This window comes from Taudactylus pleione, unplaced genomic scaffold (assembly GCF_031769625.1).
Source record: "Taudactylus pleione unplaced genomic scaffold, aTauple2 ptg000092l, whole genome shotgun sequence".
Classification (NCBI taxonomy): Eukaryota; Metazoa; Chordata; class Amphibia; order Anura; family Myobatrachidae; genus Taudactylus; species Taudactylus pleione.
The window spans coordinates 5,078,453-5,222,631 of NW_028284494.1; the positions used below are offsets into that span (position 1 = coordinate 5,078,453).

A 144,179-nucleotide genomic window follows, 5' to 3' on the forward strand; every position below is an offset into this window, starting at 1 on the left:
CATGACTCCTCTTCCCCCCAACTTCCACTAACGGTAGGTGTTCCCCAAGGCTCTGTTCTTGGACCTCTCCTCTTCTCCCTCTATTAATCTTCTTTAGGTGAACTCATCAGCTCTTTTGGCCTCCAATATAATCTCTATGCTGATTATACTCAGATCTACCTCTCCATCCCCTGACCTCTCCCCCTCTCACCTCACTCGTATCTCCAACTATCTATCTGCTATCTCTTCCTTGATGTCCCAGCGCTTTCTTAAACTTAATACTTCTAAATCTAAGCTGATCATCTTCCCAACCACGCGAATACCCTCACTTCCCACAATTTCATTATCTATTGAGGGCACAACCATCTCCCCTAGCCGCGTGAGCTGTCTTGGGAGTTTATCCTTGACTCCTCCTTCTCCTTATCACATAGATACAAACCCTTCCATATTCTGTGAGTAGCGGATATTCGGGATGTACTGTCTTAGCTCTACTGGGAAAGTGTCCGGTACATCGTATTCCTGATAGCACACATTAGCTGCATACTCTGTAGAAAGGAGAGGTCAATTAGCTTCTGCTCTTATAATTAATGGCCAATAAATATAACATACATCTAGCGTTATTCTAAAGAACTTTTATGAATATTCAAAAGGATATATCAGGCCTAAAATATTCCATATAAAGCCGTCAGTAGCCGTGATGAAACCTTGCAGAGCCAATAAGAGAGAAGGATGGAAAAAGGGCATCACAGATTGCAGTAAGTTAGATAATAAAGGGGCAGATGTATCAAACCTTTTAAAGTGCACGAGTGTAATGCTGGGTATACAATGGCAGATATATTAGCCGTCCAATGGATGGGCCAATATATTGTGTGTGCGTCGGCCGGTGTGTACCAGCAATATTTCTGAACGATGTCGGTCACAGACATATCGCGTCGGGTGTGCTTCACATTGCCCACAATATATTCACCGAACTTAGGGCTGTAAATATGTTCCCGAAGTGTACCGACACGGCCGCCCAATACATGGCACCTCTTCCCGGCACCTGAGTAGCTACCATAACCATATACTAGTGAAGGGCTCTGTGTCAGATCACTAGCAGACACTATCTACAGCCTGTCTCTGCTCATTGGTGTCGCTGCCCACAGCAGCTTCTTATGCCAGTGTGACACCCACGGCGCACCCCTGCCCCCCTCACCCACAACTCCCCGAATACGGGTGTTTTGGGGGGATATCCTGCAAATTTACCTTAATAGAGACAAATTCACATATTCTATATTAGTGTTTTTTGTGTGTGTAGATAGTTAGATAGATGGTTACATACAGTGCAAAACAGCTTAGCACCTATGAGCATAGCTATGGAAGTGCTCCTAAACATGCCAAAGGCACCATGTAATCTCCCACCACACACGTGGGTCTCGAGCGTGGTTAAATTAGAAAAAATATACAGGAGAGGGAAATGGGGAATATAGGGGTATAAACAGTGGTACTTTAACCTCTTGTCTGGCACGGTTGCATCGTTTGCGACCACACCAGGCTGTGCGTTACCTGACATGGTCGCAAACAATGCGACCAGTCAGAAACGTGCACTTGGGCGGCTGCCGGAAGATAATCTTCGAGCAGCGCCCAATGGCAGAGGGACCTCTCAACCCGTCTGCATCCCTACCAGTGACTGCCGTGCTGACAATCACTGCTGATTGGGCAGCCCAGCAGTACTCCCCTCCCGGCGGCTGCAGAGAGGAGCAGCCGCCGGGGAAATGTAAATGAACCAGCACTCAGCCTCCTGATGATCGATATTCCGATATATATTGCCAGTCGATATTTAAATATTTATGTTGTGTTTCAAAAAATATATATATATTTTTTTTTAATACAATTGAGTTGGATAAGTTTTAAATAGATCTTGACATAATTCAATCATAACAAAACAGACAATTTCTGAGCGTTTTCTTGGAACAGTGATTAGTCAGTGAAGTGCCGACATGTTGTAGTCTGAGAATGCAGATCATCATCGCCTTAGAACCTAGTGTTTGCTGAATATGGATTATAAAGTACCTCAGTGATGTAACAAGTTCCTAGTGATGGTAAATGATCAGGAATGTTGGTTCAGCTTACAAATATGGCTGTGCCCAGTTTACATAGGCAACTTATTCTCTTTTAGGGAAAGGTGTTTGTACCATTAGCAAACACAAAGGAATTTGTGTGATGGCAATCCTGCCTATTTATGGGGATTGACTTATTACATATTATACTGGATAAAGAGGGCCTGATTCAGCTTGGATCGCAGTTGCTAATGTGTACGCGATCGGTTGATTGTTGCCTACTGCGCATTCATCGCAGTGTGAGTGCGCGAACTCGCCATTGCAAACGCACGGACACCATGCAGGACATTAGCGGATTGATTGACGGGCAAAGAGCGTTTGGGGGTGGTGGTCTGGAAACCGCAGGCGTGCCTGTGCGTTTGAACGCGGATGCATGGGCATGCATAAATTAGCCTGAGCTATCCAAGTGACCTGGAAAGTTAGCAATTTGCAAGTAATCTGACCTGCTGCAATGCTGGGATGTCCAGATATGTCCGATGTTTGGGCGGTGTTATGAATAAGAGCGTAAGCAGAGGGCGTGTGTATGTTAACCGTGCGACGGCATTGCGAATGCATTTGCGTATATTCACCTAAGACCTGTCAAGTTAGTAACTGCGATCCAACCTGAATCAGCCCCAGAATTTGCTGATTTTTAAATCCTATTACAAAGAGTTTACTCTTTGTATCATTATACTGAATGTATTTCTGAGCGCTTAGTGCTTCTTGGAACATTTTGACTTAAGCTGGGTACACACTACACGATCCTGGCCGACGGCGCGACCAACGGAACGATATGTTGGTCGGCCGTACACACTAAACGATATACTGTACGATCGCACGATATAGCGTTCAGTGGCCACATCCAAGAGCATGGTGTCATTAAAGATATCTTCTGATCGGCCTGCACTGGAGATGCGATGAATGACCAGCAGGAGCACGCAATAGTCCATACACACGAAACCAGTGTTTCCCAACCTTGGTCCTCAAGGCACACTAACAGTCCAGGTTTTAGTGATATCCATGGTTGAGCACAGGTGATTAATTCAAAATAACTGAGGAACTAATTAAGACACTTGTGCTCAAGTATGGCTATCCCTAAAACCTGGACTGTTAGTTTGCCTTGAGGACCGTGGTTGGGAATCCCTGCACTAGATGATATGCCTGATATGTCTACTCAGATCCCTTAAGTCAGATGACATATCGTCTAGTGTATACCCAGCTTAACTATATGAAAAGCCCCCCTGGAGAATGTTACAGCTATGCTCATGCAAAAATATCACTGTGTACCGTTAAATTAAAAGGCTTTAGACCTATAAAGAGGCAATTAAGTCCTCCACACACATTCTGTGATGTGCAGTGACAGTAAGAGGCTAAAGTAGACATACCATTAGAACAGTTATTCACATACTGTCCTACAGCCAATGGGTTACGTGGGGAGCTGGTAAGCCAGGTAGAATCACACATTTTCAATGGACCTAGCTGATCTCTCCTGCTACAAGACCTGAAAAACAATTAATTACACTGGCAATTAAATTTCTATATAAGAATACTTCTCAGACGTCTCTCTCTATACGTTGCCCTCTATACAAATGCAATTCTCAGTGGTCTATTCCAAAGAATGGAGGCAATTAACTTATTTCAACACATACATGGAGCCTTTATTAGGCTGCAAGATTTTATACATATAACTTAAGACAGGTTTTGTATTTGCAAGAACAAAATGATTTGGGATTATTGTCACGGTTAGTGTGGTCTGTTTTTATATTGTAGAAGAGGGTTTATAGAATAAATCTACAAAGGCCAGATTATGTATTAGGGGGTCTATTTACTAAGCAGTGTTAGGAGACAGAGTGAAAAGTGAGATGACAGTTGGGAGCTGATTGGCTGGCACCTTATCACTTTCTTATCACTTTTCACTCTGTCTCCTAACACTGCGGTACGCTCCCATTAAGGCCAATCTTCCAGGATTTATAGACAGATACAGAAGGGAAGATTATAGGCAACTAAACCTGTGTCCTGTTATCCCAAACAGAACTCCTCCCATGGTACAGTATACCAGTTCAACAATCATAATGTTGACATTCAGCCTGTGGACAGAAGAATGTCGACCAGGTCTAAAAGTTGTCATTTGAAATGTCTATATTGACAGTGGCATAACAATGTCGACATGTTGAACATGTCAGCAATATGCGTGTCGAAGGGCCTAACCCTTATAAATTCATAATGTAGACATTATGGACAACATTCAGAATGATTCAAAGTGGTACATGTGCCGTTCCATATATATTTCAAGTTTTGCCTTTAGTGTACATTAAAAATGCCTAATATTGTTTGCTGAAGTGTGATATTACCAGAATAATCTGTTATTACAAATTTACCCTGAGCAGGTTTTCCCATTTAAAAATAAAATAAGGCATCTATGGAGGAGATGTACTAAGCCTTGGAGGGTGATAAAGTGAAGAGAAAAAGTACCAACCAATCAGCCCCTAACTGTCATTTTTCAAACACAGCCTGTAACATGACAGTTAGGAGCTGATTGGTTGATACTTTATCACTCTCCCCATATAGTCTAACGAAAAAAAAAAAAAAGAAGGAAATGTAGACCTACTGATACACAACTACTATGACTGTTACAGTGATAGCAGTGGCACGGGACACTTGCAGGGGTGCCTCAGGTTGATAGTCCAACACCAAATCAGATTATTTAAGGTCAACGTGATGTAAATATGTGGACAAACAGAAGCCAAAACCTGTCCACCACCCAATAACTGAGCCTAAGGATGACAGGTCAGCACAATTTACTACGTTTTATTCCGAATTTCTCAATAACAAACTTTTAGGGGTGCCGTGAAAACAATGCTGATACTCTAGGGCGCCATGGTTCAAAAAAGTTAGGGAACCACTGAGTTATTGTATAGTCCACACACAAACGGGCAAACCTGTACACAGACTGTGAGATCCCCTTGTCATTCCCATCAATGAGAATGCCATCCAGGCAGCGGAAGATAAAGGGGTTTCCAATTGACTGAAATAAAATGGGTTCATACTTCTGGTAAATTGCGCCTGTTAGGACAAAGAAAATAATCACTTAAAAATTAATTATACATCACTCATAACTTTCCCTATTATTTCCAATACACATTTACCAAATAGAATTAAATCATTTTTGCCTAAATAACATTTAAGATTATTTTATGTCCGCTGCAAGTTGGAATTGCCCAACCTAAATTACTATTAAAACTGATACATAGCAAGCAATAGTCTGACAGGAAGGGATAGCAGCAGCTATACTGGAGTGCTATATATATTAAGGCAGCGGTTTCCAAACTCCACCATTACAGTCCATGTTTTAAGGATATCCTTGAGCACAGGTGACTTACTTAGTACCTCAGTCAAGTTGATTTTACCATTTGGACTCAAGAATGGATATCCTTAAAACCTGAACTGTAGTGGCGGAGTCTGTATTAAGGGAAAGCTGTAGCGCACCCCATATGCAGTTATCTACAAATAGCTACATTGAGAGTACTGTACATCAAAGTGAGATACAAGGTGAATGGTCAGCGTGATGCTTGTCTGCTGTAATAGTCTATACACTGCATATGTTGTCACATAAAACAGATACACTGCATATGTTGTCACATAAAACAGATACACTCATTGGCTAATAGTAAAGTGACATCTGAATAAAATCAGTAAAATGGGTATAGTTATGTATGTCAGTAATCACACAGGTACCAACTGTTAATGCTACCCAAACCTTGGATTTCTCCATCCTCTGCAACTCATACATCACTATAAAGGCAGACTAGGAAAATGCATTTTGTTTAAATAGGGTAAATTTAAATCTTTGCTTTAGATACGAAAAACAAAAACGTACCAGGGTACATAGATACTACAGCTCCTTTTGGAACAAACCCTTTAGAAACAAATACTCCAGTCCCAGCAGCATCCAGGGAACTGAGACGTCTGTCAATGGAGAAACCCAGAGAGTTGAGGAGTATGTCATCTGCCTGGGGTGTGACATTACTGTGTAGGCACCTCTCCTGATTACCAGTACCTGTCAGCCGATACAGGGATGTAGTGGTGTCAGGAAGAAGATCCAGGAGGTCTTTTTGTCTGTTTAAATCTGCCCTGAATATAGCCTGGAAAAGGCCTACTAGTGTGGAATACACTTTAGCATCAGGAATCACTTTGTCATTGTGACTGTCACTTACATAGCGCATGTTCCTGTTGCAATAGAACAAAAAAAAAAGGAAACAAAGTTAATGAAGTAATTTAGAAGAAAATGTTGATGCACTGTCAAATAAGACATACTGTGATTTTTCAAATTTTTTTATTAACATTGGTTTTAAAAAAAAAAATTACATATCAGGTGCTAAATGCCCTCTGCCATAGTGAAAGATGTAGGCATGAGCTGCGTAACGCAGACTGTTCTTGTGGAGGAAGATCTCAATTTCCCTTCCAGAATGTGGCCACGTGCCATTACCTTGATGGTATGGTCACAAAGGAAGTTTTCAGCAGCCATGTCAATAAGAACCACAACGAAAACAGCTATAAACATTGTCCCATAGATATCCATTAGATTTTATCGGATGTCACTCCGGCAAGTCGACTCTAGGGGGGGAATTCAATTGTTTGGACGGCTACACTAATTTAATTATCGCGCTTATTGCGCCCAAAAGTACCAGGACTACACCTCTCTAAAGTCCTTCCCACGATGCGAAAGGTGCCGTCTTACATTTCTGCTCGCCGCCTTGCGAGGCTGTGAGCAGAAATGTCGGCAGTACTCGTGGAATCTGTATGTAATGCCGGCTGTCGGGATGCCTCCTGTCAAAACACAGACAGCGGCATCCCGATGGTTGGTATCCCGATAGGGGTCAGGTAGGTATACTTACCCTCCCCCTTCTCCCCATGCCACACCCTAACCCTCCCCGTTAGTGCCTAAACCTAAGTCTCCCCCCTTCATGCCTAAACCTAACCCTCCCTCCTTAGTGCCTAACCCTCCCCCCTAGGGGTGCCTAACCCTAACACCCCCCCAATACCTAACCCAGCTACGCTGCCTAAACCTAACACTCCCCACCCCCCCACCCGCTGCTAACAGCTAAGGCCACCCCGGACACCTCGTTCGGACTGGCATCCTTCTGGATTCCGGCGTTGGGATTAAGATAGGCGTCGGTATTTTGAAACCTATCTTAAGTCCCGTGTCGAACACTCAGCCTCGGGATTCAGACCGGCGCCATGCCGTCCACCCGACTGATAACTACATCCCATACTCGCGCATGAATGGCAGAACAATTGAATTGCTGCCGGTGGGCGCCCAAACAAAAATTTTATTCCCTCCTGGGATTCACTGTCAAACCCTGCTGACAGTCAATGGACAATGCGGCACTACTGAAATCAAAGAGGGGGATTCGGTTCTCTTTGCAGGGAGAATTGCCCGAAGCTCTTCAATTGACAGCATCGTGTCCGGCACTTAAGCCGGAAAATTCATCTGGGTTTTATGGTCCCCATACAAATACTGACGGATCGCGGGATCCTGCCAGGAGATTGGAAATGCCAATCGGCGGCCATCTATGTTCCAAGATCCGTCAGCGGATCACTGAAGTTTTCCATGTTAAATTTCACAGATGTGCCAATCGCCATCATATTTTGATCGTGATCGACAAATCAGTGAAATCCAACATGTTGGATGTCAATGATCCTGCAATGCCGGGTTGCAGGATCGCAACATTATGGCGATCCGTCGGAATGTATGGGCCCCTTTAGTCTAGGTAAACTATCTCCTGGCGGGCCGCAATGCTGTCACATAGTAACGCAGCCACTAGCCACAAGGTTTACCGCGATCGTAATTGATTAGCTCCAGGTACTTAAACCGGGAGCTACATCCCCGAAAAGAGAACTGAATTCCCCCCACATGATTCTGACAACTGATTGGCACCTATTGTTTCATAAAGGCACCGTGTGCTGACACAGGGAAGCGCTGTTTCCTTTTTCCTATGCTACACTGTACTGCCATCTTCTAGTCATTCTTATAACTAGTTCTGTAAACATCTAGTGATAATGGGGGAGATGTAAGAAGCCCTGAAGCAGTATCAGCGCACATTATGTGCGCTGATACCACTTCTTCCCGGTGCATGATTGGGGGTCTGGGCGGTAAATGACAGAGGCGCTATGCGCCCCTGTCATTATCGACGCTGCTATCTATAAGCAGCGCCGTTAGCATGGGCCATGTATGAACGGTCAGATCGCCTGACCGTTCGGCCCAATGTAGCTATCGACGGCGCGCAGGGATCTTGTGATACTTGCGAGATCCCGCGCATGTTCAGTGGAGGCGGCCGTGACTGGCACACATCGCATCAGTACTAGGCTGATGCGATGTGGTCTCTAGTGGGTAGTGTCGAAGGGGGGAGTTAACGGTCCGAGTGCTTCGCCTCGGTAAAGAGGCGAAGCGGTAAGCGTTATAGATGCCTGTTAAGTGCCGCTATCCTACATCTACCCCAATGGGCGGTACTGTCATGCCCAGATCACATTGCAAGTGTGATCATTATTAAATGGGGGGACAAGGCCATGTATGGGGATACTGGGCGGTAGATTTACTATCTCTCGGGTTCACAAAACCACAAATGATTGGTGACTATGTAAAGCCAGCGGATAGTAAATCTACACCTTACTTTCTGATCATATTTCATTGATTATATGACTACACTCTGTTGCATCATATGCCAATGCATTTCCCCAATACATGTTACTATCGGTACATTGCAGGTTGTATTTGTATAAGAGAGAGAGGAGAGAGAAGAGAGACAGATTGATTTAATGAAAGGAGTTGGTGCACAGAACAAGCCCCAGACAGTGACACTCCGTACATGTGTTATATGACAGCACTGATCACCACGCTCGGTAAACAGACCTGCGGCTTCGAGACAGGTTTAGAGCAACCCAAGGAACGAAGCGATACTTGTACGATCTCCACCGAGCGAGAAGTGCCCGCAGCACAGAGCCAGTGGAGGGCATGATGACTGCTGCCGGCCGAGAGAGCACAGGGGACGGCCATGAGTAGAGGAAGGAGGAGGAGTCGACACACACGGAGGCGGGGTAGAGGGAGGAGACTGCACACATGGAGGCGGGGCAGAGAGTGGAGACGGCACACATGAAGGCGGGGTAGACAGTGGAGCCGACACGTACGGAGGCGTGGCAGAGGGAGGAGACTGCACGCAGGGAGGAGGGGCAGAGGGAGGAGACGGCACACAGGGAGGAGGGGCAGAGAGAGGGGACGGAACATACAGGGAGGTGTCACACACAAGGACGCACGGCATAGGGAGGACCCACAGGGAGGCGGGAAGCAGAAGAGAAGACGTCACAACAATAGGTCACACAGAGGAGACTTCAGGACAGGACACAGGGAGACGGGATGCACATGGTTATATTCCCCCTCTATGTGCACTTGGATGTAGGGAATGACGTCATTATTGAGTCAGTATTGATTTGTGATGTAGATGCTTTGGGTCTGCAAGTTTAGGGGTCTATTTATGAAAAGTCCTGTTTAACTGAAAACAGGGCTGGTCAGAAAGGGGGTTACTGTGGAGAGTTCATGACCTCCAGCGGTACCTGTGGCTGGATCGCTATGGGGAGAGCGATTCATAGAAGAAATGAAAGCTCAGCTTTCCGTTGCGCTGCTGCCTATAGATTCGCCATCCCAGGATGGCGTAATCTGTGCCGTGAAATGAAAAGCGCAGGGAAGTTGAATACTACCTCCTCTGCCCATCATCCCTCTCTTGCTTGGCCCTCTCTCTTTACCAGGGTCTTTTACAGCAGATCTGACGTGACCTGCTAGTCTCAGACGCCGGCGCATGCGCGCACACAGGGCCGGATATCGGACGCCAGCGATGGGGAGAAAGGACCTGCTAACAGGTGCCGGTGCCTGGGAAGACTGCCTCCATTCCTACACCACGGAATATCAGAGGACCGCAGAAGGTAGGATCACCGATCATCTCTTTTATCGTTTTGCCTTGCCCAAAAGGAATGTATGCATGAATTGCAACATAAAACTTTTATATATCGCAGTGAACTGATGCAATATATGGAGAAATATATCACACCTGAACTAATACATGTACAAGAATAGACCCCGTAGTGTCTAAAGCTGGGTACACGCTATAACAAGGGTGGCCAAAACGTCGATCAACCGCGGACACTTGACCAATTGATCACGGTGGACGTCCAGGAGCAGCCAGCAGCAACCAATAAGAGTCAGACAGATTCTTATTGGCTGCTGCACCCAGGGCCGACGCAATGCGCATAGCTGGGCTGGAGAGGCGCAGCTGCTGCCTACTTAATTTGCCGGGCGCCTGCTGAGATTTTGTTACCAGCGGGCGCCTGGCAGCTCCTTCCCTGCAGCGGCTGCTGTAGGCTAGAGCTCACCCCCTCTGGCTCACGCAGTGGGCACTGGACGTCTTTCCCATAGTGCCGAGCGGGATGGGGGGAGTAGGACAGCGGCAGGAGTAAGTATAGTGTTTGTGTGTGTCTGTCTTTTATGTGTAAGGAGCTCTACTAGGGCACTGCATAAGGGGCACTACTATTGGGGGTAGTGCATAAGGGGCACTACTACTGGGGGCTATGTATAAGAGGCACCATTGGGGGAACTGCATAAGGGGCACTACTACTAGGGGCATTGCATAAGGGGCACTACTACTGTGGGCATTGTGGGGGCACTATGTGTCGTAATGTGAAAGGACACTATTATGTGGTGTAATGTGAATAAGATTGTGCTACTGTGTGGCGTAATTTGAATTGTAAAAATGTAATCATGTTAAATAGCTATTATATAATAAGATAATTTATAAAAATTACCATTTTGGGGACGTTTTTGAAAAAAATTACTTTATAGCTAAAAAAAAAAACTGTTCTCTAGGAGGACGGAGCGAGGGGCAGGTGTGTGTGTGTGTGTGTGTATGTATGTATATATATGTATATGGTGAAGTGCTAAATGGAGTTTACATTTGTCCAAGGTTTCTGACCTATGCCTTTTAAGCCCCCAGAAAAAGTCTGTATCTGCTTGGTTGGAGTTTTGGGCTTTAAGTATAGGCCAGATAATGGGTCCTGGGGATGTGGATGTGAGAGAGAAGGGAGGGCTCAGTCCACAGGGCCATTTCAGGTGTTAGCAGGCTGATCAGTGATTGCACCTGGAAGAGGCTCATATAATGGGCCCCATACATTAGCGACGGATTTCCGCGATGCTGCAACCAGTTATCGTAGGATCGCAGAAATCCAACATGTTTGATTTCGGCGATTTGACGATCGCGATCAAAAAATGATCGCAATTGTCAAATCGCCGACATTTAACATGACAAATGTCTGCGATCCGGCGACGGATGGCAGAACATCGATGGTGGGAGGTCGGTGTTTCCACCCGGAAACGCCAGCATTTCCCATTAGATCGCGACAAACAGTCGCTGATGTATGGGCACCTTATGATGTGTCAGGGTTTGGCTCAGGGTCTCATTACCTGGGGAGATCAAGCAGTCAGGCTTGTTCAATAGACACTGTGATGTACCATTTGTAACTCCTGTGCATATGCCTATGTTGTGGTGAGGGCAGTAGGCCATACCCTGTTGAGGGAACTTGTTTATTATTTATTACCAGTTATTTATCTAGCGAACACATATAACGCAGCGCTTTACAGAGAGAATATTTGACCATTCACATCAGTCCCTGCCCCAGTGGAGCTTACAATCTATGGCCCTCATTCAGAGCCGCTCGCTAGCGGCCGTACGCTCGTTCCGAGCGATGTTCGCACATCTGCGCATGCGTACGGTTTTTAGTACGCATGCGCGAACCAGTCAGTGCGGCCGAAAATCGTTTGTACGCTATATAGCGAGTGCCTGCTATTTTGAGTGACAGAATGAGGCGTATGTGGGTGGTAACAGGGGAAGGTGCTTGAAAACGGGGGAGTGGAATTCGAACGCAGGAGTGCTTAAAGGTCAAAACGGACGTTTTAAGGGAGTGCATAATTAATACAGCAGCGTCATTGAAGACGTCACTTGGTTTTTTTTAACTCAGAACTGCTCGCAAAATAGCGGTTCAAAAAACCAACCACAAGAATAGCGAGCAGTTCATACGCTGTACGATGTACTCGATTAATCTAATAAATAGCGGACATGACGTATGGTGCGAGCGGCCAGGGGGCGTTTTTAACAAATAAACGAGCGTATGTTTTGCTCGCTCGTTCAGACTTAGAGGTGTGAACAGACTGCAATTTGCGAACGGATCATTTGAATAGCCACCCCTTGTTTTTGAACGAACAACCGCAAATAGCGAACGGCTCTGAATCAGGCCCTATATTCCCTACCACATGCTCACACATAGGTTAATTGGTTCCGAAAAAAAATAAAAAATTAACTCATCAGTATATTTTTGGAGTGTGGGAGGAAACCGGAGTACCCGGAGGAAACCCACGCAAGCATCTGTTGTTTAGTTAGTGCCCAGACGGGCATCATGATTTGGTATGTATAGTTTTTGGAACAACGAGTATGTTAAAATGATACACAGATGTATAGTTTATTACTATCAAACTTTATATGTCTATAAGCTATTTATGTTCATAGCAATGTTTGTTTCTCTTAGATTTATTGCTTTAAGTTCAAATGCTGTAAACCATAATTTTGGATTTCTTTATCTCATGTGTTTGAGAATTAGTTTGTAAGTTTTTCTGACAACTTCCAATAAAAAAAAAATAGGTCAAAAGTAATTTGTAGAAGAAAAAAAAAAAACACTGTAAACAGAAAACAAAATATATTTTTTTTTCAGCTGTGGAAAAAGGCAGTGGGACAGGAAAGGCCCAACATCCTTGTTCCCTTGTCCATTACTATAACAGGGATGTGACAGCTGCAATGGATTTTATCGCCCCTGTGCGTATACGACCCCTCATACCTCACCATCAAGCCCCTTGGTTTGACAATAGTGTTAGTGAACTCAAGAAAAGGGGGCATAGACTTGAAAGATGATGGAGGAAGACGAACCTGGTAGAGGATAAGTTAACACTAATCAAACATATTAGAGAACATCAATCAACAATCACCCATAAGAAAACAGAGGGCCTGATTCAGAGCCGGGCGCTATTTGCGCTCGCTCGTTCAGAAAAATGGGCCGGCTATTTAAATTGAGCGCTCGCTCTTTGAGGTCTGTTGACGCCTCTATGTCTGAGCGAGAGAACGAAACATGCGCTCGCTATTTTGTAAAGGCGCCCCCTGGCCGCTCGCATCCTATATCATCTCCGCTATTTATTTGATTAATCGAGTACATCGAAAGGCATCTGAACTGCTCGCAGTGCTTGTGGTAGGATTTTCCTACCGCAATCATGCGAACAGTTCAGGCTAAGAAACAACCAAGTGACGTGGTCGATGATGCTGCTTTGTTAATTATGCACACCCTTAAAACGCCCGTTTTGGCACGGCTGCGTTCGGATCACCACTCCCCGTTTTCAAGCACCTTCCCCTGTTACCACCCACAAACGCCTCATCCTGCCCCTCAAATTAGCAGGCACTCGCTATTTTGCGAGCGCTTGATTTCCATGACTGGTTGGCACATGCGCATTACGACCCATACTCATGCGCAGATGTGCGAACATCGCTCGGAGCGAACGAGCGGCCGCTTACAAGCGGCTCTGAATCAGGCCCAGAGTTCCTTTCAAATGAAATCATGGCAGCAAACAATAGGCCAGCTCAGCTTTTCCGTACAGTGGAGATGCATTGCAAACCAGCATGCCTGCAGCATTATGAATCCCTCTCCCAGGCAAGATGCAATGAGTTTGCAAAATTCTTTGCAGATAAAGTATTCTCCATCCGGGCTGGAATCTCCACAGTGCCATCAAAGGAGTGCCAAACTACCAAGCCTGCCAAGGTAAGCCACCTGTCTCCCTGGAACAGCTTTGAAATAATGGATGTAAAAGACATTGCTAAAATTATCAGAATGTTGCGACCCCCCACCGGTGATCTGGACCCTGCCTCAACCAAGTTTCTCATAGGGTGTATGGACATGATTGGCCCTGTAATTGCAAAAATAGTTCAATGCTCTTTGCAAACAGCCATTTTTCCAGAACCACTAAAGGAAGCAATTGTTAGACCACTTCTTAAAAAACCTAATTTAGACCCCGACTGCATGACCACCTATAGACCAGTATCAAACCTTTCTTTTCTAGGAAAGGTCATTGAGAAAGTGGTGGCAATGCAACTGGAAACCCACCTGTCTACCCATGATATTTATGATCCATTCCAGTCAGGATTCAGGAGAAGACATAGCACTGAAACAGCTCTGGTATGTGTGCTTAATGATCTTCTGATGGCAAGAGACCGAGGTGATTGTTCAATCTTAATCCTTCTGGATCTCTCAGCAGCATTTGATACTGTGGACCATGGGATTCTAAATCAAATAATTTCTCACTGGCAGGTCACAGAGAGTTTATTCTGGAGTAAACTCTTCATCACCAGTGCCACTTCCATGTGGTGTCCCACAGGGTTCTATACCATCTCCCATGCTTTTTGCAGTATACATGCTACCATTGGGTGAAATAATCAGTCGTCATGGCCTGGTCTACCACTGCTATGCAGATGATACACAACTGTACCTGTCCTTTGCTCCAGGTAAAAAGGACCCAATAACAACCCTAAATGGCTGCCTAGCTGAGCTTCAGGAGTGGATGAGTGCCAGTTGGCTGCGACTGAACCCTGATAAAACAGAGGTCCTTATGATAGGTCACAAGTCAGGGCTACAGCATAGCCAACCAACAGGACTTACGCTTGGGGGTTCAGAATTACAAAACACTAAACATGTGCAGAATCTTGGTGTTGTCCTGGATAGTGGCTTGACACTTAAGCATCAGGTATCCGCCACAATCAAATCCTCATTCTTTCATCTGAGGAACATAGCCAGAATCAAGCACAATTCCCTCAGAAGATCTGCCTAAAGTCAAACATGCATTTATATCATCACGGCTAGACTACTGCAACGCCCTCTACCTCGGTCTCCCAGCAAAAGAATTGCACCGCTTGCAGATGGTACAAAACGCAGCTGCCAGGCTATTAACCAACCAGCCATGTTCCAACCACATAACACCCACTCTCTACTCCCTTCACTGGCTGCCTGTCAGATGGTGAATTGCTTTCAAGATTGGTTTACTAACTTACAAAGTCCTACATGACCATGGCCCAGGGTACCTGAAGTAGCTTCTGATTCTTTACCGTCCCTCTCGATTACTGCGATCCGTTGACGAAGGACTATTAACAGGACCTAGAATCTCACGGAATTCGTCTGGGGGTCGAGCTTTCAGTTGTGTGACTCCAACCTTTTGGAACTCACTTCCCCGCACAGTTCGAGAGGCCTCCACTCTAGAATCCTTCAAAAATAGACTCAAGACTCACCTATTCACCCAAGCATTTCACTAATGTCCCTTGTTTAAGCTTATTTTGTATTTTGTACTGTAAAGGTAAAGCACTTTGAGTCCTTTAGGAGAAAAGTGCTATACCTGTATAAATAAAATTATTATTATCATTATTATAATCTGTCTCAAAACATCACCCAGTTTAATTTCTTGCTTGTTCCTGGCTATAAGGCTTGTTTTTGGGATGCACCAAATGAATTTTACTGTCTCATACAAAGAGACTTTCTCCTTTCAAACATTTAAAACACACACATCCATGTAGGAACATATCACATTCCTGAACCGCTTAGGCCAGGGGTTCCCAACCACGGTCCTCAAGGCACACTAACAGTCCAGGTTTTAAGGATATCCATAGTTGAGCACAGGTGACTTAATTAGTACCTTAGTTATTTTGATTTAACCATCTGTGCTTAAGCATGGATATCACTAAAACCAGGACTATTAGTGTGCCTTGAGGACCGAGGTTGGGAATCACTGGCTTAGGCTATTCTACCAGATTTCACAGCCTCTCCATAACATACGTTTACTCTCATGTTACATTCAAAACATCTACAGAGCACCAAGCTAACTGGATCTAACCCCACAGTCCAATAATGGCCCATAGCAAGAAAGTTACAGAAAACTGAGGGTATCACATAATCATCCCACCTCTCTGTCATTGGGTGTTCAGGAATATAGCTACTGTGCAGATTGCTTGTACTATTTAGTGCTTATCCCCCTGCTTCTGATATTATACACAGGCGCCATCTAGTGGCATCATTACCAAAATACATGTCTTACATGAATGGAAGAACATGGTGAAAAGAATTAGTCAAGTTTGGAATGGATCATTTCAGTATTCAAAACAAATAGTGTTATTAACAAAGTAATATGACAAAACAATAAAAACATATCATCTGCCTCTGACGCTTCAAACCCTCGTCTCCTGTGGGCTCTGTGACGCTGCCCTCTCATGCCAGTCCTTCTAGCTTTCTAACCGCTTCTCTGTTTCTACCTCGCCATTTTCCCAAGATGCTATTGTCCTTGGTCCCCTTCTCTTCTCTATCTACACCTCCTTCCTTAGTGATCTCATCAGATCCCGCAATACCCAAGTCTAGTTCTTCCCTGTCCTCTCCCCTCTATGCAGGGCTGGATTAAGGGCCACATGGGCCTGTGACTGAAAATGTTCAAGGGCCTATACTGGGAGGGGGGAGATCTGTGACCAGTGCTGTGTGGGTGTGGCAAAGCCACGTGGGTGTGTGCACAGCCTACACTATTAGCCCCAATGTCTCCCTAAATATCTAAATGTAGAAATAATGCAGAATTTTGTGAGAAAACTCGAATACACAATTTGAATTCTTATAATTTATGGATGACCATATGTGGCCAGCTAGGCATCTGGTCCTTATGCTGCCTTAATGACGGGCCTATATTTATATGTAGGCCTTGAGCTCCATCCGTCCAATTGTTAATCTGGCCCTGCCTTCATCCTTTCATCTCCATCAGTCTTTCTTCTAGCTCTTCCTGGATGTCCCAGCGCTTTCTTATTCTCAGCATGTCAGTGAGTTTATTGTATCCCCCTCTATCAAATCTCTTATTTATGCCCATGTCATCTCAGGTCTATGAATACTGCAACCTCCTACTCTCTGGTCTTCCTCTCAAGCAGGGCCCTCCACCTCTTGGTTTACACACTGCACTATCATGGTCTTCAGTGTGCTCCAGTTCACAGGCAACAACTCAGATCCTTTCTGTTCTCCCTTCCTTTTTATTTTGTATAGTGTTTATACAGTATGTAGTCAGATGCTGACTGTCACAATACCGACAACGGCATCCTGACTGTCAGAGTCCCGTCATGTTAGGGTTAGGCTGTGGGACGAGAGGGTTAGGGGGAGGGATATAATAGTTACAAAAATCTGTCAGGATTCTGACTGTCGGCATCCCGTACTCAGGGCCTGATTCTGCAAGGATCGTAATTGCAAAGCTGCACGCAGGCTATAGATATATGATGTATGCACGTAGGCTATAGATATGATGTATGCACGCAGGCAGCTTTGCAATTGCAACCCTTGCAGATATGGTAATGCAGCAGGGGGCATCACGTCTCTTGCGCATTACTTACCCGAGCTGCGTTGTCCAACGCAGCATCAGTTAATCTGCGTAACATCGGCCGGCTGTGGTGTTTCATGGGGTCCCGCAGCCGGCTGCCGCAATTTAGAGGAAGATACCAGGAAATCTCCGTCAGCCGATGGTGGTCCTGGCTTCTTCCCTCCCCGGCAAAGGCGGCAACACGCCTCCGTTTCAGGAAACTGAGGGCATCGCCGCTCCCTCCCTCCCCGCCCACAAACTGCAGCAAACTGTCAATCACTGACAGTCTGCGAGCGAGTTAGCAGGACCCATTCTGCACACATGTAGTGCCCTTGATAAAGGAAAAGTATGCAAATAAGGTTTTTGTTTTTTTTTGTTCTTTCGCTTTCAAGTAATCCAAGATTCTGTCATCACAATTGCAATATTCCCAAAAGCATAAGCAGAAAAAGGAGCCTTGTACAATAGTACCTTTATAACAAAACTGATTACACACAAATACAGATGTACTTACAAATAAAAGTAGGAATACAGCATAAATAGAATCTGAACATACAGCTCACCTACCAAGATTCAGCCAGGCTGGAGTGTACATAAAGCATTTTAAAAGTGGGTTCTGGATTCCCACTTTAGGGAGTCTCTAGCAGCGACTCCATGGTCCGTGTATGTCACGCTACAACCTGGACAGTCTTTTTCCAAAGCGTATACTTCATGTCTCACAGTCTCTTCTTTTCATCTATCTCAGAGGTTTCCAAACACGGTCCTCAAGGCTCCCCAACAGCTCAGGTTTTAGAGATCTCCATGGTTGAGCACAGGTGACTTAATTAGGACCTTTGTCAATTTGATTTAAAAGCCTGTGCTCAACCATGGATATCTCTAACACCTGAGCTGTTGGGGAGCCTTGAGTACCGCGTTTGGGAACCTCTGATCTACCTCACCAATGAGGGATCGTCTCTATCAACACTCCAGATTGATTACATTTCCTGGTTACTAATTCCAGTACTCCTTGTGTTCCAAACGCCAGAAATGGCTGCATTCAACAAGTTTATGGACATAGGGCCTAATTCATTATGGATCGCTATTGTGATCGCAGCTCCCAGTGGCGGAACTAGAGAGTGGTGGGCCCAGATGCAAGAATATGCTGTGGTCCCCCCTATGCAGTGCCCCCAGTAGTGGTCTCCCCCCCTACACAAAAACACCCCTGAATCCCTGCTCCTGCGCTCGCCGCCGTCCGCTTCTGTTCTCCCGCTCTGCACGATGAGAGAGACGTCATGACGTCTCTTCAATCACCCACTGCGGAAGGCGGAGCTCACGCGTGAGCTCCAGCCCGGCTCCCTCCATGGAAGCAGCAGCCAATGAGAGTCTGTCTGACTCTCATTGGCTGCTATAACAAACACACTGCCGCCGCTGGTGGCTGTGTGATTGTTACGGTGTACTGCTGTCCGCACTACACTTACATACTGTGGGGCCCGGAGGACACTGGCAGCAAGGCACCGGCTGCACCACCACTGGCAGCTCCGTAATCACACGCAGGTCTGCTGTGAAAACATGCTAATGAATGCTACCGCAATGCCGTAACACTGCCAGCATAGGGATGCCCACTGCCTCCCATTACCGTTATCTCCTTGTAGTCCTGTGTACACATCTGAAATATCGAGTGCCATCGGCCTCTCACGCAGTATTACAGCATCCCTGACCTTATTTAGAAATGACTAACCTCGTTGCACGCAGTAAGTACTCAAGCTGTGTATGCCATCGCAGTGGCTAATTTAGGCAAAACCATTCAACGGCGTTCAAACGCACAGGCACGCCTGCATTACGCCAACCACTCCCCCGTCACCACCCCCGAACACTGACTACCTGTCACCCACTCTGCGATGGCTTATCGTGCTCTGCGATCACAGAGTAGCCTTCATGCACTGTGATGCATACGCAGTGCGCAACAATCGGTAAACTGCGTACGCTGTTGCGATCCGTTATGAATCAGTCCCATAATTTGTCCAGAAGATCCTGTTTTTGCTGATTGTAATATAATTCATCTCATGTGATAAACATCTATTCACAGCATGGATACACGCAATGGTCTTTGGGATTCTCCAGTTGTCACAGGTAGTATTAAAATAATAAAACCGTATTAAAAGCCATTATGACAAAATGGAATAAAAGGTTTAAACACACACAGACCTTAAAAAACACTTCAGTTAAGAGTTTGCATTTAATCCACAGGGTACCAAAGTTTATAAATTAATTAAATTTTAGCCATAACTAATGATTTTCCCATACTTTTGTTCTTCCAACTAGATCGAATCCACTGTAGACCCCCAAACACCTTTTATGGATATTTCAGCGCTATTATGACCGTTTTATTATGTGCAGCTGACGTGTCATAAGACCTGTTTTTGAATTATGCGCGCGAGATGACATTCTAGTCTTCATGCATCTTATAATTCTTCCAATATAGTATAAACCATATTAGCAACCAATGAAATATACGTTTCAGGTGATGATTCACTTGTGTCAATGAGGGGGTGCGGACCGCACCAGGTGTCACACCAAAATGTCGGCTCCTCCTCAGTGACAGAGTTTGGCGCAGCATACTAGCATCACAGTGTAGTGCCCGGCCAGGTCGTTAACTAGCTATTGGCTACCGAAGCCGTTGCAGAGGTTCTGTGGACGCCCCACGATCCTTGCTCCTGGCTAGCAGGCAGCCAGGATTACTGCTGCAGCACCTGTGGAAGCTCCAGACAGGCACCCTGCACAGTATAGGCAGCCAATTGGGCGTCCTGTGGATGGAGCTGCCAGTCACACCCCCTTTTGCGTTACGTAATGACATTGTGTGCTCAGTGGTCCCCCACTCTCTCATTCCATGTTTAATGCTTTGCACAACACTGAACAGCAGAAGTGGGGTGACCTATACAGCACTGGACCTGTCCCCTTTCCTATTGTGTCACACGTCTCTTCTCAAAATTATGGAGAGTGGAGCTGCGTGTTCAATGCATTTCTGTTCCGTCAAGGAGTTCTTCTGACACCATGCGGTTATTAACTGCATTAGATGAATAGGAACTTTGATGACAGTTATAACTTGGTTAGCGTTTAAGTAGGCAATTATTTTATATTGATCTAGAAGACCACCTGTTAAGATGTCTAAGCAGGTAGATTATGTTTCAATGAAACCAATCTTGACTCGATGCACAATATCGTATGTCAGATTTCACTGGTATGAGAAGTTATACGTTGCAGTCTGTACATAATATATTCAGTTGCTCACTGTGGACCTAAACGATGATTGATGGCTATTGATGAGTAATATGTGCTATGACACAGGATCTCTAAAGACATCATTATTACATAGGTACTAACAATAGTCGGGATCATCTTATTGTATATGTAATATACACACTGTTTCTACATCAGGGTCCATAGGGTATCCACAGGATACCTTGGGGTATAGGTGATGACGTCAGGCATCGGGCACCATAGAGTTAAGTTTTCAGCCTCCCAGGATGCACCTGTTAGAGGGGGGCTAAGAATAGCCCCTGAAGTTTATTCAATGCAGCTGTGGCTGCACATCTGGAAGTACAGCATGGATAGTCAGTGCTGACGTCCATGCTGTCTTCCCTACACCCCCGCCGGTACCAGAATGCCGGTACCGATCCGGGGATGCTGGTAAGCATCTGGGGTCACAGCTAGCGGTGACCCCAGATGTTTGGGACCATGGCCGGATCCAAGGGGGCAGCAGGTAAGCAGCGGGGTCCCGCGGTGGGACCCTGCTGAAACATGGTCCAGAGTTCCCAGGCAGGGGGCTCCCTGGGGACTGGCTGCAGCATGGAGCCAGGTACCTAACCTGCGCTTCCACTACCCCCCTGAGACAGCGGACCGCGGCTGAGCGGTAGCGCTGCGGCGTCCCAGGGGTTAATTGCATGCCAGGGGAGCGCCCCTTCCCTGTAGCACAGCCGGCGCCTCCCCCGATGCACACAGCCCTCTCTGCACTGTGCTGACTGGCCCTGTGGCAGCGCTCCTCCCCCAGGCCGGGCCTCCTCTATGCTCCTCGGTGGCCATCTTTACAAGCGCATGGTGAACGCTGCTGGAAGCGGTGGCATCGCGGTCTGGGTCCCCCGGCATACCTCTCCTCCGTTTGGTTCAGGTCTGTGTATGCAGCGCTGTGTCGTACCAGGCTCTGTGTCTGCGTAGTTGATTATCAGTGCTGTTAGTGCAGGAATTGATTTTCTTTGCATTGTATGTGACTTCTGCTAGCGCTGCTGCCTGTACTTTCATTTTCTACTGTCAGCCTTTTCACTGTCCCTGATCTTTTTCTGCTAAAGCCCTTGCGGTGCAGTGATTGCAGGGAGGTCTCACACTATACTACGAGTATCAGTGAGAGGGGTCACATACTTACCATCATGTCTGAGAGTGACTTTCCTCTCCAGCGGAGGGGCTATGTCGGCAGTGTTATTTATTGGCGCGGCCAGTTACTGTCACGGCCCCGGTACAGGAGCCGCCCTGGGCTTGTTTCGCCAAAGCGCTTACAACCCTCGTGGGCCAGTTAGCTCCACAGCCTGCGTTCTCACAGATGGGTGTGTCCCAGCAGTCGGTGGTGTCGTCACCCATGCAGGGTTTCCAGAGACAATTGATGGTACCACACAGTCTCCCTATTTCCCCTCCCCAAGTCTCTCAGGAGCCTGCGTGGGTTAAATCTCGGACAAGTTCTGTACAGCACTTGTCGGACATGTTACAAGGGGAGTCTGTGTTGAGGCCACTTAAGCGGTCGGTGGCGTCTCTGTCTGCTCCTTATGAGGATGACGACGTGACGTCTGATGATGGGGAGATTCTGGATCTTTCGGACCAGGAACCTCTCCGTACTAAAGAGTCGGACTCTAGGTCCAAGGTTTATATTCCTGGACTTATTCGGGCAGTCCGCACAGCTTTAGTGATTGAGGATGAAAATCCTCCGGTGTCAAAATCTAAATATGCCTTTTTTAAGGATATTAAGGGTGACGCCACAGTGTTTCCACTTTCGGGTCAGTTAGTGGACCATTTAGAGAAGGCGTGGAAACATCCGGGCAAACGGTATCCGCCTCAGAGGTGCTTGGCGGTGGCTTATCCGTTTGCGGATAATTATTTTTCTAAGTGGGAATCCCCTCCACAGGTGGATTCCCATGTGACACGCCTAGTCCGCTGCGCCACATTGCCCATGCCCTCCATGTCTTCCTTGAAGGCTGCTACGGACCGTAAGGTAGAGATTTGCCTAAAGTCCGTTTATTCCCTTGCGGGGGGGGGGGGGGCAGCTAGGCCGGCTATGGCCATTTGTTGGGTAGCCAGAGCTATGGAGCGCTGGGCTGATAATTTGGAGGCGTCTTTCGATTCTGACTGTTCGGCTGAACAGACTGAGTTGATAGGCAATCTCCGGGACTCGGCCACTTATATCAATGAGGCGGCCTTGGATATCAGTACCCTGGCGTCTCGGATTTCTTCGGTGGCTGTCGCTGCTCGTCGCACCTTATGGTTGCGATCTTGGAAGGCGGACGCTGATTCCAAGAAGGGCTTGGAAGCTTTGCCTTTCAATGGAGAAGTCCTCTTTGGTCCGGATCTGGACAAAATCGTACCCACGCTGGCGGCAGCCAAATCGGCATGTCTTCCGTCTGCTGCGGTTCCTTCCGGTTCAGGTACGTCGTCCTTTCAGGGCCCAGGGTAGGCCTAAGATGCAGTCTTTTCCCAGACAGGCTGGCCCCAAAAAATCGGCCAAGCCCCGGAAACAGGCCTGGAGTACCAGACGTCCGGCCCCTAAGCCCGATGCCAAGCCTGCGGCCTGACGGTCCGGGCCTCCCTTTGGGGGATCCCAAAGTGGGAGGCCGCCTGCTGCAGTTCGCCCAGTGTTGGTCGGTTACCTCGACAGACACTTGGGTTCTCGAGGTGGTTTCTCACGGGTACGCCCTCTCCTTTCGGCACAGGCCCCCGTCTCGATTCTTCACCACGGGTCTTCCATCAGACCGGAACAAAGCCGTGGAACTGCAGAAGGTTTTGCACACTATGCTCCAGGCTGGGGTTATAGTGCCTGTTCCATTCTCCCAGAGGGGCCAGGGTTTCTATTCCAATCTGTTTTTGGTGCAGAAACCCAGTGGGTCGTATCGTCCGATCCTCAACCTCAAAGCACTCAACAAGTCTTTGCGGGTGGCGAGGTTTCGGATGGAGACCCTACGGTCCATCATTCTGGCGCTGGAACCTGGGGATTACATGGTGTTGTTGGACATACAGGACGCTTACCTGCATGTCCCTATTCTTTTACACCATCAACAGGTTTGCAATCCGCAACGACCACTTTCAGTTCCGGGCGTTACCTTTTGGGCTGGCGACAGCACCACGTGTATTCACCAAGGTGATGGCGGTCATGGCGGCTTCCCTACGGCTGCAGGGTGTCCGCATGTTACCGTACTTGGATGACCTTCTGTTGGTGGCAGGATCTCCAGAGCTGCTCCTACGCCACTTGGACCTGATCATTGCGGTACTGCAACGGCACGGCTGGTTGATAAACTGGCAAAAGTCCACCCTGATCCCGTCTCAGAGGATTCTGCACCTCGGAGCCTTATTGGACTCAGGACAGCAAAGGATTTTTGTGACGGGGGAAAAGATCTCTGCCTTGCAGTTGAGGGTGCGCAGTAGTCTGCAGAATCGCCGTGTCTCTGCACTCGGCGATGAGGTTACTGGGCTCCATGGTGTCGGTATTCGACATGGTGGAATATGCCCAGTTTCACTCCAGACCTCTGCAGCAGTTGATCCTGTCCAAATGGAATGGACTGCCTCAGAGTCTAAAATCCCAGACGATGGTGCTCACTCCAGAGGTTTGCCTGTCCCTAGCCTGGTGGTTGCAGACGACCCATCTCAACAGGGGTCGTCCGTTCTGGGTGGCGAATTGGGTCCTGTTGACAACGGACGCCAGTCTGCGAGCTGGGGAGCAGTCACGGGTCCACACTTGTTCCAGGGCAGGTGGACTCGGGCGGAAACAGAGCTTCCAATAAACATCTTGGAGCTCCGCGCGGTATTCAATGCTCTCCAGCAGGCACATCGGGTTCTCCAAGGTCACCCAGTGCAGGTCCAGTCGGACAACGCTACCACCGTGGCCTACATAAATCGGCAAGGTGGAACCCGAAGTCGGGCGGCTTTCGTAGAGGTGTCCTGAATCCTGGTTTGGGCGGAGCGCAATCTCCCGGCCATATCAGCAGTCTTCATCCCGGGAGTCCTAAACTGGGAGGCGGACTATCTCAGTCGCCAGGACGTTCATCCGGGGGAATGGTCTCTGCACCAGGACGTCTTTCAACTTCTGGTGGACAGGTGCGGTCTTCCAGAGATCGACCTCATGGCGTCACGGCACGACAACAAGTTGCCGGTGTACGGGTCTCACACAAGAGACGAAAAGGCGTCTCTGGTGGATGCTCTGTCCGTCCGGTGGACGTTCTGGTTTGCTTATCTGTTTCCTCCGTTTTCCCTTCTTCCACGGGTACTCCGGAAATTCAAACAGGAAGGAGGGACGCTCCTGTTGATAGCTCCCACGTGGCCCCGGAGGCACTGGTTCTCAGACCTCCAGGGACTGTCCGTGGACATTCCTCTGCGGTTGCCGTTACGTCCGGACCTCCTGTCACAGGGTCCTTGTCTTCACCCGGACCTGACTCAGCTGTCTTTGACGGCGTGGCTGTTGAGACGGCCATGTTAAGGTCCAGGGGGTTTTCCAGCTCTGTAGTGCAAACCATGCTAAGGGCTCGGAAACCATTCTCTGCAAGGATATACCATCGTGTGTGGCATACGTTCTTCCAGTGGTGTCGGCCGAGAGGTTATGCTCCTCGGGAGTTCCGTCTGTCTAGAGTATTAGCTTTCCTACAGGCGGGACTGGACCATGGGCTTCGCCTTGCGTCTCTGAAGGTGCAGGTGTCTGCCCTGTCCGTCTGGTTCCATCGTAGGATTGCTGCAATCTCTGATGTGCGCACCTTTATGCAAGGTGTTCTCAGAATTCAGCCACCTTTTGTTCCACTGGTGGCGCCTTGGGATTTAGCTGTGGTCCTGAGGGCTCTCCAGGGACAGCCGTTTCAACCACTGGGCTCAGTGGACCTCAAATGGCTGACAGCTAAAACTATTTTCCTTCTGGCCATTGCTTCGGCCAGACATGTTTCTGACTTAGGGGCTCTCTCCTGTAGACCCCCTTTTCTGATTTTTCATAGGAACAGGGCGGTGCTGCGCACTCGTCCTGGTTTCCTTCCTAAAGTTGTTTCCAGTTTTCACATCAACGAGGAAATCGTTGTGCCGGCTTTTAACTCACCTGATCTTTCAGTGGGTGAGGCCACTTTAGATGTTGTGCGGGCCTTAAGGATTTATGTTGACCGCACTTCTTCGTTTAGGAAGTCGGACGCCTTGTTTGTCCTCTATGGCTTCCGTAAAAAGGGTTGGCCTGCTTCAAAGCAGACTTTGGCAGGCTGGATTCGTATGGCCATTTCAGAAGCTTATCTTCATGAAGGCCTTCCGGTTCCTTCCTCTGTGAGGGCTCATTCCACTAGGTCTGTGGGTCCTTCGTGGGCTGCTCGACGTGGTGCCTCTGCAGTCCAGATCTGCAAGGCTGCCACATGGTCCTCGATCCATACCTTTGTGAGGTATTACGCGTTTGACACCTTTGCCTCTCAGGATGCTTCCTTCGGGCGGCGGATTCTCCTTTCAGCACAGGAGCGTCCCCACCCTTGAAGGATACTGCTTTGGGACATCCCCAAGGTATCCTGTGGATACCCTATGGACCCTGATGTAGAAAATATGAGATATGGTAAGAACTTACCTTTGTTATCTCTATTTCTACGAAGTCCATAGGGTTCCACAGGACTCCCGCCCTGTCGCACTTGTGCTGCAGATGGGCTTTACTCTGGTCACCGGTTTTTCCGTCTCCCTCTGGTGAGAATGTGATTCTTGTGTGTGTCCAGATCTTTTTTCTCTCTCTTCCTTCTCCTCCTCCGGCCTATGGCTTGGTACGTAACTGAGATGCCTTGGCTCAGGGCCGGGGTATAGGAGGGGGACCCTAGTGCATCCTGGGAGGCTGAAAACTTAACTGTATGGTGCCCGATGCCTGACATCATCACCTATACCCCAAGGTATCCTGTGGAACCCTATGGACTTCGTAGAAATAGAGATAACAAAGGTAAGTTCTTACCATATCTCATTTTTTCACCAATAGTCAGATCTCGTCTTAAACATCAGACTGGGAGTTTATGTGAAGGAACGTATATCGCTTACTTATATTTCATTATACTGACCTGAACAGGGTATTCTCAAATCATTTTCTGATACTAATTTCCTAACCTTAGTGCTCATCCTCCTGGACCTCTCTGCAGCCTTCCACACCGTGGATCATACTCTCCTCCTCCGCACCCTTCAGACCTTTGGCATCTCTAACACCATCCATGCCTGGTTCACCTCTTACCTCACCAACCGCTCCTTCTGTCTCTGCCTCTGGCTCCACCTCCCACCCTTCCCATTGGTGTCCCGCAGGGTTCTGTCCTGGGCCCGCTGCTCTTCTTCCTGTACACCTCTACACTAGGAGAACTCATCATCTTCTTAGTCCTCTAATACCACCTTTATGCCGATGACACGCAACTATACCTCTCCCCTTCTGTCCTCTCTCAGGTATCCAGCTGCCTCTCTGCCATCTCTTCCTGGATGTCCGAGCGCTCTCTGAAGCTCAACATGTACAAAACCGATGGCACAAAGAAAAGGGAGCGCACCATCGTGAAATAAATCACAAAGAGTTTATTGCAATCTAAATAGGAACACTTACATTTTGTCTAAAATGAGCAAGCATATCACAAAGAGTCCAGGTGAATACCGCACGGCGGATATCCTCTAATCCGTCTGACCACTAATGGTAGATGCGGGTAACCAGCTCTTTCTCATTCGCGCTGGCGGGACCAATACCAAGCGTCACTCCAGTGCCCAAACTAGTTTCGTCACAATGGTACTTCATCAGTAGGCGTGTCCTGAACCAGTGGCCCAGATCGTTTTTATCATTGGCTTAATTAACCATTTAACCATTCTATTTCCTGATTAACCTCTGCTTGTTGCATATCTGAATCATAAACATATCACAGACTAACATCACGTATAACACAGATAAATAATATATAATTCTGACCAATATTTTTCACATTTCATACAATCAGTTAACTCAAGAAAAAAATAAATCAATAAATACAGAATTACAAATATAAAACACATCCAAAATATCATTTTATAAAAGTCACTATTTAAATTTAAAAACAATGTTGCCATTTCTTTTAGAAGAGAACTTGATACATCAAAGCTAGAATAAACTAAAAAACAAGAAAGAATAAGGTTACAGCTGCCTATTTCATTTCAATGTAAATCTTTTTAACAACATTACACATGGCAGCCTCTACTCCACCAAATCTTATTCTCTATTATGGTCATATTCTAGTATGATATCCTGCTTCCCAGCATTTTGATAGGAATAAGAAACAGGGAACTATAATTCAAGGAAGCATAGAAAAAATTTTCTAATTATAAATTTATTTATTTTTTAAACATTTAATATATAAAATGCATAACACATCTAATACAGTACCTGACCATCTAGCACTGCCGTCAATTAAGGTTCAAGACGGAATCCACGGATTCAACAACGTCCTAACCAAATCTGACAGTACTTATCAGGCCACTTAGTCTGTCAAAAAAGGAACCAGGTCATAACTCTCGTTTAAACCGAAAGGAATCATAGTATTCAACTTGTGAATCCAGAATGTCTCCCGTCTCGCTAATTTCTTAAGAATATCCCCCCCTCTTTCATCAGGAATGACATGTTCAATTGCTTTATAAGACAGGTTGTTTACTGAAGAATTTTGACATTCAGCAAAATGTCTGGGAACACTATGATTTTTAACTCGATTTAAAACATTTCTCATGTGCTCTAACACACGTAATTTTATTAGACGTTTCGTTTTACCCACATATTTTTTCTTACAACCTTTACATTGTAGTAAATAGACAACATGTGTTGTCTGACAATTCATTAGACTCTGAATAGCAAATTTATTAGTCTCATTAGAGTCACTAAAAAATTGACAGACCTTACAGTGATTACAGGGGAAAAAACCTTTAAAGCGTTCTCTCACTTGTTGCAGTATCTTTAGGGAGAGCACTAGGGGCTAACATATTTTTTTAAAGATCTTGCTTTTTTAAAAATAACTTGTGGGTAAGCAGGCAAAGCCTTCCCTATAATTGGATCTAATGTCAACACACTCCAATGTTTCTTTAATATGGTCCTAATTTCCTGCTCTTTGTTATTGAAAGTAGTTACAAATGGGACAAATAATTCATCTTTCTTAACATAGTCTGTCTTTATCTTATATTCTAATAGCTGTTTTCTAGGAAGCATCTTCGCTCTCTATATACTTTCCGTAGTTAGATCCATTGGGTAATTCTTCTCCCTAAATCTAGTCCTGTATACAGCAGATTGTTCATCAAACATAACCTCTCGTGCACAATTTCTGTGCAACCGCAGAAATTGAGAGTAAGGTACATTTGATTTCCATTTTTGTAAATGACAGCTATTAAAATGGACATAACTGTTACTGTCCACAGTTTTAACATGGGTATAAGTATCCACATTTTCTCCTACTTTCCAAACGGAAGTATCCAACACTAGTTCCAAAAATTCAATTCTTTTATCTTGTATATTAGATGTAAACCGTAAATTGAAATCATTAATGGCAAGGTACGACAAACTCCTGAAACACAGACGGACCACCCTCCCAAATGATCAGGACATCATCTATATAGCGTTTAAACAATTTGATGTTATTCAAAAAAGGATTCGCAGAACTACTGACATATTCCTTCTCCCATACTCCTAAGTATAAATTCACTACACTCGGAGCACAGGGGGTCCCCATCGCAGTCCCACAGTGCTGCAGCAAGTAACAATCCTGAAATTTAAACATATTATTTTTCAGGACTAAATGTAAACATTCCAAAATGAACTTCCTTTTTATTTCTGTAATCTCAGGATCATCTTCCAGGAATGAACCTACTGCAGCAATACCTTTATCATGGGGAATGCTCGTATATAGGGCCTCAATGTCAATAGTACACCACATAAAGCTTTCTGACCATTTTAACTCATCCAATATTTTTAATACTTGGGTGGAATCCTTAATATATGAATCTAAATTTGCCACTTATTTTTTGATATACACATCCACAAATTCTGACAACCCCGATGTAGCCGATTTAATCCTCGATACTATTGGCCGCCCCAGGGGGTCAATTAATCGTTTATGGATTTTTGGCAGGAAGTAGAACACGGGCATCCTAGGATGTTTAACCATCAGATACCCGTGTTCTGCCTTTGAAATACAACCCTTATCCAGTCCACGTTTCAAAAGTATATTAATATCAGTGATGATGCTATCAATTAAAGTCTTCTCAACCTTTAAATAGGTCGACTCATCATTTAATAATCTCCATGCTTCCTTTAAATAAGCCTCTTTATCCAAAATAACTACCCCTCCCCCTTTATCTGCATTCTTAATTACTATAGCTGTATTTTCCGCCAATGATTTAACAGCGTCTTGTTCATTTTTAGTAAGATTCCTTCTCCCTGTTGTATCTTTACATAAAAGTTCCAAATCCTTTTTAATTAATTCTGAGGTTTCCAAAAAATTCCCTCTTGATTCGATAGGATAAAAGCTTGATTTCTGCTTCAAACCTGTAACATTAATCTCTCAACCTGTTCATTCTTCATAAAATGTCTTTTTAATGACATACATCTAATAAATGTATTTGCATCTAAAAATAGTTCAAAGCTATTGGGGCTACGAGTTGGAGCAAAATTTAACCCTTTTTTTTAAAAATCGCCAATTCATTTAATTTCAATTCATATTTAGATAAATTAAAAACCCCATTTAATGTCGGTACTGAACTTTACTTATTTTTTTCCCTCTTTCCTGCTCTCTTACCCCTCTTTGTTCGTCCTGTTTCCTTTTGAAGCCCCTTGGAGAATCCTGAATCGAATCCATCAAAAGATCCTTCCTTTCCTGTTCCCCCTGGCTCCGAATTACATGGACTTTTCCACCACCCCCGTTTTTGTGAAACTTAGGTGATTCAAATATTTGAAATCTATTAGAGGTGATAGATAACCTGTCGATTTGACCCTATTCTCTTCCTATAACCAACCTCCTGATTTCTTCTATTTTTAAACGGAATTCTCTGCCAGTTTTCATTTAAATCATTTCTTGTAGTAATAAAATCTTGTTTATCTGACCAACTTCTAACTGTATTCAGTTTATAATCCATCAAGTCTCTCTTAAACTTCCTTACTTTGGTCTCAATAATCTCCTTTTCCAATTTTTTAACTCGCAGATCAATATTATTTTTTAATTCTTTATATTCTTCTAGCTCTTTCAACAAATTGTTTTTTTCCATTATTTTAACCATTTCGCTATCTAATTCATTCAACTCCCTCTTTCTTTCCAAAACTATCAATCTCATTAATTCCTTAGAACAACTATCCAAAATATTGAACCATTTATCTTTAAAATCACTGTTTTCATTTCCAAAGGTTGGATTTTTATGAATCCTTAAACCTCTTGGAATCCTATTTGCTTCCAAGTAATTCTCAATTGATGTTATTTCCCAGGTTAATTTGGTCAACATTTTTTCTAAATGAAAACAAACTGATTCTAAGTCCATATCATTATCACCTGCCCCTGATTGGTGCAAGTCTTTCAAGTAGTCGTTAAATAGTTTATGGCACTCTTCTGCCCTTTTTTGTCTCCAGTCCACTCCAGACATGGTTAAATGAAATTACCACAAGTCAGAACATAAAGTGACAATCTTAGAGAATAAACAATTAGACTAGACAGTGGCAAACAAATAAATGAACCACATATATGAAAAAAAAAGAAAATTCACATATAGAAACCCCAAATTAGCATCAATAAAACAATCACTTGTTAAAACACAGAACTTTGCAGCTCCTGGAAATTGAGGTAGGTAGTTTATAACCGCAAAGAGTCCAAGGCGCAAATCAGTTCCTTTGTGTACTGAAAAAAGTATCTCTCCCGACCAGCTCTAAATCTGTATATTAAATTGGGATATATTGCAGCTCTCCTCCAGAGCCGTATTAGATCTATGGCACAAAGAAAAGGGAGCGCACCATCGTGAAATAAATCACAAAGAGTTTATTGCATTCTAAATAGGAACACTCACATTTTGTCTAAAATGAGCAAGCATATCACAAAGAGTCCAGGTGAATACCGCATGGCGGATATCCTCTAATCCGTCTGGACAAAACCGAACTCATCATCTTTCCTCCTAATAGAGTCTCAACTCCATCCAGTCTCGCTATCACTGTTCACAACACCATCATCTCCCCTGTCCCCCAACTTCGCTGTTTGGGTGTCACCCTTGACTCCACACTCTCCTTCACCCCCCACATTTAGTCTCTGGCACAATCCTGTCGGTTCCAGCTACGAAACATCACTCGCATTAGGCCTTTCCTCTCCCTGAATGCTACCAAACTGATTATTCATTCATTAATAATTTCTCGGCTTGACTACTGCAACCACCTCCTTACTGGCCTCCCACATTGCCATCTTGCCCCCCTCCAGTCTGTTCTCAATGCTGCAGCTAGACTTATCTTCCTCTCCCGTTGCTCCACTTCTGCTGCTCCCCTTTGCCAAAACCTTCACTGGCTCCCATTCCCCTACAGAATCCTCTTCAAACTCCTCACCTTCACATACAAGGCCCTCTCTAACTCTACTGCTCCCTACATCTCCAACCTCATCTCCTTACACACTCCCTCCCGCTCACTCCGGTCTGCCAATGACTGTTACCTCTCCTCCACCCTGGTTACTTCATCTCATGCTCATGTCCAAGATTTTGCCCGTGCAGCCCCTCCCCCCCCCAATGGAATGAGCTTCCTCGCTCGATCAGGCTCTCCCCGACTCTGCAGAGCTTCAAACGTGCACTGAAAACCCACCTGTTCACCAAAGCGTACTCTTCCACCACATAACCATGTTACCAGGGTTAGGACTAGACTATACAGCGCAGATGGACCTGTGACGTCACACCCACGTGACCCGGCCTGAAAGGGGGAGGGGCGGGGATGCTAACGGGGGACCGAAAGTGTCCCCTCGCGGGCTCGCCACTCTTCGGGCACGGTGGCTCGCCACAATTATTTATTCCCCCTCTATGCCCTAGTGGATGGTAATGCAGGAGCGGTCACGTGGTGGATATGTCACAGAGGTCCTTTCTCCAACTTCGAAATAGCAGCAACCATGTTACCAGGTCTCTGTCCCTCCCACCTCACCTTGCTTACTTCCTGCACTCATGTCATCTGTCTGTCTCCCCTAGATTGTAAGATCCTAGGAGCAGGGTCCTCCTCCCCACTGTCTCACAGCCTTCTTCTCTAGCACTTCTATGACAGCCTTCACCTTCAGAGCTGTACTGTGTATGTAGAGTTGTGTTGCTAATTGTTACTTGTGTTCTGTTTTTATTTTGGTTACTGTATTGTAATGTTCTGTGTACCCTTTTCTGCATGTATGGCGCTGCAGACCTCTTGTGGAGCCCTATAAATAAAATGTAATAATAATAATATCACCTCATATGATTGCAAGTTGTATTGATTTTTTGGGCTAGATCAGGTATGTCAAACATGCAGCCCAAATAAACATTTTACGCGGCCCGACAGTGTGGGCCCAAATACATATATTATGCAGCCCAGCCTGAAGCCCTTCATTCACACCTGCTGCTCTGCATAGCCGGCCTGGCTGCCGCGATCGGAGCTCAGCTCCGATTGGGCAGTTACTAGTTTGAAAAAAAAAAAAAAAAACCATGACCAATGGAGGAGCTGCTGCACATGCCCAGCCGCAGCAGCTCCTCCCATAAGCCTTTGCAGAGCCATCAGTCACCACTGACTGTTCTGCCGCTAGCCCGTCCACGGCCTGTCTCCAGCCTTCCCTGCACACACAGCAGCAGCATGCAGTCCTGCACAGTACACAGACAGAAGTCAAAAACAGGAGCCAGCGCTGTCCATGTCACAGTAGTAAATTTATACTTTTATAAATCTGTCTGCCTGACTAGTGTAAAGGGGGGGGGGGTTGAAGCTGAGTGATGAAGCTTAGAGGTGGACCTGGGCATAGTGGGTCTGGAAAATGGTGAGGCTGAGACACAGGTGTGCGCAGTCTTGTTCAGTGCACGTGTGTGGGAAGATAATGGGGGGGGGGGGTTGGAGCACACACATTATATATATATATATATATATATATATAAATATAAATTTTGTGGGGAGGGGGTCTGGTGCATATTATTGTGGGGGAACGGGCCGGAGCATATTACTGGGGGGGAGTGGGCCTGGTGTGTGTGGAGCAAGGGGGGTCTGAAGCATTTTATATTATGTCATGTGGGGATGGGGTCTGGAGCATATTATTGAGACTTTTTTTTTTTTTCGTGCAGCCCACACACACTTATAACTGGAATTTTCAGCCAGGTTGGGATTTTGGGCCTCATTCAGAGGATGCAAGCGGTCGCTCAGAAACTGGACGGCCGCTTGTATCCTGACCGCCCGCCTCTGTTTCGGTCGTTAGAGCTGTGGGTGTAAACCCACAGCCTAACGACCGCTAGGGTGATGGTCGCGATGGTCAGAGACCATCGCGGCCATCGGGGCTTACGACGAGACCCTAGGGTAGGGTCTCACTTGTCGTAAGCCCCGGAGAGCTTCTAGCTCTGTCAAAGCCGGGAGCTCTCCACTGACATAGTGATGTCAGTGGGACCTCCCCCAAATGGTAGGCGTTCCCATGGGAACGCCTCCGTTTGGGCTGCCACCCCCCCGGCCCGCCTTCCAAACAGGGCGAGCTGTCAATCAACATCGACAGCTCGCCCCCTTTGGAAAGAGACCCGCTACGACCGGCGCTGTCGGTCGTAGCGGGTCTCACGCATGCGCACGAAGGAGCCGGCTCCCTTGTGCGCATGCGCACTTGACAAACATCGAGGCAGCCGTGCGGTCGTAGACCGTACGGCCGCCTCTGAATGAAGGCCTTTGAGTTGGACATGCCTGGGCTAGAGCAATAGATGTATGCTATATGTACCATGAGCCTAACTAGGACGATACAGTCATTTATGTTGCGATCCAATAAGGTTTACTCTATCTTGAGCGCTCATACTCTGAAAGAGAACGCTCGATCAGCGGGCACTGAGAACACAACCACCTTCTTTATGCAATATGACCATATCCACAGTAAGATTGCACACATTTAAAATACTGCATTTCATGAGCATTTCACTGTATATGTGACAGTAAATGGAAGGTTTACATGCTGCCTGTGCATAAACTCATATCTGTTCAATGTAGTTGTGTGAGGATCACATTTGATTATTATTGTATAGGAGTGCCAACTATACCGTAGGTGTACTTAATAACACTATAGAAAAACTCAAAACACAGATTTGTTCAAAATCTTTTTTATTTACTATAAAGACAAAAACACCAAAAATAGGTACAAATTATACTATAAAACCGGTTCATGGGTTAAAAACCTTTAATAATTAAAATATCTTGATATATTTTAAAATAACAAAAAGATACATTTAAGCCAAATTTTTTTTTCATTTAACCCAGAGATTTCTGCAACACTTGCATGCACAGTTAAGGTGCTAAGAGAAATTAGCCCTTGAGCCCTGGAAGTCTTAGGAATCAGTCATACAGCAAATATAGTCTCATTGTGAAAGTCAACTTTGGTAGAAGAAAATCTATAGGACACCTGAGGTAGTAGAGACTGAAATAAAACAAAGCAGTAGGCGTTATTTACAACTTAAGAAGTACCAAATAACATTAAGAACATCACAAAAAATAATTATACAATTTTCAGTCCAGCTTTGATCCAAAGAATAAGATTACAACATAATCTGCATAAAAATAGTACACCACAATTTCCAGCGAGCTGTAGGTAAGGAGCACAAACTCATAAGAAAAAAGCATAAAGGTCTGAAATGTGGGAGGCACGATAAGCAAACGGGTAATACTGATTAGCTGAGGTTCATTTCTGCTTAGGAAGACTAAGCGGCAATACAGAAATCAATCTTTCAGTGTGTGTGATAGATATACATCTATATCTATATATAAAATCAGACAAAGCATGAATAGCAAAGGACAGATGGTGGCACAGGGTTTTAAGACTTCGAGAAATAAGAATAAAAATATGCCGTAGCATAGGAGTCAAGTACAATACAGTTAGAGCTACTGAAGTTCACATTAAGGAATACAGTTACTTTAACTCTTTGGAATATGCTCGCCTGTCGCACGGAAAGGAATGTCCAAATTCAAGAATTCACATTTTATAAACACTTCAGCTTGTATTTCATGTTTTTTGTTTTTTTTACCGTTTAAAAAAAACTGTCCGGATTAGTATACGGTAAATTTGCTGAAATGTGCAATAGCTTATTTAGTTGATCCTGAGTTTCAGAATAACCTAATTCTTTTTCCACTGTGCAACAACCCCAACTGGTTTCCAAGGAGTTAAAAACAAAAAGATTGGATTGATTGAAAAAACTAAAAAAAACCCTAACTATTAAAAAGGACAAAACAACAGCTGCCAATTTCCTTCGGTATTACATACATGACATAATGAGGGAGGGGGGGGAGGATATATATTTCAATAATCAACTAATTTTCACCAGACAGATGTAGGGGATGTTTAACTCCTATATCCATTAGGGTGCGGTCACAACGCATCACAATGCCGAATTCATTTCAGACAGGACTTTGAAGACTGAAGACAAACACATGGATCATTATGGAGTATAGACAGAAGTGGAAATAATAATTAAAAAAAAAAGAATATTCTGTACTCTCGCTATGTCGCCTTGTTTGAGAGATTTCTGGTCTGTTCAATGGTGGTGGAATAACACACAGCATGGCGACAGCAACGTGTTAATAAGACCTCAGTCTAGTAGCAAGTTCCACAATCTACGGGAGATACATTCAAGTAGGCTCTAAGGGGTATATTAACTAAAAGTGCAGTTTTCAGAAGTGGAGAGGTTGCCCATAGCTACCAATTAGATTCTAGCTATTATCTTCTAGAACGTGCTAGATCAGGGGAGGGGAACCTTTTTTCTGCAGAGGGCCATTTTGATATATATATTATTTGCGGCCCGGTGCCGGCCATGCCCTCACACAGGGGAGGGGCCACAATCGCCAGTGATTACAGCAATGCGCGGAGCATCCTGAGGATGCTCCGGGGAGCTGTAAGGGCAGCGGTGTGACAGTCTGAAGCATCCTAAGGATGGTCCAGACGGCACTTATGCATAGAATCAGGCTTCAGGGTGCCATTCTAGGCGCTCTGCTAGCTAGATGAGGCTAGCCGAAAAAGCTCAGAGGGCCAGACCAAATAGTTCCGCGGGCCTGAGGTTCCCCATCCCTGTGCTAGATAAAAGTAGAATCTGGTTGCTATGGTCAACATCGCCACTTCTAAATACCAGCACTTTAGTAAATATACCCCTAATACTTGTATTCATTTTAAATTGCATTTGAACCAGACTAAAGTCACAGTGTACTACCGAAGGAAACCGGCAATTAAAATGGCAAAAAATAAAAAGTGATCAAGTTAAATACATTTTGATTTGGTTTGAAATATAACGTTACTTCAAAACACTTAATAGGAAAAATAAAAAGGAACCTGATAATCCCAGAAAATATAGAATGACTTCACTGGTCATTTTGCAAAACTTACTGACAGAGTTAACAGGCAATGCACAATACCCTATTCAAATCAATATACAGAGTAAGTGGTTGTGTACAATGTTCTCTCTTGGCTGAGCAATCTGGAAGTTTAACAAGAACTCTACCCAGAAGGCTTACACTTAAAAACTGAAGTGGATGTGCAGAGTTGCCCTGAACAGCAGACTATCATTCCCAGATCACTCTTCTTACAGGTTGGGTACAAGTGACTCTACAGACAGGGTAAAGTTACTTGCAATTAAACAGGTTGTTCTGTGTTGTATAACTGTGGCAATATTACAGTGTAGACAATATTTACACATTGCAATTATCTCTATGGCCATAGGCGGTGTCTGAAAGCAAGTGGTAGGAGATAACCTACCACAGAGTCTCTCCTTGTCCTGTGATGACCCAACTCAACAGGAAGCTTCAGAAACGTCTCTGAGATTATGGGGTGTACATGGGGCGTCATGAGACGGGGCCCTCAGAGAAATGCTCATGCACATTTAAGTAAAATGACCAAACTCACATCGAGGTGCATTTTTTTTTTTCTCTTTCATATAAAATAAATAAAAGTTTAACGTAATACAGAATAAAGGAGTTTCGACAAAGGCACACACCCCTGCTAGAAATATAACGTTACTCTATTCTGAAGCTTGTGGATGCTTTCAGTGGTCATGCACAAGGCAGGGAAGCTACATAACACACGGGTATGTCCGTGGCAGGACAGGACATGCGGCTGTAATTGAGCAGGAATACTAATCCCCGTATCAGTAGCATCGTTACAACGGCCTCTCTCGTTTTGCGAACGTTTCTACCACTTTGTTCGGAAAACTGGGTGTTTCAGTAATTCTCTCGACGGTGGCCTGTCCTGGGGTTGAAGTTCCAAACACCGAAGCGTCACGTCCCGCAAACCCGGTGACAGATGTGGCGGGATTGTAGGGGCAGTAGTGGCACTCGCAATCTAAAAAGGACAACAATGAGAGCAAAAATAAAAAAAAAAAGTTTTGCCGATTACTATAAATCCTTTATTAGGACATTTGTCATAAAACTGCACATAGCAAAGCAACTAGGTCTCAGCTATACAGCACGACAGCTTCAAGTTATTAAATGCATATTTCAGAGCAGCACAAGTTATTTTATGTTAATCAGTTCTGGAAAGATACAGTTACAGTAACAACCCTATTAATAGAGCAGATTTTACTTAAGCCGAATGTTTTCCGGGCCAATGACGACGTAGTTTTACCTTGAAGATGAGAGCTAGGTGGTTAGAGTGCTTCTCTGCATTCCAGGGAGGTTTAGCACAGGACATCTCTATAATGCTACACCCAACGCTCCAAACATCACAGCTTCTGCCATACTGCTGCCCCCTCAGCACCTATGGGAAAAACGGAACGTTCTCTCTACTGCAACCCAACAGCACTGCCACCAAACGCCCTTTACTGTAGCGCTGCCGGAGTGAGAACATTACCTCTGGTGCCATAAAGGCAATTGTTCCCAGCAACTGCCCTTGAAATTCACCAGCACCGGTGCCCTTTGAGGCCAGTCTTGCGGCTGCTCCGAAATCAGCAATTCGTAGTCGCTGTCCAGTGCTATCAATCAGTAGATTGGCTCCTACAATGGGTGGGATAGAGTATGTTCAGTATCACAGCTCAGCCAACATAACAAATCTCCCCCATATCATCTGCAAGCTACAAATTCCCAAACAAGACAAGAGGAATAGAAATTATAATGAAAGTCAGATAACTAATGAGAGTACTGAGGTACAATTCTGTATGTACACCATTTCTACCTCCCGTCAGTATGAACTACTGTATGTGTATAATAACACAGTGGATGATACGTTGGTTCTTCCAAGCAGCCCAACACCGATCATCAGTATATTTATGCAGGTTATGGGGAACCTGGTCTCATGGCAGCCATATATCATCAGTGAGCACAGCTCTGTACCTGTGTACAGCTCACTGGGGAAGCCTCTGCCTAATCCGTGCAGTAGAGGAAATGTTGCGACACAACGGTCACCAACATGAAGCCTTTAATGTGGATATAAACACGCGTACATGTACACGATCCTCTTCCCCCCACGTCTACACTGGTCGTCCTTATACCAACACTACCATTGTTTGATAATGGAACTGTAATGGTGCATACACAGTCAGATTTTTCTTCAGATCAGAACGATAACGATTTAAAAATTTGTTCAATCGCTCATATCTGACATATCTGAACGATGCGCGTTCCCGATGGTTAGATAACGATGTGCTTGCAGTCAGTTTTGGACGACTTCAGTTATTTTATTGCAGTCAAAAATCGTTCAGAGTTCAAATCGTTCGTCTGACACATCTGACCGTGTGTATGCTCCATAAGTAATCACGCGTCTTTCTGGTTATGGGAAACTTCTTGGATAAAAGGATTGCAGGTAACGCATCCCATACGTGTACCTTTATGTGGATTCTATGCACAGTATAACAATTATAGGGTACAGAAATAGAGATCTAAACTATCCCATTTTGGGTAGAATATTGAGGTATAATGGAGAAGTGTTATTTATTTGGCTAATGCAGTGATGCCCAGTAATAATTCACCCGAAATCATTTATTCCATTACGCTACATAGAAATATAAAAAAAACTTTCCATTTGCAAAACTGTAATAAACCATTAGCATACATAGTACATAGCCTAGTACGGAGAGTTCCCCCCAGTAATCAGGCAGCTGCTGAGTAACCTCCCCACACTGGGCCATTACTTCTGCATGTAGCCACAAGACTACCATATACCTCCTTCCATATCCTCAGCTCTTTACCTTTAATGTCTCTGTGGATGATCTGATTCTCGTGCAGGTACGCCAGTCCGCGGAGTAATTGGTCTGTGTAGTTGATAACGACAGATTCTTTGAACGCTCCATATTTGCTCAGCAGGTGAGCGACGGAGCCACCTAGAAACCAGATACTGCGTCAGGGGAGAACGATAGAATCGCCAGCCTCAATCGCGCCATAGGTGGTAATTAGCCGTTACCTGCCATCCACTCCACAAAGAGATTGTAGTTGTTCTTCTCACAGGTGGCCCCCAACATTCGTATTATATTAGGGTGACTGAGATGATTCATCATCCTGATCTCCTCTCGCAGGGCCTCCACCACTTCTCCTTGCTCCGTGGATGTGTTCCTCACATAGGTCACCTAGCAGAGAAGACTTCTTTTTTAAAGATACTATAATACAGCTAACAACATGTATAATACAGTAACATATAAAGCTGAGCAAATCACACAAGGCACAAGAGAATGTTCATGCAGACTCCAGCATCAAGGTAGGTCATCCTGAGAGTCTGCCGCATTAGTCTGTGTACAGGCTGTAGTGCTCGCTACTCAAGGAAATGTTGCCGATACCAAAGAGTGTCTGAGTTCTGAAAGGGAGGAGGGCAGTGATACTGGTGCTGCTGCAGAGAGCAGGGAGGTAGTACAGCTGGGGCAGGATGCTGCTGACCTGTCCTGCATGTGGGTATGAGCCTGGCGCTCGCTCTGAGCAGCTCCTGGGAGGTATAAAATGAGACTGTGGTTGCTGTACTAGGGAAGAGAAAGGTGAAGCCAGTTCCTGGGAGCCTGTAAGGGATATTGGGCTGTGCACATCACAAAATACTACAGTACCTCATTTTCCTGTGTACCTCTATGGGGTGTGAGGGAAAGTTAGAGATATTAGTAACCCTGAAGAATCTTCTCTAACAAGGGGGCGTAGAGGCAGAGAAGAGACATTGAAAGAGTCACAGTCCCACTATGCCTCTTATCTGCAAGGGTCAGCCTCTTATCTGCAAGGGTCAGCCTCTTATCTGCAAGGGTCAGCCTCTTATCTGCAAGGGTCAGCCTCTATTGCCAAAAAAAAACTACTACTTATGTAACAAAGCAAACGGTGCTGGAGAATCAAGTTGGAAAATAGAAATATATGATGTAGAGCTTTATATTCACAGGAGCTGGATTGGTACCTGTTCATTATGTAACTTGAAGGTTGGTACACCTGCAGTATATGCACTATAGTTATTACTCATGTATGTGCAGGGACGCCTGTCTGCTGGTCACCTACTGGAGCCTGATGTGAGAGTGACTGAGCAGCAGCCAGGTGACTGGCCCTAGCAGACTAGGTACATGCGTAATGTACCTAGTCTAGAAAGTAAGCTATAACCCCCCTCAGCCATGGTAGGTGTTATGTGTGGCTGCATTTCTCCTTTGTGTCATTTTTTCGTTGTTCTGGAGGCTCTTCAAAGAATAACTGAAATGACACGTGACACAGTCCATAGATAGCAAACACTGGCCAGCTCTTGAGCCAATGCTCAAAAAAGCAGCTGAAAAATGCAGCATGTAGTTTATACTTGCTGCGATATCACTGGCCATGCACTGGCAGTACAAGTATGTATGGTAAAGGAGCACTAAACCTAGATTATTGGGGAGAATACAATTATGCATCCTTTTCCCACCAGACGTCTTGGCCGTTAAGGAGCCCATTGCCTGGGCTGGCTGGCAAGCAAAATTAGTTTCTTTTTTTTTTTTTTTTACAAACTATCTAGATATTGCAGTGTCCCTAAACAATAGCTTTCTCCAAAAATGATCCAACGGAGATCCATCAGAAGCTCCTCTAGGTGCTCAGCTGATTTGATTGGATGGTGATCCAGCCATTAGCACAGTGATGACTGGATCTGTGATTACACTATCCCATGTGGGGAGAGAGACGGATGGAGACCATTCACGCACAGCAATTCTCCAAACACTGTATAGATTCCTGGTGGGGACGAGGTCTGGCCTTTGGCTGGGTCACTCTCAGACATCATATGGTTTGGTATCTCTATTTCAATGTATCTTTTGCTGTACGTGATGGGTCATTTTCCTAAAGATCTAAATGTGCTCTTCCCAAGTCCTAGGTGTATTGCGGCTGCAGCAGGTTTTCCTGTACAATTTGTCTATTTCATGCTCCCTCTATTACCCACTCCTTAAAGTGGAAACCATCTCCATAGTATTATATGCTCCTGCCACCATGCTGTCCGTGGACTCTTAGGATTTGGAGCATAACTAAATAAGACCAGCAATGATGCATCCACACATTACTAATACAGTCAGACCATACTCAGGTCTAAACATTGATGGATAGATTATCTCACCTGTTTAACAGCCATTAAGGTGCCAGTTCCAACATCCTGAGCTTGGTAGCAGGAAGAGAAGGCTCCTAAGCCGATTTGTTGGCCCTTCAGCCATTCAACCTCTTCCCGGTAATGGTTTTTTGCTTTGGTATGTCCAGGCAGGGTCTCCGGAGTCTGTCACAGAAGGGCCACAATGTAACATCACAGAGTATGTAAAAACAACGCAGCACTGCAATCATCAGCTAATCAAAAACTATGCCCCCAAATTCAATATTTTGGCACGGCACCAGCCTGGTGTGACGCGAGTAGCCAAACAAATAGGTGAGGAAGTCATATTGTCAACATTATATATATGGTTCATTATAGTTAAGTGATTAAGTTGCACACTTATATAATTTTAGTACATTCGCCCACATCGATCATGACTACAGGTACATAAAGATTATGAGGGGTATTCAATATGAAAGGTTAACTTCCCTAGCGAAGTTAACGTTTCATATCGGAGTTTTTTTCTGCGTAAAGGTATGGTGCGCACTCCCGCTTATCCCCGTATTCAATATCAAATTAACGAAAACGGGAAACTCAAAAGTTGGATTTGCGTAAAGTTACAAATTTTTCCTTAAAATAATTGTAAGACCCCCCTAAAGTTGTAAAAACATGGGGGGGAACACTATGGGTACCCCCGTTTTAGCCTTTAATTGAAAGTCGGGGCTTTAAATAGCCGCAGCAGGTGTTTTTTTCCCGACATTGAAGAAGTGATGCAGAAGAGCACTTAGGTTATTTTTTTTCGTTTTTTTAAGTGGTCCCATCAAATTTGGGGTACATGAAAATGGGTACTAGCATATTTTGATGTCCCTAAAGTAAGTTTTTAAAATTCTGCAGTTGTGCACCTGCCGCATACTTGCAGAATAGCCCTGAACCTATTTCCCTACTGTTTAACAATTTTTTCCCAATTTTTTTTTTGCACCCCAATTTTTAAATTCATTTTTTGGGGTGTCTCTATTTATTTTTTTAACTTTTTTTGACAGTTCTTTTTTAAATGACAATCTCAGGGGTGCAGGCTATTTTTTTTAAGCCTGCACCCCTACACCCCAATTCTGCACTTTTTTTCGACACCTATTCAATGGTGAAAAGTTATCACCGTTTTTTATCAAAGACTTTTCAAAACTGCGATAAGTCTTTGAAATTGAATACGGTGTAAAACTAAAACAAGTGATATTAACGCAAAAATGTTAAAAAGTGCGATATTAACGCAAAAAACGATGTTATCGCACCCATATTGAATACCCCTATATATAGCCTGAACAAATAAAATAGGTAGATGATATGTTAAGGGTCGGGAACGTCTGTTGCATCTAAGCTAGTAATGAAATAGGCTTTCCCAGACCTTACAATGTAAAGGCATTTAGCAGGAGATTTAGCAAACCTTCTAAAGAGAACAAGGTATTTCCCTCAGCAACCGCTCAGAAACTAGCTATCAATTATCTAGTATATTTTATAAAATTATATCTAGTATCTGATTGGTTGCTATGGGTCCACTTGTCCTCTTCGGATGGTTTGATAAATCTCTTATAAGTGCTCGTGTAATTAAAGTGTTACTCCTCCTGCGCACAATGGAGTCAGCCATTTTGTTGACTGAGCCAATACACAGGAGAAAGAGGCCAATCAGTTCGCTAGAAACTGGCAAGGTCAAGGCAGCAGCCATTGTGTGGAATGAAGCATGTACACGGCCTCTCCTGCTGCATTGACGTCAGTAGTTCCTGGTGAAGTCACACACTGCATCCTCACCATCCATTGTGTGCCAATTAGGGTACCCTATAAAGTTACTTTATCTCCCTATTATTCTGGGGCCACCAATCTTAATTGCTCTACAAGGGCTGAAAATAAAATACAGAAGTGGGAATCTAAACACAAAAAGGCCCCTGTAAAAGTGCACACCTGCAAGTTCTTTCCAGCAAAACAAGCATGGAGAGGACTTAAATCAGTGCCGTAAACTTACATCCTGCTGAATGATGATGATGTCCTCGCCATTTTCGACTTGTAGTTGGGGTATGACTGGCAGGGCGTCCTGAGAGGCCGACATGGCAAGGGCAATAGCCAGCGCTTCCTCTTCCTCTGCTTCCATTTTCTCTTTGCACTTCTGATTGTGGCTGACATCCTCCTTGTAAGTGTTATCAATCTCTGCCCGCTCTGGGGACAGCACAGCAACCTCCGACTTAAAGGTGACTGTGCTGTCACATGCGGGCAATGACGCTTCCAACAGGTCCTCCATACTAGAATTAAGCTCTGTGTTGGCATCCAGCCGACACTTCTCTTCTACAGGGGTGAACACAGTGTCATCGCTGGGTATAAGAGCATTAATAGTACTACTGCTGTTGTCACAGTGAGAAACATTTAGGTCAAGAGTCATATTGCCTTTCGGAGAATCTCCTGCTTTGGCCGCGTCCCCTGGCATAGGCCAGGATGGCTTTGGCCTGTGTATTTGATGAGATGGCGAGGGCCTAGCTTGGGTGAAAACAGGAGATAGTTTCTCAGGCTCCTTATTGCCTGAATAGTGCTTTTGTATCTGAAGGGAAAATTTCCTCTGAGTTTGAGGGGAAGCGGATGATAGTTTGCAGGGAGCAAATCCCTGAGGTTTGGGTTTGGCGACATCTGAGACCGGGCCAGCTGGCACAGATGTGGTGGAAGAAGGAGAAGGCAACGTTTGGAATAAGGAATGGTTTTGAGAAGAAGAGGGAGAGTTCAAGCATTGACTTAGTGGTCTGCGTTTTGTCGGGATGGCAGGCTTTGGTTGTTCGGTTGTTACAGTGGGCAGTGGAAGTCCCAAGGACATAACTTCTAGTGTCTCATTCAAGTCCTCTGGGCCGGGAGCAGTTTTTGAGACACAAGGCTCATTCCCCAGGTTCCCTGATAGCTGCATAGTATGTTCTGGGGAATTGCTTTGCGAGGTCACGGGGGAGTTTGCAGGGGCGGAGGGCTGCACAAAAGCTTCCCTGCGGTGTTCAAAAGCTTGAGAGTCTTCGAGACCTTGCTGAATCACTTCGACAATGTCCATTTCTTCAGCGATGGCCATTAAGCGTCTCCTCATGCGGCTATAATGCGTTGAGCTCGTCACGCTCAACATGTCCAGCAGCTTCACATACACATGGGGGACTCTTGCCACCATCCTCGCAGCACTTAAAAATACTCTGCGGGATAGTTTTCCAACCATCGAATGGGAATTATCAATAGACTGCAACGCAAAATTCAGCAAGGAAAGCAAGTTCCTATACCTGGAAGAGAAACGAGTAACATTTACATAGCACCAAGAGGGGACAACAACAGAACAACAAGCAACGTCACTTGTATGTTTTATATAATATACCAGTGGGAAACAGGTAAATTCAGCCATCGTGACAAGGTGGTTTTGTTCCTTTACTTAGTCACTGACGTGCTAGCACATTACAAACATTCTGCTATGCAAAGACTGGACCTGGGGGTGGTCTCTTACCCAGTGACAAACCACTATCTAGCCATATGATGTATTGTGGAGAAGAATGCTCTCAGTGTTACTTTCAGTGATGATATTATAATATGTCCGAAAACACATGGAGTATATTTACTAAAGGTCGATTTTGATCGATGTTGGGTCGATTTTGTATTTCAGGGTCTAAATCATACATTTGCTAATAGATCATTTTTGACATACATATTTAAACAATGTCAAACATCTGTTAGTAAATGTGTGATTTAGGGGTATATTTACTGAAAGTCGATGTTTGGTCGATTTTGTGTTTCAGGTTTTAATCACATCTACAATGAGATGATTTTGGACATTGATTAAAATAAGGTGTAAAATAATAATCTGTTAGAAAATGTGTGAATTAGATCCTGAAAAACAAAATCAACCAAAAATCAACTAGTAAAAATACCCCGAAGTCCCTGAATATATATGCAGTTGGTTATCTATATATTCTATCTAGCTGTATCTCTATCTATATACAATTCTACTCACTCAATTCTGCTGGATCTTCCCCTTTGTACACCATTTTTATGTATCTGTGTATAGATTTTTCACTCAATAAACTTCATTAGTCTGAGAGTCATGCAGAAAATACTTGCTGACCATAACCATGTTTCCTAGAGCAGCCATAGATCTCTAACTGCTGGGGTTACTGGCAGGCATGGTTTCCTTTACATTTAACATAACATTTGCAGACACCTGCTGTATCTCAGAGATTGCTGTAGGATAAAGTCAGTTATATTGACGATGTCTAGTTGGGCCGGGAGTTAGGGGTATCTGCTGTTGATGCCCAAGGCATGACTTCCCAGCCGGTACAATGCTGGTAACAGACGTAGCATCTACCTGATGTTAGGAAGCACAGCACACTACTGATAACCTACATTGCATGCCTGATGTGGGATAATGTCCTACTAGACAGATTGCATGTAAATACCAAAACCAGAGCAATTACCTTTCACACTTTATTAGTCTGCATTTTAATTAACCAACTTCTCTGCATTACTAATGAGTCATTTACTTCTAAGTTTATTCATAACACCCTTAAATACCTTTCTACCGCTGTGTCAGCCTTTAAGACGTCTCCACTGATGATGTGGGGATAAAACTCAGCAGGAAATTCCAACAAGAGCCGGTCGATGAGACACAAGCGGCCGAGAAGTGCTTGCCAGTTGTTAGACTCTGCCTGAGTGGCCAGGATACAGTTCAAGACATATTCCACGCCGCCAATGCCAACGGAGCCTAAAGGAGAACAGATCATTGCAGCTTATAATAATGGCCAATGCACTCATTTCTTCAGGCTAGCCAAACACTGTTTTCTTTATATAGGTAAATAAACAAACGATGAATAATTAATGTAGAACAGATAAATCTGGGAGCAGCACCATGTTTGCGGCACAGTCTGTAGACTAGTGGGTATATTTACCAAAAGTGAGAGCTTGTAGAAGTGGAGATGTTGCCCATAGCAACCAATCATATTCTACTTACCATTTATCTAGCGCCTTCTAGAAGATGATAGCTAGAATCTCATTGGTTGCTGTGGGCAACACCTCTACTTCTAAAAACCTGCAGTTTAATAAATATACCTCCTAGGAGTCTCACATAGGACCTATTGTCTGTGGTTTTACCACCGGAGGGAATAAACACACAAAGCTCTAGTGCAGAGGTTCCCAAACGCGGTCCTCAAGGCTCCCCAACAGTTCAGGTTTTAGAGATATCCATGGTTACACACAGGTAGTTACATCAAATTGAATGAGATACTAATTAAGTCACCTGTGGTCAAGCATGGATATCCTTAACAACTAGACTGTTAATGTTCCTTGAGGACAAAGTTTTGGAACCTCTGCTCCAGTGACTTCCAGCCTGCGTTAAGTGGGCTTGTTACTCCAATAATGAGGTAACAAGACAATGGCTGTACTGATCATGGTCTACAAATTAGGTGTATCCAAGATTAAATGCACCAAAGTTTTGCACCCATCAATTGCTATGGAAAACACACCCCTGAGAACACGAGCACTCAAAGTAACTGATAAACTTTCTACAAGGGTTAGAACACGCTGTCTACACTCCTGTGCTGACTTTGACACGGGGTGCAATCCTCATAAGGATAAATGAACCCTCGTCTTTGATGCAATCAAGCTCTATTACACATTTAGGTAACCAGAATGCATCACAACAGTTAGAAAACCACCCTTGTGGGCGACTTACTGGCCCAGATCAGAAAGCACTAACCAGATTTTAAGATCTCTCTTCCCACCGCCAGCTCTCCTCCTTGGCCTTTGCATAGTTCCAGCAGCGTTGACACTGAAAGCTGACTTGTCCGGCTGTAGAAGGTGAATGGAAGAGATTCATCAGACACCTCTCTCTCAGACACACTACATACAGGCTAAAGCCTCTGGGTTATAGATTACCTGTTGGCATCGGCACACTTGACCAGGATGGTCTCTACAACCGGGTTGAGAAGTCGCTGCAGCTTTTTTCTCTCAGCAGTGGTGTGGCAAGGAGTGTACACCAGCATGGCCCGTAAGGTTTTCTATGAGCAAAACAATAACAACTCAGCAAAAATGACAAGACGTAAAAAGGCCTAGATGCATTAACCGTAAGAGCAGAGCTAGAGCAGGCACTTACTAAAGCCGAGACATAGACTTTATAGACCGGGTCGGCGCACACCATGGACAGGACACTACAGCAGGCTTCCACAACACCGTCCCCTGAGATGCTGGACTGAGATGAGCCACTGGCAGAGTGTGGGGTAGTGCCGCTGGGAGGTGTACTGCCAGTGCCTGAAATTCCAGTGCTTTCACCATTAGCCAACAGCAGGGCCCCACTGACATCGTGCGACAGGCGCCTTAGCGCCATTTCTCTGATATTCCAGTTCCGAGAAAACAAACAGCCCACCAGCTCCGTTCCGAAGACCTGCAAGGAGGAATGACAAACCTGAAAGGTGATCGGTGCCAACACAATGGGGGGGGGCGATTCAATTCAGTGTGATGTTGAATAGCCCCGGGAAGGAGTTCCCTGAGCTATTCAATTGAACGCGCTGTTAAGTCCGACTACAGAATTGCGAGCAGAAATCCGACCTAAGTGCCAGCCGTGATGCTGCTTCCAGCTTAGCGAGGTCCTAACAGCAACGCGGCCGGCACTTTAGTCAGAGAATGCCGGTTAGTGCGACTAAGCTCCCAGCTTAAGGCGCGGTATCCATCATTATCCGACTTAAATGGTTCTAGTCGGACTTTACAGTGCGCTGAATTGGATAGCTCTGGGAAATCCTTCCCAGGGCTATTCATCATCACGCTGAATTGAATCGCCCCAAATAAAGCCCAAACTACATACAAAGCTAAGATTTCCATACAGGTATGAGCTATAGTTTTATTTAGGACAACATGGTAGCATGCTCAGAACTGCGTATAGAACATATATATTCAAGCATGTGGACACAATTCGCTGGCAGAGCAACAGGAAAAGAGATTAAGGAGTTTACTGGTGTATAGTCCAGGAGTTCCAGTGACCAGGGAAGGAGGAGGTCTGGAAGGGTGTAGTATCAATCTTTGAGGAACAGTGATGCGCATGATTGGGTAAGAACCCCTGGATCAGACTGATACCAGCCATGAGGAACGAAGTGTACTAAGAGAAATAGCAGCTACTCTGACATACCTGAATCCATGGCTCAGCCATGTTTTTGTAAGCAGTAGGAATCTGCTGGACCCCATAATGAGTAAGGTTTAAACTGGAATCCTGTGAGCGTCTTTGGGATCCAGCTGTAGGCGACTGTGGCTGCTGAAGAGACTGCAGCTGGGCAGCGCGCAGGGTAGGGGGAGAATCCACAGGCCCTGGTATTTCATGACTGCAAACACAAGACACCTTCAGATGCCGCACTGTGCATTACATAATGGGCTATTATTATTTTTTATATATATATAGAATTCTCCATTTACTGTGGCACAAAAAGCTCTCAAAGGCGCCAACACAATATAATATTGAGGATCTAGAACAGAACTTTTAGACTGACCTGTGGAAGTCCTGGGATCTCCATTTAGAGCGACACAGGGGACAGATGAGGGGCTCTCTATTTCTCCGGCACTCCTCTGCCCCTAAAAGAAGGGGGGGGGGGAAAACATTTTATAAAATAAATAAATAAAGACCAATATTAATGTAAGGGCTGTGTCCGTTTACTACAAGATGGCTCTTATTGCCACCAACTCCACTGTTTCCACCTGCGCTGAATGACCTAGAACAAGCCGGGTATGCCAGCACATCAGTGGAATAAGACTACAAAAATGTATAGGCCTCAAAAACAGAGAAAATGTTGATACATCTTAATTCTCATCTATGAATTGGTTTAAATGGTAAAATAAAATTCCCTTACTGAGAAACACAGAGAGTGCATCTACCAGACAATGGCTCTAAGGGGGAGGAGAGGTGGAGGATTTGCCCAGTTAGCTTCTAGATATCATTTTATAAAACGTACTTGAAAAATGACAGGTAAAAGCTGATTGGTTGCTACGGACAACTTCTCACTTGTCCATTTTCAAAATTTTGATAGGTCTACCCCTAAATCTGAGAGCCTTAAATGTGACAAAACTGGACAGAACTATATACAGCTCACTGGGCTGTAACACCAACCTTATTTACCAAACAAGCCTAGGGGGGAAATGCTTGTACTAAAGAAAAAGCAATGTATGTAGTAAGAACGTGCTTCATAAAAGGTATAATATACACATAAATGTCAGTGTTCCTTTCCAATATGTAAAAAGAAGATCTGCACTAGAAAGAGTACACTACCTGATTGGAATTGATGAAAACTGATTTATGATTATTAAACTGTTGCTGAACATGGACTAACTGTAAAAGCTGAAATCGGTTCCGATAAACTATTTTACCTTATAATGAGCAAATGAAAAAAAATATATGATGTGGATTTCATGTCTGGTGTCACTGTTAATGCAGCTAAAAAGATGAGCGCTCTAAACTCTAGATTTACACGTTTGTTTATACCACTTTAGACAGAAAAATCCCAAAACCCGGGTTTTTCCCGTATCGTTCAACCCAGGAAGACCCGGGAATTTGCTCCTAATCCCCTTTCACACAGCACATAATTCCCGGGAAATTCTTGGGTCCACCCCTTTCACACAGAACCCAGATTATCCCTGCAATATACAGTGTGTCATAATAAATGGACTGCTTTATGGCACACAGAGATGACGTCATGAAAAGTGCAGCCCCTGCACCGCCATCTCAGCCAATAAGCGCTGCTTACTATGCCTGGAGTAGAAAAACCCAGGTCGGCACCTTTCAGACAGCCGCCAACCCATGTAAGACTCGGGAAAAACCCTGGTAAATACGTGGGTCGAAGTACCGGGAATCAGGTCCCGTGTTGACCCTTTCAGTCAGAAAAAAAACCCGGGTCGACCCGGCAAGAGCCGGAAAATTACCGAGTTCTTTTCTCTGTCTGAAAGGGGTATTAATTTCAGTTTGAGTGTGGGGATTACAGTGTCCACCAGATGGCAGCATTGTCACAATAGTAGAACTTGTTAGTTCCTCAGATAGATTGGAGGGCTAATGGTGCCTCCTGTACTGTAAGCTGCTTACATTTTAAGACATACAAAGTAAAACCAGACTGAGAAGGAAGTCCACTCTGTTTTGTGCATATCTCAATTGAAAATAAACCAGAGGCTTCCATTTAGTGACTGACAAGCATGTGTTTTTACATCCAAGCAAGTGCCCAAATGAACCTAAGAACCTCCTCTCCAGTATCTAGCCTGCCACGGGGAGTGCACGGGTAATGGGGTAACATTGTGCCATGTAGTGTCATGCAGAAAAGCAGGTGACGTACAGATTGACATGCAGTGATGGTGTAGCTTATTTCGGCAGCCTTCTTCACATACGGTCAGGCTCTCCTCGTCCAGCATGCCCAACAGGCAGATGGGACACATCTGCTCATCTTCATCTTTTATGCTGCTAAGGAAAAAAAGAACAAAAACACCTGACTCATGGTCCATCTTTTATATTCATACACCTACATCCTGAGCACAGAGCAGTTAGCAAACCCAATCAAAATTAGACTCTTGTCCTATAAGAGGGAGGGGGGGGTTCAATCTCCAAAACAAGTGTGGAAGTCATCTTTACTGTAAATTGAGATAACAGTATCCAGTGTCAAAACAGCGCCCCCTGGTGCACGTTATTCAAAATTGCATAACGTATTCGCACAAATAAGTATTATTTAATTAACCCTTTGAAATGTTAAGCAAAAGATCACACGCAGTGCTGTAGTCTTGCTCCCTGCCATGTACAAACCTGGTATCTGAACTAGATGTGGAGGTGGTAGATGAGGACAATGTATGAGAGTTTGACATGCGTGATACAAACTTCTGGATGGTGTTACGAGATGGGGCTTTGATCCTTGAGCTACGTCTACTGTGATATTTCTGGAACAAACTTTCAACCTAACGGAGGGAGAAAAAAATATAACAAACAGTGAAGTCTCACACGATACACTATGTTATTGGAACGGTACTAATACTAACAAGATGGAAATCACATGAAAAGGCTGAAATAGGAGAGCAGCATAGCTAGTTACATAGAATGTCTTGTTGTATTCTCATAAGCAAGCAGTGGTTATATGCAGGCAAATGATGCATTCCCAAAATTAAGTTTCTAAATAAATACGAGTACGCCCATTGACAGGACAGCGTCCCAATTATACTATGTGAATGAACTTGGTAATCACAGAACTTAGAGCTGCTTAAATGAGTGGATTCAAATTAAAGAGTAACGTTGATGCCTTGATTAGAGATGAAGATATTACACATTATCTGAAAGCATGAGACAGCAAGAGTATCTACAGATGTGTCCTCATACATCTAGCCTCAATACGCAACGCAGCGCAATTTGCCCGGTGTGAGTGGGACGCCAGGTCCTGCGCTACTCTGCTAGCGTCGGGTGTCTTTTTTTATTTTTGATGAAAATGCATCTAAGTCACAATGTGATGAGACTAGGAGCACCAGCAGACTGCGCTGATTAATGACACATATGACACTAGTGCCTCATATACAGACTCGGGTCTACACAGATATACAACGGAACTTGGAATAAAGAGAGCTGCTGTCACATGTAGTACTTCGTATGCAGAGTCAGAGACTCAGTCGCACACATCAAATTAGTCTGCTGGTGCATCCTAGTCGCATATTTCCAGCAAAAATAGCCGCCCAGCGCCAGCAGTCTCTCTCAGGACCTGGCGCGCCGAGAGGGGTTTTATAGCGTGACTGCAGCAGAGACGTATAAGGATACATCTGTATGTTAAAGAACACTGAAATAACAGTATTTACAGGCGAGATATTTATTTCCGTGACAATAGTAGATTTGCAGCAAACTCCTTCAATTATATAAATGATGTTAAACCGGTGACTGCAAACTAGTAAAAGCTGTGTTTGTGGTGCACATTAATCCAGCCAGGTCTATAGTTTGGCAGAGATCCGCTGTTCTCACCAGTATGGCGGCATTCAGTTTGGATGGGAGATAAAACTATGGAGTTATTTTCTTAAAGGATTTGATTCTGACAGCCGAGAACATGCCAGACCATGCAGGCCACAGAAACCGACCATGCCGTCAAAGATGGAAACCTTAAATTATGTTCTTGTCCGTCTCAAAAGACCCATGAAAATGGAGATGAAGAAAGCGTTACTTGCACTACTACAGAGAACAAAACCCAACGCAGAGGGCAGAGAACCACATTATACAGTGGGGTATAGTAATGCTGCCGAACGTTGAGCTATTTCAATAAATAACGCATGTGCTAGAACCACATTTGGCATCACAAAAGGTTAGATACTAAGAGTCTATGGAGGACGCCTAATGTACAAGAACTGCCGGATAACCACATGCAGAGAATCCCCGGAATGCCAACTAACTGGAAGCCCAGGAATAAGTCACTAGATGGGTAAGAAATGTTCCTGCAATGCAGCTTCGGATCATTCCCCTACACAATATAACCATTTCAAACCTTTACTTATTTATTTTATTTTGTGTGCTTGCATTAGTAACTGAGGCCTCTATAATCTGTGTTTATATCATCTCATTACAACAGTATAATCGTGTTCTTGTCAAAAAAAAGGCTAATTTTACAGTTAGTATATCACAAGGCCTGTCAGCAATTATCAGCTGCTGTGCGAGCTCTTTCCTGTGTAGCTGGGGGTGGTGGGTGATAATTGCTGGTACAATACGATCATTTACTGTGAAACAATGTGCGGAGTAATTAGCATACTTCAAAATTCTTTAAGGTTTTCCTCCAGAGCATTGTATCCGACGGCTCCAGCTGAAAGACTCGTAACATGACGAAGAGGAGATGGATGCAGAACACCCCTCTGCCGCAGCTGCAGGTCTGCAAGAGAGCAAAGCTGTAATTAAACGCACAGGCAAGAGCATGCTACCATATTACACAGAGGAACTGGCACCCCACTAGTGTTCAAACAGGTTCTTTGGAGCCAGTGGTGGGCAGAGGAGCCCAACGCCACTCACAGGGCCTGATTGGAGATTATACGGAAACCATCGGGCTTGTGTAAATCCACTGAATGTTTGGCGATATGCGCAGGATCGGTTCCGCGCATATCTGTGTTTGTGATGGTGGTTACAGGTCTCCTAAGCCGAAGCGTGATTGACAAGCTGCGCCAATTTGGACAGGGGGGGGGGGTCCCAGAAGTGTGAAGTACACAGTCATGCTGGTGGTAACCTCAGTTTTACTCAGATGACTGATGTTGACACAGATGATCAAATGCTGCGTCTCTGCGCGCAGCAGCAGAACACAAGAGCTGACAGTGGGCGTCTTTATACTTCGATGCCTCCTGCTGCTTTTACATACGTTCGCGCAGCCGCTGTGTTCTAAGACGCAGCTGCTAAGTGACCAGTGTACAACGGTGAACCAGGCCCTATAGCCATTTAGATCTGCTGTTATTACACACAGTGGAGTCAGATATTATGTAATCTGATTAACCTACAAAATATCTGCCTCTGATCTATGCAGCTGATCGGTGAACTTTGCAAATCGGCTCCAGGAAACACATTATTAAAGCAACATCATGTATTTTGCACACTATAATACAAACACAAAGCACACACACAAAACAATCTATTCAATTTCCTTTTCAAACAGCGCACCACCTAAAGCCAGGTATATTAATGGGCACAGAAGAGGCACTTTGCAAACAAGTTTAGCAAAACCATTTAACATGACTTCACTTGTCCCAGGAATACAAACAGCTGGGAGCTTCTGGCAGCACAAAATACCAGGTCCCTGTGCGAGGTGAGCATCACCGACCTGAGCACAAAGCCCCACAAGGCAATGACGGAGACGGATCTGTTTATACAGCTTCTTTTTTTTTGTATTTTTTCCCACGACTGCATTGAGCACGTAACTGCCTATATCGGAATATGAGGTCACTAATGGCACGCTTCCTTTCCTTAGGGCTGTGTAATCCCCATCACATGCTCACACCTGCACTCACGCTGTAGACAATCTGCCAAACTACACTACTAAAACGTGGGGGAAACGCTGCATATACTGATAGCCCAAAGCGTAGGTCCAGCTCTAATCACAGGAACTGTAATATACCCAACAAGCAGCAACTATTATATATTCAGCTTCTTCTCTGCAACACTGCCAACACACAGTACATATATATCCCTCACCCTCATGTCTGAACAGTGGCTGTTACCCTCTATACCCACCCAGCTTTGAATTTCTTATGTGCCTGGGTTACCCAATGAAAACCAGGCACGTACAAGGCAGGACCCAATAGGCCGATGCAATCATTTCTGCTAGTATTACTATAGTTATTACATGGGCAAATTTGTCATTTATTAATAATGTCTTTAAGGTGAAATTATCCAAGTTGGCTTACCATTTGGATGTCATTACATGGAGTAAATTAGGGAGACAGGAAGGTTGGCAGTGGGGTGGCGGTACCCTAGGACCGATCCCAATACCTGAAGCCAGGTGACTGCATCACACTATGGGGTCCTCTTACTAAGCAGTATTAGGAGACAGAGTGAAAAGTGATAAGAAAGTGATAAGGTGCCATCCAATCAGCTCCCAACTGTCATTTTTCAAACACATCCTGTGAGATGACAGCTGGGACCTGATTGGCTGGCACCTTACCACTCTGTCTCCTAGCACTGCTTAGTAAATAGAACCCTACAAGTCCTATTTATTAGACAAAGTGCACCTAGTGAAAGGGGAATGAACGCACGGAATCTGAGAGCTACAGCGCCGTGCGTCTCATGTGCCTCCTGGCATCAGATGCTGGAAGAAAGTCCCCTTCCCAATTTGAGACAATTAGTAAAATAAAAATTACAGATTTTTTTTTTTTTTACATTTCTTTACATGAACCAGCTTTATATTAACTCCTAAAAAAATGCATTGTTTCAGGAGGACAGGTGGCTAAAGATCACATGGGGAATATGCCGTCCTTGCATAACAGGATAAGATGCAATAAAGAAAATGGTGACTAGTGAGCAGTGTTACAGCCCAGAGATCATACTCCGCACTTAAGCCTGTTAATTACATTACCCAGAAGTCTCGGCAGTGCCGTGGGCAGACTCAGCCACTGTGACAGCTCGTTTCAGGAGATTTCAAACAGGGCAACTAAAATCTTCTTAAACTGCCCGTCAGATTCACTTAGTCACAGTACAGATTAAGATGGACTTCTTATGTAAGCGACAGGGCCTTGCGGGGGAGAGGGAAGAACTGTGCGTGTATATCATCTATACACTTTTCCATTCAAAACGGAAATTCAGAGCACGAAGAGAAAAAACCTTATTCCACACTTAGTGATATCCTAAAAAAGGACCACATTTATAACCACACAGATGTTACAGTAACTAGTACGTACCTGAGGCCCGATAAAAACTCGATATTTATTATCAGGGCTGTCGCCGCCAATCAGAAAAGAGTTTGGTCCTATTTGCTGCAACAAATAGAGTCTTGCGCGCATAACTTTATTCACGCGGCGACTGGTTTCCTCGGGGCTGTATGGAGAAAAGCCGTCTGGAGAGGGCGCTCGGCGAGGCGGCGTGACGCGGCCGCTCTGAAACTGTAAACAAATAAAATACATTTTTTATTTTAAAGTAAAAGATCGGTTTCACATATACGGAGAGGTTATCTAAAAGGGGCTAATGCACCTAACACACGTTGTGTAAATATGAAAAAAACAGGATTAAGCGTTACAAATATATAGGCACACAGGTGCGCATACCATAGTAAGAGGTTTGTCATGTTATTCTGTACAAGCTACAGTCTTTGGTTATTAGTTATTTTTGGCATTAAAAGGCCACCTAAAGTACCATTTAACAGGCTTGATCAAAGGAAACAAGAGGTACACAGAATAAACGGCCTTCAAAGTGATGAAAAGTTTTGGGGAAAGTTTCTTTAGTTCGAATAATTTCCAGAAACCATTAAATATTTAAATACTGTAGTAGTTTTAGAAGAAACAAATTGCATTTTCAACTGTCCTTTTTTTTTTAGATGCGCTAATCAATAGGCACCCAATGTAGCAATGCAATTGTTTTGGTAACCCATTAATTAATGCACTTTTAGACCGGGTTTAGCAGCGTAAAATGGCTAAACCCACCTAAAAGTCCTGGTCCAAACCACTATCGAACATTTCTGCTCGCCACCACAGGAGCTGCTAGCGGAAATGCCGGCACCGGCAGCTATAGCGTCCGAACAGAGCAACAGTTGAATTGCTCCGTTGGGCGCCCATTAGTCAGAGGCCCCCGGCGAAAACAATTCAATTCCCCCCTTTAACTTTAATCACACTGACTGACACTAGAATGAATAGGTGAATGCATTACTAAGAATAATGAGACACAAAAAGATAATCAAGAGCATCCTGGAGCCTGCGCCATCTTACTGGAGTAAAATGGACGCACGTCTATAACTTACAGGGACTGGAGATAATCCTCTCCTCCTCACTCCCGGAGACTCCGGCTTCGTTTTGGAAGAACTGGAAGAGCTGCTCGGAGAAGGGCTGCGTCGCCCCTTCTGGACATGTGTAAACCCGTTCAATGACCCATCAGCAGAAGAGTCCGTTTTGGAAGACTCGGAGCCGTCAGCTTTCACTGGAATTGGTTTTACAACCTGCATTATATAAATAGTAAAAATGCATTAATAAAATGTCATCTACAAACAGGAAAATTTAAGACCTGAAGGCAAAAAAAAAAAAAAGAAGGTTCTTGGTTTCATATCCTCCATTTATGGCCACCATCTATCAGAGGCCCTCAAGGCTCTGACCTTGGTACTCTGCTTTTAACCCTTTATACTTCTACTCTTGGTGAAGTAATACGCTCCTTCAGTCTCTAATGCCACCCCGATGTGACCACCAGCTAACCCCACTTCGCCCCCTCACTATGCATTGCTCTCCATAACCTTCAGAATCCATATCAAGCTCCTCAACCTCATCTTCAAAGCCCTCATCACCACCACCATCTGCCCCTCATACATCTCAGACACTCACCAAGCTTTCTCTCATGAGTTGCTCCCCTATTATAAATATATCCATGCCCCCAACCGCATTCTTCACCAGACTTCAATCCTTTAAGTGCTCCTGAAAGATTGAAGCTTGCTACCGTGTTTCCCCGATAATAAGACACTGTCTTATTTTTTTTTTGGCTCCAAAAAACACCATAGGGCTTATTTTCGGGGTAGGTCTTATTTTAACTAACATTGACAGCCCCTTATGCAGGCCCCCCTGTAGCAGTGCCCCTTATGCAGGCCCCCCCCTGTAGCAGTGCCCCTTATGCAGGCCCCCCCCCGTAGCAGTGCCCCTTATGCAGGCCCCCCCCTGTAGCAGTGCCCCTTATGCAGGCCCCCCCCCTGTAGCAGTGCCCCTTATGCAGGCCCCCCCCCTGTAGCAGTGCCCCTTATGCAGGCCCCCCCCCCTGTAGCAGTGCCCCTTATGCAGGCCCCCCCCTGTAGCAGTGCCCCTTATGCAGGCCCCCCCCTGTAGCAGTGCCCCTTATGCAGGCCCCCCCCCTGTAGCAGTGCCCCTTATGCAGGCCCCCCCCGTAGCAGTGTCCTTTATGCAGGCCCCCTTATTGCAGTGCAAGTACGTACTTACCTGAGTCACCGCTGTCCGGGATGTCCCTTTCACCTGCGCGCTGACTGGATCTAATATGATCCAGCAGGCGCGGCCGCACAGGATCCTCAGCGCGCGGGTGACGTCATGACGTCACCCGCGCACTGCATGACTGGGAACGCTGGTCTCTGCAGCGTTCCCAGCTCAAAAAGAAAAAAGGTAGGTCTTACTTTCGGGGTAGGGCTTATTTTAGACCGGGCTTCACAAGTAAGGGTAGGGCTTATTTTCAGGGTAGGTCTTATTATCGGGGAAACACGGTAGTACAACATCTAAGCAATTCAAGAGTATGGTTCAACCCGTTCATTTCCCCTGCCTCACCTGTACATTGTATCACTTTGGCAAAATCATTTAAGGATCCATCTCCATAGACTTGAACAGTTTATAGAAGGAGATATAAAGACTTTACAATTCTGGAGGATTGCACCTAACTTAGGCTTTCAAGGAATTAGACTGGGTTATTGAACACAAAACCGAATTATATTCAAACTGATGCTACAATGAGTAACCAAGCTCTAAGACATTTGGATCTGTTACACAGTACAGCCTGGCTGCTGGGACTAGGGAACCCCCTAACTACTTAGAACAATATAACACCAGAAGGGCATTTGCTAGACAGATAGTTTACATCTGAAAGCATTTGTGCTCGGTTATTTGTTTTGTTTGTGGATTTATTCCTACGGTTTTATAGTCCGAAAACAAATATTCTCTCTCTGAATTAAGAGGACACAATGTAAAACTGTGCGTGTATGGGGAGGCGGGAGGAATTCTCCATATAAGCTGATTACTGTGTATTAGATAGGTGACAGCTCTGTGCTGGTCACTGCTGAGCCAAGAGGGCAGTGTGACACCATACACAATGCAGCCTTACCACAGGGCCTCGCCTGCTCCTCCTTTCCAGCCACTCGTGCTTCCAGGCTGGCATACACGTTGCCTTCAGTTTCTCCCTGATCATGCGTTCCTCCGGGCGGTCATCCATTTTCTGCAGACCCCTGAGTGTTTCTTTATTCTCCATGTCACGGCTACAGGAGGACATGAAAAAGAAAAAAAAAAAAAAAAAAAGACGCATTAGAAATGTGGCTATCCAAGATGTCCCGTGGCACCGAGATGTCAGTGCACGCACAGCTTCTCCGATCTCACATTACAATTACTGAGAGATTAATTCCAAGTGGCTGGAGCAATGCACGTATGCCGGTTTGCTTTTTAGAGCAGAAGTGCTGCTGGGCATCGCGGCTGTCGGGAAGCAGAGGACGGGAACCTCAAATACAATCAATAACCTTTCAAAACTAAAGGGAGAAAACTAATGTATCTCATTTGGGTGGCGAGTAAAAGCCTGGCACAATCTGCTTGAATACCCATTACCATTCACACATAACTTGGTACCCCCAATAATCTACATGAGTCCATCAGCAAGGTTGAAACAGAAACAAAATCTAAATACCCCAGAATCAGACACTTGTCATTCTCTATATAATCAGGTCTAGTGCTCCGTGCGGCACAACTTAATATGGTAAGGGCAGGAACATACAAGGTGAAGCGATGGGAAGCAGAAGAGCACTAAAGAATATACATGTACTAGCAATATAGTATGCTGTAATGGCCATATCCAACCATAAACCCTTTGTGACCAAGCAGATTTCCCAGGAACAGTAAGTACCGTCATGCCTTGTCAGTTGGACTTAGGCCACAGGTGACTTCTGTTATTGTGGAACTACAAGTCCCAGCATTACTTCCAAAGGCCGTTGCATGGAGTGACTTTCAATATGGTAGACAAGACTTAGGCAAATGGTGCCAATCCAGCCAATTGTGTAACTACAGGACCAGGCTGGGACTTGCAGTTCCACAATCAGTGGGGACATGCAGATTGCCATAAATCATGCTGTCATTTCAAAAAGGTACAAGGACGGATATCTGGTTAACAAAGTGTTGATATATTATACGTATATGTGCTGTATATATCTGTATGACCGCGGCTCCCGATACCATCACTTCAGTGTTCAGTACCATAAAGAGTAATAGACCCATTACTGTAAATTATGAATAATCAAAGACACCTCAAATTTCTGTGATCCACAAACATTCTGTTAACAACTTTGGACTTTTAGAACAGTATCCAATTACGACTAACCCTATAAAATGTACACAAGGGAGGGTAAGGTCATATAAACATGTATAACATCAATATGGACATTCAGATGACACAATGAAGACAATGGCACAATGTCAGACATTATGGACACTCAATGTTTCCCAATGTCAGCGTGTCTTAAAGGTTAGGTTCAGAGTTATCAGTCCTATGGTTCACATGCTTAATGTCAACATTTCACATTTTGACCCCGTGTCCATGTCAACATAGTGAATACATTTTATACCAAAACCAGAGGGGGTTTCCCTTGACCAAACTGACCGAGACACCTTTGATGGTCAAGTGAAAAACTCCACCCTCCCCCTGCATAAACTAAACCATAACAATGCAAGAGTTGTATACACATTTATTTACTGTGCCAGCTCTCCCAATAGTCTATGCACAGGTCAGATTATTGATATACAGCAGAGAAGGGAACTAGTCAAAGTACTTTTCTTTTGTTATTGTGATGTCAGTCTGTATTTTACTCTAGATATATACAGCTACGTATGCAAGTCACACAACACAAATATAGAAACATCCCCAAACATTTTTGTATGTCAGCAAGTACAACACTACATACAGACACACACACACACTTGTGTGTATTGGAAACAATCAGGGCTGAATCACTACAATGTCAATGAAGTTCTTTCAGGAGCGGAATATTGCTGAGTAAGTATACGGGCCCACAAGTAGTAAACAGATAAGTCACACTCAAACATGGTAACCATAAACACCGAATACACAAATCTACTCAATATGCCCAGAGCACACCACAGCCTGGGACACAGTGACCAGAGATCTGATAACATCCAGCATATGGAAGGCAGCCTCAAAACATGATCCCTTCCCAGAGCGCAAAAAAACCACCCCTGTAAGAAAATCCCTTTCATTGCTTTGTGAAGTTGCTCTATGTTTGTACTTCATCTCTCTGGACTAACTGGAGACACTGGTCTACACACAGTGGGAGGAAACGCTGGCAGGCTGCACACTTCTTAAAGGGGAAACGCCGCCGGCAAGTGTCTTTGTACCGCATGAAAGAGGATATTGAGGGTACAGTTATAGCAGAACTCATGCACATAACAATTGTATTTTATAACCCGAAAGAGCATTAAAAGTAATAATGCAAAATCACTCTCGCGAGTTCGCTTTCTTGTCTGGGGTGTCGCTCTCTGCTCTGGAACTTCTAGCACACTCTGGTGCTTCTAGCACACTCAGCTAGTGCAGCAAACTGCTGTGATACAAACCAGAGTGACACCCCAGGCAGGAAAGAGGAACTGCACGGGTTGTGATAGGTGCAGGGTGTTAGAATGAACGCACACATAATAAATATATATATTTATAATCTGCGTGCCATATACCTGATTGGATTTGGGGGCACCCAGGCAAGGTGCAACACACAAGAATGAGTGTCAGCTTCTATCAAGTGAAGTAAGACTGTGTGTGTGTGTATTATATATATTATATATACACACACACACACACACAAAGCACTATGACATAAAACACAGAGCAATACTGACACTGTGTAAACTTGGGGTCATGATATGGTCAATCCCAGATGTGTCCCCTTCTCAGAGAATGCAGAATATCTGGCACTTCAAATAGGGATTACTGATGCTTATGAAGAACATGTGCAATGCACTGATCACTGGGTACTTACTGCATGACCTATTTACTTTCCAACACCCTCCATGAATACAGCAGTTGAGAGATATTTGTAGCATCAGTTATGCTGCATTCACCAAGAAGAAGAAAAATAAATAAATAAATAAAAAAAACTTTACAGGGTCTAAAAATAGAATAAAAAAGCACCTTTCCAGAAAACATCATCTGCATGTTGTGGCCACAATGAATGCAGCATATTTGCAGTCCATTTTTTGGGGGCTATATTGAGCTTAATACATACCAGATGGGAGACCACTTTGATTTTATTTCTGCATATAAGTTTGTCATCACACTTTCAACCACAATCTCACCACCCCACCTCAGCGGAGCTTAGCGAGATGCGGTGTATAAATGAGCCGTTAACATCGGCCAAAGAAAAATGTACTAGATTTGAAGAAAACATCTATTTGTTATAACAACTGATACTGAAACTAACTGGATGAGTAAATTGAATAATTAAGTCTCTCTATATAAAAGGAATTTGTTGAAATTCAAAAAGGTGAAATTGAATAAAGCTACATTGGATTACGAACAGCATTGGCTTACCGGTGTCAGGTCTAATGTACCTAAACCATAGATATGGCTGCTGTAAGGTATAGAGGGGAGCGGGCCCAGGAGAGAGCATAGCGTAAAGACATGACGTAGGGTGCCATTGCCCTGCTCTCTAAGGTGACCGGAGCTAGTTATCACCCGCCTCACCTTCCAAATCCTTTTTGTTTTGCATACAAAGCTAATGCAGACCCTAATGATAGGTCAAGTTTAAAAATCAAAACTCTTAACCCTTTCACTTCCCTTCTGTAGATTGTAAGCTCTCATGAGCAAAACCCCTTTGACCACTGCATCTTGCACTCTGAAATAAAACTAATGGTTCATGTGCACGACGAGGGCGCTCGGACAATGAGATAAACCAGCAAAGTCTGGCGTATTTACATGTCTATCCCAAGTATCAGCAATTATTTCAGAGCACTGGTGACAGGATCTTGCAAGTGAAGTACAACTGTTCACGTTTCAAAAGCTGCTAATTAGATTTTGAACAGGGGGAGCTTACCATGGGGCATGTCAGGGACAGAATGCCACAAATGTTTGGAAACAAAGCAGAACTTGAGAAGCTTTACAGGACGCACCGCGCAGGGGTTAAAGTCACAAAAAGCGAAGGAGACGCAGTGCGCTACTTCCTTTTTCTATTTTTTTTTTCTTAAGAAGAGTGTTTTCTTTCTTATTCAGACTTCCTCTGCACGGAGAAAACACAGGGACAACAGCTGCGCAGTTCCTGTCAGGGGATCACAGCAATAGGAAGCGCTTCTGAGCCGGGGGACACTGGGCAGCACGTTGGCTGCAGGGCAGGGGAAACTTCATAGTGGTTTTGGTTGTGTGTTTGTGCCGGGATATGGGACAACTTTATACAGATCGAACTACTGAGGCAACTGAAACTGAGCAGGGTTTCAGGTTTATTTCATAGTGTTTTGTGCTCCAAGAAAGAAACACAAACAGATTCCAGTGTCAACCAGAAGGGGATACTATATATTCAGCGTGCTATGCGCTGTACAGTGCAGGCTCTCCCTTCAGACCACACAGCAGGAGACCTATGAGGTATAGAGGAAGCCAGGCCAGGAGCGAGCACTGCGCAGCCTCAACCGAGCTCAGAAATTGCTGCCAGGTCGCCACCAGAGCATAGCGCTTCAGCGTTTTAAATACAATGCTCTCTACAGGGCTACCTTGTTTTCCCTGCATGGTGAGCGCTAAAACTCAGCAAAGATCATTTACCTAAATAAATCTGCAGAAATATGATGTGTGATACTACTACCTGGACCTTGTGTCTACTTGAAACAGCCCCTATGAAAATAAAGCAATCAAACCACAAAGGAACTGGTGACAGCAAGAGGACAAGTACTTTAAAAGATTAAAAAGAAAAAAAAAAAAAAATTGTGGAGAGGTGATAGTACTAAAAATAGTCATTGGTATTCTAAAGAACCACAGACACTTCCAACATATTACTAATAATGTACTTATTTCTTATGATCATACTGCCTGGAAAAACATTACTGATTATAAGCTTTGGGGCAGATGTAAAGCCCTGGAGAGTTAAACAACCAAACAATCAGCTCCTAACTGTCATTTTTCAAACACAGCCGGTAACATGACAGTTAGGAGACGAGTGGCTGGTGGTTTATCCCTCTCCACTTTACCGCTTTCCAGAGCTTAATACATCTGCCCCAAAGTCAGTACTGTGCCGCCTGCTTATTACAGCGTTCTGCTAGCAGATATACAGATGAGAAGTGCGGACGATCAGCTTCGGATTCCTGGAAAAAAAAAAAAACCCACAACAAGAAGAAATGTTCACAATGCGCATTTGTTCTGCAGAAAAGGAATAAAGCAGGAACTATCTCCCCCTCTCATGTGACAGGGAGCACAATTTACTTTCACTCCACACAAAGGCCCTTTGTTTCCCTAATGCAGGTGGGAACTGTGCAGGTTTTACAGTCATCTACAAAAAACAAAATGGTCTTCGTGAAAGATAGGTCATGTCCGAGGGGTGAATGCAACGACTGTGGGGTGTATTAAGAGCCTGCTAAAGAAAATGCAGGCACACAGATAGTCTCCCAGTGACACTATTATCCAATAAATAATGTAGTCCTGCACTACAATGCAGACGCGCCAGCTTTATATAGATTGAGCAAACCAATGTAATATAATAATCCCCCCCCCAACACCACAACAGACATAACAATACAAACTGTTATTCCAGGCATGAATATTTTCGTGAGGTATTTTAAATCAAAGTATAAATTTACAGTACATGTAAACAAAGAGAAACAAATGTATGTTTATGGTAGCCAGCCGTACCCGGTTTTGCTCCATTGAACTCTACAGTACATGTCAGCAATGATTACATGGCGATACAGGTGGGCATAGGAGTCCCTGATCCTGTGGACATGGTCAAATATTCCAATGACCATTCTGCTAACTACCAAGAACTACATTTTTATGGTTCAGCTCAATAGTTTGTTTTCGCCGAGGTAACAGCCCAATCAAAGGATGTCCATGGGCCAGATTCTGGCCTTCCAGACGCAATTTGTGACAACATCCATTCATATCAGCCAGAACTTCAACGCGTCTATTGTGGTATTTGAGTTAACAAAAAGTGGATCTCTCAGAGCACATACCTACCTTATCTTCAGTATAAGCTCAAAGACATTGAGGTTTATCTGAATATACATACTGTAGACAAAGTCTTAACCACTTTCTGTAACATTTAAAATGAAGGAGTGGCTTAAAGGGTGGAAAGAAGGGGTGTTCTGCCTAACTATAAAATGCCACCCGTGCTATAATATGGAGCTATATCCAGCTGCCTTCCTTATTACACTCTAGCACGTGTGCCGCATGATGACTGACCGTTCTAATCGTATATTAGAAAGAAGATTGTAATATCAGTGAGCGGTGCCCAATGTGATTAATTGCTAAATATGGTTGTTTCTCAGAATCACATAACAATCAGATTAGATTGCATGCGGGCCACATTGGCTGAAGACCCTGCCATGCGTCCCGTTTAACCGACTAGTACAGTTTGAGCCCAGATTTTTTGCCTCAGTGATGTCCCCAGCCCTAATTGACTAAATAGGCTGAATATCAGTACAGTCTAAGAATGAGACCCTTCGGTATGTCAACATTTTATAACCATTTGTGAATGGTTTGGAAACCGCCATACACCTTCACAGCATTTTAAATCTATCCCATTCTATAAACAGCTCTGATACAGACCGAAACCAAACACTGACGTAGTGACCTTGACAAGGTCGGTGACACAAACGAGCACACGAGAGGCCGACATGCTGGAAGAGGGCTGCCAACTACAGCTGGCAATCTGACTTATACCAGAATCAAACTTGCCAGAGATAGGTTATTGGTTCTTCAGGTCCTAACTTCAGATTGTGAAAGGATAGAGCGCTGCAATCTGTCGGCGGCACAGAGGTTAAGGCAGGATCATAGTCTAAATTGGCTCCAAAAAAAAAAAAAAAATTAAAAAAAGAAAATTCTTGTTTGAAGTGGTCTCGAATCTTAACAAAGGAATTCTAATTGCAGGTGGTCAGGGCTTTAGTGTTTGATCATTTCTGCGGCGCTTAACTCATGCACTAGTTTTTAATCAGCCAGATCCTTCAAGTTGCATAGCCTCTGCTCACTCTGCCTTTCCCACCCCCTGACCTGCCTTTCAAGTTTAAAACACACGACTAATCTCCAGTTTCCTCTTATGCTGCAGCCTTTTCAGAGATTTTCATTTGTGACCTTTGCAGCAGAAGACAGTTACAAAAGGGCTTCCCCTTGTGTACCGAGACACAAAAAGCCCATTCTTACAAATAAATAATTAAAATAAAGGAGAAAAAAAAAAAACATAGGGCTGGGAAAATACAGATCTTCCAATTTAAGCCCACTCGGCCCCGCTGAACCCACAGGTGAAGTAGAGTTCACAGAAGGGACACACTAATAAACTAGGAGAGGAAGAGGGATTGAGGGGAAGAGAGGGAGAAATGCCAACAGCTAATAAAACCTCTACATAATGCCTCTACAGTCACCACCTCTATATTAAAAATTATTTAGGCCGTGCACTGTCACACCAGAGCTATGATTACAACCTGTTGCCCTCCAGCTGTTATGGAACTAGAAGTGATGCCAGGGCATTCTGGGACATGTCGTTCCGTGACAGCTGGGGGTCTACAGGTGACTTAAAATGTGATTGAGGAGATTTTACGATACTTCTAAAAAGAAAAAGTGGAAGTGCTGCCGAGCAATCAGATTCTACCTATCATTTTCTAGACTATGCCAGAGAAGTGAAAGCTACGATGTGATTGGTTGCATTTGAAACTCTGCCCCCAGGAATCCCAACAGTTTTATAAGGATGTGAGAAATCACCAAGATGATTGATTCAAAACACATTATGGCAGGCATTCGATTGCTGGCGATGTGCCGCTGAGAACTGCCGCGATGCCAGGTTGTGCACATATGCCAGTTGCGGGTAGTTTCCCTGCACACCTCTGTGAGGTTGTGAGGGAAAAGTTGCGATACCACTGGACGTGATGTACCGTTCGGGATGTTGTACCCAACCGGCAGAAGTGATGTACCTGTAACACATTACCAGGGACCATAAAGGGTAACATTTTATACTGGTGCTGTTACACCCTCATGTACATTATTCATTATAATTCAGAAGTCAGTCAGGTCTTTGAAGCTCCTGTAATAGTGACTCAAAGATCTCTTTCCACCTCTATAGTGGATATTTTAGTGACATGTATACTTTATTTTATACAAACTCTGGGGGGAATTCACTTCTCTTCTCAGGGAGGTGCGAGCAGAAATCCACACTAACTAGTGCCTCGTGGCTAGTTTCGGTGTTACCACACGCAGTAACAGCATCTCAACTGGAGATGCAGTTTACCACGACTAAACCCAGGCATTAGTTGTGGTAAAGTGCCTTTCCCGGGTTAAGATCTGGGTGCAATGAAGTCAATCGAATACGTCCGGGCGCATAACCTGGGAGCTACATCCTCGGCTTAGAGAATTGAATCCCCCTTTGGATTTTTATAACCCTAGTGTATAATTTTGCAATTTTTATTAAAAAAATTCACATTTGCCTCTCACTGACTATGCCTCTACTCTACCTAGAATATTTATTTTGCTTAGCCCCCCTCACCACCCGCTCGATGGATCTACCCTGCTGAATATCTGAGTTTCATATGCAAAACACTAATATTACCTTTAACACCATTAGTACGGTCACCAATACAGAGCTGTGCTCCATGTACAGGTACCCCATTAGAACCTTTCCCTTCTCTGAATGCCCGCCACTCATTACAGCCCTCTGCAGAGTACCGCTGGGGCTTCCCATCCTCCCTCATTGTAGGTAAGAACAGTAGAAAGACATGCCTGACACGTCACAGCAAGCATCTGCCCTGAACGCTTCGGGTCTCCCCTGTTGGAAAGTGTTAGGATTCTATTTTTCTGCTTACATTGGATTAAGATTACAACCTTTGCCAGAATGATTATTTTTGATGTCCACAACGTAAAACTCCCAGGGGTATATTTACTATGGAGATGTCCCCCCTAGTAACCAATCAGAATTCAGCTATTACCTCCTAGAAGGTGCTAGTTTAATGTTAAGTAGAGCCTGATTTGTTGCTATGGGCAACATCTCCATTTCTAAAAAAACTCTCACTTTAGTAAATATACCCCCCCCAGTCTCAGCATGTTATTTCTACTGTTAGATGAATTAGCATTGCCATGCTATCGATAATCGTCTGGATCAGTATCAGGCTACTACTATTCAAACTGTAATTATTATTTTTAGTTTATCTTTTTATATACTAGTTATGAAATCAGTTTCCTGTTGGGGCAGAATGTCAAATAACCATTGGGTCTTGTCAATATCCAGTGTACAATTATGCTATTAGGCCAGGTAGTCACCTAGTACATAAAGCATGGACTCACATGATCACCGTAATCTACAATCTAAGAGGGCATGGCCACTCTCACTGGGGTATATTTACTAAACTGTTTTTAGAAGTACAGGTTGAGTCTCCCATATCCAAAATGCTTGGGTCCAGGGGTATTTTGGATAACGAAATATTCTGTATTTTGGAAAAATTGCATACCATATTAAAATGCCTTAAGTATAGGGCCCAAATCTAAACATAGAATGCACTTATGATTTATATACACCTTATACACACAGCCTGAAGGTAATGTTATACAATATTTTCAATAATTTTGTGCCTCAAACAAAGTTTGTGTACATACATGAAATTTATTTGTGTGTCATATACACCTTATACACACAGCCTATAGGTCAATTTATACTTTATTTTTAATAATTTTGTGAGTTTTTACTATCTCAGTCATGCTAAAAATATTCCGTATTTCGGAATATTTGGATATGGGATTCTCAACCTGTAGAATTGTTGTCCATAGCAACCAAAAAGATTCTACTTGTCATGTAAGCAGCATCTGATTGGGTTACTATAGGTAACAACTCCACTTCTAAAAACCAGAAATAATGGGATTTTGGTACCTACCGGTAAATCCTTTTCTCTGATTCCACAGGGGACACTGGAGGTGCTTACGCTGGGGTATAGAGGTGTGGATAGCTGGAGCTGGCACCTTAAATAATTTAGAAGTGTGAAGCTCCTCCCCCTCTATGCCCCATCAGCCCTCAGTTTAGAAAATGAAGACCGAGAGGAGATGGAGAACAAGCAGAGTAAAAGGAAGAGAACACACAATAACCAAAACATACAACATACGGAACAACCGAACAGGCAGGCAGAGAGCGCTGAGGTGGGCGTCCAGTGTCCCCTGTGGAATCAGAGAAAAGGATTTACTGGTAGGTACCAAAATCCCATTTTCTCTTTCATCCACTAGGGGACACTGAAGGTGCTTACGCTGGGGACGTTCCAAAGTTTTCCCCACTGGCGGGAGCGCTCTGCGGCACCTGCAGAACAAGACGGCCAACACGATGCTGAATCCGCAAACGTGTCAAATCTGTAAAAATTTAAAAACGTGTGAACTGAAGACCAAGTTGCCGCACGACACAATTGTGACGTGGAGGCTCCCCTACCAGCCGACCATGACGCACACACAGAACGTGTGGAATGAACTGAAATGGACGAAGGAGGCCGGCGGTCGGCACTAACATAAGCCTGATGAATAGTCTGCCGGATCCAACGTGCCAAAGCCTGCTTAGACGCTGGCCAACCCCTCCGAACCTCATCAGAGAGGACAAAAAGCGACTCAGACTTACGGAGGGAAGCAGTCCTGACAACATAGATGCGGAGAGCTCCAACCACATCCAAAGGTAGAACATCCAGAGTCCTCCACCAAAGACGGCACCACAATAGGCTGATTAATATGAAAAGCCGACACTACCCTGGGAAGGAAGACAGCCAACGTCCGGAGTTCTGCCCTATCTGCATGAAACACCAGGTAAGGTGGCCTATAGGACAGAGCACTCAATTCCCAAACTCTACGAGCCGAAGCTAGAGCCAGGAGGAGGACCGTCTTTCAAGACAAGTACTTAATATCAACCTCTTCCAAAGGTTCAAACATGGACGACTGAAGAAACAGAAGCACTAAGTTCAAGTCCCAGAGAACTACCGGAGGTACAAAAGGAGGCTGCAAGCGCAAGACCCCTTGAAGAAACGTCTGCACCTCAGGAATGAGGGCCAAGTTCCATTGCAAGAAAATGGAAAAGGCAGAAACCTGCACCTTTAAAGTTCAAAGACGAAGTCCAGAATCCAAACCCGTCAAGATAAAAACAGAAAACCGGGACAACCGAAAAATCCTAGATGGAAGATCCCGACTGGAACACCACGAGATATTAGAACGCCAGAAGCGATTATAATGCGCAGCCGAAACTGGTTTCCTGGCGCATAGCATGGTGAGAATAACTGTCTGGGATTCCTCTGCGTTCAGGATATCGGTTTCAAGAGCCACCCCATTAAGCGCAGTTGCGCTAAGCTGGGGTGTACGAAAGGACCCTGCTATAGAAGATCTGGACGCAGAGGAAAGGCCCATGGATCGTCTGACAATAGGGACCGAAGTTTCGAGAACCAACTTCTCCCTGGCCAGTTCGGAGCCACGAGAATGACAGAGACTGACTCGTGTTTTATCCTCTTTAGCAGTCGAGGAAGAAATGGAATCGGAGGAAAAAGGTAAACGAAGTCGTAGGTCCACGGAACTGTCAGAGCGTCTACTGCCTCTGCCTGCGGATGTCGAGTTCTTGACACGTAAACCGGGAGCGGACAATTCAATCATAACACCATGAGGACCACCTGAGGACATCCCCATCGACGTATCAGCGCGTTGCACACCTGGATGAAGCTTCCATTCCCCAGGATGGATATCCTGGCGGCTAAGGTAATCTGTACCCAGTTGACATTTCGCATGACCATGCGACTCAGAGGCCTTCCTTGGCGGTTGATGTACGCGACGGCCATCGCAATTGAATTCTTATTTCTTCTATCAGAGCATTGTAAATCGCTCTGAGTTCCCACACCTTTATGTGCCACCTTTGTTCTAGATGGGACCATTGACCCTGAAAGTGATGATCAAGGACTACTGCTCCTCATCCTTGAAGTCTGGCATCCGTTGTTACGATGATCCAGTTCAACACTCCGAATCTTCGGCCCGCTAAAAGATTGGTGGATTGTGTCCACCAGAGAAGGGCTACTCTGAAAGCTGGGCTCAGACGGATCTGTTGATGTAGAAGCAGATAAGATCCTGATCCCTGTGTTACTAGGTCCAGCTGAAACAACCTTGAGTGGAACCGCCCGAACAGTAGTGCCTCGAAAGCAGCTACTATCTTCCCCAGGAGAAGTCTACAAAGAAGTAGGGAAACCTTCTTTGGTCTGAGGGCCAGCTGAACAAACAACCGGATATCCCGGGCTTTGTCTATTGGAAGAAAGATCCTCTGTGATGCCGTATCTAAGATCATACTCTGATATGTCAGTAAGGCTGATTTCGCCTTGAGTAACAGGTCGTCCAAATAAGGGATTATGTTCACTCCCTTTGACCGAAGGAGAGCAATCATGACTGACATGATTTGGGTGAAGATGCTGGGAGCCGAGGAAAACCCGAACGGCAATACTCGAAACTGATAATGATCTTTCAATATGGCGAAACGCAGAAAGGCTTGGTGTGGTTCCCAGATGGGAACGTGGAGATAGGCATCCTTAATATCCAGGGATAATAGGAACTGTCCTGGTTCCAAGCTCGCAATAACAGACTGCAGAGACTCCATTTTGAACCGATACATCTTCAGATACAGGTTCAATGACTTGAGGTTCAAGATGGAACTGACTGAACCATCCGGCTTGGGTACTACAAACAGGTCTGAGTAAAAAAAACCATACCTCGTTCTGGAACCGGAACTCCCACAGATACTACTAGAGACTGGATAGCCTCCTGTAGAATCGTGGCCTTGTCTGCAGGTATTAGCAGACCTGTTGAAAAATAAAAATTTATTTTTTTTCTTTTTTTTTGCAGGCGGGCTCCCACTGTAGGTGGTCCCAGGAGGGACGTTAGACAGTCATGCCATCTGTTTTTTAGCTGGTTTAGGCTCCTGTCTACATGCAACCGTATGTGGGTCACCTCTACCTCCTCTTGCTTGTAAGGGAGCACCTCTGGCTCTGCCATGAAAGGAATGTGGCGTACAAAAGGAATGAAACGAAGGTCCAGTGTAAGGTCTTCTGGGAGCCGGTGCAGTAGACGGGAGGAAGGAAGACTTACCCCCCTCTGGCTTGGGATATCCATTTGTCTAATTCCGGGCCAAACAGCCTGTCGCCATTGAATGGTAAACCCTCTACCACACGCTTGGATTCTGCGTCCGCTTGCCAGGCGCGCAACCAGAGGGCTCTGCAGCCCGAAATAGCAGAAGCAGATATGCAAGCACTAATCTGACTGATATCTTTTGACGCTTCTCCCAGGTAAACTGCAGACTCACGGATATGTTCTGCTAGTAGGCGTACCTGTAATCGACTGGTCAGCCCAGCAAACCACCGCTTTGTTAACTCAAGTAGTAACAAGGGTGGGCCTAAGTTGAGCACCTGCTGCAGTATAAATAGATCTTAGCGTTGTCTCCAATTTACGATCCGAAGGATCTTTTAGTACTGTAGCTCCCGGCTACTGGGAGTGCTTCTTAGAGAGACGGACGCATCTACTGGAGGGGGGAGTTTCCCACTTCTCCATCATGGATGATGGAAAAGGGTAGCTAGACGGAAACCGACGCGGAACTTGGAACCGTTTATCCGGTTGTTTCCAGGCCACTGAGAACTGCTGTTGAAGCTGCAGTGAGAACGGACAAACCGCCGAGCGCTTTCACACTCCTGGGATGCAGGAATTACATCCTCGGGTAAGTTAAGGATTTTTCTGGCCGCCAAAATTAGAGATTCCACCCCAGGAGAGGTGGACTCTAACTCTTGAAGGGTATCGTTTTGTAATGATTCCGCCAGTTCCCCTACCTCAGTATCCTCCGTAGCGAGGAATTCTTAGTCAGACTCTTCTAACTGAAGAATAGCCGATAAAGGATGCTTTTGTGTCGGTCCCTGTAAGGAAGTGGAGGGTGCGGACACAGCTGTACCCCTTACCTGTACCAGGGTGTCAATAGACTTTCTTAGCCCAGCAACCCAGGGAGGCTGAGACTTGCGTGTCTCAGCTAACTCAGGCGTTAAATCCGTCATTACTCCTACCAGGTCAGCAGCCCATGTAGGTGCAAGCGAGGCAGTACTAGCCATAGGTGGATCAATTGCTATACAAGCATCACATAACGTGGACCCAGCGGCATGCGGCTTAGATAGTTTGCTGTTACCCTTAGAACCGACAAACATCCTTTGTGACGCCTTTTCTGTTTGGCATGGATACACACAGTCACCACACACAGAGGGACAGAGTACAAACAGAAGTAATGAAAACAGAAGGCTGGCTTGGGACACAGAGGAGGAGATACACCCCACTCCCTTCCCACTGATCAGATTCCCTGCACTTACAACCCCAGTGTATTATGTAGCCAGAAATGAGGAGCAAGAGAATCCAGCCTTCTGAATGCTGCACTTTTCCTGTAAGGGAGAGATGCAGGCATTTAACAGTTAAAGATCGGCAGCCACGCTGTTTTCTACAGTAGTTTGCCGCGTATAGAGAGAGCATCTGCAGATTTAGGCTCCGCCCCCTTCTTCATGCCCCAAAGGGCCACCATTATGGCTGTTATGAGCCATTACCTCCCCCTCAGCGCTACACCGCGTGTATCAGCGGGGAGAGGGGAGAAGCAGGGAGCCGCATGTAGCGCTGTTTCAACTGCGCTATTGTAATTAAACACAGCGCCGACCTGTGCCAGCGCTGGACAGCGGGGAGAGGGGAGAAGCAGCAGGAAGCCGCTTGTAGCACTGATTCACTGCGCTATGTATAAATAAACACAGCGCTGACATGTGCTAGCGCTGGACAGTGGGAGAGGGGAGAGGCAGGGAGCCGACTTGTAGCGCTGTTATTACCGCGCTATGCATAATTAAAAACAGCGCTGACATGTGCTCGCGCTGGACAGCGTGGAGAGGGGAGAAGCAGGGAGCTGCGTGTAGTGATTACACACAGCCTCCCTAACACAGCAGGAGCAGAAGCCGGGGGATGTGCAGTTTCTTACTCACTGCGTGTCCCCTGTAGTCTCTCTCTGGCAGGTGAGCACAGTCTTCTCTTCTTCTGTGTGAAGACTTGCTGTGGCGGTAAGGAGCTGTCAGGAGCTCTTTGGAAATGAGCCCTGTGCACTCCTTCCTGATGTTTGTTAAAACATCAGGGCGCCAGGTACCCGGACCCCACCTTTTAGATAGGTGGCGAAGGGTACCTATAGGAATGTAAAAGATGCTTTAAAATAAAATGAAATAAAATAAATGTATTGCTGGAGCACAGCATGATGTGACCAGCTCCTAGAGGCACATTTTCTAAACTGAGGGCTGATGGGGCATAGAGGGGGAGGAGCTTCACACTTCTAAATTATTTAAAGTGCCAGCTCCAGCTATCCACGCCTCTATACCCCAGCGTAAGCAGCTCCAGTGTCCCCTAGTGGATGAAAGAGAAATAGTAAATATACACCCCCCCCCCTTTCTTCACAGGAATAATCTTTACTCATCCATGTTATTGTCCTATCTTCCCTCCAGATACAAACTGGGATAAAGAGGACAGACAATTGGTGATCTTTTATGGCTTACATTTATCTTTATGGTACGGGGCTAATGCACATTTGTATGGCACTAGAAGGCGCCCTTGTTTATTTGTGAGTGTGAATCTCTCTGTATGAAGGGTCAACATTACATACAGTATGTGCTAAACTTGTACTTCCACGTACACCTTGTGGACTAACAGGTTACAGCTTATATGCAAACAACTAGGCTCCCTAGCTCGGTCCCTGAACAGTTGCTAGAGTGTTACACAATAAAGCCTAGGCATTAGGCCTTTCCAAACAGACTCAAAGTTATCCCTTTACATTAATTCGGTCTCTATGCAAACATATTACATACACACATTTTATTCTTTAGTATCTGCTCACGTACACAGAGGATGATGCAATGTTTTTACTGAACTAGAAAAAAGTTCAGAGGTGCAATTTTCCACCCACACACAAAAGTTCTGCTTTTATGTATTTTTTCCACTCAATTTTTGAACTTGCATTTTGTGCAAAGAATAGGGGTCTATGTACTAAGCTAGTGTTCATTCAGCACCCAGCACCTGTCACAATCCATGCAGTTCCTCTTTACTGGCTGGGGTCTCGCTATCTGCGCTGGTGATTCTAGCACACTCTGGCCTGCATCTCATCTGTTTGTTGCATCAGCTGTGTGTGCTAGAAGCACCAGAGCAGGACAACACCCCAGACAGGAAAGAGGAACTGCACGGGTTGCGGCAGAAGCAGGGTGCTAGAATTAACACTATACTTAAGAGGGGTATCCACTAGATGATAAAGTTGAACGATTGAACGATAAAATCATCCGATGATCGTTCAAACATCGTTTGACAATTTGGTCTTTTAGACATCGAACATCGTGCAAATATGCTGGTCAACCTGACGATATCGTCAGGCTCAGCATGTTTCCAGATGATGGATGACCCTGCACTGAACGTCTGCTCGTTCAGTGCAGGCACACCACACGACTGACAAACGATTGCACGATTACAATGTCGTAATCGTGCAGTCGTTTTCAGATCTTGTAGTGGATGCCCCCCATAAGCCTTGGAGAGAAAGTGGATGGAGATAAAGTACCAGCCAATCAGCTCCTGTCACTTTACAGGCTATGTTTGAAAAATGACAGTTAGGAGCAGATTGGTTGGTACTTTACCACCATCCACGGCTTAGTACATAGACCCCACAGTCTGTGAATAGAGCTCGGATGCAGACAGTCCATTCAGCTGTATATTATGAACAAATAGGGGCAAGTACAAAGATTGAGGGAGATTTCTAGCAGCAACAGCTACTCAGTTCAATAACACATTTCTGAAGTGCCCCTGAGCCAAAACTGAAATAAAATGTACACATACATACGTAAACTATCAATACTGCAGGAGCTCGCAGTGGCTCATGCTATATAGCTGTGCCTACCTGCATGACTTCCAACACAAGTTAGAGGGGGTTGGAGAATGCCGTCACTGATTAAATGGTTTCTGCGAGAAAATTTAAGTCGCAAAGTCACGTCATATCTGGTACCGATGGTATTATTGGACAGAGGGTGCGTCTGACCAATTAAACTAATTATGAGCAGTGAACAGCAGCATTATCCCCATTAAACCTTATGGGAATTATAAAATGAGACTTTTTTTCTACACACATCATTATAAAATATTTACGGTATACAGTCAGGTCCATAAATATTGGGACATTGAAAGAATTTTCAGATTTTGGCCTCTATTCACCACCACAATGGTTTTGAAATGAAACAAACAAGATGTGCTTTAACTGCATACTTTCAGATTTAATTTGAGGGTAATTACATCCAAATTGGGTGAACGGTGTTGGAATTACAACGGTTTCAATATGTGCCTCCCACTTTTTAAGGGGCCAAAAGTAATGGGACTATCAACTCAAAAGCTATTTCATGGACAGGTGTGGGCTATTTCCTCCTTATTTCATTATCAATTAAGCAGGTAAAAGGTCTGGAGTTGATTCTAGATGTGACATTTGCATTTGGAATCAGTTGCTGTCAACTCTCAATATGAGATCCAAAGAGCTGTCACTATCAGTAAAGGAAGCCATCATTAGGCTGTAAAATCAAAACAAACCCATCAGAGAGATAACAAAAACAATAGGTGTGGCCAAATCAACTGTTTGGAACATTCTTAAAAAGAAAGAACGCACCGGAGAGCTCAGCAACACCAAAAGACCTGGAAGACCATGGGAAAACAACTGTGGTGGATGACAAAAGAATTATTTCCCTGGTGAAGAAAAACCCCTTCACAAGAGTTGGCCAAATCAAGAACACTCTCCAGGAGGTAGATGTATATGTGTCAAAGTCAACAATCAAGAAAAGACTCCACAAGAGTGAATATAGAGGGTTCACCACAAGATGCAAACCATTGGTGAGCCACAAAAACAGGAAGACCAGATTGGCAAACTCTAAACAACATCTTAAAAAGCCATTACAGTTCTGGAACAACATCCTGTGGACAGATGAGACAAAGATCAACTTGTACCAGAGTGATGGGAAGAGAAGAGTATGGAGAAGGAAAGGAACTGCTCTAGATCCAAAACATACCACCTCATTATTGAAGCATGGTGATGGTAGTGTCATGGTGTGGGCATGTATAGCTGCCAATGGAACTTGTTCCCTTGTATATATTGATGATGTGACTGCTGACAAAAGCAGCAGAATGAATTCTTAAGTGTTTCGGGCAATATTATATGCTCATATTCAGTCAAATGCTTCAGAATGCATTGGACGGTGCTTCACAGTGCAGAAGGACAATGACTCGAAGCATACTGCAAAAAAGACCAAAGATTTTTTTAAGGTAAAAAGTGGAATGTTATGCAATGGCCAAGTCAATCCCCTGACCTGAATCCGATTGAGCATGCATTTCACTTGATGAAGACAAAACTGAAGGGAAAATGCCACAAGAACAAGCAGGAACTGAAGACATTTGCAGTAGAGGCCTGGCAGAGCATCTACAGGGATGAAACCCAGCGTCTGGTGATGTCTATGCGTTCCAGACTTCAGGCTGAAATTGCCTGCAAAGGATTTGCAACAAAGTATTAAAAAGTGAAAGTTTAGATTTAGGATTGTTTAGTTTGTCCCATTACTTTTGGCCCCTTAAAAAGTGGGAGGCATATATAGAAACCGTTGTAATTCCTACACCGTTCACCTGATTTGAATGTAATTACCCTCAAATTAAATCTGAAAGTCTGCAGTTAAATCACATCTTGTTTGTTTCATTTCAAAGCCATTGTGGTGGTGAATAGAGGCCAAAATATGAAAATTCTTTCAATGTCCCAATATTTATGGACCTGTATATATTTTAGCACTCAGTGCAGTCTATACACACTCACGTGACATTTGTCCACTTTAAACACTCATCCTGCAATTACACATTCTCCTCTCAGCAGGAAATATTTAATTCCGTGGCCAATCTATGAAAGAAACAGTAAGTTTTACCCTTAAACAACCACCATCTGAAAAAAGCTGGACATATTTCTTTACCCAGTGGCTGCTGGATTTAAGAAACCGTCTCAATACTTTCTACATTAAAATGGTCAACACCTGTGTTAGAGAAGCAATCGGCTGAATCCTCATGAATTGTCCATGCCGAATTCTCAGCCTACCGATTGGCAGTTAACACTCACTACCCTGCCCGATGGGAGAGGGCAACATATATAAGGGCTTATGTATCAAAGCTTGATGTGAGATATATATGACCAACCAATCAGCTTCTAACTTACATTGTGCAGGCTGTGTTTAAAAAATGATATTTAGGAGCTTACTGGTTGCCCCATAGTCCCAAAACACACACATGGCTGGAAATTCATCTTATTAAATTTGTGAAGGCTATTAGACATGGTGGAAAATGCAACGAGAAAACTACTACCCTTAGTGTGGGGGTATGAGTGTGTGTGTGAGAACGGGGTGGGGGAGAGCTTGCATTTGTACAGAGCATGTGTGATCACAATTTTCACACACTAGTGTCCACAGGGTCAGTGAGAAACGCAACTAAATAGGGACTGCAACTGGCATCACTGCCTACACTAATATTTATATGATCCAACCATTAATCAGGATCCTGTGAGAATAATGAATGATAATTAGAGATAATCAGTTATGACTGGCTGGAGATGTTAGGAATACACAAAAATAAAAAAAACCCTCAAAACAAAAACATGTTAAAAACATAACCGCAAAGGAAGTGACAGGAACGGTGACGGACGGTGTGGTCACAGGATTGCAGATTGTGTTGTGTGACTTGTATGTAAGACAACAATCTGCAGACATAAGGAAAGCTGCAGCAATGAGAAGCTTCCACAACTCTTACAGGAAACCGCAATTACTTCTGCAGGTACCTGTATGCCATAGTCACCCGTAACATGGTGGTCGCTCACATGTATCTCACAGCATGACAAAGGATGGGGGTTTATTCCCCAGAATTCAGATTTACTTGGGAAGAAAATGGGACCCACAGGAGAACTATCAGAAGGCACTTTTGCATTCATTTCAATCCGCTAAATGCAGTAACTCCAAAAATTTAGGTATCGGCAGTAATTTATTTATTTATTTATTTTTTTTAGGTGTATTGACTACCTGGAACATGGGGATATGTCCATCCCTGCTTTATGTATGTTAAGGTATTGCAGGAATATAAAGTTTCGTAATCCTCAATCTGTGAAGCCAACGTTTTTTTCTGTAGAAGTTTTAAGTGTGGATGTAGCAGAAACTTACAATTTCCGCCACTATGCCAGTTAATAAAAAAAATACACCAAAAAATGAAGCAGTCCAAAATGCTACAGCTCTAATGGAGATAGGCTAATCTGCTTCAGGGAAAACAAAACAAATCAGGAAAGAAGATCGAGGGCTAGCACATGGGGCTGTGTAGGGAGATAGATACATTTTTATTTGAATAATAGAAAAAAAAAGGGAAAAATATGCACGTTTGCTCTTTTGGGACTATACCTGGATAACGTATGGGACATCACAAATGGTCAATGAATGCAAATTAGCGGTCCCACAGGGGTTCATATTAAAATTACCAAGTTAAGCCTACCATATATACGCCTGTGTACTCTCTCTCTCTATATTATATATATATATATATATATATATATATACACATATATACACACACACATTTCTCTACCTTCCTTAGTAGGATCTCTTAATATGAATTCTACATATCCGTATCGGACAATAACCATCATTGTCATTGCCAAGTCCTGCCTTTCAACAGATGAACATTGCAATGAAAATGACAAATGTTACAATTTAAGTTTCACGCCATGTTAGTGGGAAGTGAATGGAAAGCTGGGCGTTTGACACAGGCACATTCTCTTCTAAGAGCTTCTAACTCACACTAGCAGCAGAAACACTCCGGCCGAGAAGAGCAAATGAACTAGAGAGACTGTACGCTGAGGAGCGGCATTAGATAGCAGTACAATAGGAGCAGTGTGCATCTTTCACACTTCTAAAAAGCTCTAAAAACGTTTAAGAACATTAGTCCTTTCAGTGCCCAGCAATAGCACCAGGAGCTGGCTCCACCATGGCTGAACTCCGCTTACATGCCAGTAGGTCTGGTCACATTGCAGCTTTCATCCCCTGATCAAACATTCCAGAAAACATGAACCAGTGGCAATACCACACAGCAGCAAGTGTTCACCAAGGCTGACCCATTGTAGGCCGTGGGTAGATTACCACAAAAGTTTTAGCCCATATTAAAAATAAAAACAAACAAAACTGATGAAATATTTAGGGGTTGTTCATTAAAAAAAGCGGGAATTCAATGATTTTTGGGCACCCATAGCTCCAGTCTAAAGTGACGGGAGCTATTCAATAGTTTGTGCCGTGTGACGGGAGTTCCGTTCTGCAGTCTCCAGAGGTGTGAGCAGAAATCCACCCAAAGTGCTGGGTACACACTTAACGATGTGTACTCAAGCACGATGTTGTGCGTGGCGGGTCCTGGCATCGGCAACAGATGCCGGCAGTGACGAAACAGAGGGGGGCCAGGCTGTTTGGGCCCTGCTAGCGATGTCGCTAACAACGTGCCGTCCGCCGGATCGGATGACATATCGTCTAGTGTGTACCCGACTTAAGTCTTTAGAGCGCATCACACCTCACTTTTGCCCCCCCAACTGTGTCGTAGACAGGATTAGCCACAGCCGCGATAAAACAATTAAGCACAGCCCACTCCCTCCCTAAAACCTAACACATGCTTGTGCCCTTCCCCATTAAACCATTTCAAGTAAAGCCAATGAGTTTGTGCCCTACACTTCTGGTTATACAAAACCCAGCACAATACATGCTGCAACGTGAGAAGAGATAGACAATGCTGCAAAACAGCACAAGCCGGTTAGGAGGACCAGACCTGGTCTGCAACATGGCAATGATAGGAGCATTGGTCCATACTGGTCAAATCTGGATCTATCTATCTATATGCCAGTCTTAAGAGGAAGCACTGCTGCTATAAATCTGTAGGGGCTGTGTGATATGCATGCTAATACAGTGAAAGGGTCATATAGTCTTAAGCCGCCCATACACGGTACAATATGCACCTTACGATGCGACGGGGGTTTCCGACGGCCGACATTTCAGGCTGTCCCCACACAAGGCGCGATCAGGTGGCTGACACCCCCCTTTCCCCACAAAAATAGCGCTGCCTGGAATCGCACATCATATCCCCAGATCAACAGCCTGCAGTAAGATCTGGAGGTGCAATGTACGACCCCACGGGAGTGCGCACTGGCCGATATCATGCCCATACATGGTACGATATAGCAGAGAAATCGTACCAATCCGTCGGATCGGCTGCTATATCGCACCTGGTATGGGTACCTTTAAGCCTTAGTGGGAGATACAATCACTAGCAATGTGCCATCCAGCATCACCACCATGCACAGCTGCGCACAATTTCAACCATTTATAGTAACCGCAACTTTGCAAGTTTTCCTCAGCACCTCGGTGGGGTGTGGGGCAAAACAATGCCATGTAGATGGACACTATTTGCCATTCTGTAGCCGCAAATCATGTCCATTCCGCTGAATTGAATCCCCCTTCCCCTTTGAGTCACGCAGGGCTCACTAATCTCTAATATATTAATGTATCTTTAAACAGATCTAGTTTAACAGTTTTGTGAAATCACACAACATTGTAATAAATCCATGCGACTGACGATATTGCTATAGTCCCAACAGAATCAGCATAGATACCGTGGGAACGTGCTTACAGAAGACGTACATTCATCCAATATCTGACCACAAAGAAAACTTTATATTATTCCAAAGAGCAAACTATTTTATAACATATTCTATTGTATAAAAATCTATTAGGAAGGAATCTGTAGCCTCAGGTGTAGCAATCCTCAGAGCCTGTGTCAGGACAATACAGCCTAAATATGCCTGTGCAACAAATACTAAAGCTGCGCACACACACAGCGATTTTTTACCCGATTTCGGCGAATCTTGAAGACAAATCGTGTAAAAAATGCCCAAATCATGAGTTTCTACTCACAATCACGATGCCAATGCGCGTCCCCGCTCGTCGTACATCGCATTTTCAGATCTGCCATGCTGTAGGGCAGATTTGCCAATCAGAGACACAATGCACTGGAGGCATGATAGATCTTAAGTCAGATTGGACATTTTTTACTCCAAATCGTGCCCACGACTGCCGTGGAGCTGCCGGGGGAAAGTTCAGGGGAAATCGTACACTTCGTGGGATTGTGATCACATCGCTATGTCTGTGGGCACCTTTATGGGGGGTATCCACTTAGCGATATACAAACGAGAGCACAATTGCGACATTGCAATCCTGCTGTCGTTTGTATAACTAGTGAGGTGCCTAGACTGAATGTTCACTCGTTCAGTCCCGGCACATGCAGAACCTGACGAGATAGTCAGGTTGACCTGCATGTACAGTCGCTGTCGGAAGCGACCCGCAGGCACACGCATCGCGGGTCGCTTCCGTCCAAAACATGCCCAATGCATGCGCGATTTGCAAGCGATAACGTGCAATCGCTTGTTTAAATCGCTAAGTGGATACCCCCCATAAGGGCTTTAAATGACAGATGCTTCATAAACTCTAGAGCTCTGTCTCTGCAAATTATCCAGCATCTTTAGAAGTGTCAAATAACCCCATCTTCAAACTTCAGTATGGCAGATATATATTGTGTTTTAATGCAATGGTTTTCAGTAGCCATTAACAAACGCCCACAGGACTAAACCCATATGCAAAAGCTTATATTGAATAGAGCTGCACTCTTTAGCCAAAAACACATTCATCTACTTGTAAATCCCATACTGTTTTTCACAAGTCACTCTAAAGGCCCCCATACATGGTGCGATATAGCAGCCGATCCAACGGATTGGTACGATATTGCTGCTATATCGTACCGTGCGTGGGTATGATATCGGCCAGTGCGCGCTCCTGTAGCGTTGTACATCGCACCTACAGATCTTACTGCATGTTCACTTAATCTGGGGATGCGATGTAAGATCCCATGCAGCGCTATGCGGGTGAGGGAGGGGGGGTGCCGGCATATTGGACGATCGGCACCCGTTCGTTCCGTGTGTGGGCACCGCTCGATATGTTGGCTGTCGGATCGCTAGACACATGGAAAGTTGCATATCGCACAGTGTATGGGGGTCTTTAGGCATCAGCATGCTGCAAGTTGTAGTATAAGAGCTGCGAAACTTCCAAGCTGACCAGAGATGGATGATAAAAGGGAATAATAGACAAAGTTACTGGGGAAAGAAATGACAATGTCACATAACGGGCCTGTCTTCCCACACACCTAGATAAAGAGGAGAGAAATAAAGTACCTAACTGTTACTTTACAGGCTGTGTTGGAAAAACTACAGTTAGGAGCAGATTGGTTAGTACTTACCTCTCCACTTTATCACACTCCAAGCTTTGATACATCTCCCTCTTTATCTTTTATACAATATTATTTTTACAACTGGCTTTCTGAACGGTGGCAGCTCATTTATGTAGATAATAAAAATCACCATCGTTTTGGTTTAAAAGCTCCGTTATATACCACAGCCCTGTACAAATAGACATTAATAACGCACATTATCAATATCATAGAAACATGACTTGCGAGAAACCATTAGGCCTTGATCACAAGAGTTAATCTAAAAGGAAATGATATAAGAAGGTGGTGGCAGAAGTAGTATATGACCCCAAACATACTACAGGTAAGAACATAAAGGTCTTCTGTAAAATGCAAAGAAAGACTTATTGACGGAGCAATTCAGTAGCTGAGGATATTGTTGAGGAGGGGGGCATCTTGGACAGCAATGCTGCTAATACCCACCACAACCGCAAAAGAATAAATTAGAAAAAAATAAATAAAAAGGATTAATATATAAATCCCAAAGGAATCAGTTTAGTTGGATACCTGGTTAATGTTTTACACCATATGAAGATCTATTTTAAGTTAACTAGTACCCGGCTCCTACACACAGCAGAGCACTCGGCGTGACTTGAACATTGTACACCAGACTCCAGGCTGTGCTTATGCATGGTAGGTTCTGCAGAGCTGCATTATAGGTACACTTTATACAGTTTTTTAGGTACCATTTTATTGTTTAGCAATAAGGGCTGTACAGAAGACACACGGGTCTCTAGCCATGCCGGATTTGACATTTTAATGGCTCCACATGAGTCTTAGACATTTCTTTGTGACTTGCGATATGTAGCACAGTTCCTCTAATCCTGCAGAGACGCAGGGCTTCTAGCACTAAAAGGGTTTGCAGCCTTTGGTGAAATTCCATATTGTTTATCATTAAATATTTCCACATGGGCTGCTATCTGCGGATTCTGGGAGACATTGCTCGAAGGGCAGCCATGCATTACCAAGGATCTTTAATTACTATATACACAAATTTACATTGTATTAAATATATGTTCATCTGCAATATTCAACCAACATTCTCAGATTAAAATATACAAGAGAGAACTACTATATACTAAGGGCAATGAATAAATCACATTTAAATTAAAGGTGGTGTCGTTAGCAGATCCATACAGATACAAGGGTGCAAACTTATTTACTTCTTATTGTATTCTTGAAACAATGATGGTTTTTATTTATCATAATCATCATCTGCCCACTTAATGCAGCTCTCTATTGTTCATCGTCATTGGTTTAAGTCTTTACTTGTTTCTTATCATCTAGAGAAAGGTTTCCCAATCACAAAGTAACGATTTGAAGGGCTTGTAAGTAAAGGGCACCCAACTGGCATCATTCAATTGCTTTGCAGATGAGCGCAAGAGCCGCAAGCGCCCAATAGTTATTGCACATGTTGTGCCTAAAAGCACAGAGATTAGCTTAAAGTGGCTAACCCCGTGCAAACTACTTGGCACAATGAGTTTGGGCAACCAAAAGTCTGACTTTGGGTGAATTTGTGCTCACCAACTGAGGAGGGTGCGGGCAGAAGTAATGGGTGCCCACTGCGCTCAAGCCCATCGGCATGCATTGCAACAGTTTTAGTATGGCCAAATAGCAGGACTGTGCCAGAGCATGTGTTGGGATGTGTAATTCTACAACAGCTGGGGGGGGAGCTTATTGCCCACCCCTACTTTAGACGGTGCTGCGCCAGGGCAAAACATTTAATTTAACTTCTGTAAAAGATAACGTGAGTCAATTTAACGCAGTATTTTCAGCAAGCGTGCTCTCGCGGATCCAAGGCATTCATAATGCCACCTCGTAGGGTTTCCAGCACTATCGCACAGTAATTCTACACTGTGCAACACATGACAAGTGCATGAAAACATGGGAAAATCACTCTAAAAAAGTGTGAAATAAGATAGCCGGGCAGTATAGAGGCTGTATGTGGGTATAATCATAGTAGTTTTTAGTTGTTTTTTAGTGTCAAAAGCATGAATTTTACAGTAGCAAAATAATAGTAATGGAGCGTACACACGGTCAGATTTGTCAGACTTGTCAGATGAACGACTGAACGACTAAACGATTTGAACGATTTGAACGATTTGACCAAAGTTTTGAACGATTTGAACGATTTTTGACTGCATTAAAATGAATGGAATCGTCCAAGTCTGACTGCAAACCCATCAGATGTCAGATATCGTTATCTGACAAACGGGAACGCGCATCGTTGATCGTCCATCGTTCAGGCATGTCAGATATGAACGATTTTCCTTCAAATATGAACGACTGAACGATTTTTAAATCGTTATCGTCCATATCTGAAGAAAAAATCTGATCGAATGTATGCACCATAAGTGTTTTCAAGCAAATAAAGTATCTACATTGTTGTTTTGTTTAGGGGGGGTACATTCAACTGCGTGTTATTTGCTGGTGCAATTCAGAATAGTGGTGTATAAGTAGGCTTGCCATATCATTCCTTTAATTTGGGATATATATGAATTACACAGGTTTGGGGGCTGGCTGACTTCAAGTCTAAATTTCACCTGGTTTTAATCAGCCACAGAACCTGTGTAATTCCCATGTGTGCTGAGTTACAGGGATGATATGGCAAGCCTAGGTATAAGACGCACCAATTGGCATTACAGCGTGCACTGCTAAAACTGGACGTCTCAGTCCTTGCACATTCGGCCGCATGGATATACACAAGGGAAGGAGCTTGTAGGCTATTTCCTTAAACTGACAGATGGGCAAACACCAATAACCTGAACTAGACATGAGGGAGAGAATAATGAAGTTCCACAGCAAAGTCCCTTAAGTTAGGACATGTGCAACATACTGTAGAAGTGCAAAGATTAATAGGGACGATTCAATTAGCCGTGGGACTTACCATGTGGCTGCAGCTCCCGGGTTTAACACCTGAAGCTATTTAATTTGTTGGCAAGTTCCACGGGCTATGGACTCGCCCTGCGTGGTAAGCCCCAGGGGATGCATATAACGCAGATTTTCCTTGCAGCTCCTGAGGCTGGGAGGAAGAAACAGTTAAGTGTACCCTCAAAGCTTACAGCGCGGGGTAGTAAGCAGTTATTGAATAGCTCAAGGCAGAGCTGCGTGGCAAGTCCCGTGGCTAAATTAATCTGCTTCAATGGGGCAGATTCAATTAGCCACAGGCTTTAGCTGCCAGGTTAAGATCTATTCAATTATTGCCCATGGAAAGCACGCGACTAGTTTTAGCCCATGGGTTAAGTGGAAAAAAACACGTTAAGAGCACTCTTGGGGCTAGTCACCGGCTTACCGCTGGTAGTAATTGAATAGTTCCGGGAACTTAACCTGGAAGCTAAAGCTACTCTGTAAAGCCTGTGTCTAACTGAATCTGCCCCAATAGCACAAATGTACAGAAAGGCCTTCATTGCTTAGGTTGAGATAATGGTCCCTTAAAGGTGCGTATCCACTAGCAGACTGTGAAACGACTGAACAATGCGACGTTGTAATCGTGCAGTCGTTTCACAGTCTGTGCTGTGCCTACACTGATCGATCAGTCGTTCAGTGTAGGCACCCTCCCTCATCCCCGAACATGGCAAATCTCACGTTATTGGCAGATTGGCAGATTGGCCAGCATGTTCGGGCAATGATAGATGTCAAAAAACAACCAGCGGAAGCGCGCATCGCTGGTCGTTTTCGACATTAAACTGCCCGATTAGCAAGCGATTGAACGATAACGATGTTGTTATAGTTCAATTGCTCTGTTAATCAGGTAGTGGATACACGCCTTTACACATGATGCTGGAGATAAGCAAAATGTGCGCAAAGATCTAGCAAAAACAATTTTGAATTCCATGGAACGGCATTCCTCACAGTGGAGCCAACGCAGAGTTGTCCAAAAGTCCGTCTGCGAAACATTCCTTACTGCACATGCTCCAGAATGCAGCCACGCTCACACAAGGGTGAGGCAGAGCCCACAATTCAATTGCATGTCCAGGGCTGGTGCAAGCATCTAGTACAGGGCAGGTGTAAAGGTGGTACACACCTAGCAGATATATCTGCAGATAATGGTCATTCATATACACTGAACGACTATCATCTTCAAGGCAGCCGCGGGTACCGCTGGCCAGGGGGCGGGTCTGCAGACCGCCCGTACACACTTGCCGATAGACAGATATGTCTGCAGATATATCTGTCCATCGGCTGTGCAGTACAGCCAACGCGATAGGTCTGAACAATGTCGTTCATAGACATATCGCTAGTACACAATGGCCGACAGGCACCAGATATATTGGCCAGTGTGTACCCAGCTTTAGGGGTCTATTTACTAAGCAGTGTTAGGAGAAGTGAAAAGTGAACAGTGAAAAGTGATAAGGTGCCAGCCAATGAGCTCCTAACTGTCATTTTTCAAACACAGCCTGTGAGATGGCAGTTAGGAGCTGATTGGCTGGCACCATATCACTTTTCACTTCTAGTAACACTGCTTAGTAAATAGACCCCTTAGTGTGAATTGCATTTAGAGGTAAGGAATTATGGTTGACTTGTGTTCAACTCTGCATCAAATCTGAATTCTGCAAACCTCAGTCTATAGAGATGGGGCCCTGATGGTGGCATCACTACATTCTGCTGTATGGTGTACACTTAGGCCCAAATTTGGTGGGACAAAAGTGTCACATATAGTGTTTTTTACAAAATATGCCAATCTCCACCTGTCACCCATCAATATTAAGGCATAAAACATTTCCCTAATAGTGGGGGAATTAAATAGTTTTATCACAGCTTCAGCTCCCATCTAAAGTTACAGGAGCAATGAAAAAATTTTTTTGGGGGGTGTCCATCACAAATGCAGGGTATTAGCCGGGTAAAGCAGCTAATCTCGTTTCAAAAGGGGGGGAGTTAAGCCGCCCAAAGGTCGGATGTGATGCTGTTAAGATGCCCAAAAGCATTATTTTGGTGGGATTTCTGCTCGCACATCAGGAGGCAGCGAGCAGAAACCAGCAACAAGTAATGGGCGCCCGCGATACATGCACCCAGCGATACAGACAATGAATAGGTCCTGTCACTTTAAAACAGGTGCCCAAAAACAATTGAATTCTCACTCGCACACCCGTGCAAGCCCGCTTAAGTAATTCCCTTACGTCTGTTGACATAACTAGCTGAAAGAGGATTTCGGAGTCACATGTTTGCAAAGCAGTCGAAGGTTTGTCATTTGCTCAATCACATGCCCGGTCAGCACAAAATCCCACTTCATCAGAATCATAAGGCAAAGTATAAACTTTAACAGTTTCAAAACACAAGACCCACATATACTGTAAATCATGTTCGTTCACGTACCATTAAAACTCAAGTACGTCCTCACTTCAACTTATTTTCAACATGGGTGAAGATACATAAACAGATGGTGAGAAAAAAAAAAAAGTTGTATTCTGCAGGAGCCAGTTCTAGAGTAGGTTTTAGAGGTTGGAGCTGTGCCACAATTAGAAAGCTCATGCAGACTCATTTCTGCAAGTTCGTTTCAGCCCTATGATACAAATGAATCAAGAACATGGCGTACGGTAACAGCATGTGTGCCTGTCTTACACCATTACATTTAAAAAGGGTAAAAAAAAACATATATGGCTTGATAATTAAATATATAGTCAGAGTGACGTAAATATTGGTGTCTCTGGAAGGGCCAACCCAATAAGCCACTCCTCATCCTAATAATGTTCCCAATGCATTAAGAATAGAAGTGAGCAGCACATTTTGGTCCCAGTATAGGCCGTGTCCAGCGATTGAGATTACTGCCTTTATATTTATATATTTCAGCACCAGGGCGACCACACTGCCATATAAGGCAATGGGCTGCCACTCTGATGCAGTGTATATTGGCTGCACATGTTTAACGGTGTCCCATGAAACAGGTTCAGATCTGCAAGAGGATTGTCCATTCTTTATCTGCCCGAAAATACTTTTGATCGACGTGCTTCACTTTTCTGCAGTGTTTTAGAAATAACATTTAATTGTCCATTAAGACAGATTTGCCAGTTCACAGGGACCATCGCTATAACTGACATTCTAGGTGTATGGTATTTTATGTATTACAGAAAATTATCTGCATAACATTTAAATAAGAGCATGATACATTAGCCTAAACAGAATCCCACCAGCTGCAACCTGCCTGTATCTCACTAGTGTAGGACAATGTTCTTTTGCTCAGCAATGAAGTCTTATCGAGACAACGCAAGTGAAACGGGTGAGGAAGGAGCTCCTCCAGGAATATCACAGGGGATTACAGATAAAATACAATGATTCCAGCCAATTTCACATCACTTTCATTTTTTTCCCTGTACCATGATAAAGTCCATGTAACAGAACACTCTATGCAGGGTTTAAAATACATTCAGGCCTGCCAGGCAACTTTACTTAAGATAAATGAGGTGCTGCAAAACACAACACAAGCGCGTCTACCTCCTAACAAATGCATGAAGAACATTAATGGAAATTACAGTAGTAAATTACTATTTGATGTGCTAAGGTGAATAATATGCCTGAAATGACAACAATGTTTATAATGAACTACGTCCAATATGCTCTATCACTTTTCTGCAGCGTATTATATATACATAGACACAGACAGACAGAGACAGACATAACCCAAATGGTGAGTACCGCAAAGGTAATCTTAAGTAACCTCACAATTGAGATCAATGGTGAGAACCCCTCATTGGCTGAGAGACGGAAAGCTCGTCTCTCAGCTAGAGCGCTCAGCACCGGGATTTCCCTAGTGAAATCCCGCAGCTGAGCAGTCCTTCGGGTAAGTACTGTCCTTAGTTTGCGGGTCCTGGTATTTGTTTTTGTTTTGCCAAGACCGGGGACTGCCTACATGGAACGAAGAGGACATGATCCACGCATATGAGGTGACAAGTATTATGGGGCTTTTTTACAGGTAACCTATGGAGTCTACTGTAGAAGATTACATGATTGGCTACAGGGATACATAGGCGAGTATGTCAGATAGTGTGTGTGCGCATGTAAGTTTTAATAAAGTTTTAAGGTGTGTGTTTTGTGGCAGGCGGTGTGGCTATCCCCGGCACTGCCCAGGGGTGCCGGGGATAGCCCCAGGCTAGCAGCCTAGGCCTGGGGTTCCCTGGAGAGGGGGCTCCCTTTATTGGGGGGGGGATCCCCAACTACCCAGGGATCTCCGACCTGGGCTGACTAGAGGACAGGGGTAATGCTTTAGCTAGGGGACCCGGTGAAAGGGTTCCCATGGCAGTGGCATTACCCCCCTTTTAGAAACAGTCCGGTGCTGGTTATGGAAATTACAGGGGACCCCTACTCTTTGTCCCCTGTAATTCCAGAACCGGACCATAGCCCAGTGCTGGTTGCGCTAAATACAGGGGACCCATATGTTGTTTGTTCCCTGTATTTAGCACAACCAGTACTGGGACACAAAAGCTCGAGTTTGGTTGTGCATTTGGGGGGGCGCAGTTTGTTTTCACTTTGTATTTTTTTTTTTTTAACACCGCATCGTATATGGATCCGAACGACATATCGTTCAGGCATAAACACTGAACCATATGCTGCCGGATCGTGTACGAGATTGGCAGCTCTTGCCTGCTGTAAGCAAGATCTGAAGATACGATGTACGACCCGCGGGTACGTGCATCGGCATCGTGAATGGATACTCACGATTTGGACATATTTTACAAGATTTGTCACTCCGGTGCGTCGAAATTGGGCGAATCGTGTAAAATATTGTCTAGTGTGTACGCACCTTTACAGAAATCAGCCACACAAATATAAATAATGGAAAAATACTTTTAAAAAGAGATTTACTCTGCAATTATTGTAGCCGGTATGAGGATTTGGTTTTTAAAGTATTAACAGCTAATTAGGTTTCACTTCAAGTTCCCCAATAAACCAACTTATAATTGGTCATGCAATTTCAGCATGCTGCATCCACATAGATTGACTAAATTGTTGGGTTTTGTGGTTTTCTTGGGGGCTAAATTGCTAGATTGGTGGCATATACTGTGCTTTTCCCTAGTATCGGTCAGAACGGATTTAAGTCAAATACCAATTGATCTAAAACAAGGGAATATCCCAGACACCTGGCCTGTGTGTATGATCACTGAAATATAATGGTATTGTGGCATGTATCAATTCAAATAGTTTGGAGACCAGATAGGTGAATCTACAATGAGTACAGGCATACCAAAATGTAAAGACACAGACTGGAATCGGTATGAAATATCGCCGACAGCGCCAGGCCAACCAAAGCAGAGTTCCCGCCAGCGGAAGCCCGACAGCGCTGGAAATCCCGATCGTCGATAGGCAAGTACTCACTAACCTAACCCCCTAACCCTCCTCAGGGGTGCCTAACCCTAACCTCCCTCCCACCCCCAAGTGCCTAACCCTTATCCCCCTCCTTCCTTGCTGCCTAAACCCAAGTCCCCCGGGGGGGTGCCTAATGCTAAGTCCCCCCCAGGGGTGCCCTAAACCTAACCCTCCCCCCCCCCCCTGGCTGCCCGCTCGCGGCACCCGGCATCCCTTCAATCAGGATGCCGGGCGCCTGTCTCCTGACGTCAGTCGGCTTCCCAATTGTATGCCCACAGACCCAGCCTCCAACTTGATGGGATGATTATTACTGTTGGTGACCATCTAAAAGCAGCATTCTAGGGGGCTGCAAGACGTTGGACCAATAAGAAGCCACAGCACAGACTGTAGGCTTTAATTGGCAAAAAAAAAAGAAGAAAGTTTCTTGCTGAAACAAAGCTACACATTCCAAAAAGTTCCTAAAATACTAGAACAAATGCTTAATACTGTGTAGCTTCCCTAAAGAGGCAGATGCATACAACGTACACAATCATTCAGTACACTGCACTCCTGTACAAAGCGGTAAAAAAAAAAAAACCATTTCATATAGAGAACAAGCCAAGTGTATATATGGAATTCCAGAATAGTACAATACGGTGATCTGAAGAAAAAATAAATAAATAAAAAGTCATCCATCATAAACCATGAAAGTATCAGCCAGTTGCTACTCAGCAGAAGGGAATAGATATATGCTGAAGACAAAAAAGTAATCCTGTATATTAAATATAATGTAATAGCTAGATAGACACCAGATGTAAAGGTGCGTACCCACTTGCCGATATAAATGGACGATTGAACGATTATGACATGGTTATCGCTCAACCGTTCATTAATCAAGCGGTAAAATGCCGGCAACGACCAGCGATGCGCGCTCCTGCTGGTAGTTTTCGGCATCGCTCATTGCCCGAACATTACGGTCAACTTAACAATATTGTCATTTTGAGTATGTTCAGGGATGAGGGAGGGTGCCTGCACTGAACGACATATCGTTCAGTGTGGGAACTGCACAGTATAATGAACGACTGAACGATATCGTAATCGTTCAGTCCTTCATTTTCGGCAAGTGGATACGCACCTTCGGACAGTCAAAAGGTCAACTGGGACAAAAGGTTGACACACTAAAGGTCAACAGGTACAAATGTCGACAAAAATGGCCGTTAGGTACTTAGGTGAGGGTCAGGCACCTAAGCCGACAGTTAGGGTTAGGCACCAGGAGGGAGAGTTAGGGTTAGGCTGAAGATTAGGGCTAGAAAACAGAAAAAATATGTGTCGACTATTTGTACCAGTCGACCTTCTAACACGTTGACCATTAGTGGGCGGACTTTTTGTCCCTGTCGACCGATTGAATGTAACATCTGGTGTCTATCTAGACACTGTCAACCTTTTTACTGCTTATCTGTATATCCACACCCTCACCAGTAATTACACACTCCCTTCTCTTACCTATACTGCGTTTGACCGCTATTGGCAACATGTTAAAGATGGTATGTTCACAGCCAGAAGTTGCTATACATGCTGTAGTATCACGTCTAGGGAGGATGACCGCTATTGGTAACAAGCTAATGAGAAGATGGGATGTACAATACCTGAAAGTTGTCATATATGCCCTAGCATTGATCAGGTCTAGTGAATAAAAAGAACCTGTGCCATCCAACCAAACTCCGTAAACACAGACCGAAACAAGTCTTTGTCACATTTCACATACGATTCTCAGAAATACCATTGGGCCTAGTAACATAATATTGTAATTTAAAAAAAAATAAAAAATACACCACCATGCATACACGATGAACAGTTGTGATGAACAAAGTGGTGTTGTCATTAGCAACAAGGTTCTGTAAGCTTTCTAGTACAATTTAGAAGCAAATGTCTGTTTGCTATGGTAACCAGCACCTCTTCTACACGGTAACATTTAGACAAAGGTCGACCTAGTACCGTAGAGCGTGTTGGCTTTCTGACTCCTTTTGTTCAGCTTTAGTAAATGTATTTATGTATATATTAAGAAAAAAACATCCATTTCTTTATACACACACAAAGAAACCAATTCATTTGTATGCACTGGGATAGGGTTTGGTAATGTGTACAGTAATGTTGGACCTGCTCTGACCAATAAGTTACTTGCGAAATGCAGATCTCTCAGGGGAAGAGGAGTATAAGGGAAGCTAAGTCCACAAACAGTAATACATAACAGCAGGACTGTGGAATCTGTAGAAATGTACCAGCTTCATAATAAAAATGTATATAAATATCAGCGATTGCAGTAAACACATGTACAGACGTGTTGGTAGTGATACAGGGGATAGGCTGAGTACTAAAGATGGGTTTGATTTAGAGTTGGTGCAAATTGCACTTAAAGGTTTGATACACAGACTCCACACACAGCCCTGAATATATGGTTGGGCACATCCAAGAAGCCAATGTAAACACACTACCTAATTACTGGCTGTCATTATTTAGGTCCACGGAAACACTGCTGACTACTGGGTTTGATTGACAGGCTCCTGGATTTGAGCATCATTCTTGATTTTATCTCTTATGCGGTCAATAGTATATTTCAAAAGTAAACAAAAAAAAAAGTATCGCATAAGCACCAATAAAACACTGTATATTGAGAGACAAATTTTTTCAGTAACTTAAGTGGACAAAAGAGTGGAAATTATGTTGCAAAATAAAGAATCCATCTGGAAATAAGTCTTAAGCCGAGTACATAATATGCAATGTCGTTCATACAGCCGATAAACAACATAATCTGTACGTGTACAGACGATATGACCTATCCGGCTGGCATTGAAGCGCGGACGGTGCTTATTTAGCTTCCAGATATACTAGTGTATCAGCCGGCGAGTTCTGGCTGCTTACTGACCTGTACACCAGCCACAGTAACCGCCGACACTGACATCACAACTGGGCGGTCAAATTTAAATACCCGCTCAGTTGTGATGTCAGCCCAGACATATCGAGCGGCCGATTGGCAAGTATGTTTGGCTTACCAAAATGGCCTCTGGGTCGGCCAACGGTGTACCCAGCATTAGAAGTAAAATTGTAATTTCAAAGGGGTGGAATTCAATTATAATTGACGAGATGTAGCTCCTCTGAATGAGTGCCCAGAGCTATTCAATTGACTGCAGCGCGACTGGGACTTATCCGCTGTAAACTGCAGATCCCAACTTAAGTGCCAGGCGCGGGGGCTGTAAACACGCTCGGTAACACCGCGACTAGCCCCGAGGCACTAGCTAGTGCAGATTTCTGCTTTCACCACAGGAGGGTGAGCGTAGAAATACTCTAGTCACAGGATTACAGCGCAGGCATATGGATAGCTCCCCCTTCCTTTTAACTGAATTCCCCCCCAATGTCTATTTGCTTGGGAAAGGTCTCTCTCGTGCTGTTACTACTGGTTTGGTGTATTACAATGTGATGTTATCATTTTAACAGAGATACCTGACTACTTGTTCCAGGAAATGTTGTTTTGGAACAAGAACCAGATAACCAGCCCTCCGTGAGTGCCAGGCCTCCCTCCTAACGCTCCCTGGGAATCCCAGAGCACCTGATGAAAGGTGCACAACATTGTGGACTAATCAACTTTACATAACCCAGAGGTCAGTTTCGGGTCCCAGTGCTGAAACTGGGACACACACCAAATATTCAAAGCATGCACCCACCACTACTCCCAGCCACAAACAACACACTGATCTATTAACAATTCTCAGATCTGCTACATGCAGCCGAGGAACTTAGACTTTATTAGACAATAGTTTAAAAAAAAAAAAAAAAAGTCTCTCTAATGTCTACTCTCCAGCCAAACAATGACAAAAGATTCTGACCAGGTTTCCTGTATCTCTACAGCATCCTGAATCTGCAGCAAAACAAAAACCCTTTTAAAATTGCTAACTATCCATCTGGGTATAGAAAAGCATAAGTCAGATTGTGGAAATGGTAAAAAAAAAAAAAAAAAAAAAAAACCATATCAGAAAAAAATGTCCCAATTTGCAAGATGCTATAAAGGGGAAACTATCCGAGATGTTAACATACACATCTGGTAACTGTCCTGGCCACATTTCACCAAACTAAGGGCCTCATTTATCATAGTTTTACCATTCACAACAAGTGCTAAAACATCAAGGGGCTCTTTTATCAATGGGTTTTATGGCATAATGGTGCTCCAGCCAATCAGCTCCCAACTGCCATCTGTTAGAAAAATGACAGTTGGGAGCTGATTGGCTGGAGCACCATTTATCCTATCATTTAGGGTCTGGACCTGAACAATGGTCGTTCACAGCCTGAAAAAAATAAAACATAAGTAAAAACTGTGGATAGCTCGGTTTGGTTTTTAAGACTGTCCGATCCACTCCATCGTTTAGCCAACCTCAGGCTATGGGGAAGGGGGGGGGTTAATTCAATTGAATGCAAAACTTTTAATAGCGTCAGGAACAAGTGCCCTAGAACTATTCGATTGTCAGCATCGCGCCAGTGACTTTAGTCGGGAGATGCAGTTTACTGTCTCGGTATACACCAGTCTCAGACTTAGGTGCCGGGTGCGATTCTGTTGGCGCTCGCGGCAAGCCCGCAACTAGAATCACAGCACTAGTGTAGTTGGATTTCTGCCCGTACATCAGGAGGATGAGAGCATATATACTTTAGCCGCGGGATTACAGCACGGCCAATTAAATAGCTCCGGGCCCTCGTTCCCGGCACTAATCAACTTCGCATTCTAATTAATTCCCCACTATGAATGGAAACCGGCTTCATACATGGTGCAGTGTATGGAGGTCCTCCGGTTATGGGGCAGTCGCTCCTGCCCGATTCACTGTGGGCTGCACTTTTGTACAGTGTTTGGCCAGCTTTATGACCAAGCGATCCCTGTTAAATGAGAACTGGTTCATGTGTTTCTCAAACTAAACTCTGGCGAAGCGGCAATTATGGACATTTGCCATTGCCTGTACATATTGAAATATTTCTAAAACCCAGAACTGTGCAACTCAATAAGGCAACTCGGCCAACAGTGCACCAATGAGGATGTTCTATCGTTATACATCAGCCCCGACCATCACAATGCTGGTGACAATTTAAATAGTTATAAAGGTTCAACCTAATTCTAGCAAGGGAAGGGGAGGTACAAACCACGCCATAGGCAATTATAATAGAAAAAGTCATTCCTATCAAAACAGTAAGCCAAAGACAAAAAATAGATACACTAGAATAGGGGTCATACATACCCTAAAAGGGGGAAGTGATTCAATTGTTTTGAGCGCCAGTAGCTCCTGTCTAAAGTGACGGGAGCTAGCCAATAGTTTGTGCAACCAGCCCCCGTGTAAAGCGGCTTTTCCCGTGCCAAGTACCGGGCATGCTGCAATTAAAGTGCCCATGGCACTCACCCCCAGCCATCTAAATGTTTTTCACACTAGTTTTACCCTTTACTAACCAGTTCTGCAATAAGCATTGTTGTGTAGCTGCAGATTTGAATTACACTTCTTTTTTTCTTCTCGTTTATCTGTTACAAAAACGTAAACTTCCTACTGGGTGGTTCTTATTTCATATGTAATTCATGATGCTACCAACAACTTATAGAATCAAAACACCCATTTAATTTTTTCTGGAGATGCCGACAAAACAAGGGAAAATCGCTCCTCTACTTGGATTAAAACTATATAGATGGGAATAATGTAAAATCACAAAGGGTCTCGGCTGAATTCTTTGCAGTCTCTATTCGTTTATGAATTGTGAGCTTGCCTGTAAAACTGTTCTGCTGCGCTGGCTCTCCACAATGAGAAACATTATTTATATCATGGTGGGAGTGGCATGTCGGACCATTTTCCAAAAACGTGTAACTCATTCAATGCCGAGAGGAAACTCCAGCCAAGCAGCCCATGCCAGCCAAGCGAAGTTTGTGAATATATAAAATTGTAAAACAATATTATAGCTGCCCAAAAAAAGTTTGGTCATAAATTATAAATCATATGACAACCAGTAACTAATAAACTGCAAACTATGGAGATAACTACATTCTGCATTGCAGTTCTGCTGTGTTTGTGATTTTGCGATACAAATTTGTATTTATTTATTTTTCTCTCTAATGTGCACGAGCCAAGCTGCCAGATTACACGGGGCCCGTCGGCATGGTCATAGGGCGGAAGTAGTCACATGATGACTGGGTTCTCAGACATGTCCCTATCTGATCAATTTCACTCAGATCAGGGAGACTGATCTTTCTGAGGTGATGATAAAGCACCAGTTTACCAATACTGGCATCCAGCATCACACAATCAACTAAAACAATCCCCATCTATGTATTTATCAAAGACAGGAGTCAACTAGTACCCCATGAAAATTTCTTGAAAAACAAAAAGATATAATGACCCGATATGCTGAAAGATCTGTGAATACTTAGTTAAGGGATTAAATAGGACTAAGCAATTCTCTATTAGGTATTTTTACAAGGAAATGGTCTTTTCCCTACAGAATATCTCATTCACTGTGAACCCTTCTGGCAACCACAAGCGGCCAAAAAGACAGTCAAGTAATTAACATTATTTCACAAGGTGAGACGGTTGTGCAGCGACTCGGAACAGTATAGAAGTCTGCTCTCTGCAAAATGTGCTGCTTCCCTTCATCACACACACACACACACACACACACACACACACACACACACACACGTGTACTTCTCATGCTGGTGTAAAATACACATTTTAGAGTTAGAGAAACTGTTAAGTCACCACGCACAAGGGAGGCAGCCATGTTGCAGGCTGAACATATATATATTATAGACAGGTGCGTTTCTATAATGGGTGCAGGTTGTGCGAGGGACACTGGCCCCTAGGGGGCCCACACCGCACACACATTTTTAATACTTACCACTCCGCTGCCGGAGTACCAGGTTGGCATCGGTATCAACGCTGTCAAAATTGGACAGCGCAGCCATTTTCCTGGCGTTTTGTGCTGGCGCAGTAGGGAAAACACCGGTAAAATGTCTGCGGTGCCATTTTCCCGGTGACCTGCACATGCACTGTAGACTCTGGTCACACTCTATTGCCCAGAGTCTACTAGTCTGGCGCTGCGCTCAGTGCGCAGCTGGCCGCCAGAGAGAGGAAGGGGCCCCCGGTCAGAGACTGCACACGTGCCCCCTCCTCTCTTGAAACCCCCCTGATTATAAAGATCTATAAGATAGAGATGGATATCTCAGTGTCGTCTATCTTCTATCTAAGCCAATTGCACAACTTGACTACATTAGACTAACTGTCCATTTAAACTGTATAACCAATTCAGTCATCATCATATGCAAACTGCTAACCCCCAACAAAGGCTTAAAGCTGGGTACACACTAGATGATCTTTTAAACGATTTGTCGCTTTCCGATGGATCGGAAGGACAGATCGTCCAGTGTGTATGCACTATGCGCGCTCCTGCTGGGTCGTCCGTCGCATCTTCAGATCTGCCGTACATGCTGCTCAATCTGATGATGCATTCGGATACAGCGGGGGAACAACAGATGGTATGGTCGTTCGCCAAATCGTTTGGTGTGTACGGACCGCACGATATGTTGTCCTTCGCATCAGCCATTGGCTGGTACACAGGTCGTCTAATATGTACCCAGCTTTAGTCACACATTCCAGTTTTTCATGTAGATATAGTCAGAAGTAAAAAAGGTACAGAAAGTAATTCAAATGGAATTCTGAGACTGTTCCCACAACTAATCTCCCATAACAAATAGAAGAAATCTGCATGAAATCCACAGGGTAAGTAAATCTGCTTTGATGAATGTTCTGTGCATTTTGTATGCATGAAAGAGAAAAAAAAAAAAAAAAGGCATCAGAACCAGGATATAATAAAATGCTATAAATTATATATATATATATATATATATATATATATATATATATATAGACACACACACTATCTCCGCACATTTTCCAAAACCATAACTACAAAATATGGTATAGCACACACAAAGAGAATGAGCCCTGCGTGCCAATAGCAGGATAGCATAACATCGGAGTCAATGATCTGGTCTAAGAGTGACCAGCGCTATTTGCGGCTCAGTTTCTGGCTCATCCACTCATCCTATTAATGGATCAAATGTTATTTCTGTCTGGGTTTATTTCGGAGGATTAGGAAGAGCTCTGATACTCCAGTTTCCTTGACTATTCTAAAAAGAATGGGAAATTGAAAATATTTTTTTTTTCTACAAAGCTGGAGCTCCGCATTGATTTCCTGTGTTTGTATCAGTTTCTGTCTCCCTGTCATTAAACTCCTGTTACAGTGACATATGTTTAAAGTATCACCAGCCCCCACCTCCTCGTGCACCCCCCATCCCCAACTCCAATGAGGCAGAGCAATACCAGGATCACTTAAAGGCACAGTCAGCACATACTGTATGTAGTAAGGTCTATGGCAACTACACAGCCCTAAAGCTGTCAGCAGAGCCAACCACTGCACCCGTTCTAAAAGACGCAGGTTTATCAGACAGCTAAACAGTTTACACATGTAAACACACATCCAATCACATTCATATACACTGCTAAATGTTTTCTGTTTTGATGCACACTATTATTAAGTTATTTATATAGCGCACAAATTCTGCAGTACGTTACACAGGATATTTGGTCATTCACATCAGTCCCTGCCCCAGTGGAGCTTACACTCTATGGGGCCGATTCAGCGCGCTATTGATAGCTCTCTCCCGACGCTAGCGAAGCTATTCAATTCAGCTCGCTGTTAGGGCGACTAAACAATTTCTTCTTGCACCCTCCTGAGTGTAAGGAGAAATCTGACTAAAGTGCCGGCCGCGAGGCTGTTTTCCGGCTTAGCACGGCGCTAACCTCGCGCCCGACACTTTAGTCGGAGAATGCCGCTTCTCACGACTAAACACCCAGGTTAATTCCCGAGAACCTCCATTCTTAGCTTGGAACAGATGGCCTAAACAGCACACTGAATTGAATAGACTCCTATATTCCCCAAGACATGTACAACACACACACTTACGACAATTTATGCTATAAACCAATTCAGCTATCCAGTATGTTTTTGGATTATTTTACAATTACATTTGATTTACTTTACAAAAACTTAAAATACCAGAAGAATTTTCAACAAAATAAAAACAGACCACAATAAATGCCTCGGAGGACAGTAACAGGTAATTACTAGCAATAAATGGGTTAATAAAAAAAGCAAGAGCAATACATGACCATAATTATGGTATAGCCGATGCAGGTAACCAGTCACCATTTTGCAGTGCATACTTACAACTAATTGGCACGCTTTTTTTTTTTTACAGGCCTAATAAAATGATAAATATAAATTTGAGCAATCAAAGGACTGGGGTGGTCCTAGCATTGGACCCTGTTATCTCTCCCTATGGGACATTAATGCATGCTTACATAACACATCTGCTAAATGCATGGTCTGGGGAGAAATGCATATACAATAATTTCCAACCCCCAAGATGCTCCTAGATTACCGCACATTCATCATGTACAGACTTAAACATAACAATACAAAGATTATTAAGAGACCTCATTTGATTAATACAGTGTCAAGAGGCAATAATGACCAAGGGTTACTCCACGTGCAGGATATAGCATTTACACAATTTAAACAGTCTCCTCTAATGCAAGGAGACAAACTCTCTAAACAGAATAAATCAGAACTACTAAATGTCCAAACCGCCATTGCTTAAAAAAGAAAACCAGCCATGAACCGCAAATTGCATCACTTAATTACTTCTCCAGAAATAAAACGCAGAGCTGTTATTAAACAAGCTATTTTCTACACAGAACAAAGGAAAGTCTGTTATTTGTCCCATAAAGCGAAATGGCCCATAAAACCCCGAACACACATTTCTGTAAAATGTGGGACCTGAACTCCAGTCTGTATGCACATCAAGAACCTAACAATCCATTTACAGAGAGGACAACAATGCACATGGATTAAAATGATCATAAACAGTGAGCGGACATAAACAGAAGCAGGAATGCAATAAACCATAAACTGGTGTCACAGGAGCCCAACGGTAATATTAATGCATAATGAAACCATTCAAGGATGTCAAATAATCTAAAACAAAAAAGTAAATTGCTCTAAACATGGGTGAAAGCAGCAATTGGCTAACGTTACAAAGGAAACAATCCCCACACCACAAACTGCCCAATAATTGCGGAATCCCCTGGGCCGTAGTTCTCTCAATAATCTATTACTTCTTGCAAAAGTTCTGCCGGACCACAGACATGCATAGGATAGTCTCCACATAACATAGGAAAACAGAAGACAAGTTACCTGCAGATGTGTAACTCCATTCACTGGACAGCCACCTTTACAAATAAATACAGGTCCCATTAAAGTTATCCAGTAAAAAAAACAGCCCTTCCCCAAGTGGGCGACAGGTAACTTTCCTGGGAGAGTGTGTGTTGCTGACAGAGCCTGTATTGTGCACTGCAAATAGAGAGGCAAGAAGGCAGCTGACAGGAAGGGAGCCGCTATGACCCCAATGTTTGCAAAGTACAGTTGCATATAAGCAGAAACAAAACCTTATCTAGATTAACTCCTCCTGTACCAGCACTTAGGACTCACATTTCTGCAAATAGCCATATACACAGAAACATTGACTTCCACCCATTGGTGTTGCAACAAAATAATTTAAAATTCAACACTAGGGTTTATGCAATTTACTGAGCAATAGCTATTACCAGAGAGAGAGATTGCAGCAGGGGCATCTGTGCCCAGTCTCCCCACAGCATCTGTCATTCCTAGCCCTGGGACCAACAGTCATTTGCATAATTAATGAATGAACAATATATCTACAGCGTGTCCTGGAGGGCTGACAATGACAGTAAGGAGACATAACTAACAATGCACTAACACAGCAATATAAGCAATAACCCCACTGTACAAAAGAGTTCTCCCAGTATTGCATGGAGTACAGCAGCACCCAACACTGCCTTGGCATGCACAGCAATTGTACAGACATGGCACTGACACAACACACACAGGCATGTCATCATGGGGCAAACGCAGAAGCACTAAGATACATATATACAGTGTATCTGCATGTAAGCAGGGGTAAGACAGTGGCTGGGATAAAATGCAGGGACTGTTCCCTACCCGGGGCAATGATATTAGAGCCCACCAGGTGGGACCCCTCAATACATGCAGCCCACAGTGTGCCCTGGGGCCGGGGATCTGCAAGCCACAGGGGGTATTTATCCTGCAGCAGGACTGCAACATAAGAGAACCAAGCAGAGTCCCGACTTAAGTGCATGTACAGCCCAACCCCATGGACTGATGCATGTAGCAGGAGGACTGATGCATGTAGCAGAAGGAGGACACACGCAGTAGCACTCTTACTGCTGCTCTAGCCATATGGGCATGCTGTGACTTGTAGTCCCACCACAGCTTGCCGATCCCTGCTGGGACAGGGGGCACAGGTCTCACTACCCCACCACTCCCCTCCGTACCCAGTGCTCGGACTCCCGGATAGCTCCTCGACCTCGCTGCTGGCACCGGGCTCCGGCTCCCCGTTGATGCCCACTGTGCTTTGCTGGGACTCCGGATGATCCGCTCTCCCTGCCGCCAGCTTATCCAGGTCCACGCTCCGCACTCTGCGCAGCTGCTTGCGCCTCCAGTCCGCCCGTGACTCCCCTGCTTCCTCTGCAGAGTGCGGCTGCTGCCCCGTCTCCGGGCTGCCGGGTACTTCTGATGCAGCAACGCCGCCCGCGGCTGCGCCTAATCCGGACGACGTGCGCCTAATCCGGACGACGAGCTCCGACTCCCCGCCGCAGCCGCCATCTTCCTGGGGCCAGGTTTACATTCGTATGGGGGGACAGCCCAGCCGAGGGGGCGTGGCCTAGAAACCAAGGGCGGGGTCATAGACGTTTACGAACTGTGCGTAACCTGGGACATGCCTACGGGACAGGTACGCAAGATGCGTAACCTTATAAATGAGAGGCAACAGACCTGAGAATCTAATGGTTTGAATTGTAAGCAGAGGAGCAAATACAGGAGAATCAGAGCGTCACATACAATATTATAAATCCACCTAATGCGTATTGCTAGTTCAGATGCAGGAGCTGCCTCATAAAAGTGTTGCGTAGTTAGCGTACGAGCTGCATAGTTGCAGAGGGGACATACGTAGACGTCGTATCGTACAGGTGGAAAGGAGCGAGTGTGTACGCAAAGGGCGTAATCAGGGGGTGGGCGGGCTCTGCGATCACCCTGACACCCAATGAGGCGTGGGAGAAGGCTGTGCACATAATTCAAACTCCTCTTCTACCTGCTATAATAAGTATATACAGTACACAATCACATAGGGCCGGAGCCAAGAGTATGATTCAGCAGCAGCAGCCCTGTATGTGGTGCAATAAGCTGCTGAGGTGTCTCTGCCAGCCTGGCAATGTTGTAATTATAACGATTATTATTAGACATTGTGCAAGTCAACAGGCAGAAAAGACTATCAGTTCTCTATATAAACTGAACATTGCTTTCTCCACACCATGTAATGATAAATATAGCAACAAAAACCTGGAAATCATTTCCGTTCATACATATTGGGATTTCCTTGTCCCAGATTTTTTCGTACAGTCCCTCTTTTCCCTCTACCTAATCTGTTTACCTAGAATGGTACTTTCCCCATAATGTCAGCTCCGGGTGAGCAAAAATAGTGAAGTAAGTTGGGATAGCTTATTATTATCATTTATTATCATTTAATTATGAGGCTTCACAAGTTTCTGCAGTGCCATATACAGCAAATGTTACATAGCAATAAACTACCAAAAAATATTTACAAGTGTAGACATAGTTGCAGTGGATACCCAGTAAAATAAATCTTTTAATGGCACCCTGTTTGCGTGCAGAAGGCGTGACACGCCCCTATTTCTCTGCACACTGGGGCGCGACCAGCGTTGCGGGAGCTGCTGGGCGTCTCTCCTGGTTACTCAGACATCATCTCCAAGCGCCCACTGAATGCCGAAAAACCCGGATCACTGAATGCTGGAAGACACGGGTCAACCTTGTGTGAAAGGGGCAGCCCGACTTCAACCTGTGCTCAGTGTCCCAGGTCCGAGCCGGGTTGAAGCTGGGATTTTATATCTGAAAGGGCTATTATTTATGTTACTATAGATTGCTATCTATTTATCCCAAATCCGAGCATACATGAGTAATCCACCTACCATACACTTCTTATGATTGCAAAGAGATTTTACCAGTACAGCCTATCAATGAGTCATGTTTTTGCAGTCGGATGGTACCCCTCAGGCCATAGTTGTTAGGAAAGTTTTTTTTTCCAAACCCTAAGGTAATTAACAGTTAACAACTATATTGCATGATTTCTGTTGGGTGGGCAAAGACTGTGTTTTGCCCCCCATGAACTCCCTACACAACAGGGAATGGGGATGAATGAAATTAAAATGGGGATAAACCGATAATAGCTTCATTAGTACCCGCCAACTGTTGTTTCTGTTTACCAAAAATTAAGTTATCTTCATGTTTGTTCTGTGTACATTTTCTTCTTGAAAACATCTTTTTATTTCTTTGGTAGAAGCCCCACTAATTTTGCTATCACAATTTGCAGTAAGCTTAATCAGACACGAGACCGGGAAGCTGCACTCCCCATTGACTGTTCTTGTAAATTGTACGACAATGGAACAGAAAGAGCGAATTATTGCGGCCTGTGGACGGTTTAAAATGTTAGCAGCCTTCTCACTGTCGCTTGATCGTAGCACATGCCAGACATTATAGTCCATACCATAACCAGTGAGGCAGTATAGATTTAAAAATACTCCCAATATAATGAGATTAGGCTGTCAACAAAATCTGAATTAAAACTAGGTTAATGACTATGAAAAATGTAAACCTTTAAGATGAACACTTGAATTATCTATTTTTCTAACAACTATTGTACTAATTGGAAGTTGATATTAATAATAATATTTAATAATGTATAAATAAATTTTTATAGTAAAATAAACAATGAATTTGGGGTTGGCCAACCTCAGAAATACTAACAAAAATTATTGTCAGTCTTTGTATATCTTCAGTCACTGTTACACCTGTCATAAAACGAGATACCAAATGCAAGAAAAGGGGGCTCCAGGCCCTACTGTAGTCCATAGCCTTTTGCCCCCCCCATGAAAATTTTTTGTTCCTACACCCCTGTCTGCCTACCATGATGTCATCGTGACCCTGCCTCTTACAGCTTTACAGTGTGATTTGCATTATCATGCAGTTGGCGGGGGTGGGGTGGGATGGGATGGGGTGATTAGTGGGATATTCTGGTACAGTAGGTAAAGATGATGTGAGTCAATATACATAAACCGTCCATTTAGCACCTACAAACATGGTTTTGGACAAAAAGGCATTTCATTTTAGGGATATTATTCCTCCAATAAAAGGTGGGATAGCATACCTCCAAACATTTTAGCTTTGTAAGGAGAGACAGGTCCGTGCCATAGGCAAGCGTGTCTGAAAAAATGGCAGGGTTTAGCGCAAACGGTGCAGAGCATTGGGGAAACAGGACGGAGTCTCACGGCTCCCCCCGTTTACATCACTTTGGGCATGCCCGGAACTCTCCGAGATACTGGGCAGCCCCCAATCTCTCCCTACACTAGAGAACAGATGCTGTGCACTTGAATACAGGATCTATTCTCCTGCTTACCCGCTGCTCTGCTTAGCATAGCGGTGTATGCTTTCCCCAACTTACCCCCCACCGCGGGACACTGTGGCCCGCGGGTGGGACAGCAGGACAGTCCCGGAAAAATGGAAGTTGCCAGAGGGCACCTTGAAGTCGCCTGCCAGGTGCTGTGGATACAGAGCAGCAGCAGCAGCTCCAGTCCTGCCTTCCTGCTGCTCTAGTGAGAGGGGGCGGAGCTATGCTCAGTGTCCCAGCATCTTGAAAAAAAAAAAAATATTCGGTTATCTTCTTACATCGATGGAGGGAAACCATCTGGTTCTCCCCCATCGATGAGAAAAACATTCGCCATGGGCCATAAACCATCAATGATTAGGAATCATTGATGGTCGATGGACATCTCTAGTCGATGGGGATCTATCCTGTAACATGGAGGAAGAAGCTGCCAGGTCAACATAAAGGTGAGAGAAGTACCCCAGTTATGTCTGGCTGGTTATATCTATAACCCTCCCTGCCTGTATGTGTAGATATATGTATGTATGTATGTAGGTACAGTATGTATGTGTGACCCTGCCTGTATATGTGCATGTATGTATGTATGTGTGACCCTGTTTGTATGTATATATGTTATATTATATAGCACACACTTTTGGGGGGGGGGGGCACAGTAGCAGGCATGTGCTCCGGGCACCCTGGCCACATGCTACACCTCTGATTAGTGTCGGACTGGAGCATGAGGGGCCCACCGGGATAATCAGTAGTAAGGCCCCATGCTTAAGGGGAGTGGTCATCCACAAGAGGGGGTGTGGCCTGCCACCACAGATGGTTGGCTAACCATTAGGCAAATCTTGGTGTAGATTCTATAGAAGTGAACCAAGTCCCCTTGTTAATCAGTGGTCCCGCTCCACCAGGTAACTGACTGTCTAATAGTGTAACAATTTATAATTTGGGGTCTGTAATCTGACACCTAGAGGAGGGGGTGGGCCCACAGGCAGCGGGGCCCACTGGGGATTTCCCCTATACCCCTGTGGGCCAGTCCAACCCTGCCTCTGATACTATCGACAAAATGAAGGATAACTAACTACTACCCTGATGTAGCAGATTTGAATGCAGAGTTAAGCTGGGTACACACTTGGAACAGTATATTATGCAGACCTAATAGCGTGTATGCCCAATCGTGTGCCCTTGGGTCGTTCAATGCATCATTCAATCTGCTGCATTTCTATTTTTGTAGGGCTGGGTTGGTTGGTTACGTCCTGTCCACAGGGGTCCACAAGGGTTATATTTGTAAAATAGAACCTTTAGTACAAAAAGTTAGGCAGACTTATCCCTTGATCTGCTCTATAGTCATTCAGGGTCGGTGCAAGGTTTCTCAGCACCCGAAGCACCCTAGGAATAGCTTCAGCCTAGCACCCCCCATCCCCGCCACACCCTCAACCTCACTAAAGCAGGTCAGGGGTCGGGTGGCTATACTTGTAAACAGTGCGACAGGTCAGCGCTGCCTGCGACGCTGACAGCCATGGCGGACACGGCGTGGAGGCAACGCACCATGAGGTCATGTGTTTGCTGAGGTGACTGACATCCTTAATTTTTTAGATCAACTGACTCAGTGGTGCCCTCCAGTGGCTGGCGCCCTGAGGGAGCTGCCTAATGGTGACGCCAGCCCTGATGGTGTTGATGTAAAGTTATACACTGCACATGCAGAGTCAAATGCATTTTGATCACATCTACATTTATCGCTGAAGAGATGGTATGGCTTTGTAATTCTCATATATGTTCAGTGAGGGTGGGTAGAGCTAACTGCAGGTTATGTAGATTTAGCCATCAATAATTATAATTTTATTTATCTAGTGCTTTTCTCCCATAGGACTCAAGGCACTGAATAGATGGTATGAACACAGGGCCTGATTCAGAGCCGGACGCTATTTGCGCTCGCTCGTTCAGAAAAAGGGGCCGGATATTTTAATAGAGCGCTCACTCTTTGCGGTCTGTTGACGCCTCTATGTATGAGCGAGCAAACGAAATATGCGCTCGCTATTTTGTAAAGACGCCCCCTGGCCGTTCGCATCATACGTCATCTCCACTATTTATTAGATTAATCGAGTACATCGAAAGGCGTATGAACTGCTCGCAGTGCTTGTGTTTAATTTTCCTACCGCAATCATGCGAGCAGTTCAGGCTAAGAGACAACCAAGTGACGTGGACGATGATGCTGCTTTAATTATGCACACCCTTAAAACGCTCGTTTTGACCGTTTGGCACGCCTGCGTTCGGATCTCCACTCCCCGTTTTCAAGCACCTTCCCCTGTTACCACCCACAAACGCCTCATCCTGTCACTCAAATTAGCAGGCACTCGCTATTTTGCGAACACACGATTTCTGACTGCACTGACTGGTTGGTGCATGCGCATTATGACCCATTCACATGCACAGATGTGCGAACATCGCTCGGAGCGAATGAGTGGCCGCTTACGAGCGGCTCTGAATCAGGCCCTCAGGTCCTAATTCCGAGATTTACTCGAATGCATTTGCAACTGTGACCTCTCACGTATTGCAATTGCGAAAATATGCTAATGTCTTCCAAAGCTTACCCCAGCCTAGGGACGCCCACTGGTGCCTTCTCATATCCGTTCGATGATGTGCGTCAGCGTAAACATCGGGAACATCATCGCAGGTCGGGCAACCAGGCAGCTTCTGAGTGAAGTCTGACCTGTCTCAAAACATAAAAAATACAGAAACCATGAACATAATGAAATACAGTAACCATGACAAGGTGTGGCAGCCATTTTGGGGCATCAATTCCAAGGATTATTCATCCTACCCACAAAAGACCCAGACAAAGCAGCCATTTTAGGCACACTACAGGATTACACTGGGCAGAATAGGCAATGCCTGGAATTGTTGACAAATAATGGGAGAGATAAAAACACTGGGCAAGATCCTTGCAAAAATCATCAGAACCATGCATTGTTCATACTACAATAGCGTATTAGGGAAAGAAGCCATGTTGGGTGCACTACATTGGCTACAAGGTGTGCGATAAGCAATATGTGGAAATGAGACATTCAAGGATAAAATGAACAGTGACTAACAAGATACCCACTGCATAAATAGTTAAACGAATTGTTCATCCTGTCCTTGAAGGTAGCGGGCGAGGAAGCCATCTCAGGTACACGGCAGCACTACAAAGGTTGCATAGGCTACGTAAATACTGCTGTTTTAGGCGTTAAGGAAAATATTTTTCACCTAGGGCAGGTGCAAGTGCACATTGAGGATGATGACTAGTAACAATCTGGATAAACACATAAGGACTGGTCACCATGACCTTAACTAGGGCATACATGCCGACATTTCACTCCCTCCTTCCGGTAGGGAGCTGTCAGGCTTTCTCGGCGGGGAACGGGTCGTGGCGAAAAGAGTGTGTGACCCAGTGGTGACAAGCATTTTGGGTAGAGCATGGGGGCGTGGCATCGCGATTGGGTCATCACGGCTCTGCCCCCTCTTCACAATGCCATTATTAACGGCATTGTGTGGCAGGGGGCGGGCCACGATGACGCGATTCAGCACGAATCGCGTCACCGGCCCCTCCGCTGCCGGGATTTTTATAGTAAGTGCAGTGGGGGCGGACGGGTCGCTGGTGCCCGGGAGGCTTGCCTGCCTTCCTGGGAGGTCGGGAGCAGCACCCGATTTCCGGGAGGCTCCCGACCAAATCGGGAGGGTAGGCAAGTGTGAACTAGGGGTGCGTGAGGGCGCTGAGCAGTGCTCTTCTTCCTGGTGCCAGTGGCCCTGCCCCCTAATGTCACATGTTTGGGGAGGGTGGGGCAAGCACAAGGCGCAAAAAATAAACACTTTTTTTCCCAGTGCACAGTTTGACAGCACCATATGCCTGATTTATTTCCAACTCCACATTCGGTGCCATATCGACAACTTTTATCTACAACTTTTATATGTATTATTATTATTATTATTATTATTATTATTACCAGTTATTTATATAGTGCAAACATATTCCGCAGTGCTTTACAGAGAATATTTAGTTATTCACATCAGTCCCTGCCCCAGTGGAGCTTACAATCTATATTCCCTACCACATGTACACGCACATACTTACAAACTAGGGTAAAAAATAATTGGGAACCGGAGTGTCCGGAGAAACCCAACGTAGGCATAGGGAGAATATACAAACTCCACAAGTTAGGGTCGTAGTGGGAATCGGTCATCCATTACATTGACCAGGCAATCTGAGAATGGGCGTCGTGGCCTTTGTTATTAAATGTGTAAAGTCATTTGGTCCAGTCAGGTTTGCCAGCTTTCTCACATTATTTCCAGGAATACCTTGAGGCAGAAGAGCACATCTAATGCATTTACCTCATTGAAGAAGAATAGCTAATGGGAATAGCTTCCATTATGTAAAAAAAAACAACACTATGCTGTTTATCACTAGTGAGAACAGTGGGCCTGATTCCGAGCCGCTTGCTAGATGCGATTGCTCGCAAGATGTGTATGCAAATTGCGTAGGCAGTCCTAACAGACAGCAATGCATTGCATACCCAGTATTTTTTAGAGAGCAATCACATAGTGTATGCAGACACCCACCAGCCTGTTTTAAGATGCCCACTTGTGCACGTCATGTCCAGGAAGTGTATGCAACCATTGGTACATCGGGGAACATCGGATGCTATCGCAGCGCTTGAGGTTGACCATACCCTGCCACAAGCACTGTGAGCACTTCAGTGTGAAAACAAGCCAGGTGACGTGTACTATGATGCTGTCTTTTAATTATGCACACCTGTAAATCGCCCTTGAGATGCTCAGACACGCCTGCGTTTGCACCTCCACTCCCCCGTTTTTAATGGCCAGCCCCTGTTACCACCTACAAACGGCTTCTCCTGTCACTCACTCTGCTGGGCTGTCTATGTGCATTGTGAACTTTCGCTAAGGTATGTACATGCGCACTGCAATGCATATGATCGGCAGCAGCGAGAGTATGCATCTTAGCGAGCGGGTCTGAACCAGGCCCAGTGCCCCTTGAATCAAGTGACATTTAGAAATGACCATGTGTTGTCCTAGTGGCAGTGTTAGTATGCATGTTGCTGCTATACAGGTTGTGTTCATTGATTTTCCTTTTTATAACATTTACTAAATACTGTACGTTGCTTTTTTGGCTCCCTTTTGTGCTCTTCAGCTCTATTTATATCACTAAGCAGAGTTGTTTTTTTTTCATTTCCCTGGGGAATGACACACCTCTAGGTTGTATACAATAGTATCCAGAGTCGTACTTGTTATGTTCTAGAGAAACAAAATGAAACAACTCCACCTCAGAGCTAAACATCACAGAATGAAGCTACAGAGAAAAGCAAGGCATTTAGTAAAAGCTGTAGGAGTGCATATACAAGCCAATAAATAAAATTAAAAGTGAAAATCATTTATTTACTGTGCATGCCCACAAGAAAGCAAAACATACACTTACATCCGTGTGCTGGTCTTGTACTCACTATGGGGTCTATTTACTAAGCAGTGTTAGGAGACAGAGTGAAAAGTGATAAGATAGTGATAAGGTGCCAGCCAATCAGCTCCTAACTGTCATTGTTCAAACACAGCCTGTGAGATGACAGTTGGGAGCTGATTGGCTGGCACCTTATCACTTTCTTATCACTTTTCACGCTGTCTACTAACACTGCTTAGTAAATAGACCCCTTTGTATCTCATTACACTTGGAGATGCAGAATGGGGGAGGGGAGGCACATGCAGTTTGTGTAATTATCTATCGCATCTATATACATCTATCGCCGAATCACTTGCGTGTGGCTGATAGCTGGTGCAAATACATACTAACAGCACCAGCTAACCGCTTCTGATTAGGTGACTGTGGATACACCTCTGAAGCTGATACGTGCTTTCTTTATTGATCACAATCACGCTGGTCCCTGCATCTCAAAGACTATTACATATGGGCCAATTCTGAATCACACGCAATGGCGATTTTCACAGAGTTGAGCAACCAGAGCTGGATTAAGACTTTGGGGGGCCCGGGGGGCACTTAAGGCTGGGGGGCCCTAAAGAGCATAATTTGGGACATGGGGAACGTGTTCCCGCAAGCAAGCCTTAGGTGCGCACATGAAAAGAGGGCATGGCCACACATCGCGCGTCATTTCATGTGACACTGGAGGTGTGTAAATCGCCTCCCCAGCCTCGCAGAGCAGGTGAGAGTGTTCCCTCCTTACCTCCCCCCCAAAAAATGCAGGACCGTCACGCCAAAATTGGGGAGGTTGAGGGGATATGCATACATACATAGGGTGGGATGTGTCAATATATAAATAAAATTATTATTATTATTATTATTTTGTATACGATACAACCCCTGCACTAGAAAAAAAGGCATTGCTTCCCCTCTGTCATCGATCACATCGGATATCTACCGTCAGTGGCGAAACCATCGACTATCAGTCTTTTCCCAAATTTTGCTATGGTCCAGTACATGCCGAGTTCCACTAAATATGTTATTTGTAATTATACAACCGATCGATAATGAAGATTTATAAAAAGATTTCCCAAAAGCAGATTTTAGTCATGCAAACCTCTTATGCAGGAGTGCCCACAACTCATTTCTGAAACTAGAAACATCTCTAATACTGTATATTTACCCATTGCAGTGATTGTCAGGATAGCGAATACTTCCAACAGGCAACAAGCACTCATTCACAGTGACTACCTGTGCTAGAAACATGCAGATGTCATGGCTGAATTCATGATCAGACTAGAAATGATTCTGGCAAGCTTACATATCAGCTCAGCAGGAAATAGAGACACAGGAAAGTAGGCCACATGTCTCTAGGGCAGCAAACCTTTAACAGCAAGGGAAAAAATACAATATTATAACTCCATTTAAATTTGGTAAATGTTCTTTATGGTTCATCATTACTTATATGGAAGTATCTTCTGCTTTGATAAACAGCATGTAGCCTAGATGCCAACATTTTAAAATACTTTTCAGGTTGCTGAACTGGAGAACACACTCAGGGTGCTCGATCCTGTCCTAACGGACCACTGCAATCCCCGTTATGTTATATCTACTGAATTATATGTTTGAATTTGTTAATATTTTTCTTGTTTGCTTTTGAAATGCTACTTTTCATCAAAATGTAACTTATAAAGCCCACATAATAAGAAAAATCAATTGCATCTAATGCTGCATACACCCTAGACGATAAGTTGGACAATATGAACCATAATGATATCGTTATCATTCATCGCATTCAATATCGTCCAGTGTGTATGCGATTAACAATCATTAACAATGTCTTTCATCGCCCGTACTTGCAGGGCAACCTGTCGATATCGACAATTTATATCGAAAGCATACCCGCACCAGTGTTCAAATAACTTGTAATTTTAATTATACAATAATAATGGGTTCTATATCCTTATATCATATATTGCATACTCTTGGACTTATTTGTCGATATTGTCAGGTTGTGCATGTACGGGATGAGGGAGGGTGCTGTCACTGAATGATATCATTAATGATAGCGTTCAGTGTGTAAGCTCAATGGGCCTGATTCAGACCCACTCGCAAGCGGCTGTCCACTCGCAAGTGGGTCGATGTTGTGCACTGCGCATGCGCACGATGGCGGGAGCTCCGTCGTGCGCATGCGCCAGACGCGACGAGCGAAGGACTTTTCTTCGCTCGTTGTGTCTGATCAAAGGGGGCGTGCTGTCGATGTTGATTGACAGCACGCCCCCTTTGGTGGGCGTGCCGGCCCCCGGTTCCCAAGGGAACGCCTACCGTCAGAAGCCGGCCCACTGACATCACTAGTGATGTCAGTGGGAGTGATTTTGGCTCTGATAGAGCCAAAATCACTCCGGGCCTTGCGGTTGAAAAACTCAACCGCAGGCTCCGGCATTGCAGTGGCGATGGTCGCGATGGTCAAGACCATCACGGCCATCAAACTGCACGCTCGTATAGGCTGTGGGTGGTGACCCACAGCTATACGAGCGTTCAGGAGGACGCTCCATAATTATGGAGGGCGGCCCTCATTCAGAGCGTGCGCTCTGCTCAGAGCGTACGGCTCTGAATGAGGGCCTATGTCGTTAACGACATTGAGCCCCGCAGTACAGGGGAAACACTTAACAATATCACTCATAGAGTATATCGTGAAGTGTGTATGAACCTTTAGATGCAAAAAAAGAGGGACATTCCCAGGGACATACCTTTAGAATTTGGGACTGTGACCATAGATCAGGGACAGTCAGCAATTATGCATGCAGCAAGGTTTTTCACCATACTTTCCTACTCTCCCATAATTTCCGGGTGACACACATTTTGGGGTACTCTCCCGGACGTCAGGAAGAATAGACCAGCTTCCAAGATTTCATCTACTTCACCAGTGAAATGGGCAGTCTGGGGTCTTGATGATGCAATTAACAATAAGTAGTGTCACCTTGACCCCGCCTACCACTACACAGTACAGTAAATTCTGGCATTGTACAGCCAGGTGCTCTGTGCGAAGGCACCGGCCGCACTACCCTAGCTACGGCCCTGTGTACAGCACAGTGGGGGCCGCGATTATGTGGTTTTTATTCTGAATTGGAATGGAATACATTGTCTATTCCTTGTGTGTGTGATAAGCATGCTTGCCTTTTGGGGACTCCTGAAAATTTGGAGTGTCTCAAAAACTTAAAGAAGAGAAGGCCAAACTCCTGCACTAAGAAATGCATGGGACTGGGGGCACGATGACCCAAGTCTCTGAAAATCACTCACTTCCTCTTGGCCACGATTCTCAGCATTTTGCCACAAGGGGGCAGGGCCTAATGATGAGAAGCCCCTCCCCACAGCGATCAGCTGCATCTCCCAGAGGTGAAAATTTTAATGCTGGTAAGTTTAGTTCCAAGTATTGTGTATTTAATGGGCTTTGATAATGAATCCAGCGCAGTCTTATTAACAATAACAGTTTCCCACATCATTACAGATGGTATTACATTAGCAGATCTTGGGGGTGATGAGCTAAGCTCTGGAAGTGATAAATTGGAAAGTGATAAACTACCAGTCACTCAGCTCCTAACTGTCATGTTACAGGCTATGTTTGAAAAATGACAGCCAGGAGCTGATTGGTTGGTAGTTTATCACTTTCCAATTTATCACTTTCCAGAGTTTAGTACATCTGCCACCTCACCTCAACCACAGCTTGGTGTGATATAAAGTTCCTTTTCAAAGAATTCAGTACCTTGCGTGATAGAGAAATATAAGAATAATGTTCTAGTGTCTATTCCTTTATGGTTAGGGGCACATAACGGCATCACGTGCTAGTCCAGGAAACAGATGAGGGGAAACAGTGAAAATTAAATCATTTGGGAAATTGATGAAGGAATTGGAGCCTTTTAGCAAAAGCGGAAACACGGGCAAGAAATCATTGTTCTAAATGTAATGCCACCACAATGTGGAGAAACAGCACCTGTAAAGGAAAGTCCAATGTTAATTTGCTCTTGAAGATAAAATCTTAATATTACCGTAGATCCAGAAATGGAAACATCATAACATAATTATTATAATTTCCTGTTTTTAAGCGCAGTGCTGACATTTTGTGTTTTCATATACGTATGTATATTGTTTTCTTCTCCAGTTTATACTTTATAATAATGTTGGAGAACTTGGCATTTGGTTGTTTTATTCTTATTTTTATTGTATACTATTGTCAAATAGATGAAATTGTGATATTTTGCTGTCCATTTTATTATTTTGAATGAATTTGGCCAGACATTACACTGCACCATGCTGCTAATGATCATTGGAAATTGGAATGATCAAAGTACAATCAGAGGGGGTGATTCAGCACTGAACTGAATTGCAAAGCAAGGAGCTTGGCAATTCCATCCTTGCTATTATGTTAAGGTGCCCATCCACTAGCAGACATGAAAACCACTGCACGATTATGACATTGTAATCGTGCAGTCGTTTGTCAGTCTGTGATGAGCCTGCACTGAACTAGCAGTCGTTCAGTGCAGGCTCATCAATCATCTGCAAGCATGTTTGCACGATGATAGATGTCTAAACGACCAGCGGACACGCGCATCGCTGGTCGTTTTAGACATTTTTACAAACGATTTGCAAATGATTTATGAACGATTGAACGATAACGACCGTTCAATCGCTCAACTTAATCGTCAAGTGGATGGGCACCTTAAGTGCAGCCGGAGGCGTCATGCCTCCTGCATGCATTAATGATCCGAGCTGCATGGGATTATCTGTGTGATCCTTGGCCAGCTGAATGACCATGGGGTCACACAGGCCGGCCATCGCAGGTGTCCAAAAGAGGCCAGGAAATCTGTCTGCCGATGGAGATCCTGGCCTCTTCCGTCTTTGCCGTCGCCGTCCCCTACCTGCCCCCAAAAGGCAGTAGACTGTCAATCACTGACAGCTGCCGCTCTTGCAGGACCTGTACTGCACATACTCAGATAGGGTTCTGCCCAGGCGTAGTGTCCCGAATACCGGAAATCTGCGTTCAGCAGCAAGCCTAGAGACAGACAGAGAGAATGCCAATACTACCAATAAGTGATAAGTTTAGCCTTTCCATTTGTGATCTGTTTGTTTACCCACCTCTTTAATGACCAGGGGCGGGATGTACTAAGCCCTGGAAAGTGATAAATTGGAGAGTGATAAATTACCAACCAATCAGCTCCTAACTATCATTTTTCAAACACAGCCTGTAACATGACAGTTAGGAGCTAAGTCTTTGGAAGTTTGTCACTCTACAATTTATCACATTCCAGAGCTTAGTGCATCTCCCACCGGGTACATTTTCATCACTCATGGTGCTAATATGAAGTAACAGATTGACCAAAAATGGTGCCAGCTGCTTCCTGGGTCTGTCTAGAGTTTTAAGTCCGTGCCATGCATTCATAGTGACTACTGGGTAGATTTATGAAACCTTAGAAAGGGGACAAGTGAAGAAGTTCCCAATAGCAACCATTAAAATTCTAGAATTTATCAAGTTCATTCTATAAAATGATATCCAGAGGTAAATTTACTAAAGTGAGAGTTTTTAGAAGTGAGTATTAGAAGAGATGTTGCCCATAGCAACCAATCAGATTCTAGCTATTATCTTGTAGATGGTGATAGTTAAGTAGAATCTGATTAGTTGCTACGGGCAACATCTCTTCTAAAATTCACTTCTAAAATCTCTCACTTTAGTAAATTTACCCCCTAGAATCGAAATAGTTGCAATAGGTGATACCTCCACTTGTCTTTTTTAGAAGGTGTGATAAATCTCCCCTAGGTCATCTAATCACTGCGGTCACCTCCAATATACAACTAAGGGTCTTTATATTTATGATTAGTTAAACCTTCTGAAGAGCATTCCTTTTAACAGGAAAAATAGAGCTATAATTGGTCACGACCAGCTCTGTAACAGGGCGGCAGTGTGCCCTGTGCGGGCCTTGCACCCTAAACCTGTGACATCATGACCTCATGCCTAAATGGCAGGGCTGCTGGCTCTGAGTAGCTCTACAGGCTGCTGGGTTCCTGTCCAGAGCTTCCAAGGGATGCTCCAGGCGGCTCTGCAGTAGCACCACTAGCTGCAGGTGCCGTTCCAGAAACCATGAAAGCCACATGCAGATGCCGCGGGGCAGCGATGGTGCTGCCTCCAGGGCCCTGCGTCTGGTGCGATGGCACAGGTCACATACCCCTAATTATGGCCCTGGTCACAACACTGAGCTTCTTATGTTCCCTTCACCATGAATGGCTCCACCTTTGCTTGAGAAAAATCTTAGTATGACCTACAAACAAGTGGTTGGGTATGTGATAACTGCTAAAGCCTTAACCCATACAAGAGTTCTTTCTGCTTTGCATAACATAATAATACTTCAGTGCAGAGGCCTATACAAGGGGGATCTCACACTACACAGATAAGCCTGGCAGCCAAGAGACATCCAGCTGCCCCAATTGCGTTTTAAATCCTCTGCCTGCTTCTCAGTCACCAGGTGCTGCCATATAGTGTGCAGCCGCACAGTTACTGGGTCTGGGTATGACAGTGTCGTACCCAGTAACAAATTGATTGGAGGGTATTGCGAGATCACTAATCAGAATTGTGAGATGACTCTACACTGGGATAGTTCAAAAGCTAAAACTCTCCATCAGAGCAGGATACATACATGGATACATGTCACATGGCTGTACAGCGCATCAAGAGATAGTGAGGGACTGCAGAACGAGTAAGTTATTTCATTGATTTTCCACTACTGCAGAGATGCTAAACACCCTCCCCCCTGCTTTCCCTTTAAAAATAAGGGGCATATTTATCAAAGCTTGGAGAGGGATAAAGTAGAGAGAGATAAGGTACCAACCAATCAGCTCCTTTCTGTCATTTTTCAGACACAGCCTATAAAATGACAGTTAGTCTAAATGGGATGTAGTTAAAAGACTTACGATCGGGATGCTGGCTGGCGAAATCCTGGCACCGGAATCCCAACCCAATAACCCTTGTTTCTTTGCTGTTGTTTTCTTCCTTTAGAATTTCCAAATTTTACTACACTGTGTAAAAGGAAGGTGATGTAGTTATAATCCTGACAGTCCGGATGCCACATCCCGACGGTAAGTACTCCGGTTAGGGGAAGTGTTAGGGGTTAGTGTTAGGCACTAAAGGGGCAAAGTTAGGGTTAGGCACTAGGGGGGAAGTTAGGTTTAGGCACTGGGGGGAGGATTAGGTTTCGGCAGCGGTGAGGGAGGGTTAGGGGTATGGAGAGGGAGAGGATTAGAATACTGACCAACAGGTGTCGGTATCCTAACCCTGTCGGGATTCTGACCGCCGGGATCCCGAGTGCTGGCATCCCGACACCAGCAGGCCGGCAGCAGTGGAAATCCCGATCGTCTAAAGGTAAGTACTAACTAACTTAATTTCCTCCCCTAACCCTCCCTTAGGGGTGCCTAACCCTAACCTCCCCCCCAGTACCTAACCCTAATCCCCCCTCTAAGTGTCTAAACCTAACCCCCCCTTCCCTGCCGCCTAAACCTAAGTCCCCCGAGGGGGTGCCTAACCCTAAGTCCCTCCCCCTAGCCTAACCCTAACCTCCCGGGGGGGGAGCCTAACCCTAAGTCCCCCCCTGGAACCCTAAACCTAACCCTCCCTCCCCCCGCGGCTGTCCACGCCTGGTGCCCGGCATCACTTCGGTCGGGACCCTCGCCGGGATAAAGCAGTCGGGAAGCCGGCTGTCAGGATTAGGTCCGCCGGCTTCCCCACTGCATACCTCGATAAAGAATATGAAAGATGTTGCAGCATTGCAGTCGCTGTGAACAAAAATAATCATAATAATCAATACTAAGTCTCCGATGTGCTTTACACCGAAACCACAGCATTTATTATTTATATAAGATATGGAACAGAAATAAACCAAGGTAATAAATTGTAATACCTTGTAACCTATTTTGCAAGTTCATATGCTATAAATTGTCTGCAAAGTCATACTCAATACACACTCACACTGCACATCACGACTTGTTTATATTAATAGGCCATTTTAATTTCTAATCATTGCTCCCTGTAGCTCCCCCTATACCAGCAGTATTTGCTGCCTGAGGGTGCAGACTGGCCGGATCCAGCTGCCATGTTTAATGAAAATCATTTCAAAGAGACCTTGAAGGGCGATGAATGTCTCTGTGCCTTACGTGACCCTGGTAGGCTTTGTTTTACAGTGCTGCTGCTACTCTGTAGATATAAATATAGGAGAAGTGACAAACGATGTGGTTTGTTCTGGATAGTTATATATACAATGAAATGAGAGATCATAGCAGATAAAAAAACAGAACATTCACTAAATATGCATAATAGACTGCAAATATACATCTGTGGTCTGCCATTAAAAACCTTAAGTGCATCACCTACATAGAGTGGAGCGGCCATTTTGTGTACTTATTTTATACTCGACATGTCAGTCCATATATTAAATGAAGCAAAAATCACCTCGTGCCTTAATTATGTCATTAGTTTCTTGTAGGTTATTGTTAGTTTTCATTTTCATGAATATTAGTTGAGCCCACAAAATGATTAGACCTCCATTTTGCGCACTTCAGCCTGAATGGACAAGTAATGATTATTTTAAAATAATATATATAGAATGCATGTGTGTGTAGGGTTGCCCCCTTTGTTATGGCAAAATACAGAATGGAGTGGAGGCATACCTGCCGACTTTCTGGCTGCTCCTTCCGGGAGGGAGCAGTCAGATCGGCAGGACGGGGGGGGGGGGGGGGGAGTGGCCGGGCGGGTGACAGGCACTTGTGGGCATGGTGGGGGTGGGGTCACGCGATCACGTCAGTTTGGCCCCGCCCCCGCTACACAATGCCGATAATATAGGCATTGTGAAGCAGGGGGGGCTAATATGACACGAATCGCGTCACCGCCCCCCCCCCCCTGCTGCGGGGGTTACAGGGGTTATTGCGGGGGGATAGGAGGGGTGGGCGGCAGCCGGGAGGATTGCCTGCCTTCCCGGGAGGTCGGGATCGGCACCCAATTTTCGGGAGGCTCCAGACCAAATCGGGAGGGTAGGCAAGTATGGGTGGGGGTGGGAGGGCAAATCCAGGAGGCATGGCCATATCCCCTCTTAAAAAATAGAAGAATACTTTTTGCGCAGCTGTGGGGCAATGTCCCCCTCTGCAACTGATCTGGACACCCGCTGGGCCCCTCGAACAAGCCCAGGAGCAGGTAAAGAGTCTATATTTTTTTTTTGTGTGTACTACATATAAATACACCTTAACTATACAGTGGTTTCTCTACAATGGGAAACCTCTGAAGAAATCGATCCTCCCAGGGCAGACAGTGGGCCTGATTCAGATATGGAACACAAGCGGCTGTGCAATTCCGTCCATTTAAAATACAAATGCAGAAGGAGGTGTCACACACCCAGGTCACAGCCTGGGGTCACCATTGAAACAATGGCGACCATCAGTTGCGATGGTTGTCGATGTTCCAGCATGGCTGGGTCCTGGCAGCTTGTGAGGCCAGGAAGTCTGCGCGCACTATGCAGACCCTGGCCTCGTCCCTCCTGGATAACGGGGGTGGGCACGCCCCGTCCCCAAGAACGCTGCCAGGGAACGCCCCAGCTCCGCCTCCCAAACTGGGACACACTGCGAGCGGCCTAGCAGTCAGAGGGCTGCACATGCGCAGTTCACCTGCTGCGCATGCGCAGTCCTCCAAACATCAAAGATGTGCACTAACCATCAGGTTAGCGTACATCTCTGAATCAGGCCCAGTTTCTTCAATCGGTATTCACTATTCAAGTAGGAGATGACTTGGACCGGTAGATGCCTGTTTGTCCTGCATAGGTGCTCTGTCCTCAGCCTCTGCCTGCATGCTGCTGTATGACAGTGCAGCGTGACTCTCTATCAGTCACGCTGATGCTGAACGCAGGAGCACGCATCGGCTGAGAACACCTGTCACGCTGCAATTGGAGGCGGAGCTCTCAGCTCTGCCTCACACAGTCACCACTAGGTGCTGGCGGCAATGCAGCACCACACCAGATTAGAAAATGGACACAACACATCCCAATAAATAAACAATAATAATAATAAAAAAATAAAAAAAAAAATATATATATATATATATATATATATATATATATATAATGGTTTGTTAGAACAGGGTATATTGCCAAAATACCAAAATGTTTGGTATTCCTAGTTTATGTATATACAGTAGGTAGGGTTAGCAATCTTATACCCCTTTCAGACATACAACCCGGGAAATTTCCTGCTCAGACCCGGGAATTTCTCCTGTGAAAAATCCCGGGTATTTGGTCTAGACCCCCCTTTCACACTACACTGTCTACCCGGGAAATTCCCTGGTAGACCCCTTTCAGACAAGAGCAGGGTTTTTCAGAGTTTTATTAAAGTGGATGGTAAGGTGCAGAGGGACAGTTGGGGAAAGTGACAGAGGGACAGGTGGGGAAAGTGACAGAGGGACAGGTGAGGAAAGTGACAGGGACAGGTGGGGAAAGTGACAGAGGGACAGGTGGGGAAAGTGACAGAGGGACAGGTGGGGAAAGTGACAGGGACACTGTACCTGTAGTTTCCCAGCGCAGCTCTGTGCAGCAGTGAGAATATGGGGAGGCTGTAATCTCTCCCTCCGCTTCTGCCTGGTGACAGCCGGAAAGCTCCCCCGCTGGGGCTTAAGACAGGGGAGCCGCTGATCTCAGTGCTGCCGGCGGTTAGTATGGGAAGGGGGGGTGCGGGCGCTGTTACCGGCGGCGCTGCTACCGCCGGTAATTACAGGGACAGGGGGGCCGCTGCTGTCAGTGCTGCCGTGTCTGCAAACAGGGAGCATCCTGCATCCTGCACCCACTGGGACAGGTAGGTACCACAGCTCTATGATCCTGGGGGTAATTATTACTAGTACTATTTATAGCTGCATCTGGTTCATGCAGTTACTAGTATGCACTCAGCTCTATACACTCTATATATAGCGCTGCAGCGGTCAGGTTAGCGAGTATTCCGGGGTCCCACAGCACGTTCCCTGCAGCTGGGGGCTACATCCAGGGGGGCAGCCCTATATAAGCCAGGAGCTGGTCCCTGCACATGGAGTATGGGAAGGGGGGGTGCGGGCGCTGTTAACGCCGCAGGTGCCGCCTCCCCGGTGGCTCAGTCAGAGCCAGGGCCAATCAGAAGCTGCCTGGTGCGGCCCGGGAGTAAAATCCCCGGGTTGCACCATTCACACTAGAGCAGGGTAGACTTCCCGGGACTTAAGTCCCGGGAAATACCCTGGTCAATTGCAGGGTTGACTACCCGGGAACGTGTTCCCGGGTAGGTACCTTTCACACAGACATGAGACCCGGGAATTTTGGCTGAGGCAGGCCAAAATCCCGGGAATCTCAGTATGTCTGAAAGGGGTATAAGTCTGTGCTTTTGTCCTAAACTCTGCATCCACATTCCGAAGGTCGCAGGGTCACATGGTATTCCTTTTTTGGGATAGGTAATGGGGTGCTGTATATGGAATTGTGACAGAAAGATTAGTACTAAAGCATTGCTCTTAACCCTGTCCTCACCGCTCGAACAGAAAATCACAGGGAAAATAATAATAGTGTATCCAAGAAGATTCTGCACAGGATTTTTTTATAATTACAGTAAAATAAATCTTCAGAGAAAATATTTAAAAATATATTATTTTCTTCTTTAAAGAACCGTGAATGACACATCACAAATTTGGTTTGTGCAATATTTTAATGGCATTCATTAAAAAGTAAATATTTAATTGTATAATTATTACAACAAAACATAAGCACGCCCCAAAAAGAGTCTTCTTCCTTTCTTCTCAGAAAAATCCCATTTAAAATAATAAAGTGTACCAGTAACCTATACATAGTCAGGGCAGCCATTTTCTTGGGGGAACAAATATTCATGCCAATGCACTCGATTAGTGAGTAACAAAATTATACCTCGGTGATGTTACTTGTAGCTAATGAATTAATATGCTGTATTTTGTTTCAGCATGCAACATGGAAACTTCACTTTGTGTAGACGACAGGTATATTTTGTATCATCAGCTGTTAATTAACTCTTGAGGAAAAATAAATCAATTTTAATCCTTATATAAAAGGCACACAACTATCATTGTAAAGAACTAAGGGGGATATGTACTAAGCCTTGGAGAGAGATAAAATGAATAGAGATAAAGAACCAACCAATCAGCTCCTAACTGCCATTTTACAGGGGGAGATTTATCAAAGCTTGGAGACAGATAAAGTAGAGAGAGAGATAAAGTACCAACCATTCAGCTCCTAAATGTAATTTTTCAAACACAGCCTGTAAAATGACAGTTAGAAGCCGATTGGTTGAGACTTTGGACCTCATTCAGAGGTGGTCGCAAGAAGCGATCGCTCTCTCTGAATGAGGGCGGGCTCTGCTTATTTTTTGGTGCGGCCTCCTGGTCGCTAGCTAAGCTGTGGGTTACCACCCACAGCTTAGCTAGCGACCAGGGTGATGGTCGTGATGGTAATCACTATCGCGACCATCGGGGCTTGCGACCAGACCCTAAGGTTGGGTCTGGGCACTCGCAAGCCCCAGGGAGCTTTCTGCTCTGATGGAGCAGGAAGCTCCCCACTGACATCGCTGATGATGTCAGTGCGGCCGCCCACAAAATGGTAGGCCATTTTGGAAACCACCACCCGGCCCGCCTACAAAAAGGGGCGAGCTGTCGATCAACATCAACAGCCACCCCTTTTGTAATGAGCTCTCGCTCCGGGGCTTGCGCACGCGCAGTGTGGCCGCTGTGCATTCACAGGGCTACCCATTGACCCGGTTGCGAGCACATCGGTGCTTGCGACCGGGTCTGAATGACCCCCTTTATCTTTCTCCACTTTATCTTTCTCCAAGTCTTGAGTGTTGGTATGAAAATTCATGGAAAGTTGGTGGTTTGGTGGTATATTTTCCGCTTATGAAATAAGCCTCAGGAATCCTATGGTAACAACCAAATCACTATGAAATTCCATTCACCATTGTACTTTTCATACGTTCATGCACCTATTCTCCAGTCAGTTGATATGGAAAACAAAACCAAGAGAAGGAAAAAGATTGTCTGATATTGGCTCACACATGAAAGAACAACTAGTGTTAAGCGGGATGCCGATGATCTGAATACCGGCGCCAAAATCCCGACGGTCTGAATACAGGTGCCAAAATCCCAATGGTCTGAATAGCGGCGCCAAAATCTCGACAGGTTGGGATCCTGGCATCAGTGTCCCGACCACCGGCATCCCGAAGGTAAGTTACGGGGTGTTAGGGGAAGGTTAGGGTTAGGTAGCGTGGGTTAGGCATTAGGGGGTGGGTTAGGGTTAAGCACCAGGTAGGGAGTGTTAGGATTAGGAGGCGGGGAGGGGAAGGTTAGGGTTAGGCACTAGGGGGGAGGTTAGGTTTAGGTTACGGGGAGGGGGAGGTTAGGCTTAGGCACTAGGGGGGAGGTTAGGCTCTTAGGCACCGAGGAGGGAGGGTTAGGGTAGGGGTTAGGAAATTACTCACTATGCGATCCTACGGGTGTCAGGATTCTGGCTGTTGGGATGCTGCTGCCGGTATTCTGACTTGGGCCATCCTGACAGCCTGGATTTCATACTCAACCCGTTCCTTTCAAGTGTGTACCAATATCAGACAATTTTGTCCTACTCTTGGTTTTGTGTGTGGTTAATGTAATTGTCTTGGGCAGCACCCCAGGGTATTGAATTAGACATGTTATCACAACTAGTGCAGTAGTTTCCCTTTCCCCATCATTCCCCCTTGTATCTCAGTTATGGAAAACAGGCAGTGTTTGGAGTAAAAGTACAGTGAAGTGAAGAACATGAACCAAACCTATAGTCATGGCTGTGTACACCATATCGGCTCCGGGAACATATGCCTCTGGTAGGTCTGGGGGTCTGTGGGATTACCTAAAAAATCGTGAGTCTCCCTGACCTCCCGGGAGAGTAGGTAAGTGTGGTGCAGATTCAAGCAAGTCGCTCGCCCTGTGCATTTATCATTCCATTATGGTAGCAGATTTCTACTCGCAACCCCATGTGCAGAAATCAGCTGTTAGGAAGTTACTCGCAAAACCATTGCCCCATTGTCTTAACAGTTATTAATAAATGTCACAGTCACATTTTCCATATAAACTACTATCACCTTGACATCTGTTGTTTGCCTGTTTAAAAAATAAACAGTAATTCCTTTCCTGCAGCAGTCCAAATGTAAATGACATAAGTATTGCAAATAGATAGCTGTGCCCTTATATAATATATTATGACTGAGGCTAATGAACTAAGGGCCTGATTCATTACGGATCGCAACTGTGAATACAATAGAGATTACGCACGCAGTTCAATCACGATAGTATGCTAATCCATTGTGATCACTATGCCACCGCAGCACTACATAAGGACACCCACTTTACCTTACACACATCTGTAATGCTAATCAAGACTGCAAAACCAATGGTACAATCGAGCACCATCGCAGTATCGCGCACACTTGCACAAGCTCTGACCTTACTCAGAAATTGCTAATTTCATCGCACACTATGTGTCCTCAGGCTGCAGATGGCATCACAGTGGCTAATTTATGCATGCCCATGCAACAGCATTCATACGCTCTGGCACGCCTGCGTTGCTTCATCCACACCCTCGTCACCGCCCACAAATGGCACTTCCTGTCAATCACTCTGCGATGGGTCTGCGTAGTCGCTGTAATCACAGTCCCGATCACAGTGGTCGGCTAGCGCACGTGCACTGTGATGCATACGCATGCGCAGAACGCAACAATCGTCCGATTGTGTGCGTATTAGCAACTGCGATCCTTGCTGAATCAGACCCTAAGTACTATCAGCTGAAGAGGTACACAACATACACAAACAGCCAATGAGAAACAGCATGTTCTTCTTCGTTGCTGCACTCAACTTACAATTGCTGCCCACTTTTTGCCTCTCCAGGCGTAAGTGGCTCATACATGCCAACATTCAGTTCCCTCCTTCCGGGAGGGAGCTGAATGTCTGTGCACAGCGGGGGGCGTGGCCGGGTGATGACAAGGTTTTAGGGGTGGAGCCAGGGGTGGAGCCACACGATCGCGTCATCGTGGCCCCGCCCCCTCTTCACAATGCCGAAAATATTGGCATTGTGAAGCAAGGGGTGGAGCCATGATGACGCGATTCACCGTGAATCGCGTCATCGGTCCTCCCGCTGCGGGCGTTTCTTGTAGTAGTTGGGGGGGGGTTAGGCGGCACTTTGCCTGCCTTTCTGGGGGGTCGGGAGCGGCACCCAATATTCGGGAGGGTAGGCAAGCCTGAAGTGGCTACATGTGATTATGTGAATAATACGCACAAGTCCAGACGCAGACGCATATTGGTGCACAGCACAATGTGTATATACGTATATTCACGTCCAAAAACTTGACAACCACCCATCTCTAAATGAGGCTTTGTATATTTGTGAATGTCGCCATAATCCAGTGGCGTATCTATAATGGGTGCAAGGTGTGCGGTGCACACGGAACCCTGGGTTCAGGAGGGCCTACAACGCACACCCTGCACCCATTTCTTCTCCGGAGTCCTGGAGTCCTGCTTCTGCAGCAGCACACAAATCACCGGGAAAATGGCGTAGCACAGCACCAGTGTCTACTAGCGAAGCACTGGCCGGCTATAGAGGTGGGGGCTAAGACGGAGACCGCACACTGACCCCTTCCTCTCTTAATACCCCCCTGCCATAATCATATTTTATTTTTGCAAACATTTCTCAGCATACTTATCTGGAAGATTAAGGACATTTCTGAAATAAGGACAATATTCATTGCATTGGTGATATATTAACTAGGGGCAGCTGTTGTTTAATGAAATTCATTAACTTTAATCTCACTGTTGGTTAATGGTGTGTAATGCTAACAGATTTAATGCTTCACTGATCTTTTAAAACAGTAATATGCTGTAAACCACTTGTTTTCTAGGAAACAAGATTAATAAATTATTCATTTTATCAGTGCATACACTTAAGTCAAATATTTTCAGTTAAAACTATAGTATTTTTTTTGCTCATATAAAGGGCTACGATAATGCCAAAATCTTCCGGGCTTTTAGTGAGATCATTTTGCATCTTTTGCCCATGCGCGCTACTGTTTTTCACACTATCCTGTTATAAAAGACGCTATTCGACATTCGCCTGAAAACTGTCCGAGGTGTAACCTGCGAAAAGTACAGTACAAATTGGGGAAATCTGTCTTTACCCCATTAAAAGGCAAACCGACATATGAAAACAATATAGAAGAGTATTTTACCTCTTTTCCACCAAAAACCTGGGTCCAACCTGGGTTTTCAGACATGGGCCCTGATTCAGACCCGCTTGCTGCCGCAGGCAGCTCGCAGAGTCTGTGGGCGTTTTTTTATTTTTTTCTCCTGCCACTCGCAAAGCTGTGGGAGACCTCCCACAGCTTGTGCGAGCGGCCTGGAGACCGTCGCGATTATCGCAACCAACGGCCTTGCGACAAGACCCTGTGGTAGGGTCTAGGCTGCCGCAAGGCCGAGTGGACTTCATGCTCAAATAGAGCAGGAAGTCCACTACTGACATCAGTAGTGATGTCAGTAGGTCCTCCCACAAACGCCAGGCTAACTCATTGCGTATGATAAATGGTCCTCCAGCCAATCAGCTTCCAACTGTCAGATGACAGTTAGGAGCTAAATGGTTGGAGCACCATTATCATACGCAACAAATTTTAGAACTCATTGCGTATGATAAATACTTGTTGATAAATGAGCCCCTGTGTTATTTTTTTAAGAAAACCTATGAAAAAGAATTAAAATTTAACTTGTCAACCTATGTTGAAACCTCACACGATACATAGCTACAGATATTCTCTTTACAGTATCACATATGGGACATTTTATGGAATGGTCCTGTAACAGATTTCTTAAGATGATTAAGGGGCCTATTTATAATACGGCAAAAAGCCGTAATGCTACTGAAAAGGGGTAGCCCCTACTGGCTATAGGACTCTCTTGTTGGAGATAAGCCTATTTAATAAGGATGGCGGTGGTACTTGCACCACCGGTGCAATCCTAGTTCTGTTGTCCTCATCTCAATAGAAAAAAAAAAGCTTTATTCAATGTGATACAAATGAGTCAATACTTTCTGAACTACGTATATACAATGTAATGAAACTTCCCCCTATTTACTCCAGTGTATACCATAGTAGGTTACAGCAGAACCCACAGAAAAATAATACAACATATGAGCTTGAGCTGTTTTTGTTGCTGTAGAGATGATCTATGTCACATGACGTGCTGTTGTATCCATACCTCACGTATATAGCTTATTGCTTCCTGCGATTGTTCGCACACAGGGGGGACCCTTTTTACTCAAGAAAGAAAAAACATGAAAATAAAAATGAACTTGGAGGGAGCAGGAACCAGTTGCAGCGTTACACTCTGCTTCCTTGTATGGACATTCCCCTAACCAGCTTCCTGTATCAGGAAGTACGATGCCTCCGCTTTTCTGTGCTCCTCTGTTCTCTGGCTATATTAGTGTTATCATACGTTGTGGTCCTGATTCAGTGGTGGAAAAGCCGATGTTTACGCAGCTCAGCGATTATCGGTAATCTGAACATGCATCTGAGTCGCACTGCGCATGCATCACGTTTTAATTTTCGTTGTTGCTCGCAGTAAGTATTTATTCGCAAGGTGATTGACAGACAACGACCATTTGTGGGTGGCAACGGGGGGGGGGGGAGGTGATAATTGAAATGCAGGCATGTCGTGTCATGTTTCTGGCCGCTTAGTTCCCGCAGCCATTCTGCGCAACCATAGGGTTCCTCACGAGGCCGATTATCGACTTATCTGCAACGATGCTCAATCTTTGTACACAGGGCCTGACTCACTACGGATCGCGATTCTGCTTATACACATGCACCGCGGTTGTTAATATCAGCGGTGCTATTTAAATGTTTGCATTCACATTGCGATCGCAGCCAGACATAAGGACGCCCACTTCCCCTTACTCACATCCGTATACTAGGGCAACATAGCGAAACCATCGGTAACATCGGACCCATACGCACACTTGCACAAGCCCTGACCTTACTAAGAAATTGCTGATATCCACGCACGCTGTCAGTGCTATGGCTGCTTATGGCCACGCAGTGGTTAATTTATGCATGCCCCTGCAACAGCGTTGAAACGCATTGGCACGCCTGCGTTCACCCAACCACCCACCATCACCACCCACAAACGGCGCTTCCTGTCAATCACTCTGCGATGGGTCTGCATAGTCGCTGCAATCACAGTTCCGATCGCAATTACTAGTTCGCACATGCGCACTGCGATGTATACGCATGCGCAGAACACAACAATTAACCGATTGCGTGCGTATTAGCAACTGCGTTCCTTGCTGAATCAGGCCCACAGTCACTTGGATTTGCAAAGTTACCCGTGGGCGTCTCAATAAAAATCCTGGCGGCTGAGGCATTTGCATATTTTTGCATAGCGGCTGGGTACAAATTCGCAGCTGCGGCAGCATTAGCGGCCTTCTCTGAATCAGGCCCAGTGTCAGCAACAGAACAGAGCGTCACACATTGAGATTTCTTTACTGATAAATTAATCCTGGACTGACTTTACCCAAAACTCCCGAGGAAACTAAAGGCATCATACCCGGACTTCTCTGGCCTGTCCACAAACTCAGGCCTGGTAATAAATACACTATTCACTACATTACATTACAAATGTTTCATTGTCCTTAATTATTATTGTTATCATTATTATTACCAGTTATTTATATAGCGCACACATATTCCGCAGCGCTTTACAGAGAATATTTGGCCATTCACATCAGTCCCTGCCCCAGTGGAGCTTACATTCTATATTCCCTACACATGCTCACACACATACACACTAGGGTTAATTTTTGTTGGGAACCAATTAACCTACCAGTATATTTTTGGAGTGTGGGAGGAAACCGGAGTACCTGGAGGAAACCCACGCAAGCACAGGGAGAACATACCAACTCCTCACAGTTAGGGCCGTAGTGGGAATTGAACCTATGACCTCAGTGCTGTGAGGCAGTAATGCTAACCATTACACCATGTATGCTCCCCAAATATTGGACTTCTTCCAACAACACCGTATATATGTGTGTCCTATGTCCTAAATACCTTTGTCTACATTGACATAACTATCAATGATTCCTAGGCTAATGCCATTCATGCTCGGCGTGTCATACGGTGAGAACCCAACGAAGTACAACTGAGTTTACATTGAGCAAATATATCAACTTTTATGAATGAGCGCCATCTTTCTGTCTTATTTTTTTTCCTGTTCACACAGTCATTATTCCTTTTGTACATTTCCTAGCACCAAAAATCAGATATCCTGACGACTGCCATCTCACGTGACTAGGGCACTTTGCCAGCTCTACAGGATTTCTGTCAGTTTTGTATGCATAATGTAGATGCAAATCTGTCACTGGTTATCAACGACCATTGTCCAACAGTGTTATTGCTACATTCGCTTCATATGTGCATTGGGCCCGATTCAGAGTTGTCCGCTATGCCGATGTTTTAGCAGCTGAGCGGTAATCGTCAATCTGCGCATGAGTCTACGTAAGTCGCACTGCACATACATAAGGACGAAGCAACTATTTATTTGCAGAGTGATTGACGGTCAGGGGGCATGTGGGGCAGGTAATGGGGAGTGGAGGCAAAGAACGCAGGCATGTCGCAGTCGTTTTGGGGGGCGTGTCACATCCTGCATCTGCGATCTCATATGCAAGAAATATGGCTCCATCTCAGTTCCCCTAGTCATTCTGCGGGACCGTTGACAATGGAATGTTTTGCAACTTTGGGCATGCCGACTATTTGGTAGCCAGAGCCCGAGGACCCTCAATCATGAATTCGACCATTGACAGCGTTATACATAACATTTGTGGTCACAGGCTGATCACAGTTTCAGCCGGCCAACAGCTTATTTCTGAACTGATGTAGCCCACACATGAGATGAGATTTTCGACCAATTTGATGTAAATCGGTCAACAGGGCAACTAATCTCAGCTCAGTGAAGAATAGAATAGTATATGGGGAGAATGTTCCACTCACAAGAACAACACAATCACTGCTTGCTTAGTAAATATCTGTGTTTGCGTTACATTATTTTACTTCTTCTCCTCCTCCTCATGAAACTATCAACATTGGATTGTGAATTTCCCATTGAGATCAACAGTGTCTCCCCATTACAGCACATTCCCTATATACTGTATACACCAAGTATTCTTCCAATAAAGAGACATTTATCTTACGGATCTGGCTGCAGAGCTCTTTTAACGTCCTGTTCTTCCCAACCAGAGAGGAAAAAAGATACTGTGGGAAATTTTACTATCATGTCACAGTGACAGGTGACGTTTTATTGAACATACCAAGTAGGATAACGCTAGCAGATGGCTCCACCGTCATTTAAATGTGTTCTCTGTAACAGGCTGCAGTAGACACATATCAGTGGACCGAACCTACAGTAAGTCTCATCCGATTGGAAATTTTTCTTTAATATTTTAAAAGCTCTTGTCCTTATTTAAATCAAAAAGTAAAATAGAGACGGGACATAAACTTAGAAAATTGACTATTTTAAATAGCTGTTTTCTTTTTACACAGTGAGTTACCTGGCAACTAAACCCCAAGACAATGGAATGTGCAGAACTGGGATTCCGGAGTGTCAATAGCAAACATGAGCGAGACCGTGATGTAGACTACTGTCAGCACCACCTTCAACTCTGCACTTGCTACTACAGAAATTGTTTCATGTTTTGAATGCAAAAACCTCTCAGTAGTAGGTTTATTATATGTATTGTGCCATGGCATACCCTAAATCTAACCCTACACTAGACCATGTATTTTCCTGACCCACAGTTATTACTGAAATGTTACTGGCAGATGAAGAAAAATGTTTAATTTCTTAAATTAGTTTTAGTTTAAACTAAGCCCTTTTTTTTTTGACCAGTTACCTGCTTACTTTAGTGCAGAAGTGACCTCAGTCATGCTGCCGAGTGAGTACCATGCTGGTGCTGTATCTTGCATGAATTCCATCTGCGCATGCGCAGAACAGTGGGCGTATACATATGTATGATTAAAAACAAAAATAGTAGGCGGTGCCCTTGAACACAATTCAAGGAGTGTAATATTGATTGTCCTTTAATATTAGCTCATATACCTGAGTTTAAATAAGCATACAAGAGCATGAATAATACTCCCGGGAGTGTAAAAATCTATACACAATGGCCCTCATTCAGAGCCGTACGCTCTGAGCAGAGCGCACGCTCTGAATGAGGGCCGGCCTCCATGAAAATGGAGCGTCCTCCTGGACGCTCGTATAGCTGTGGGTCACCACCCACAGGCTATACGAGCGTGCATTTTGATGGCCGCGATGGTCGTGACCATCGCGACCATCGAAATTGCGAGCCGGAGCCTGCGGTTGAGGTTTTCAACCGCAAGCTCCGAAGTGATTTTGGCTCTATCAGAGCCAAAATCACTCCCACTGACATCACTAGTGATGTCAGTGGGCCGGCTTTTGACGGGAGGCGTTCCCGTGGGAACACCCCCGTCAGGGAGGCACGCCCCCGGCACGCCTACCAAAGGGGGCGTGCTGTCAATCAACATCGACGGCACGCCCCCTTTGATCAGACACAACGAGCGAAGGACTTTCCTTCGCTCGTCGCGTCTGGCGCATGCGCACGACGGAGCTCTCTCCGTTGTGCGCATGCTCAGTCCATAACATCGACCCACTTGCGAGCGGACAGCCGCTCGCGAGTGGGTCTGAATCAGGCCCAATGTCTATTAAGATCAAATATATCTAATCTTACAGTGTAGAAGTAATAAACAAATACAATAAAACAATTGATTCTCTAATGTTTCTCAGCTGGTGAATATAGATCTCTGGCCCTGATTCAGACCCAGTCGCAAGCGATGGGCACTCGCAACCGGGCCGATGGTGGCCCAGAGCGCATGTGCACGATGGAGCCGGCTCCGTTGTGCGCATGCGTGTGATCTGGATAGCGACGGGCAATCCATCGCTCCGGGTCTCGCACCAAAGGGGGCGTGCTGTCGATGTTGAGTGACAGCATGCCCCCTTTGGTGGGCGGGCCGGGGGGGGTGGCTGCCCAGATGGAGGCGTTCCCATGAGAACGCCTACCGTCTGGGGGCGGCCCCACTGACATCACGAGTGATGTCAGTGGGAGAGATTTCAGCTCTGTTAGAGCCGAAAGCTCTCTGGGGCTTGCGGCCACAAGACCCTACCACAAGTGTCTCATCGCAAGCCCTATGGTCGCGATGGTCTTGACCATCGTGACCATCATCCTGTCCGCTCGCATTAGCTGTGTGGGTGGCAACTCACAGCAATGCGAGCGGCCAGGAGGCCGCTCCATTAAAAAAAAAAAGACGCCCTGATTCAGAGCGAGCGCTCTGTCAGAGCGTCCGGCTCTGAATCAGGGCCTCAGTTCCAATACATCCACATAAGCAAATATTGAGCCTGGTGTTGAAAATGCCCAATTAGCAACAATGTGTCTGAAAGCTGAGAGAAAGCTACTATTGCAGCAATAGATGGTATGAGTGAACGGCCCAGATAACTAAATGGCTGGCAGTGTTCCACAATGTGTTTTGGTATATAATTCCGATACAGAGCTGTGTTATGATGCGCTGTGAGGAACACTCAATGCTCCACTGTACTCACTCCCCTTGTGTCCGTCCTGCTGCTCCAGCTGCATTCAATTGCTGATATGGGCAGCTCCGGCAAGGTGAGCCTGGTGATAGTGTAAGGCAAAGCTTTCCTCTTGAGGAAAACAGATTTCTTTTGAGAGCTGAGCCCAGCCGCTGACCACTAATATCCCTTGGACACACTGCCACAGACCCCTCCATCTTGCATGTTCACAGCAGCTGACACCCCATGTGACCCACGCAGCCCCCTGGAAAGTGACACGCTAGGAGGGCTACCATCGGGGGGACAGCTTTGCCGTACACTATCATCAGGCTCACCTTGTCGGAGCTGCCCATATCAGCAGCCCATCATACTGGCTGCTCGCAATAGTTGTGGGTGGTCACCCACAGCTTTGCCGATCGGCCAGGAGGCCGCTCCCAAAAAAAACAAAACGCCCTGATTCAGAGCGAGCACTCTGTCAGGGCGTCCGGCTCTGAATCAGGGCCAGAGAACTATATTCACCAGCTGAGAAACATTGGAGAATCAATTGTTTTATTGTATTTGTTTATTACTTCTACACTGTAAGATTAGATATATTTGATCTTAATAGACATTGTGTATAGATTCTTACACTCCCGGGAGTATTATTCATGCTCTTCTATGCTTATTTAAAGTCAGGTATATGAGCTTATATTAAAGGACAATTAATATTACACTCCTTGAATTGTGTTCATGGGCGCCGCCTATTATTTTTGTTTTTAATCGTTGTTTCTGTTGAAAGTTTGGCAATAATTCCAGTGGGCGTGCTGCAATTTTACACAAGGAGGGGAGTTAATCACAGACCATCACTGGCGCTGGGGTTAATATATATTTTTTTGTATACATATGTGCCCCTGCGAATGCCCAGAACAGTGGGCATATACATATGTGCCTCTGAGCACTCCCAGAACAGTGGCCGTATACATATGTGCCCCTGCGCATGCCTAGAACAGTGGGCGTATACATATGTGCCCCTGCGGATTCCCAGAACAGTGTGCGTATACATATGTACCCCTGCGCATGCCTAGAACAGTGGGTGTATACATATGTACCCCTGCGCATGCCCAGAACAGTGGGCATGTACATATGTGCCCCTGCGCATTCCCAGAACAGTGGGCGTATACATAGGTGCCCCTGCGCATGCACAGAACAGTGGGCATATACATATGTGCCCCTGCGCATGCCCAGAACAGTGGGCATATACATATGTGCCCCTGCGCATGCCCAGAACAGTGCGCGTATACATATGTGCCTCTGAGCATTCCCAGAATAGTGGGCTTATACATATGTGCCCCTGCGCATGCCCAGAACAGTAGGTATACATATGTACCCCTGCGCATGCCCAGAACAGTAGGTATACATATGTGCCCCTGCGCATGCCCAGAACAGTAGGTATACATATGTGCCCCTGCGCATGCCCAGAACAGTGGGTATACATATGTGCCCTTGCAGATTTGCATGAGACTGACACCTTCCTGCACCGGGATAGAGAGGATGTTCTAAAATAGGACTAATACAGTAAAGTGTGTTTGCGCAATTCCAGACTCATATACAACTGATAAAGCCGCATCATGTGAAGGTCTTCAGGAGCAGGTACAAGCATGATGATGACGGTCACCAGATTTAGCCAACTTCTTGTGACTGGCTGTATGCAAATGCTTCACTGACTTTGATTGGTAATTTCTTGATTGGCGGGAATATATTGTATTAGTGTTAGAATTACTGCATTAATGAGGTATATATGAAAGAAAAACAAAAGCTGCTTGTTCACAATTTTTTTTAAAAACCATATAAAAGATAAATCAAGCGCTTGAAATTGGACAGTAACAAATGTGTAGCACAATACCTGTAAAAAAGAACGTGGTTAAATAATGTTTATAGCCACTTTTGTAAATTTGTAGGACAAGCAGTGTATGGGGATCCGATATAAGCCGGTTCAGTGTCCGCGCGGTGGAAGGTAGCACTCGTAACTAACTTTCCCTATCTCTGCTTATCTTCCGATCTTCACAGCAGCGTTGCCGGCTGGTTCCCTTCACCTGTATGTTCACTCCGTCTTCTGCTTAGTGCAGTGCAGGGATAAACAATCTGGGCCAGATTCAGAGCCGGACGCAAGTGGCCGTTCACTCGTCCGCCATACGAGCGAAAAAATTTAAATTCAAGCGCTCGCTCGTAAGTTTCGGTCGCAGCTAATCTTCCGCCCCATATTCTCCCAACCCCTCCTCTAGCTAGCGAACTTTCAAAATAGCGACCGTCCGTCTCCCCTTTGGTTGCAGGGAACGCTCGCACAAATCAATTCCGGAAGTGGCCCTGTCAGTTTTCGATTGCCTGCTATTTCATTCAGCAAACATACTTGAATCGATTAATGGCAATCACTATATCAATTAGCTTAATTGTTATTCACATGTTTGCAATCCTTTTTTTTTTTCAATGTCAATAAACTTTATTATTGTTAGTGTTGTGTCATTTGTTCCGCAGAATACGTACGGTTGGACCAAGGGGATGGTTGTTCAAAATTAAAAGTTTGTTTGAATGCTACTATTGTTTTGCGTTTTATTTATAGGCCGATTTTACAACTTTATTTTTGATATTTAAATTAGCTTACGCATGTCACTGCATCAAGCCTATCATAACTCACATTATATTTGTGAGGGTGTAGGTCACATGCCAATCATAATTTTTCTAGGACCTTTATTAAAACTGTTTTGTTTAAAAAAAATCATTGCCATCATGAGAGCCTCAGCTTTTTGTATGCGTGAGCTCCTGGTCCTCACTGAGGTGATGGACCAGAGAATCACCGAGCATCCGCCCCCCATCACCAACCTCTGCAAGCGTATGGCCTACGCGGAGGTGCGCCGCCGTCTGCGTTCCATGGGCTATCACAGAAATATCGGCCAAATGGAACGCAGGTGGTCGGATCTGAGGCGCAGATCCCCACGCCTGTTGGCCAATTTGCGTCTGCAGATACGTCAAAGTAAGTTTTTTTTTGTTTAATTTTACAATTTAAGCATAACTGCATGTGCATGTTTACAGTATAGCCCTGCTTCTTTATTTTGGACCTACCTGCGTGTGCATGTTTACAGTATAGCCCTGTTTATTTTGGACCTACCTGCGTGTGCATGTTTACAGTATAGCCCTGTTTCTTTATTTTGGATCTACCTGCGTGTGCATGTTTACAGTATAGCCCTGTTTCTTTATTTTGGACTTACCTGCATGTGCATGTTTACAGTATAGCCCTGTTTCTTTATTTTGGACCTACCTGCGTGTGCATGTTTACAGTATAGCCCTGTTTCTTTATTTTGGACCTACCTGCGTGTGCATGTTTACAGTATAGCTTTTTTTTTTTTTGGACTCTAAAATTTTTGCACTAAAACTGAAAAATGTATTATAAAAAATTTTTTCTACATCATTTAGGAGCTGAGCGCAGACTACAACGGTGCAGACGTCGGGCTCGTCCCCTATCCCCCACTCCCACCCAAACATCCTCTGCCCACTCTTCCCCAAATTCCCCCTCCACCCCAGATCTGGCCGACCGTGAGTCCCCTCCCTATCCTCACATTCACATCCTTCCAACTTCACCCTCCCCTCCCCCCCTATCTTTTCCTCACCCTCAACTTCCTCCCAAATTACGGCTCCTCCATCCATTATCCACTGGCCCACCTCTGATGAGGAGGATTTCGGGGGTCCAGTACCAGTCAGCATTTTGAGTGGTATGTTTCCATTTTAAACTATGGTTTTTTTTACATTATTTAAATTTTGGAGGATGTTGTCATTTTCCTGTGCAGTTCAAAATTGTAAAGTATTTCTAATGTTTTTTATATATATCTTTGTGAAACAATGTCCAGGATGTTTTCCCCTTACACATATGACACATGTCCAAACACTCAACTTGTGTCTTTCTTGTTTACGGTACCAACAAATGACGTATTTTTGCGTAGTTGTAAATCTTTTTTTTTCTTTTGTTTCTTATTATTTTACCATTTTTTTAAAAGAATCTTTTCGTTTTGCCTTCCTTTTGTTTTGGTCATGTTTTTTTTTTTTTTTTTGTATAGTCTGATTTTTATTTGGTTTTTTAACATCTAAATTAAGGTGTCATTTTAGTAATCCGCACAATTTTTTTAACCCACAGAGGACCAGAGGCATAACGCTGAAATTTATGCTGGCTTGGGGATTCTGAGGGGCCATGTCGTTGCCATGCTTGTGGCCTTGGACCATATTTTGGTGCTCCTGCACCACTAATTTGATTGATTTTTACAAAAAAATTTGTTATAAAATAAAATTTATTTTGATTAATTTAAGTCTCTTTCCTTGTCTGTAAATCTTAGATTGTTGAGCTTTACATAAGTCTACTCTTTTACCCTGAGTTTTTAAGAAATGTAAATTTGATTGTAGAAAGCTCAAGTAAGTATGTAAGCTGGCACATTAAACACCTAACAATACCAATAGGTTTGTAGAATTAACGGCAAAAATACTTTTTTCTTTTTTGGGGGGTAATGTAAAATTAAAACAAACCTGCTTAGGCCTAGATTAGAAAACATACTGATTCACCATAATACCTTTGGTGTTTGTTTTTAGCCACAAAGCAGGGTAAAAAACGTTTACAATGTAAGAAATTACAGGATTAGCCATTAAACAAGTTTGCATTTTTTGGACCAGGTTACACTTGCTTGTAATTTACCAAGGAAATGTTTGTTTTCCGTAAAAAAAAAATATTTAATGCACACAAATAATAAACACCAAGTGAATTGTCACAATCAATTCACACATTGAAAACACACACAAAAGTCCAAACAACCCCAAAAACCCCCAAATTAAATCAATAATCAGGAACTGTTTCAAGAAGTAGCATGCAACATGAATCCACAAATGAGGAGAAGAAATCATTGTTCCCAAAGTTATAGCCAATGTGTCCACATGAAGTCATTTTTGTTGATCAGGTAGTATGCATCGTTTTTTTTGGTAATTTTATGGAATAAAGCAAAAACAAATGCAAAAAAAAGTTAAAAGTGTACATTAAAATATTACATGTCTACATTGTGTCAATTAAATTAATTTCTGGAAATAATTACCTAAAAAATCTGGCAACAATGTCATCGCGTATGGCCCCCCCACATACTGACCTCTGACCAACCTCGGGGGGGCCATCCTCAGGCAAGGCATCCTCTGGCTGCATTGGGACACCACTCCTTATGGCGATGTTGTGAAATATCCCACACAGGACCACAATTTTCGAAACCATAGCCGGCAAATACATGAGGTCGCCACCAGAGCGGTGGAGGCATCTGAATCAGCCTTTTAAAAGGCCGATACAGTGCTCCACTACCTGCCTGGTGGCTGTAAGTGCGGAATTATACTGACTTTGTGGCCCTAGTGTGGGAACCAAATAAGGAGTGAGCAGCCAGGGCGTGCAAGGGTAACTACTGTCTCCTGTGAAAATATAAAAAACAACATCAGGACCATTGTGTAACAAGCTTTGCCTTGGTTTCAACAGAAGGTGTCAACTTACCCAGAAGCCACGCATCACCAGCTTGTAGGTTGTTTAATTTGTGCCAAATCCCTGATTGCCGGATGACGAAGGAATCATGTGCACTGCCTGGGAATTTTGCATTCAGGGACAGGATCTGGAGGGAGGCATCACATACCACCATTACATTCATCGAGTGAAAGTGCTTTCAGTTCCTAAATATAGCCTCCAGCCTTGCTGGAGGCTGAAGTGGTATGTGAATGCCATCCACAACCCCTATGATGTGTGGAAAGCCAGCAATTTGGTAAAAATTAGCCTTTGCAACATTAAGGGAACCTATATCCAATGGCATTTTAATAAAATGATGGAGGTGTTTAAAAAGTGCCTCCATCACTGCCCTCAGGATCCTTGAAAAGGAGGATTGGGATATTCCTGCCACGATTCCCACGGTGGTTTGAAAGGATCCTGAGGCACAAAAATGTAACACCGACATTAATTGCATAAGTGGTGGTATTGCTGTAGGACTGTCAATTTGCCGTTCAAGATCACTCTCTATTAATGAGAGAGTGTCTATGATGATTTGTGGCGGAAGACGGTATTGCCTTAGCACCTCATCATCTGGCATTCCAAAAAGGGTGACACGTGTTCTATATATCTGGGGCCTTGCACGCCTACAAGGCCTACGCCTGGGACGAAGTTGAGGTTGGTTGGGTTTTGGAACCATGGCCAATATAATACGACCAACATCAACCTGAAATGGTAAGCCAGGTAGTTATTGTTTTAGACAAATGTGTTAAGAAAAATATTCTTATCTTTTCAAAGCAAACCAAAGATGCTTACAGGCCTGGGACGTGTCATGTGCAAACCAACCTACATTTCAAAAGTAGAAAATATTTTTAAGATTAATTTAATAAACTATGAATGAAAACAAATATAGTTTTCGAAAAAATAGAGAAGGGAGCACACATTATTTTGCTAAATAGTACACTACTTTTACAGTTAAATAAGGCCACATTAGTTCGCTAAATAGTACGCTACTTTTACAGTTAAATAAGGACACATTAGTTTGCTAAATAGTTCGCTACTTTTACAGTTAAATATGGACACATTAGTTCGCTAAATAGTACGCTACATTTAGTGGTAAGACATGATTTTTCACAGAAAAAAAAAAACATTACTTAGCGAAACATATGCTAAGACCAACACATCGAAATTTGTAAATTCATAAAAACAAAAACACTTACCAAAAACAGACAAATATCCCAAAGTTATAAAACATCACTGGGTCACTTTCAGAATAACTGTAAAAAAATTAAAAAATATTGGAAACTATTTACTATTAATTTTTAGGTGGATTTTTGAAATACTTACTCAAAAATTAAAAAAAAAATTCCAAAAAAACCGCAAAAATGCTAACGGAAAAAAAACAAGTAAGAAAAAACCCAGAAATATCACAAATGACAACTACTCCTTTGAAACAACCACCAAGTACCAACAATCCACTACACCGCAAAACCTCCAACAATCCAAAAATGCCACCTCGAACGGAGTCACACCAAGCTATAAATAGTCTTTATTTTCCCGCTCAAATTAAGGATGGACAATAAGAGCGCACAATCAATGATGCGGCCGAATAATCCTGATGCATGTATAAAAACGTCACTGAAAACCCAAATCGGTCTGCTGTAGTGAGAACTGAAGTTCAAAAATGACTACAGAGCAGCAAAGCACTGGCCAAGAGGCGCCAGGTAAGTATTTGTTTTTTTGGGCTAAATGATTATGTTTAACAATAATTTTGGGAACATTTTACATTATAAATTTTATTTACATTTTAAAAAAAGGTGTTGAGGATGCCATGGAAGAGGCTGCTGGGCCTAGTAGGCCAACTAAGCAAAAAAAAAAAAAGGCAGCCACAATTCACAAGAAAGGAGATGGAGGTTTTGGTGCAAATGTGCAATGACAACCTGCCACAGGCACCAAGGAATATGGGTGCAAGCCAGAAATGGAAAATGTGGGATGACATAGCCAGTGCTGTCAATAGGGTGGGTGAGTTTGAACGTTCAACCCGGGAGGTCAAACGCCGGTACGTAAAATCTACATTTTAGTAAAAAGTGTTTACAGGTCCAAATACTGCAGGAATAATGCCAACTTTTTAACCCACAGATGGAGCGACTTCAAATATCGGCTTAAGCAAAAACTGGCTGATAGGGCTAGGCATGCAGGGGGGACATGTGGGGGTCCCACCCCTGTGTCACTGGAGCTCACAGATTTGGAGGAGCTGGCCCAGGGGTGTGTGCAGGATGAAAAGGTGTTTGGCGTGTCCAACATGGATACGGACATGCCAGACTTTGCGGCTCCTCATGTTGCCCCAGGTAAATGTTGTAATGTTAACAACTCAGAAATGTGTTTTGGACAATATCTAGATTATAATGTTACTCTTTTTTCTCACAGACACACAGGCGGATGAGTCTGCTCCAGAGGTTAGCTTTGGCCGCAGAATTTCTTCTGGCTCTGCAGGGGAGGAAGCAGTAGATCCGGCTGGGGACCCTGACAGTCCAGGGCATTCCCCCTCGCAGGCAGTGGCCCTCCTCACTGATCTCAATATTAAAACGGATCAGCACACCGAGATTCTGCTGAGGATGAACGTCAATCTGCTACGGGTGGCGGACGCCCTGGAATAAAATACTGCGGCCAACGTGCGAATTGCAAATGCCCTGGCTGAACATACTGAGGCAAACATCAGAATTGCAAATGCCCTGGAGCAGCTCATTCGCCAGCACATGTTGAAGCCGGCCTCCTGTCCTGCCAGAACATCAGGACCCTCCACCTCTAGCACAACAACAGCCATCCCTCCAAATGTGCCTAGCCCTATGCCTAGTCCAGAGGCCACAACATCTGCCTCTGGCCAGGCCAGCCGAAGGACATCCCGGACCCGTTCAGGCTCCCTCCCTACCCCGGCCAAATGGCCCAAAAGGCAATGACAGCACTGGCTAATTTTCCCACAATCCATCTCTGTGTTTGCCCCATATTCCTTAATGCCCAAAACCTCCCTCTCCTTTCTTGTGAATTGTTTTTTAATTTTGTTTGTTTGTGGATTTCAAATGCCACTTATTTTGTTTGTGTGTTGCTA

General features: G+C 44.6%; 2 protein-coding genes across 5 annotated transcripts in view; both read right to left on the bottom strand.

The window, feature by feature from the left end:
* SETD9 (SET domain containing 9) overlaps positions 1 to 9,132 on the bottom strand; it is a 15,921-nt gene extending 6,789 nt beyond the window's left edge. Inside the window, exons 1-5 of one of the 2 annotated variants that reach the window (XM_088469462.1) lie at positions 8,968 to 9,132; positions 6,115 to 6,284; positions 4,997 to 5,120; positions 3,443 to 3,558; positions 419 to 524 (exon numbers count right to left, since the gene is read on the bottom strand). In XM_088469462.1, the coding sequence (XP_088325588.1) occupies positions 419 to 524; positions 3,443 to 3,558; positions 4,997 to 5,120; positions 6,115 to 6,284; positions 8,968 to 9,071 (620 nt within the window). In that variant the 5' untranslated portion in view covers positions 9,072 to 9,132. Of the gene's footprint in view, positions 1 to 418; positions 525 to 3,442; positions 3,559 to 4,996; positions 5,121 to 5,934; positions 6,285 to 8,967 lie in introns of both variants that reach the window. The other variant, XM_088469461.1, reaches the window with a different exon arrangement.
* A 25,907-nt stretch (positions 9,133 to 35,039) lies between these two features.
* On the bottom strand, positions 35,040 to 104,526 carry MAP3K1 (mitogen-activated protein kinase kinase kinase 1). 3 transcript variants are annotated; one of them, XM_088469397.1, is made up of 20 exons: positions 104,232 to 104,526; positions 59,926 to 60,076; positions 57,866 to 58,060; positions 56,814 to 57,014; positions 54,191 to 54,307; positions 52,225 to 52,373; positions 51,764 to 51,885; positions 49,940 to 50,021; positions 49,585 to 49,774; positions 48,559 to 48,846; positions 48,342 to 48,463; positions 48,163 to 48,254; positions 46,983 to 47,172; positions 44,431 to 45,703; positions 42,453 to 42,605; positions 40,326 to 40,488; positions 40,114 to 40,245; positions 38,781 to 38,923; positions 38,556 to 38,687; positions 35,040 to 38,273 (listed from the first exon to the last, which is right to left on the bottom strand). In XM_088469397.1, exons 2-20 carry the CDS (start codon positions 60,067 to 60,069, stop codon positions 38,124 to 38,126), a joined length of 4,038 nt encoding a protein of 1,345 aa, XP_088325523.1. In that variant the 5' UTR covers positions 60,070 to 60,076; positions 104,232 to 104,526; the 3' UTR covers positions 35,040 to 38,123. The 3 variants fall into 3 exon arrangements, with proteins under 3 accessions (XP_088325523.1, XP_088325522.1, XP_088325524.1); XM_088469396.1 differs by having other exon boundaries at positions 51,764 to 51,888; XM_088469398.1 differs by lacking the exon at positions 104,232 to 104,526 and adding an exon at positions 103,054 to 103,176 and having other exon boundaries at positions 51,764 to 51,888.
* Between the last annotated feature and the right edge of the window lie 39,653 nt (positions 104,527 to 144,179).

Excerpts from the sequence above, each read along its gene's own strand:
- MAP3K1 (XM_088469398.1), bottom strand. The coding sequence starts at position 103,073 with ATGGAGTTACACATCTGCAG. Across the intron at positions 58,061-59,925 it reads GGAGCAGGCGAGGCCCTGTG|GTTGTAAAACCAATTCCAGT; the intron begins GTAAGGCTGCAT and ends TATATAATGCAG. Across the intron at positions 54,308-56,813 it reads GAGTTTTTATCGGGCCTCAG|ACCTGCAGCTGCGGCAGAGG; the intron begins GTACGTACTAGT and ends GCTCTCTTGCAG.